The following is a 144,179-nucleotide window of genomic DNA, read 5'->3' as shown; positions in this document are numbered from 1 at the left end:
AGAATTTCAGATAAATTGCTCTTTTCTCCCACATTTCAAAACTAACTGAAAATTTCTGACTAAGTGACCTCATAGAATATCAACTGAAAAAAATCAGCACGGTTTTTGACTTGATTACTGCACAACGACAGTTCTCACTTTTGTCACCCACGATACACAAAATGGTCGTAATCAAAAGGAATCTTGTAACATAACTCTATTCATAGACTGAAATCTCAACGCTGTTTCTGACAAGACTGATCACAACCAGCTACTAAGAGAAAAGTTTGAGGTACACTACCAAATTTTAGGTCTTTTCATACTTACAGGGTAGGTCTTTTACGTAGAAAATAACAATAAAAGAATCAAAGTGATGAAAAGTCAAAAAAAGATATCCCCCAAGTTGGTTTCTTATCATCAATGCTTTTCAAATTCTAAATGAGCAAGCTGCCTCTACCCCCGGAAGGTGTAGGCAACACGTGTTACACTTTTGCTGTAACTTTAACTACATCTCATCCACACTTTGAAAGTACGTGACATGATAACTCATCACCTAAATATTTTGTAGGACTGCCTAGAATCAACAAAAATTTAAGTTATCGGCTGAAAAATCCAGTGCCACTGTATTCATAACCTGGAACTAGTAGGTCAAAACTGAATCATTCCTCACTATCAACAATTCATCAATACCTGAATAGTCCAAAGTCAATGTAATTGGTGTCATATTCGATAGTATACTCATTTTCGAACATGTCAAGAGCAACAAAAAGAAACAAAAAAAATCACAATACATACTAAAAAATCTCTTGGCCTTAAAATTTGATGCACAGTGAAGTGAAAGAACTTTGTCAAGGAACAGTAAAAAGCCTGCAAACAGAGGTATATAATTTGACGTTATGAAGACATTTTACCGCGATCCAAGGAAATGCGCAAAAAACTTTAATCAGTAATACATTTCACGTCTAAAGAAATACAAAAAACAGAAAAAAAACACTAAAAACAAGAAAAAAATGGAGGTAAAGGGCGGAATTCTTAAGCGTAACACAGTGAAGGAAGCTAAAAGAGACGCAAAGAACAATAGGGCGCTGAGACCAGGTAGAAAAGAGCCAATCCATCTGCATCCATCATCGTTGCCACATAGCACACAGATACATCACTGACATCATACACGTTTCTTCAAACTTCAAAAAACCCGAATGTTTTGAGAGTTGGCCAAATTATAGCCTTATAAAAGCCGCAAAAATCCTTAGGCTAATCAAAGAATTTCAGAGAAATTGCTCTTTTCTCCCACATTTCAAAACTAACTGAAAATTTCTGACTAAGTGACCTCATAGAATATCCACTGAAAAAAAAATCAGCACGGTTTTTGACTTGATTACTGCACAACGACAGTTCTCACTTTTGTCACCCACGATACACAAAATGGTCGTAATCAAAATGAATCTTGTAACATAACTCTATTCATAGACTGAAATCTCAACGCTGTTTCTGACAAGACTGATCACAACCAGCTACTAAGAGAAAAGTTTGAGGTACACTACCAAACATTAGGTCTTTTCATATTTACAGGGTAAGTCTTTTACGTAGAAAATAACAATAAAAAATTCAAAGTGACGAAAAGTCAAAAAAAGATATCCCCCAAGGTGGTTTCTTTTCATCAATGCTTTTCAAATTCTACATGAGCAAGCTGCCTCTACCCCCGGAAGGTGTAGGCAACACGTGTTACACTTTTGCTGTAACTTTAACTACATCTCATCCACGCTTTGAAAAAGTACGTGACATGATAACTCATCACCTAAATATTTTGTAGGACTGCCTAGAATCAAAAAAAGTTTAAGTTATCGGCTGAGAAATCCAATGCCACTGTATTCATAACCTGGAACTAGTAGGTCAAAACTGAATCACTCCTCACAATCAACCATTCATCAATAACTGAATAGTCCAAAGGCAATATACTTGGTGTCATATTCGATAGTATACTCATTTTCGAACATGTCAAGAGCAACAAAAAGATACAAAAAAATCACATTACATACTAAAAAATCTCTGGGCCTTAAAATTTGATGCACAGTGAAGTGAAAGAACTTTGTCAAGGAACAGTAAAAAGCCTGCAAACAGAGGTATATAATTTGACGTTATGAAGACATTTTACCGCGATCCAAGAAAATGCGCAAAAAACTTTAAACAGTAATACATTTCACGTCCAAAGAAATACAAAAAACAGAAAAAAAACACTAAAATCAAGAAAAGAAAATTGAAAATAAAGGACGGAATTCTTAAGCGTAACACAGTGAAAGAAGCTAAAGGAGACGCAAAGAACAATAAGGCGCTGAGACCAGGTAGAAAAGGGCCAATCCATCTGCATCCATCATTGTTGCCACATAGCACACAGATACATCACTGACATCATACACGTTTCTTCAAACTTCAAAAAACCCGAATGTTTTGAGAGTTGGCCAACTTATAGCCTTATAAAAGCCGCAAAAATTCTTAGGCTAATCAAAAAATTTCAGATAAATTGCTCTTTTCTCCCACATTTCAAAACTAACTGAAAATTTCTGACTGAGTGACCTCATAGAATATCCACTGAAAAATAATCAGCACGGCTTTTGACTTGATTACTGCACAACGACAGTTCTCACTTTTGTCACCCACGATATACAAAATGGTCGTAATCAAAAGGAATCTTGTAACATAACTTTATTCATAGACTGAAGTCTCAACGCTGTTTCTGACGAGACTGATCACAACCAGCTACTAAGAGAAAGATTTGAGGTACACTAACAAAATTTAGGTCTTTTCATACTTACAGGAGAGGATTGTTTACGTAGAAAATATCAATAAAAAATCAAAGTGATGAAAAGTCAAAAAAAGATATCCCCCAAGGTGGTTTCTTATCGTCAATGCTTTTCAAATTCTTCATGAGCAAGCTGCCTCTACCCCCGGAAGGTGTAGGCAACACGTGTTACACTTTTGCTGTAACTTTAACTACATCTCATCCACACTTTGAAAAAGTACGTGACATGATAACTCATCGCCTAAATAATTTGTAGGACTGCCTAGAATCAAAAAAAATTTAAGGTATCGGCTGAGAAATCCAATGCCACTGTATTCATAGCCTGGAACTAGTAGGTCAAAATTGAATCACTCCTCACTATAAACAATTCATCAATACCAGAATAGTCCAAAGTCAAAGTACTTGGTGTCATATTCGATAGTATACTCAATTTCGAACATGTCAAGACCAACAAAAAGAAACAACAAAATAATCACAATAACAAACTGAAAAAGACCACTGGGAGTGACTGGAACTGAACAAAAGAAACACGCTCAGTGACTCACAAAACTATCTGGTTTCTTGAATTGCGGGGATGCCATTCATGGATCACAAATCAGCAACACAAACTAGAACAAACTGCAAGCGCAACAAAACAACAAAACATTGCTCTTCGCACAATTACTGGCTGTGAAAATATTCTCTGACATCAGTAACTTACACAATTGCGGGGAAATTCTGCCAGTTAAAGCTCACACAGGAATGATAGCAGAGCAATTTCTGGAAGGCAGTTACCATATCCAACGTGGTGACCCGAAAACAACCTCAACCAGTTTTTATTCCATGGGACGAACACTAAAAGTTACTTATAGGGATGGCGTACAATGATCCAAGACAAAGCGCGAAGAATTTAAACCAACAATACAATCCACGCCCAAAGGATAATGAAAAACAGATAAAACGTAATCTCTCGCCATCTTGTAATCTGTACTCGACGCACAATGTGTATGTTGGCTACGTAATACCAATCATAACCCTTGCGTCACAAGCATGGATGCCGTCTAAGTGCAATATGCTTGAAATTGAAAAAGTCCAAAAGGTGGTCACGAAAAGCATTCTTTGTTATGGTGAAGATTTTCAGCACAGGTTGTTGAAACAGATTTTGCTGCAAGATTTTAAAAAAATGTCAATTTAAAACTTTCTTACGAACTTTTTCGATTTCTGAGCTCATCGTCAGGTCGTAAACAATACAAAATGCTAAAATGAAAAACCAGGACATAAAATGCAAATCACTAAAATGACTCATTCAAGGAAATTTAAACCGAATTTTTAGATATCTACAGTCGTATCTACAAAATTTTATATCTGAGTAAAAATACATTTTCGATTGAAGTAGCAGATGCATATCGACATGTTTTTTTATTAAAATACCTACATATATTGCTTTAAATTTACTTTGGTTTTGTTTAATTGTAAAGTTGAAACTTTCGTTTCATAACGAGTCTTTCTTTCAAGTTGGATTTCCATCTCCAAACTAAGCTTTCAGTGTCAATTCTCGTGTTCGGTATTCGTCGCGCGTGTTGATGGCTGGTTTCAGTGTTCTTATATAGAACGCCTTTATTGTTATTAACTTAGATTGGTTGCTGCATTGGTCTAATATCTTCGTTTGGTCTAATATCTGCTGTTTTATCGGCGTTCCACTCAATTGCATGTACTCCCATTGTTGAGTCCGCCCTGGCATGCTCTGCAACCCTTGTGGTAATACGTCGGCATGTCTGCCCTACATAGATGGATTTGCATTCATTACAAGTGAGTTCATAAATCACGTGGGATTTGAGATCCATATCAAAGCTAGACAAAAGACTAGGTAAACAGCTCATAAGTTTCCGAGTGTTGAAAATCGTCTCTACAGGATGAACTTTGTTCAGCTTGTCTACGAATTCTCTAGAGATGTTGCCTCTCTAATGTAATACAAATTGTTGCTTCTCAGTATTTTCCTGTTGTTTTACGGCTACACCCGAGTTATATCTATGTCCTTTTCTTTGTTCCTTCATTCGCAGCTGGTTAATTGTATTCTTGACAATAGTAGTAGTAGTAGTAGTAGTAGTAGTAGTAGTAGTAGTAGTAGTAGTAGTAGTAGAAGTAGTAGTAGTAGTAAAAGACTCAATTACTTGTTAGGGAAGAACAAAAAGCGTACAAAGAATGCTAAAACAACTTTTACGGATCAAAAGGTGATTAAATTAGAACTAAGTTCTGAAAAAAGGGCAACAGCACTTCATATAAAAAGAGCATGAGTTTTCCAGGTCAAATTATTCAGTTCGAGTGCGTAAAAACTGGTCAATCGCATACGTAAACTGACGTTTAGACATGTCAAAGTCGACAATCTTCATTCGCAGCAGATTTTGCGGCACGTTGAGATCGATTCAAAAAAGTTTTCATCTGTCATAAATTACCTGTTTTTTGAAATTTCAAAATGTCCAAATTGATGAATTCTTGATGTCGATGTGACAAAAGTTGCATTAAAATTCGAATCAAAAAACCATTTAGTAATTTCCATAGAAGGAGAAGGATAGTTCCTAATAACTGAAGAGAAACGGGCAAGATGTCCAAGACTTTCAAACTTTAAAGGTAAGACTTTTTAAAATTCAGAACCCATTTGAGACAGCTGTGTTGAAACTTTTCCACCTTTCGCAATGCCGAAGTTGAGGGATACCACGCAGGCGAACCGTACTCCAAAATAGACGACACCATCAATTCATATAAAAGTTTTCTTCTAGAAACATAAACTGCGATTGGAACGCTACGCTTCAAAAAATTTAAAACTTTTGTAGCCTTTGCAATGCTGAGGTCAACATGTTTATCCCAACACATTAAACTGTTCACAGTGATGACCAAATTTACAATTGAATCCACTTGTTTCAAGCGCGACTCATTCAAAAAGAGCTCAGCATTGTTGTAGCGTTGACTAAAAGACAAAATGTTACATTTGTCCGGATGAAAGTCCAACTCTTTTAAAAATGACCAGGAGGATAAGTTGTCTATATCATTTTGAATTTCGTTGATTGAAGAAACAGAAAACATTTTAAGGTCATCGCAATAAGGAAAATTTTCAGAATGTTGTATTGAGTCTGTAACATTGTTATGAAGAGAAATGGACCCAGCACGCTACCTTGAGGAACTCCTGACGTCACCACTGCTTCACTTGAAGAACATCCTTCAACTTTAACAACTTGCTTTCGACCGGTGAGTAATGATTGAAAGACCGTTAGGAGATTGTGATCAAAACCAAATGAAGATAATTTATGTAACCGTAACCCGTTCGAAACTGAATCAAAAGCTTTTTTCACATCAAAATATACAGTCAAGCAATCGTGAGTTGTATCTTTAGCAGCATAAACTTTGTCCAAGTATGAAATGAGTTGAGTGACCGTGCTACGATGTTTCATGAACCCGTGCTGTTCACTTTTTTTGGAACAGACTTGTAAGTAAATGAAGTTGAATATTAAACGCTCAAAAACAACTGACAATTTAGGTAGGATGCTGATAGGTCTGTAGTTTGTCACATCGGATGTTGACCCAGATTTGTGAAGCGGAGTAACGGTTGATGTTTTCCACTGAGAAGGCCACTGCTGAGTTTTAGTAATCCGCAGGAAAAACTCGAAGACCAATGGGGACAATTGTTGAGCACACTCTTTTAGTACAAAAGAAGGAATTGCGTCCATGCCCATTGATAAATCGTCGGGAATTCTGCTTAGCAAGTTGTACACGTCGTCTATTGTGAAAGAGACATCTTCTAAGTGGATGCTACCATGCGCCTGGAGTTCTGGTAAAAGGCATGAACCGGCTTTGAAAACTGAACTGAAAAACGTAATAAAAAGCTGAGTTTTCTCAAAGCTGCTAACAACTTTGATGCTGCCGAAAAACATCGAGGAAGGATACAGCGAATTTGATTTCAGTGACCGCAGCAATCGATAACAATGCTTCGTATTTTTCAAGTTGAGCTGTTCAACCAAGGAGAATCTGTCCAGTTCAATAGAAGTACCAATGTCTTCATTCAATTTTAGCCCCTGAAAGGCTAATTTAGTAGAGAACGTTTTTGATAGTTTTCTGGTAACTGTCTCACGTTTGTTCAATAGATGCATTGCATGAAAAGAAATGAAAAATGGCACGTCAAGTCGTTTTTTGCTCTTAACTTTCAAAGATTTTGACAAAACCGAACAAAAATAATCGTACCAAGATTGATAGTAGTCAAGGTGAAGGGACGGATCAGAAGACAAAAACCAATTTTGTGTTTAAATTAAGTGCATTTAAAGACGATTTAGCATAGACCATTGCAGAAGTGCTGCGACTATGTAACGCCACTTGAAAGCAAATAACTTTGTGGTCAGTAAAAGAGGCGTCTAAAACCGCATAGGAGAGAGTGTCTACTGTGGACAAAACGAGATCTAAAATGATGCCGCGACTGTGTGTTGGCATGTTAATGAACTGTTTTAGACCAGAGTCATTGACGATATCAAAAAATTGCCGTTCGACAGTGCATTTAGGAGTTAAGGTTGTCCAATCAATTCCCGGAAAATTGTAGTCACCAGGAACATAGTAGGAATAATTTGCTATTCCTTTAGAATAAGCAAAAGAAGAAAAAAGATTGATGTATTGGCTAAAACAATTTGCAAGGGTTGATATTTCAATCGAGTACCGCGACGACGCTGGAGGTATGTAGACATTAACGAAGATTGATAAAATTCCTTTACAGATAACAACACAGCAACAACAAAAAGAAAAAGCTTCATTCGTTAAATCTAAGGCTTCTAAATCGCCGTTAGAACGTGATGCAATCAGAACTCCTCCATGTTCTCCAATTGCCGATCACTACGTGATATTATTTGATAACAGGAACCCAAAAAAATTTCAGAATTATTTAATTCTCCCGAGAGCCAGGTTCAGTAAGGAAGACAAAATTTGCATTCGAGGTCAAAGCCAATTTCAAAATATTGTGACGTCTCTCAAGCAAACAATTTAGGCTTTCAAGTCATGAAGCAACCTCCATGACAGGAACAATATCGCCCTTATAGTACAATTTAAGCTTTTTGACTCGGAAATCAGATTTTTTTACCTTCCCTATGAATCATGTCGTACAGTTGAAGAATTTTTTTTCGATTTCACGTTCGGACGAGGAAAGAAATTTCTTTAGATAAACCGAATGTTTGTAGTCCTGCAATTTGAAACTTCGTGCAAAACATCTAGATAAGAAATGGGGACTCTCACAAGTAAATAAGAGTGGTCTACATTTACGACGTTCACCACTCTGTGACATTGATATGCCCAACCGTCTAAAAGAGACAACATTACCGTCGTTTTTAAGTCCAATGTGATTCAAAATACCATCTATTTCTGTGAAGTCATTGTCAATCCGAACGTTAGTTGGACCTCCACTTTCGGTTACACCAGTAACAGTAAGTTTCATACTATCGTCTCTATCTCGATGAATGTTGACATTGCTCTGGTTAACATTTGGCGAACGCCGGTGTACAGCAACAGAATCAGGTTCCATATCAGCAACTTTTTCAATGGCCTTGGGTATTGCATTATCGAGCACAGTTGAAATTTTGTTTTCGAATTATTCGAGAACAGAGGTAGTTTTAGCATCAGTGGTAAAAATTTTGCTGCTTAGGCATATATCGCAATGCCAAACACAATTTCGGGATGCGGCAAGTCATTTAACTTCATCGATTTTCAGAGAAACACAAACTCCGTGATACCAGTTGCCACACTTTTCGCAACAATTGGCCGTCATACCATCATTTTTCACTGACTTCTTGCAGGTAGGACATTTCGGGTTACTAGTCCTTGTCATAGCATTCATTGATATAAAACTATTTAATATGAAACTATTTAATTAATATTCCCTACCCAATGCCTAGGATATTGATTACGTTCCCAAATTTCTTCATTTTTTGTCAATGCTTCATGGAACGCTTCCCAATTGCTGGTGGCTCGGAACAGTGGTGTATTGTTCCCTGTATTATGCTTTTCTTATGTTGTAGGGGTGCACAGCTACGATAGTTCAGAATTGTTCCAGTTTCTGATGGTTTTTGATACCATGTGCAGAAAATTGTCCCCTCCGGTTGTACGTTAATTGACATGTCCAGAACTGGCAAACTGTTTTTATCATCTGTTGTTTCTAATGTAAATTGGAGATTTGGATGGAGGTTATGGACCGCATCTAACAGCTCTTTTGTGTTACCTCTAACTGTTCTCACAATATCGTCGACATCTTAGAAAAACTTTAGTTTCGGAAGAATGGTTAATGTCAGTCTGATCATTTTCACTGCAGAATGAGCACATCCAGAACTGGTTTTCCATGCTATCATATTCTGTGTTACTGATTTGCTGACATTTTGCGTGAAACCATCTATTGCAAATTTCGCACTCAACACCCCTGGAACGTGCTGTCACACGGAGTTCGCAATTGCGACAATTGCTAGATTTTGTTGGTTTTACATATAAGTGTAGTAGTAGTAGGTGTCCGTAATTTCAGTTGTGGATCCCACGATTTCATCCAAAGGTTTGCCAAAATAACTGCCAAGGACGCACCCATTGCCAACCCGTCTTTCTGACAGTACCTACGATTTACTGCCCCTAAGTCGTTACACGGAAATGCATGATTTACTTTACTTACGTTCATTGATAAGAGGTGCCTACGATGTTAATCCAGATTTAATCTAGAGTCAATCTGACTCAATTGAAGTGACGCGCCAATAAACGAGAGGTGAATTCAAGATCTCCCAATTGCGGCTTCAAAACTGATGAGAATTTCCTCTGAAGAAGGAAAAAACCCCTTTTTAACTGTGTTGTACGGGTACACAAAGATTACGTTCCTACTCTCAACAAGAACACTACAAATGATTTACCAACAATTTTTCGAAAGAACATACAACGAAGAAAACAAATGCTTATGGGGAACACTCTGCAGATGTGGACATTGCAATATACTGAGCAATGTTAGACTGATATAAACTCTATTGACTGTGTATAATGGGTGAAAACCTCTGAGCCTATCCCGAAATACTTAACTACTACTACGCCAAAATTAAATGCGAATTGCAACTATGTGTCTTCTATGTGCGACAGCTACAACAACAACAACAACAAGTAAAGCCCAGAGAGCAGTACGGTGAGAGCTTTTTCCGCCATACCATGCGATTTACCAAAACTGTTGAGACATAATTCCATGGTGTGAAGGGCTTAAGTTTGAGCCGCACAGCTCCCTCCCCGTATTCACTCCCTACTTGTTTGTTTAATCCGTAACCCCTCACACTCCAACCCACTGCTCCAGCCCACCCCCTCTCTCAATCGAGCTTAAGTTAGACCCATCATCGGAGGCTCGCGACTGACAAAGTCAACAGCTCGCCAGTCATTTGAGAGCGATTTGCCCCACGTTAGTTTGTTATGTTTTCTGTGTCATAAATGATTGTCCTGAGTCTTTCTGATTTGGTACCAACCTTCCTTTTTGCAGCCTTATCTGATATCAAGTTGCAATCTTTTCAGATTGGAAATAGTTTACTTGCCACCTTTTTCATTATGACAAACGAGCCGCTGTCGAAGAAAATCAAATTAGCTGAAAATAACTCAGATGGGGCTAACAGTCAACGCGAAGCAGAAACTCAGGCAGCCATAGAAAAAATTGATGAAATTCAGTCCGAGCTTGATGCACTAAACGACAAAGCCAGTGAAGAAATCCTCCAGGTCTGTTTTGAAAAAAATGTTGAGATATTGTTCGGCTAACGTTTTAAGAAGCTTTTTGCTATTTTTTGGAGCGTCATTTAATTGAACTTATACAATATTCAGTATGTGGTGGAATTCGAGTGGGTTAACAATAACTTAAGAGTTCCAATTCTGCGACTGACGTTACACCAGGTTATTCTTTCGCTAAATTGCTACATAGTCATATACTCGAGCATAACTTCGTTATGCAGCTCGTTATGATACATTCGTTTTTGTTTTACTCATTGAAAGTTAGGTAAGTTTAAATGCCGACATAATAATTTATTTTTATATTCTTTGACGTTGCAGTTCGATGGAAATGGTCCACATTCCAATTATTTTCTCGTTCATTTGGTTTCTTGTGTAGATGAAGCTATTGTTGCTTCTGGAAACGTTAAAAAGACTGAATATTTTTAGGTTGAAAGGAAGTACAATAAGCTGCGTGAACCTTATTACTCAAAACGTGGAGGAGACATTGCAACAATCCAAGGCTTCTGGGTAACAGCGTTCTTGAACCACCCGCAGATATCTGCGCTGCTCTCAGAAGAAGACGAGAAAGCCCTTGCATACATGGAGAACCTCTCAGTCAAAGAAAATGACGACATAAAATCTGGTTACAAAGTTGTCTTCACGTTCAAAGAGAACCCTTACTTCAACAATAAGTTGATTGAGAAAGAAATTAAACTCAACGAAGAAGGAGAGCTTGTGGGCACGGCGACCAAAATTGACTGGAAACCAGGTCAGTCGTTGGTTACTCAAGGAGCTCAACCCGAAGGAGCAGGAGGTGATAGTTTCTTCCACTGGTTCTCAGAGGAGGCATCTTCCGGTCTTGGCCAAGACGAACTTGGGGAGATAATCAAGGTCAGTAAGTGGTTGTAACTGAGAATCCACTTTTCTAAAACATGCTTACGTACCTAATATTCCTAGTAGCCAATAGAATAAATGAAAATTCTGACGGCTACTGCAAATTATTTGATAATTTTGAGCAATTTTTAATGGCTCTGAGTTTTCACTGTGTTCAAATTGCTCTCGAACGCCCGAGGGCATTAAGTCTTTAGAGCTTTAGTAGTGTCTTGGTGCACTTACTGAGCTCCCAAGGAGGCAGAAAATCATTGTGCGGAGGAAAATTCTAGGCTTGACCCCCATGTAGTTGGCCCGAACTCGTCGAGTGAGGATGGTGTCCGTAAGCTTAAGCTAACTAATACCTAAACCAACCCTTCATTCGTCATATTGTTCGATAATCCAGTTTTTCTGAAAATATACAATTTTGACCAATTTTTTAAATTTTTGTCTTCCAATTTTTCACCTTTTTCATCATAGGGAACTTTGTCTGTCGTCATGATCACTGTATTAAGGGTGTTTGGGTGCCAAATTGAACAGATTTTGACAAAAACAAATTTTGGAAAGCTCTACCTTTGAAACCAAAACATGTAGCAATCCTCTGTAAAGGCCAGCAGATTTCCTCTGACCTATACTTGGACCTCCCCTTTAAAAAGACGAGAGCTCTCTGTTTTTTTAAAAAAAAAATAAGCTGCCAAATTTTTGACCCCAAATTGTATTTTTCGGAAATTTTTTCTCAGTTCGAATTTTGAAAATATTCAAATTTTTCCATTGATTCGAAAAACCGTTGAGAGTTATTTCCCCAGACACAAGACAGTCAATTTAAGTAGTTTTTAACAGTAAAATGAGAAAAAACTAATTACAATTTTTGAATTTTCACTTTCTCTAAGATTTTCATTTTTTTTGCAAAAGAGTCACTCAGGGCATATTTGTGGTGCTTGCACCACATCATGCCCCATGAAAGATGGAGAAGTGGTCGCAATCTTTAAATGTTGCTGTCATCCTAGAGAGAAAAAATCAGTAAAATTTTTTTTCCAAAATCTGTAAGAGAATCTAAATAATCAAGAAGGCAGCGCCCGAAGGGCGCTACCATTTCCAATTTTGCTCTTAAAAAACTATTCAGAAGGAGTACCGTCAGCGAGAACGTCCTAATGACAGAACAACTGACCGCCCTGGGCAAAAACCTCATGCTAGTGTACTCACCGAGCTAAAGAGGCAGAGCATGACAAGGAAAATTTTAGGCTTGACCACCCATTCTTGTCCTCTATCCTCTCTTTTCCCCATTTCCTCCACCTCACCCTGCGTGTGTGAGGCTTGCCTGATAAGCTTAAATTAGCTGCAGCAACCAAAGCCAGCCTCACAACTGTCAATCGAGAGCAATTCGTCGGATGTGGGTTAATTTTGTGATTTGAAGGCCACGATGTTTGAAATTAATGTCATCAAAGGATACTATAACAATGCGGGTTGCTGCTATTAAGAATTTTAATAAGCTGCGAGTTCGGACAAAAATTTTCACTTACCTTTTTCGCAATTTTTCTCGTTGGATCGGCCAATTTAGCGTACCAGCTTGTATCTCTTGTTATCAAAAGACTGTGGCCAGCACGTCATATTAATCATCGATCAGACATTGTGTATTTTCTGAAATGAGATTTGCATCTTGAGATTTTGAAATTTTCTCCTTAATGATTCATATGTTGTTTAAGAAATCCAAATTTATCTTCAGGAATATTTTTAAATCTTGAAATTAAATCCTTTTAGGAGATTTTTAATAGCCGCCCTCATCTTCTCAGCCGGCTATTATAGCGCTCGTATTTTTTACAATTCAAAGAATTTGAGTTGTATTGGGGCGCTGTCTTTTTTTAAGATCTGTTCACACATTTTCATGATATTTGAAGTCAAATTGGAGTAGTAATTTTAGTCACGCCGAAACAGAAAGTGGAGCGAAAAAGCGAGTGATTTTGCGGCGTGAAATTTTTTGCTCTCATTTTAAAGTACAGTGAGAAAATGGTGTTTGAACAAAAATTCGGTTTCTCCAAATTTCCCTTTCTCGCTAGTGCTTTTTTTGTTCACATGACATTTTGACCTTGATTTTAAAAATGTTTCGCTTTACCTCATTTTGCCGCTTTTTCAACATTCTGCGTAAAATCTTTTGGACTTCTCTAGGCTTGTTTTTCTCTTCTCTCATTCTGCTAAAAGTGATTTTGAACAGCAGTTGCTCAGCAAAGGAGTTCAAAATGAACAGAGTCAGTAAAAAAATTGAAGTCAGATATAGAAACGGGGTAAACCCATAAAGCCCAATTTTAGATGCCCGCTATTTGAACGGCGTTCCTATAGGTCTTAGTTACCATCTCTAAAGCTTATTGGTATTGATAGTAGCACCTGTAGCCCCTCTCTAAGAAACAGAAGTATGTTCAACTACGAAATGCCATCAAAATAAATCGGACTTAAAAATGTTTTTGTACAAATATCCTTTTTTTTCAATATCTTCTATTCTTTCAATCCCAATCATGCTTATTGGAATCAACGGCGGCTATTTTTCCGCAATATGGGGTATGTTTTAATTTGTCTGCCGGGTATGTTTTTTCTGCCGGGTTTGTTTTAATTTGTCGGGTTGAATTTTTCATTAATTGAAAATTTTGTTTTTAATTCGACAATTAGGAGTCACTGAAATTTTTGAAATCAAATCTAAACTCGTTTTTCTCAATGTGTGCTTTTTTATGTCCAACCATCTTTCTTCGAAGATGGAAGTTAGTTGTTTGTGGGTTTTGAAATGAATTAATTATTTTCGAAATCTAATGTTTCGAAAATACTCAGCAAATTAGCAGTTTCTGCAATTTCAAATTTTTTGAATGTCTATTTTCACATAAGTGTTCTGGTAAACTTTTTTGCACTGGGTTTGCATGTCATTGTAACCATTATAAATGTGGTTCTGAAGATATGGATATCAAGAATCTTCAGCGTCTATTTTACTGTTTTTGTGACATTATATGATGTATTTAACTGCATCTGCTCGTCTCGATTATATTAATCTAATTATTTTTATTGTAGATTTTAAGTTTTCATTTTCTATGAATTTGTTAACTTTTTTTATTTTTGGCTTTTGATTTAAAGATAGTCAGGCAGCGGATTTTTTTTTAATAGCCGCACAGCGATAGCTGGGGCTATTATTGGCCTTCTCTTGGTTTTTTTTTCGTCGTGGCGATTTTTGTTGCCAACATATGACGTCACAACCACTTCAAATCTGCTTTTTGTTCATTCGTTCATGCAATTTCAACTGAAGTGCGTGTGTGACGTCATTTTTCACTCTTATTGGAGCGTGTTTTTTGATCATTTGCGTGATTAAACTTTTGGTCACACTTGACTTGCCTCACTCTCTAAAATGACTTCCTCACTTTGAAATTGACTTTTATTTACTTAATTCAAAGAGATAAGGTCAAAAGGGTGTGTGTCACTCTAAATGAAGGTTATTTCAGAGCAGCTAATAGAGGCAGCAAAAACTTATAAAGATTTTCAATAAAAATATAGCATATCAACCTTCAATGAAAAGACGAATTTTTTTGGTCTGCCTTTTTTACTGTTTTTTTTAGACTGCAGATCTACAAAGCTATTGCGGCTATTTTCTGGCAATCTGCCAGCTATGCTGTTTCATTTTCTTGGAGCGTTTTTATTTGCACTCAAACCAAGTTTGTAGCAATTTTATTAGTCCTCTTTTTATGCGATTTTTCGTATGACCGATTTTCTCCCTGACCCATTTGACTTTTCATTTGCAAAAACGGGAAAAAAATAACTCTCTGAGGGCATTAAGTGGCTGAGCAGCTCTCTTAGAGCCGTACGCTTTACTATTATCAAAGTATGCGTTTGAGAGAAATTCGCCCGACCTTAGTCGGTTTTGTTTCAGGACTTGTACTTCTTTGTTTATCTCTCCCGTGGTAAAGATTTTTGTTATGACTTTATGACGTCAGGATCAATTAACATCTGCTTTTCGTTCATTCTTTAAAGCAATTTCGACTGACCTGCGTGAGAGATGTCATTTGTGTTTGTAACTTTTTCTTAGAAAAATTCGTACTTTGATCACGTCGGAAGATGTCCAACTTCAAATTTTCAGCAGGTTCTGCTACTTGGTTTTTGAATTTGTACGCGTGACTTTCTTGTGGTTTTTGGTTTGTTTAGTTTGTTAGTAAATCAAAAATGACTTGCTTCATTAAATTTCTTGTGTGCCTACTTACTAAATTTAATTTGGAAATACAAAAATTAAATTCACTCCGATTAGGAGCCTTCGATATTTTTGAACGCGCTATGCGACAGCTACGTTATTTTAAAAGTTTTCGCTGTGTACAACCATGCGTTTTTTGTTACGCACAATTTTCAACTATCTTTCAAGACGAATGTTTCAGCAACCAATGATACAGTTGACATTAATCGACAAGATATTTTGAGTAAGATTCATGAAAAATAGAATCAAACAGCGCGATTTTCAATAGTAGTTTTGACTAATAGCCCCGATCAGCCTCTCAACGGCTATTATTTAGGCGCTCTCCTTTTTTACAATTTAAAGAATTTGAATTGTATTGGGGCGCTGTCTTTAAGATCTGTTCAAACATTTATATGATTTTTGAAGTCAAATTGGAGTACTGATTTGTGTCATGCCGAAACAGGAAGTGAAGTAAAAAAGCAAGTGTATTTGCCGCGTGAATTTTTTATGCTCTAATTTTAGCTTTCTCGCTAGTTGTTTGTTCACATGCGGCAATTTGATTTTTACTGTTATTTTCGATTTTTTGGATCGATTTTTTTCTTAATGGTTTCCCCAATCCATTTATATATCATTTCAGGTCTAGTTTTTGTTTGAAATAAATTTCAATAAAGTAAATTTCAATAAAATTCTCGCTAGTTGTTTTTTGTTCACATGCGGCATTTTGACAACAATTTTTGTTCATTTGTTATCTGATTTTTTTAGAAATGGTTTTCCGATTTCACTCATAGTCCTCATAGTGTTTTCCGATTTCACTCATAGTGTGCTGCTATGTTTTTTTGCGATTGAAAGATTTTGATTTGTATTGGGGCGCTGTCTTTAAGATCTGTCACACATTTTCATGATTTTTGAAATCAAATTGGAGTAGGGTTTTTGGTCACGCCGAAATAGGAAGAGGAGTGAAAAAGCGAGCTCGCTCTAATTCTAAAGTAGAGAGAGAAAACGATGTTAAAATAAAAATCGGCTTTGTCGCTAGTGGTTTTTGTTGACATACGGCAATTTCAATTTGATTTTACTGTTTTTTTTCTATTCTTTGGATCGTTTTTTTTCTATTTGGTTTTCTGTACTGTTTTTTTTTCTGTTTTTAGGATCGTGTTTTTTTCTAAATGGTTTTCCCAATCCATTCATAGATTTTTCTAAACCTATTATTTTGTTTGAACTAAATTTGCAGTTCTCGGCAGGGGTTTTTTGTTCACATGCGGCACTTTGACATTGATTTTCTGTTTTTTTTTTTTCATTTTTTTCATCTGATTTTTTTTAGAAATAGTTTTTCCAATTCTTTCATAGTCCGTTCTAGGTCTAGTTATTTGTTTAGTCAATGAAAGTGTACGTCAGGACTTGTCCTGCTATGTTTTTTAAAATTGGCTTTACCTTTTGATCACGGTTTTCGTTTTACAAAACACGATTTTCATGTTTGACTTCTGACTTACTTCACTCACTGTTTCAACTGAATGGATTTAGCAGTTCTCGGCAGGGGTTTTTTGTTCACATGCGGCATTTTGACATTGATTTTCTGTGTTTTTTTTTCAATTTTTTCATCTGATTTTTTTAGAATTAGTTTTTCCAATTCTTTCATAGTCCGTTCTAGGTCTAGTTATTTGTTTAGTCAATGAAAGTGTACGTCAGGACTTGTCCTGCTATGTTTTTTTTTTAATTCGCTTTACCTTTTGATCACGGTTTTCGTTTTACAAAACACGATTTTCATGTTTGACTTCTGACTTACTTCACTCACTGTTTCAACTGAATGGATTTTAAATTCTTTCACGCATTCATTTACGCAATGTGGTGAATACTGTCAAAGTCAAAAGATCAAAATCAAGAGACGGGATAAACCGATAAAGCAAGGTCATTAAGTCATTGAGAATTAGGTTATCAAAGTTCATTTGTGTTCGCCAGCTGACATTGGTATCAAGCTTATTAGCTTTCAGTTCAGAAGCTGAATTAAGCATAGTTTTAGAATCCAAGTGAAACTGCACTCCAAATTAGAACACTTTGACACTAAAAAAAACAGAAAAATTCGGACAATTTATCTCTTCTTTTTCTGTTTCAGTCCCAATGTGCATCAAGCACGTCAACGTTGGCTATTTTCCGAATGGCTATTTTCCGAACGTTGGCTATTTTCCAATGTACCGGCTATGTTTAGAGTTCTGTTTAATGTTCGTTAACAAATCGTATTTTTTATAAATGTTTTGAGTGTGTCTAAATGTTTTCGATCCTCCATTTATCGACGAACTATTTATTTGGCTTTCTTTTTAAATTGCACTTGAACGAAGTTCATAGCAATTATTGTAAACGTGTGTCTTTTTTTAATGCAAAATTTTCGCTTGACAATTTTCTTCTAGAACATTCTTTTACTTCTCAAGTGACTTTTTCACGCTTTCGTTTTTCATTTTTGAGTGATCTCTATTGCTCCGAAGTAAAGCTCGTTACTAATACAAAATCGGTTGCAGCACAGTAGAGGTAAGAGATTCGTGGCGCAGTGGTTAGTGCGGGGGGTTGTGGATCGGGATGTCAGTGGTGCGAATCTGGGCGGGGGGAAGGATTTCTGCACCCATAAAGAAAAATTCATCTAGGCTACAGCCCCTGAATTAAATTGCCCCGCCTGTCGTTCAAGAGCAATTCTTCCGACATTTGTCGGTTTATGTTTATCTGAATGCTATTATGGGTATTGTTAGAATGATTTTTGTAGGATGACATCTGGCCCAACCCACTGCAATACTACCTAGCCACTGAGGAGGGAGACGAAGATGGGGAAGACTACGGAGACGAGGGGGACGAAGAGGATGATGGGGAGGAGGAGGACGAGGAAGAGGCCGATCCCAATTAAACCACACCTGAGGAGAACATCGTGACAGAGGTCAAAAGGTCACAACCTCCCAACGCATCATTCACCTCGCTTCTACCAACAACCACCAACACACCCTCTACTCAAATGTTAATTGGCCAATCTTACACATCAACAACTGCATATAAAAGCTGGCTACCCTTTTGACCTTCATGTTGTGGCAACGAATTTTGTTTGGTGACGATATTTTGACCTTGAAAGTTTCGATGTTTGTGCGAGTCTCGTGATTTGTAATATTCATGGAGTGCAAGCACTATCTATGCAATTAAATTCCTCTTCATCGAACCTTATTCTATCTTGAAAACTACGGCTGGAGTATTAAAAATGAAAGCGAGCTAATATGTATTGGCAATGAGCTATTTGTTATTGTATGATTTAATTAAATAGTTTGATCTTCATATGTTTGGATATCTCTCATTGCCAACGTCAGCTGAAGCGGAACATTTGATAGTTTGACACACTGTGATTAATTTTTCGTTTTAATTTGAGCTTATGTTAGATAGCAATCGACGACTAGAGCTAACTGTATTATCAAACATTTTCAACAATTACTCTAATTTTTTATTCGAATATTCGAAATATTCATATCTATTCACTGCTAGCTCTTTCTGCTCGATGTGTTAAAAGTTGTTTGATTTTTATCCTTGAAGAGGCTACGTATGCTAGCCTCTTCGAATTTGTAACTTTTTGATGTGTTGTTCTAATAATTTAAAGGTTCCGTTTCCTTCAATGGTTTTAATTAATATACGTAAAAACATGTGTCATGAGAATAGTAGAGTTTTATTAATAGCCGCAAAGCGATAGCTGGGGCTATTATTGACCTTCTCTTGGTTTTTACAATTCAAAGAATTTGAATTGTATTGGGGCGCTGTCTTTTTTTTAATAGCCGCACAGCGATAGCTGGGGCTATTATTGGCCTTCTCTTGGTTTTTTACAATTCAAAGAATTTGAATTGTATTGGGGCGCTGTCTTTTTTTTTAAGATCTGTTCACACATTTTCATGATTTTTGAAGTCAAATTGGAGTGGTGATTTTGGTCACGCCGAAACAGGAAATGGAGCGAAAAAGCGAGTGGTTTTGCGGCGTGAATTTTTTCGCTCTAATTTTAAAGTAGAGCGAGAAAACGGTGTTTGAACAAAAAATCGGTTTCTCGGTAGTGGTTTTTTTGTTCACATGCGGCAATTTCACAAGTATTTTTAAAACATTCACTTAAGTGGTTTTAGTAAGTACTAGTTGTTTTGATGAAGTAATTTTGGCAGAGATAGATATTTCGGGATCTCAAGTTATGACAAAATTTGATCAGATTTTTTATCATATTTCAACAGATTTGATTTTTTTTACTTTTTTGTTTTATGGTTTCTGTCGAGAAAATCATAAATTAGTGGAGGCAAGTTTTTTCTGATGAGTAGTTGGATGGCGGATAAATAGATTTTCACTTCGAGTCGTTTCCGGAATTCTTCCGGCTATGTTTTTTTTTAAGATCTGTTCACACATGATTTCATGATTTTTGAAGTCAAATTGGAGTACTGATTTTGGTCACGCCGAAACAGGAAATGGAGCGAAAAAGCGAGTGGTTTTGCGGCGTGATTTTTTCGCTCTAATTTTAAAGTAGAGTGAGAAAATGGTGTTTGAACAAAAATTCGGTTTCTCGGTAGTGGTTTTTTTGTTCACATGCGGCAATTTCACTCTGATTTTTACTGTTTTTTCGATTTTTTGGATCAGATTTTTTCTAAATGGTTTTCCCAATCAATTCACAGCTCATTCTAGGCCTAGTTTTTTGTTTGAATTGAATTTTCATTTCTCGCTAGTGGTTTTTTTGTTCACATGCGGCATTTTGACATTGATTTTCTGTTTATTTCTTATGTTTTTGTTCTGATTTTTTTTAAATGGTTTTCTCAATTCACTCATAGTCCATTCTAGGTCTAGTTTTTCCGTTTAGTCAATGAAAATTCTTTGAATTGTACGTCAGGACTTGTCCTGCTATGTTTTTTTGTTTCGTCGTCATGATTTTTGTTACGACCAGATGACGTCACAGCCACTTTTTGTTCATTCGTTCATGCAATTTCAACTGAATTGCATGTGTGACGTCATTTTTTGCTCTTAGTTGAGCGAGTTTTTTTGTTATTGGCGTGATTAAATTTTTGGTCACACTTGACTTACCTCACTCTCAAAAATGCCTTCCTCACTTTGAAATTGACTTTTATTTACTTCAATTCAAAGAGATATTGTAAAATGGGCGTGTGTCACTCTAAATGAAGGTTATTTGAGATCAGCTAATAGAGGCAGCCATAACTTATACAGATTTTTAATCAAAATATAACAGATCAGCCTTCAATGAAAAGACGAGTTTTTTGGTCTGTCTTTTTTACTGTTTTTTTAGACTGCCGATCTACGAATCTATTGCGGCTATCTACACAATCTGCCAGCTCTGTTTTGTTAAATTCGTAGCAAGAACGTGATATCGATTTACCCCCACCTAATGGTTGCAGCTAAAGAGAATAGAAGTAGGATTTGTTCATATTAGGTGCAAGTTCTGAAGAAAACGACGTGTGCAGCCTGGGAACAATCACTAAAACTACAAATGTGATGAGAAACTGAATTGGATAAAAATGTCTTGAAAGAGTTAAGTTGATGGATTATCGTTAGAGTTCTCTTTTGGTGCCGTTTTCGGGTATCGATTTGTCTTCTGACTTTTTTCCTCAAAAACTAGATAAACTGTTAAAGACCGAGGGAACAAGCCCTATACAGCTCTCTTCAAAGATCGTAGGCTCTTAGTGTACGCTTCAACAAAGGTGCTCAAGAGGACTGCCCAGTTTTCCCCTGCTCCCCCCCCCCCCCCCCTTATCCCCCGCCCACCCCTTCCACTCACTAAGACCAGCTACCAAATTCAATTGATCGCTAATCGTTTGAGAGTGATTCTATGTTTCATGGAAAGCCGTAGAGACGCTATATCGCATCTTGTTTTTATTCGTCGTCTTCAGCAATTTTGTTAGAAATAATTTAATCCCCCCAGGGCGATCACACTCACTCAGCAACGCTACTGTTAGTTTTAGTCCACGCAGGTATACCGAAATAAGAATCTCTTTTTTAATTGCTCTTGAACGAAATTCATAGCAATTATTGTAAACTTGTTAGTTTTTTATGCCAATTTTTTGACTGAACATTTTGCGCTTTTCTTCTAAAAACATTTTTTGACTTCTCAAGTGACTTTTTCGCGCTTTCGCTCTTCATTTTTGAGTAATCTCTATTGTTCTCACTCCGAAGTGAAGCTTGTTGCTAAAATAAAATCGATTGCAGCATAGGAAGAAGAAGAGCCTGATAGCCGAGTGGACAGTGCTTCTGGTCAGGGAGTGGGAGGTCAATGGTTCGTTCGAATCCCATTTTAGTAAAGTATTTTTGCACCTTAGAGAAAAATTTATCTAATCTCTAGCCCTTGAATTAAATTGCCTCGCCTGTCGTTCAAGAGCAATTCTAATTCTTCTAACGTTAGTCGGTTTATGTTTGGTTTTATTAGTTGCTCTCCAACGAATTTTATAGCAATTATTGTACTCCTGTCCTTTCATAATGCGATTGTTTGCACTGCTTACATTTTGTGACCGTTTTTTGTCTTATTGTATTTTTTGTGATTTTTTGTGATTTTCAATCTTGTGAAAGGGCCCTGGATAAAGTGGCAAAGCCCGAGAGAATTAAGTTGATGAGCATTTCTCCAAGAGCATTGCTAGTCTCTACTCGTGTGATTCACGGAAAAAACTGAGCGATCCCCCTGCCGCGATCTCATGTTGGCCTGACTTATTACCAAAGTGAACCCCACACCAGTTGTTTGATAGCAATTCGCAGGAATTTTGTCGATTTTGTTGTCTTATTTGTCTTCATTACTTTTTATTTTGCACCGTTTGTTGAAATTCTGATCATTTTAAGTAGACGGGGAGGTAAAGAGGGCAACTCGTTTTTCTTTTGAAATCAATACTTTTGTAGTTTCTGGAATCTAAACAAAAGCTGTTTTGATAACAGTTTTGATGGATTTTTCAATAGTTGCCCTGTACCATTTTTAGTGTCAACTTTTTCTGACATACAGGTTACAATAAAGTCCAAGACCCCATCAGTTGTTCGAGAGTAATTCGTCCAACGTTGGTCGGTTATGATTTTCAAGTAATGAGTATACATGTCTACAATAAGCTATAACATCATTTGAAGCACCTTAAGGAATTTTGTTGCCTTCACCGACTAGAACACGCTACAATAGAATCAAACCACGCCTGTCCTGAAAGGGAAGATAGTCTGACTCGTGTTTGTGAGTTAGGCCGGCAAAATATAATGCAATTTTTCTTCCACGATATTTTTAGGTTAAGATTACGAAATTTTCTTTTTTTTGTACTCCAGTTTTTTCCTCTTGAGTCTGCAAATGTTCTATCAAAATCACGAGCGTGTTTGAAGCTATTTATAGCTCTTATTGTATTTAAAATAGCCAATTTTTGTCTGCTGAGCAAAACCTATTAGCTCGTTGAAAGACTCTGTTCAGTTATCGACTACTATTAATTGCTCTTAACGCAGTTCATAGCAATTATTGTAAAGGTGTGTGTCTTTTTTTATGCAAAATTTTCGCTTGACAATTTTGACTTTTCGAGTGACTTTTACGCCCTTGACTTTTTGCGTTTCGCGTGATCTAAAATTATCTCTCAATCACAATTTCAAACAGCTGAACTCAATTGGCGGCAATTTAATACTAAAAGTCAAATGAAAAGTGCGCCGAATCTTAATAGTGGTATATGTTAACCTTTAATGTGGTTATTTGAAGCCCACTATAGAACTTCTTTGTTCGAGAGAAGTCCCCCCCCCCCCCCCCCCCCCGACTGAAGCCGGCTGCAATTGATTAGAGCTCCCACTAGTCGTTCAAGAGCAATTCTTCCGATGTTTGGTGGGTTATGTTATTTATGTTTGACTCCAAATGCATGTTAGTCTCTGGGTTAATGGCTATTGAAAAGAGGAATTTTGAGACAAGCAGTACTTGATGTCTAATATACAGCTCACTTATATTGTAATTTTTTTTATCTCAGTCATATTTTGATCAGCTCACATTTTTAAAACTTGCTCTTGGTGTTTTTAGCGTTACTCTCATTTTAATTAGTCACGCTTTTAATTCCCAAACTTCAAAGCAATTCTCATTCCCAGCTTATACTATCATTTAACATAATATATCCGGATTATTCAGGTACTTCTAAGGACCACATACGTTCTTTTTGATCAATTTTAACTTCTTTTATGACAACTATTTGTCAACTCCATTTCAGTTTGTAAAATGCCACAAGGGTCTTCTAAATTCAAATCTAAGCCGACTGGAGCTTCGAAAGGCAGTAAACACAGCAAGAAGACATCAGAACGAGTGATGAAAAAAGGACAAATGACCATCGCACCCAAGAAGCAGAAGTTGATAGAGGCCAAAAATTTGACAGCTCAAGTTAAGAATATGATCAACAAGAAAGTTGATGGCGAAATTATGACCAAAGCCAAGGATGAAAAGTTGCACGTTGTCAAAGATGTTGCTTTGCAAGCCAAGAAAATGCAACCCACAAAAAAGAAATGATGTCTACTTTTTTTGCATTCTGTTTTGCTGTTCGGAATCAAGAATCGTCCAAGAGTTGATTGTTGGTGTCCAGATATCTCGTCAAAAATTGGTCTTGGAGAAATGATATTTGTGGTTGATTGAAGGCCAAATTTAGTTCCTTGAAATAGCTTTTTCCTAATCAGCAGTAGGTAGTTATGGTAAAGTCGTATATATCTGTCAGTGCTGATAAGTAAAACGTTTCTTTACAGCTATGTAGAGCTATATAATTCTAGTCTAGTGAAAAAATTTGTTCCCATTTTCAGGCAAAATGGCCTGTATTGTTATATCCAGACTTCTGACTTATAATATCCCATTGAATCATCGAGTCATGGTATTATCATTGTACAAACAGCTTGTCAAGAGATCTAATCAATTGAAGTATACTGACAAATCGTTTTATCGGAAGTATATTCGGGATTTGTTTGATCAGAATCTCCATTTGCAGGATAAAAGCGAGATAGATTTTGCTGTGAAGAAGGCCAGGTTTTTGCTAAATTCAGAAAGAGCGCAATTTTTGTGAACAGCTTCAGCAGATTAGAGAAAAAACTTGTGTCTGGAACGCTACACGTGATCTTCTTGACCGAATTTGCTTTTTGTCCAGGATACCTGCAATTCCTGGCTATATGGAGCCCCCGCGAGAAATAACCGACAACAAAATTGAACAGTATATATCATTTGCGTTCCCTTGGTTTGTATTTTTGAAAGTTTGTAGATTATGAAAACTGGTTTTCTCAAATTTTGGAAATTATTTTTGATCGCTAAGAAGACTAAGATCAATTTTGTTACAGCTTTCTTTAATTTCAGATAGTTTTTGTCAGGGACGAATTGAACGTTGATTTTCCCCACTTATTGTCGATTGAGCATCCTCATCACAATTGTTAAGTCTGATCAATTATTTGATCAGTTCTCCTGTCAATGGTGACCGCTGCTCGAAGCCCTAATTTCATACCGACAAACAATAACGTAACCCCTCTTTTAACCTCAACACCATTAGTTCTCAGTGGCTCAAGCAGTAACAGAAAGTTCAACTACGCGCTAATGGGGGCGTCTGACCGGAATACAGCGCCAGCTAAGGTTCTGGGTCTCACTGGGTTCCTGTGTGACAAGCTGCCAACCCCAGATGAAATTTTCCTCACCATATCACTCAAAAAATGTCTCATGAATTTCGACTTGTACGAGTCAGACACTGAATTTCAAAATAGAGTGCATATGTTAGCGACGCTGGATAGCATGGCCAAAGAATGGATTAGAGATATGGCAATTCAAAGAGTTAGTTTTTAATTGCTCTCAAACAAAGTTTGTAGCAATTATATTAGTCCTGTCAGTCTTTTTTATGCAATTTTTCGGTTGATCGATTTTTCGTCGGACCCATTTGACTTTTCGTCCTCAAAAATGGGATAAACAGGTAGCACCCAGCGGGCATTAAGTGCTCTTGGAGCCTTTCAGCTCTTGTTGCGGCTGCTCAAGAATCTCAGCGGAACCGATATATCACAGCCTGGTTCTCGAATTTTACGCGGGCCTGGTTCTTCACAGGGTTCGATTGACTAACGATCTCATTAAAACAATTAGTTGCTCGGACGTATTAAAGGACTGTAACTTTAATTTTGTTGATTGAAGTTAATATAATCCTTAGTGATAGTCTATGTTCAATCTCGTGCTGAAGTTTGTAAGGCTTCAGCCAGTGTTAGTGATGTTGCTAAATTCTCGTCAAGTAAGCTCAACTAACTTTAAACTCGCAAGATCTTAAGATCTAGCAAATTTTAGTCCTGAGAGCCAACTGCTCTGTATAAGAGTTTCTAATGGTTCTAAATACAATTCGGTTTCACTAATCAAACGATTCGGTTAAAGTAAATAATCAAATATGTATCATTTATAACATCATTGCTACATGTTTGATTGGCTAATCAAGAAAATGATTTAGGTGATTGTTTACATAGTAAACGTCAAATTACTGCCATATTTACTTTTATTGACATAAGGACGGATGGTTATTACGTAGCTCTAAATGCCTCGAATATAGGGTATTTGACCTTTAATGATCACCTAAAATATCATAAATTAAACAATTTGAGAAATTTAATAATAAACGACAAAATATCGAAAAATGCCATTTTTGCACCATATAAGTGCTAATAGCCACACTTGTGGGTCTGATGCGATAACGTTCGTTGCGTCCACGAGTAGCTTAGAGGTAACCATAACCTTGTGCCATAACCTCAGGTTGCTCGGGTTTTCCCTTCCAAAAATGGGGGGGTGTACAAAATTTCGGTCCCAACTTGTAAAAATTTTCAGTTTTGACCATCCTTGAGTTTTGACGAATTCTATGTTTTTTTTTTCAGTTTCAAAGGTTATTTCTTGCTGTCTGATGGCTTTTTTAGCTGATTTGAAGTTGCGCCAACATCGCCGAAACTGTTTTTGATCTCGGAAACACCATCGTAAAATACTGGCGCTAACTTCACGACTTGCCGGTTTAGCTCTCCATGTGTCATTTTGACTATCGCTGATCTCACAACACCGTCGTTGCCAGTGAAGATCTCAATGATTCGTTCCAGTTTATACAGCGTTTCACAGAGTCAACTACTGGACACACTAACTCGCCGTCTTTTAGGTTTCGCACATGTTCTTTTGACCACTTCGATCTTTGGTTCAATTGTGGAAGGTATTCACGAGTCCATTTTTTCCATATCATGGCATATGCTTCAGCCGTTTTGAATGAATTTCTCAGGTCATTGTAGCGTTCACTGGATGGCATGAATGGTGCACTCGCGTTCTCTCGTCCTAGCATGAAATGATTTGGCGTGAGTGCTGTCAAATCTCCAGGGTCGTCACTTACTGCTGTCAGGGGTCTTGCGTTGATTGTTTGCTCTACAACACATTGTGGTGCCGAGTACCTCGTCGGTGAGGCTTCGGTTGTCCAAGATTGCAATCATGACCTTCTCGCAACTTTGAACCAGTCTTTCCCAGATTCCACCAAAGTGAGGAGCTCTGGGAGGATTGAATTTCCAAACAATCTGTGCTAAGTCACTTTTAATCTTAGTTTTTTCCCCACTCGTTCATGAATGCTTTCAGCTCGTTGGCTGCTCCAACGAATTTTTTTCCGTTGTTGCTGATGATGGTGTTTGGGTAGCCACGTCTTGCAATGAATCTTGTCACAGCAGCTAGACATGACTCGGTGTCCAATGACTGCGACTTCGATGTGTACTGCTCTCGTTGTCAGGCAAGTAAAGAGGCAGCACCACCCTTTCAAAGTACGTTGTAGGAACTTCACTTCAAAGGGTCCGAAGTAGTCAACACCGGTATGAGTGAACGAGAACACATGTTCATCAAGTCGTTCTCGGGGTAGATCCGCCATCGGAGGATGAGTCGGGTTGGCGTTTCTGTGTCTGCATTTGATAAATCTCAAATTCATTTTCCTTAATGCTTTTCTTATTCCGATGATCAAGTACTCTTTTTTAAGCATATTTCTCACATATTCTGTGCCCTCATGTAGGTTGTCACGATGTGCTTTCTCCAACAGAAGTTGTACGACTGGATGTTTCAAGATTAACAATATTGGGTGTTTTGCATTGTAATCAAGATTTGAATGCTTCAGTCGGCCCTTCACTCTAATTGTTCCATCTTCTCTTTGAAGGGTGACAGTTTGGCGATGTTCAATGTTTTAGAGATTTCTTTACTCTTTGCTATCGACATTGAAACATTCGGGAAGCTTGCGGTTTGAACAAATCGAAACAGTATTTGTTCTGCTTGATGGATTTCCTCTTTTTTGATGGGCCCTTCTGCTTCGTCTTGAACCTCATGCAGTAGGCAATGAAGTTTCTAATTCGGTTGAAGGTATTGTATCGTCTCTATTCAATTACTCGGTCTAAATCAGTTTCTGTGGCTACAGTACTAGTAACTTGCTCAGCTTCAGCTTCGTTCATTTGGCACCACGGCTTTGGCCACTTTTCTTCATCTGTCTGGAGCCAAGCCGGCCCGTTTAACCACCCAAACTCCTTGAGGCCTTCGATGGACATCCCTCTTGTGCCAATATCTGCTGGGTTTTCGATGCCTCTGACATGTCTCCATTGATCTATGGAAGAGTTTTCCAGTATTTCTGCTGCCCTGTTGGCAACAAACACTTGCTGTTTCTTGTGAGCTGACTGTAACCACTGTAAGACTGTTGATGAATTGGTCCAATGATAAATTTTTTCAATTCTGACATGTTCCATCAAAATCTGCCTCCTGACACGAACTCCGTAGACTGCGGCTTGAAGTTCTAACTTTGGAATCGTCGTGTGTCAGATAGGTGCTACACGGCATTTTCCTATCACATAGGCGATTTTCAACGTTGCTTCGTCTCGCAGATATGCCACGATGCACATCGCTTCTTCTGACGCGTCTGTGAAAATTTGTCTCAAATTTGTACATCCGTTTTCGAAATAAAGTCGATTTATCGATATCGTCCTTATTTCTCTCAACTCAGAGCACCAATGACTGAATAGTTTTGAGTGTTATGCTGACAACTCTTTGTCCCATGCTTGTCCCATTGCTGACCAAATGCTTTTGAGTAGAAACCGCATTCTTATCGTTAAGGGTGAGCATATCCCAGGTGGGTCAAACACTGCTGAGACAAAGGATAGAATTCTCTGAGTTATTTTCTTGCTCTTCTTGCTCTTCTGAGCAACTTCTTGCTCAGTTCCACGACAGACTATGAGACTATCTGTGTCTACATTCCAATTCTATCCGAGGATTGATGATGACTGTGGTTCGGCCTCGAAAGTTTTCACAACTTTCGTTGATCTGTCTGCCTCTGCGATTTGTGACTTGACTTCTCCGTCACTTGCTATCCATTTCGTCAAATTGAATCCACCTTTGCTAAGGATCTCTCTGACTTTCTGGTAGATTTCAATCATTTCTTGTGGTGTTCTGACTGACTTGAGGAAGTCGTCCATGTAGAAGTTTCGCTGGACAGCTTTGACAAGATTTTCCTCATCTTTCGCCACTTGATGCAAAGCGTAATTTGCACAAGTCGGCGAGCTCTTCGCCCCAAAAACGTGCCGTGTATACTCGTAGACTTCTATCCTCTGCTCTGGATCTTCTCGCCAGATAAATCGTAAGCATCGGTTGTCATCGCTTGGGACAGCAATTTGAAGAAACATCGCCTCTATGTCGGCTGAAAGTGCTATTTGGTGTTCTCGGAAGCGAAAAATAATTCCGATCAGACTCTGCAACAGGTCTGGTTGAGATAGAAGTTTGTCGTTTAGAGATACAAAATGGTACTTTGCTTCCGCGTTGCACACTCTGCCGACTGTCTCGGAATTGTGAGAATTGATGACTGGATGATGTAAGTACCATTGAAGCTTGTCTCTGGTTTCGTTCAGTTCAACCTGTTGGACTTTGCGGGCATAACCAGATTTGACGTCAGTGTCAATGGTTTCCTGATAACGCTTTCGCAACATATCATCTTTCCGTAGGCGTCGTTCTAGGGTCTTGAGCTGCCCCATAGCAGAGTAGAAGTTTTGGTAACTTTACTTCCTCTTCTCGCCATAGAAGTCCAACTTCGTATCTTTCACCGGTGAATCGAGTTGTTTGCTCCAATATTTTGATTGCTCTCTGTTCGTCTTCCGAATGACCGGTGACATCACAGTTTTAGGCGTAGAATTCGATATCCCACCAATTACTCAACTGGTTTGCTAGTTTATCATCTGCAATTGATATTGCTGCTGTGGCAAGAGTTGCTGCCTGTTTCGCTGGTAGCGGACCACTTAAGACGCAGCCAATCTTTGATTTCACTGCCCATGGTGCAGTTTTGTCTTCTGACTTCTTGAATTCCAATTGGTGATGGATGTCGTAGCAGTCTTGTCCAAGATTTACTTGAACTTCGTTTAGATTGTAGCTCTGATTTGGCAAGTTCTTAAATGTGGGTACCGATCTTTCGACCCTTGCAGATCTACAATCTGGTCACCCAACTTCAGTTTCTCGTGAACATAGAATTGCACTGTTGTCAATGGTCGAGACTTCTCGTGCGCTCAAACCGCTCTCGGCACTTTCTGTCTTGACATCTTGTGATCCGTGGATTTCTGCTACTGACAAAGACACTTTTCAGCTTGCAGCTGCATTGTAGATACAATTGACTTGTCCACAAATGAGATTGAGGATCCCGTATCACACATTGCCTGCACGCTCAGGCTGTGGTTTCCATTCACCTTTTTTTCACGCACTACAGGGAGTCCTCCTTGTGTGATCATTGTTGCTACTGCTGTCGTAGCATCTGAGGCACTTGTTGTAGCCTCCTTCTTTGAGAAGTCACTGTGCCAAAGGTTGCTGTGTCGTCATCAACAATTGGGCATGCTGCAAGTTCTGCTTTTGCAATCCGTTGAACGATGACCAGGTCTCAGGCAATTAAAACACAGTCTGAACTTCTGCACATGTTCTTGTCGTTCATTCAGCTTCATTGATTTGAATTTCTTACAACTCCAGATTTTGTGCTGTCCAGCTTTGAACGGACATTCTGAATTCTTTGTTTTGGTAAAATCATCAGCATTGGATGCAAAAGTACTAGTTTTCGGTTTTTCGCGGTTTTGAAACTTAGGGTTTGTTTGGGCTTACAAGTCTTCATCTATGAAAGCAGTTGATTCTAACCAGTTTTTGAAAACAATCAAGTTTGCTGCTAGTAGTCGATGATCCTGTAGATGTCTTAGCCACTGCTCCTGAAATTGAGGGGAAAGTTTTCTGGTCGTTGAACTCAGAACTGTTGGACTTTGCGGACATAACCAGCTTTGACGTCAGTGTCAATGGTTTCCTGATAACGCTTTCGCAACATATCATCTTTCCGTAGGCGTCGTTCTAGGGTCTTGAGCTGCCCCATAGCAGAGTAGAAGTTTTGGTAACTTTACTTCCTCTTCTCGCCATAGAAGTCCAACTTCGTTTCTTTCACCGGTGAATCGAGTTGTTTGCTCCAATGTTTTGATTGCTCTCTGTTCGTCTTCCGAATGACCGGTGACATCACAGTTTTAGGCGTAGAATTCGATATCCCACCAATTACTCAACTGGTTTGCTAGTTTATCATCTGCAATTGATATTGCTGTTGTGGCAAGATTTGCTGCCTGTTTCGCTGGTAGCGGACCACTTAAGACGCAGCCAATCTTTGATTTCACTGCCCATGGTGCAGCTTTGTCTTCTGACTTCTTGAATTCCAATTGGTGATGGATGTCGTAGCAGTCTTGTCCAAGATTTACTTGAACTTCGTTTAGATTGTAGCTCTGATTTGGCAAGTTCTTCAAATGTGGGTACCGATCTTTCAACCCTTGCAGATCTACAATCTGGTCACCCAACTTCAGTTTCTCGTGAACATAGAATTGCACTGTTGTCAATGGTCGAGACTTCTCGTGCGCTCAAACCGCTCTCGGCACTTTCTGTCTTGACATCTTGTGATCCGTGGATTTCTGCTACTGACAAAGACACTTTTCAGCTTGCAGCTGCATTGTAGATACAATTGACTTGTCCACAAATGAGATTGAGGATCCCGTATCACACATTGCCTGCACGCTCAGGCTGTGGTTTCCATTCACCTTTTTTTCACGCACTACAGGGAGTCCTCCTTGTGTGATCATTGTTGCTACTGCTGTCGTAGCATCTGAGGCACTTGTTGTAGCCTCCTTCTTTGAGAAGTCACTGTGCCAAAGGTTGCTGTGTCGTCATCAACAATTGGGCATGCTGCAAGTTCTGCTTTTGCAATCCGTTGAACGATGACCAGGTCTCAGGCAATTAAAACACAGTCTGAACTTCTGCACATGTTCTTGTCGTTCATTCAGCTTCATTGATTTGAATTTCTTACAACTCCAGATTTTGTGCTGTCCAGCTTTGAACGGACATTCTGAATTCTTTGTTTTGGTAAAATCATCAGCATTGGATGCAAAAGTACTAGTTTTCGGTTTTTCGCGGTTTTGAAACTTAGGGTTTGTTTGGGCTTACAAGTCTTCATCTATGAAAGCAGTTGATTCTAACCAGTTTTTGAAAACAATCAAGTTTGCTGCTAGTAGTCGATGATCCTGTAGATGTCTTAGCCACTGCTCCTGAAATTGAGGGGAAAGTTTTCTGGTCGTTGAACTCAGAACTGTTGGACTTTGCGGACATAACCAGCTTTGACGTCAGTGTCAATGGTTTCCTGATAACGCTTTCGCAACATATCATCTTTCCGTAGGCGTCGTTCTAGGGTCTTGAGCTGCCCCATAGCAGAGTAGAAGTTTTGGTAACTTTACTTCCTCTTCTCGCCATAGAAGTCCAACTTCGTTTCTTTCACCGGTGAATCGAGTTGTTTGCTCCAATGTTTTGATTGCTCTCTGTTCGTCTTCCGAATGACCGGTGACATCACAGTTTTAGGCGTAGAATTCGATATCCCACCAATTACTCAACTGGTTTGCTAGTTTATCATCTGCAATTGATATTGCTGTTGTGGCAAGATTTGCTGCCTGTTTCGCTGGTAGCGGACCACTTAAGACGCAGCCAATCTTTGATTTCACTGCCCATGGTGCAGCTTTGTCTTCTGACTTCTTGAATTCCAATTGGTGATGGATGTCGTAGCAGTCTTGTCCAAGATTTACTTGAACTTCGTTTAGATTGTAGCTCTGATTTGGCAAGTTCTTCAAATGTGGGTACCGATCTTTCAACCCTTGCAGATCTACAATCTGGTCACCCAACTTCAGTTTCTCGTGAACATAGAATTGCACTGTTGTCAATGGTCGAGACTTCTCGTGCGCTCAAACCGCTCTCGGCACTTTCTGTCTTGACATCTTGTGATCCGTGGATTTCTGCTACTGACAAAGACACTTTTCAGCTTGCAGCTGCATTGTAGATACAATTGACTTGTCCACAAATGAGATTGAGGATCCCGTATCACACATTGCCTGCACGCTCAGGCTGTGGTTTCCATTCACCTTTTTTTCACGCACTACAGGGAGTCCTCCTTGTGTGATCATTGTTGCTACTGCTGTCGTAGCATCTGAGGCACTTGTTGTAGCCTCCTTCTTTGAGAAGTCACTGTGCCAAGGGTTGCTGTGTCGTCATCAACAATTGGGCATGCTGCAAGTTCTGCTTTTGCAATCCGTTGAACGATGACCAGGTCTCAGGCAATTAAAACACAGTCTGAACTTCTGCACATGCTCTTGTCGTTCATTCAGCTTCATTGATTTGAATTTCTTACAACTCCAGATTTTGTGCTGTCCAGCTTTGAACGGACATTCTGAATTCTTTGTTTTGGTAAAATCATCAGCATTGGATGCAAAAGTACTAGTTTTCGGTTTTTCGCGGTTTTGAAACTTAGGGTTTGTTTGGGCTTACAAGTCTTCATCTATGAAAGCAGTTGATTCTAACCAGTTTTTGAAAACAATCAAGTTTGCTGCTAGTAGTCGATGATCCTGTAGATGTCTTAGCCACTGCTCCTGAAATTGAGGGGAAAGTTTTCTGGTCGTTGAACTCAGAACTGTTGGACTTTGCGGACATAACCAGCTTTGACGTCAGTGTCAATGGTTTCCTGATAACGCTTTCGCAACATATCATCTTTCCGTAGGCGTCGTTCTAGGGTCTTGAGCTGCCCCATAGCAGAGTAGAAGTTTTGGTAACTTTACTTCCTCTTCTCGCCATAGAAGTCCAACTTCGTTTCTTTCACCGGTGAATCGAGTTGTTTGCTCCAATGTTTTGATTGCTCTCTGTTCGTCTTCCGAATGACCGGTGACATCACAGTTTTAGGCGTAGAATTCGATATCCCACCAATTACTCAACTGGTTTGCTAGTTTATCATCTGCAATTGATATTGCTGTTGTGGCAAGATTTGCTGCCTGTTTCGCTGGTAGCGGACCACTTAAGACGCAGCCAATCTTTGATTTCACTGCCCATGGTGCAGCTTTGTCTTCTGACTTCTTGAATTCCAATTGGTGATGGATGTCGTAGCAGTCTTGTCCAAGATTTACTTGAACTTCGTTTAGATTGTAGCTCTGATTTGGCAAGTTCTTCAAATGTGGGTACCGATCTTTCAACCCTTGCAGATCTACAATCTGGTCACACAACTTCAGTTTCTCGTGAACATAGAATTGCACTGTTGTCAATGGTCGAGACTTCTCGTGCGCTCAAACCGCTCTCGGCACTTTCTGTCTTGACATCTTGTGATCCGTGGATTTCTGCTACTGACAAAGACACTTTTCAGCTTGCAGCTGCATTGTAGATACAATTGACTTGTCCACAAATGAGATTGAGGATCCCGTATCACACATTGCCTGCACGCTCAGGCTGTGGTTTCCATTCACCTTTTTTTCACGCACTACAGGGAGTCCTCCTTGTGTGATCATTGTTGCTACTGCTGTCGTAGCATCTGAGGCACTTGTTGTAGCCTCCTTCTTTGAGAAGTCACTGTGCCAAAGGTTGCTGTGTCGTCATCAACAATTGGGCATGCTGCAAGTTCTGCTTTTGCAATCCGTTGAACGATGACCAGGTCTCAGGCAATTAAAACACAGTCTGAACTTCTGCACATGTTCTTGTCGTTCATTCAGCTTCATTGATTTGAATTTCTTACAACTCCAGATTTTGTGCTGTCCAGCTTTGAACGGACATTCTGAATTCTTTGTTTTGGTAAAATCATCAGCATTGGATGCAAAAGTACTAGTTTTCGGTTTTTCGCGGTTTTGAAACTTAGGGTTTGTTTGGGCTTACAAGTCTTCATCTATGAAAGCAGTTGATTCTAACCAGTTTTTGAAAACAATCAAGTTTGCTGCTAGTAGTCGATGATCCTGTAGATGTCTTAGCCACTGCTCCTGAAATTGAGGGGAAAGTTTTCTGGTCGTTGAACTCAGAACTGTTGGACTTTGCGGACATAACCAGCTTTGACGTCAGTGTCAATGGTTTCCTGATAACGCTTTCGCAACATATCATCTTTCCGTAGGCGTCGTTCTAGGGTCTTGGGCTGCCCCATAGCAGAGTAGAAGTTTTGGTAACTTTACTTCCTCTTCTCGCCATAGAAGTCCAACTTCGTTTCTTTCACCGGTGAATCGAGTTGTTTGCTCCAATGTTTTGATTGCTCTCTGTTCGTCTTCCGAATGACCGGTGACATCACAGTTTTAGGCGTAGAATTCGATATCCCACCAATTACTCAACTGGTTTGCTAGTTTATCATCTGCAATTGATATTGCTGTTGTGGCAAGATTTGCTGCCTGTTTCGCTGGTAGCGGACCACTTAAGACGCAGCCAATCTTTGATTTCACTGCCCATGGTGCAGCTTTGTCTTCTGACTTCTTGAATTCCAATTGGTGATGGATGTCGTAGCAGTCTTGTCCAAGATTTACTTGAACTTCGTTTAGATTGTAGCTCTGATTTGGCAAGTTCTTCAAATGTGGGTACCGATCTTTCAACCCTTGCAGATCTACAATCTGGTCACCCAACTTCAGTTTCTCGTGAACATAGAATTGCACTGTTGTCAATGGTCGAGACTTCTCGTGCGCTCAAACCGCTCTCGGCACTTTCTGTCTTGACATCTTGTGATCCGTGGATTTCTGCTACTGACAAAGACACTTTTCAGCTTGCAGCTGCATTGTAGATACAATTGACTTGTCCACAAATGAGATTGAGGATCCCGTATCACACATTGCCTGCACGCTCAGGCTGTGGTTTCCATTCACCTTTTTTTCACGCACTACAGGGAGTCCTCCTTGTGTGATCATTGTTGCTACTGCTGTCGTAGCATCTGAGGCACTTGTTGTAGCCTCCTTCTTTGAGAAGTCACTGTGCCAAAGGTTGCTGTGTCGTCATCAACAATTGGGCATGCTGCAAGTTCTGCTTTTGCAATCCGTTGAACGATGACCAGGTCTCAGGCAATTAAAACACAGTCTGAACTTCTGCACATGTTCTTGTCGTTCATTCAGCTTCATTGATTTGAATTTCTTACAACTCCAGATTTTGTGCTGTCCAGCTTTGAACGGACATTCTGAATTCTTTGTTTTGGTAAAATCATCAGCATTGGATGCAAAAGTACTAGTTTTCGGTTTTTCGCGGTTTTGAAACTTAGGGTTTGTTTGGGCTTACAAGTCTTCATCTATGAAAGCAGTTGATTCTAACCAGTTTTTGAAAACAATCAAGTTTGCTGCTAGTAGTCGATGATCCTGTAGATGTCTTAGCCACTGCTCCTGAAATTGAGGGGAAAGTTTTCTGGTCGTTGAACTCAGAACTGTTGGACTTTGCGGACATAACCAGCTTTGACGTCAGTGTCAATGGTTTCCTGATAACGCTTTCGCAACATATCATCTTTCCGTAGGCGTCGTTCTAGGGTCTTGAGCTGCCCCATAGCAGAGTAGAAGTTTTGGTAACTTTACTTCCTCTTCTCGCCATAGAAGTCCAACTTCGTTTCTTTCACCGGTGAATCGAGTTGTTTGCTCCAATGTTTTGATTGCTCTCTGTTCGTCTTCCGAATGACCGGTGACATCACAGTTTTAGGCGTAGAATTCGATATCCCACCAATTACTCAACTGGTTTGCTAGTTTATCATCTGCAATTGATATTGCTGTTGTGGCAAGATTTGCTGCCTGTTTCGCTGGTAGCGGACCACTTAAGACGCAGCCAATCTTTGATTTCACTGCCCATGGTGCAGCTTTGTCTTCTGACTTCTTGAATTCCAATTGGTGATGGATGTCGTAGCAGTCTTGTCCAAGATTTACTTGAACTTCGTTTAGATTGTAGCTCTGATTTGGCAAGTTCTTCAAATGTGGGTACCGATCTTTCAACCCTTGCAGATCTACAATCTGGTCACCCAACTTCAGTTTCTCGTGAACATAGAATTGCACTGTTGTCAATGGTCGAGACTTCTCGTGCGCTCAAACCGCTCTCGGCACTTTCTGTCTTGACATCTTGTGATCCGTGGATTTCTGCTACTGACAAAGACACTTTTCAGCTTGCAGCTGCATTGTAGATACAATTGACTTGTCCACAAATGAGATTGAGGATCCCGTATCACACATTGCCTGCACGCTCAGGCTGTGGTTTCCATTCACCTTTTTTTCACGCACTACAGGGAGTCCTCCTTGTGTGATCATTGTTGCTACTGCTGTCGTAGCATCTGAGGCACTTGTTGTAGCCTCCTTCTTTGAGAAGTCACTGTGCCAAAGGTTGCTGTGTCGTCATCAACAATTGGGCATGCTGCAAGTTCTGCTTTTGCAATCCGTTGAACGATGACCAGGTCTCAGGCAATTAAAACACAGTCTGAACTTCTGCACATGTTCTTGTCGTTCATTCAGCTTCATTGATTTGAATTTCTTACAACTCCAGATTTTGTGCTGTCCAGCTTTGAACGGACATTCTGAATTCTTTGTTTTGGTAAAATCATCAGCATTGGATGCAAAAGTACTAGTTTTCGGTTTTTCGCGGTTTTGAAACTTAGGGTTTGTTTGGGCTTACAAGTCTTCATCTATGAAAGCAGTTGATTCTAACCAGTTTTTGAAAACAATCAAGTTTGCTGCTAGTAGTCGATGATCCTGTAGATGTCTTAGCCACTGCTCCTGAAATTGAGGGGAAAGTTTTCTGGTCGTTGAACTCAGAACTGTTGGACTTTGCGGACATAACCAGCTTTGACGTCAGTGTCAATGGTTTCCTGATAACGCTTTCGCAACATATCATCTTTCCGTAGGCGTCGTTCTAGGGTCTTGAGCTGCCCCATAGCAGAGTAGAAGTTTTGGTAACTTTACTTCCTCTTCTCGCCATAGAAGTCCAACTTCGTTTCTTTCACCGGTGAATCGAGTTGTTTGCTCCAATGTTTTGATTGCTCTCTGTTCGTCTTCCGAATGACCGGTGACATCACAGTTTTAGGCGTAGAATTCGATATCCCACCAATTACTCAACTGGTTTGCTAGTTTATCATCTGCAATTGATATTGCTGTTGTGGCAAGATTTGCTGCCTGTTTCGCTGGTAGCGGACCACTTAAGACGCAGCCAATCTTTGATTTCACTGCCCATGGTGCAGCTTTGTCTTCTGACTTCTTGAATTCCAATTGGTGATGGATGTCGTAGCAGTCTTGTCCAAGATTTACTTGAACTTCGTTTAGATTGTAGCTCTGATTTGGCAAGTTCTTCAAATGTGGGTACCGATCTTTCAACCCTTGCAGATCTACAATCTGGTCACCCAACTTCAGTTTCTCGTGAACATAGAATTGCACTGTTGTCAATGGTCGAGACTTCTCGTGCGCTCAAACCGCTCTCGGCACTTTCTGTCTTGACATCTTGTGATCCGTGGATTTCTGCTACTGACAAAGACACTTTTCAGCTTGCAGCTGCATTGTAGATACAATTGACTTGTCCACAAATGAGATTGAGGATCCCGTATCACACATTGCCTGCACGCTCAGGCTGTGGTTTCCATTCACCTTTTTTTCACGCACTACAGGGAGTCCTCCTTGTGTGATCATTGTTGCTACTGCTGTCGTAGCATCTGAGGCACTTGTTGTAGCCTCCTTCTTTGAGAAGTCACTGTGCCAAAGGTTGCTGTGTCGTCATCAACAATTGGGCATGCTGCAAGTTCTGCTTTTGCAATCCGTTGAACGATGACCAGGTCTCAGGCAATTAAAACACAGTCTGAACTTCTGCACATGTTCTTGTCGTTCATTCAGCTTCATTGATTTGAATTTCTTACAACTCCAGATTTTGTGCTGTCCAGCTTTGAACGGACATTCTGAATTCTTTGTTTTGGTAAAATCATCAGCATTGGATGCAAAAGTACTAGTTTTCGGTTTTTCGCGGTTTTGAAACTTAGGGTTTGTTTGGGCTTACAAGTCTTCATCTATGAAAGCAGTTGATTCTAACCAGTTTTTGAAAACAATCAAGTTTGCTGCTAGTAGTCGATGATCCTGTAGATGTCTTAGCCACTGCTCCTGAAATTGAGGGGAAAGTTTTCTGGTCGTTGAACTCAGAACTGTTGGACTTTGCGGACATAACCAGCTTTGACGTCAGTGTCAATGGTTTCCTGATAACGCTTTCGCAACATATCATCTTTCCGTAGGCGTCGTTCTAGGGTCTTGAGCTGCCCCATAGCAGAGTAGAAGTTTTGGTAACTTTACTTCCTCTTCTCGCCATAGAAGTCCAACTTCGTTTCTTTCACCGGTGAATCGAGTTGTTTGCTCCAATGTTTTGATTGCTCTCTGTTCGTCTTCCGAATGACCGGTGACATCACAGTTTTAGGCGTAGAATTCGATATCCCACCAATTACTCAACTGGTTTGCTAGTTTATCATCTGCAATTGATATTGCTGTTGTGGCAAGATTTGCTGCCTGTTTCGCTGGTAGCGGACCACTTAAGACGCAGCCAATCTTTGATTTCACTGCCCATGGTGCAGCTTTGTCTTCTGACTTCTTGAATTCCAATTGGTGATGGATGTCGTAGCAGTCTTGTCCAAGATTTACTTGAACTTCGTTTAGATTGTAGCTCTGATTTGGCAAGTTCTTCAAATGTGGGTACCGATCTTTCAACCCTTGCAGATCTACAATCTGGTCACCCAACTTCAGTTTCTCGTGAACATAGAATTGCACTGTTGTCAATGGTCGAGACTTCTCGTGCGCTCAAACCGCTCTCGGCACTTTCTGTCTTGACATCTTGTGATCCGTGGATTTCTGCTACTGACAAAGGCACTTTTCAGCTTGCAGCTGCATTGTAGATACAATTGACTTGTCCACAAATGAGATTGAGGATCCCGTATCACACATTGCCTGCACGCTCAGGCTGTGGTTTCCATTCACCTTTTTTTCACGCACTACAGGGAGTCCTCCTTGTGTGATCATTGTTGCTACTGCTGTCGTAGCATCTGAGGCACTTGTTGTAGCCTCCTTCTTTGAGAAGTCACTGTGCAAAAGGTTGCTGTGTCGTCATCAACAATTGGGCATGCTGCAATTTCTGCTTTTGCAATCCGTTGAACGATGACCAGGTCTCAGGCAATTAAAACACAGTCTGAACTTCTGCACGTGTTCTTGTCGTTCATTCAGCTTCATTGATTTGAATTTCTTACAACTCCAGATTTCGTGCTGTCCAGCTTTGAACGGACATTCTGAATTCTTTGTTTTGGTAAAATCATCAGCATTGGATGCAAAAGTACTAGTTTTCGGTTTTTCGCGGTTTTGAAACTTAGGGTTTGTTTGGGCTTACAAGTCTTCATCTATGAAAGCAGTTGATTCTAACCAGTTTTTGAAAACAATCAAGTTTGCTGCTAGTAGTCGATGATCCTGTAGATGTCTTAGCCACTGCTCCTGAAATTGAGGGGAAAGTTTTCTGGTCGTTGAACTCAGAACTGTTGGACTTTGCGGACATAACCAGCTTTGACGTCAGTGTCAATGGTTTCCTGATAACGCTTTCGCAACATATCATCTTTCCGTAGGCGTCGTTCTAGGGTCCTGAGCTGCCCCATAGCAGAGTAGAAGTTTTGGTAACTTTACTTCCTCTTCTCGCCATAGAAGTCCAACTTCGTATCTTTCACCGGTGAATCGAGTTGTTTGCTTCAATGTTTTGATTGCTCTCTCTTCGTCTTCCGAATGACCGGACATTCTGAATTCTTTGTTTTGGTAAAATCATCAGCATTGGATGCAAAAGTACTAGTTTTCGGTTTTTCGCGGTTTTGAAACTTAGGGTTTGTTTGGGCTTACAAGTCTTCATCTATGAAAGCAGTTGATTCTAACCAGTTTTTGAAAACAATCAAGTTTGCTGCTAGTAGTCGATGATCCTGTAGATGTCTTAGCCACTGCTCCTGAAATTGAGGGGAAAGTTTTCTGGTCGTTGAACTCAGAACTGTTGGACTTTGCGGACATAACCAGCTTTGACGTCAGTGTCAATGGTTTCCTGATAACGCTTTCGCAACATATCATCTTTCCGTAGGCATCGTTCTAGGGTCTTGAGCTGCCCCATAGCAGAGTAGAGGTTTTGGTAACTTTACTTCCTCTTCTCGCCATAGAAGTCCAACTTCGTATCTTTCACCGGTGAATCGAGTTGTTTGCTCCAATGTTTTGATTGCTCTCTGTTCGTCTTCCGAATGTCCGGACATTCTGAATTCTTTGTTTTGGTAAAATCATCAGCATTGGATGCAAAAGTACTAGTTTTCGGTTTTTCGCGGTTTTGAAACTTAGGGTTTGTTTGGGCTTACAAGTCTTCATCTATGAAAGCAGTTGATTCTAACCAGTTTTTGAAAACAATCAAGTTTGCTGCTAGTAGTCGATGATCCTGTAGATGTCTTAGCCACTGCTCCTGAAATTGAGGGGAAAGTTTTCTGGTCGTTGAACTCAGAACTGTTGGACTTTGCGGACATAATCAGCTTTGACGTCATTGTCAATGGTTTCCTGATAACGCTTTCGCAACATATCATCTTTCCGTAGGCGTCGTTCTAGGGTCTTGAGCTGCCCCATAGCAGAGTAGAAGTTTTGGTAACTTTACTTCCTCTTCTCGCCATAGAAGTCCAACTTCGTTTCTTTCACCGGTGAATCGAGTTGTTTGCTCCAATGTTTTGATTGCTCTCTGTTCGTCTTCCGAATGACCGGACATTCTGAATTCTTTGTTTTGGTAAAATCATCAGCATTGGATGCAAAAGTACTAGTTTTCGGTTTTTCGCGGTTTTGAAACTTAGGGTTTGTTTGGGCTTACAAGTCTTCATCTATGAAAGCAGTTGATTCTAGCCAGTTTTTGAAAACAATCAAGTTTTCTGCTAGTAGTCGATGATCCTGTAGATGTCTTAGCCACTGCTCCTGAAATTGAGGGGAAAGTTTTCTGGTCGTTGAACTCAGAACTGTTGGACTTTGCGGACATAACCAGCTTTGACATCAGTGTCAATGGTTTCCTGATAACGCTTTCGCAACATATCATCTTTCCGTAGGCGTCGTTCTAGGGTCTTGAGCTGCCCCATAGCAGAGTAGAGGTTTTGGTAATTTTACTTCCTCTTCTCGCCATAGAAGTCCAACTTCGTATCTTTCACCGGTGAATCGAGTTGTTTGCTCCAATGTTTTGATTGCTCTCTGTTCGTCTTCCGAATGACCGGACATTCTGAATTCTTTGTTTTGGTAAAATCATCAGCATTGGATGCAAAAGTACTAGTTTTCGGTTTTTCGCGGTTTTGAAACTTAGGGTTTGTTTGGGCTTACAAGTCTTCATCTATGAAAGCAGTTGATTCTAACCAGTTTTTGAAAACAATCAAGTTTGCTGCTAGTAGTCGATGATCCTGTAGATGTCTTAGCCACTGCTCCTGAAATTGAGGGGAAAGTTTTCTGGTCGTTGAACTCAGAACTGTTGGACTTTGCGGACATAGCCAGCTTTGACGTCAGTGTCAATGGTTTCCTGATAACGCTTTCGCAACATATCATCTTTCCGTAGGCGTCGTTCTAGGGTCTTGAGCTGCCCCATAGCAGAGTAGAAGTTTTGGTAACTTTACTTCCTCTTCTCGCCATAGAAGTCCAACTTCGTTTCTTTCACCGGTGAATCGAGTTGTTTGCTCCAATGTTTTGATTGCTCTCTGTTCGTCTTCCAAATGACCGGACATTCTGAATTCTTTGTTTTGGTAAAATCATCAGCATTGGATGCAAAAGTACTAGTTTTCGGTTTTTCGCGGTTTTGAAACTTAGGGTTTGTTTGGGCTTACAAGTCTTCATCTATGAAAGCAGTTGATTCTAACCAGTTTTTGAAAACAATCAAGTTTGCTGCTAGTAGTCGATGATCCTGTAGATGTCTTAGCCACTGCTCCTGAAATTGAGGGGAAAGTTTTCTGGTCGTTGAACTCAGAACTGTTGGACTTTGCGGACATAACGAGCTTTGACGTAAGTGTCAATGGTTTACTGATAACGCTTTCGCAACATATCATCTTTCCGTAGGCGTCGTTCTAGGGTCCTGAGCTGCCCCATAGCAGAGTAGAAGTTTTGGTAACTTTACTTCCTCTTCTCGCCATAGAAGTCCAACTTCGTATCTTTCACCGGTGAATCGAGTTGTTTGCTCCAATGTTTTGATTGCTCTCTGTTCGTCTTCCGAATGACCGGACATTCTGAATTCTTTGTTTTGGTAAAATCATCAGCATTGGATGCAAAAGTACTGGTTTTCGGTTTTTCGCGGTTTTGAAACTTAGGGTTTGTTTGGGCTTACAAGTCTTCATCTATGAAAGCAGTTGATTCTAACCAGTTTTTGAAAACAAGCAAGTTTGCTGCTAGTAGTCGATGATCCTGTAGATGTCTTAGCCACTGCTCCTGAAATTGAGGGGAAAGTTTTCTGGTCGTTGAACTCAGAACTGTTGGACTTTGCGGACATAACCAGCTTTGACGTCAGTGTCAATGGTTTCCTGATAACGCTTTCGCAACATATCATCTTTCCGTAGGCGTCGTTCTAGGGTCTTGAGCTGCCCCATAGCAGAGTAGAAGTTTTGGTAACTTTACTTCCTCTTCTCGCCATAGAAGTCCAACTTCGTTTCTTTCACCGGTGAATCGAGTTGTTTGCTCCAATGTTTTGATTGCTCTCTGTTCGTCTTCCGAATGACCGGACATTCTGAATTCTTTGTTTTGGTAAAATCATCAGCATTGGATGCAAAAGTACTAGTTTTCGGTTTTTCGCGGTTTTGAAACTTAGGGTTTGTTTGGGCTTACAAGTCTTCATCTATGAAAGCAGTTGATTCTAACCAGTTTTTGAAAACAATCAAGTTTGCTGCTAGTAGTCGATGATCCTGTAGATGTCTTAGCCACTGCTCCTGAAATTGAGGGGAAAGTTTTCTGGTCGTTGAACTCAGAACTGTTGGACTTTGCGGACATAACCAGCTTTGACTTCAGTGTCAATGGTTTCCTGATAATGCTTTCGCAACATATCATCTTTCCGTAGGCGTCGTTCTAGGGTCCTGAGCTGCCCCATAGCAGAGTAGAAGTTTTGGTAACTTTACTTCCTCTTCTCGCCATAGAAGTCCAACTTCGTTTCTTTCACCGGTGAATCGAGTTGTTTGCTCCAATGTTTTGATTGCTCTCTGTTCGTCTTCCGAATGACCGGACATTCTGAATTCTTTGTTTTGGTAAAATCATCAGCATTGGATGCAAAAGTACTAGTTTTCGGTTTTTCGCGGTTTTGAAACTTAGGGTTTGTTTGGGCTTACAAGTCTTCATCTATGAAAGCAGTTGATTCTAACCAGTTTTTGAAAACAATCAAGTTTGCTGCTAGTAGTCGATGATCCTGTAGATGTCTTAGCCACTGCTCCTGAAATTGAGGGGAAAGTTTTCTGGTCGTTGAACTCAGAACTGTTGGACTTTGCGGACATAACGAGCTTTGTCGTCAGTGTCAATGGTTTCCTGATAACGCTTTCGCAACATATCATCTTTCCGTAGGCGTCGTTCTAGGGTCTTGAGCTGCCCCATAGCAGAGTAGAAGTTTTGGTAACTTTACTTCCTCTTCTCGCCATAGAAGTCCAACTTCGTTTCTTTCACCGGTGAATCGAGTTGTTTGCTCCAATGTTTTGATTGCTCTCTGTTCGTCTTCCAAATGACCGGACATTCTGAATTCTTTGTTTTGGTAAAATCATCAGCATTGGATGCAAAAGTACTAGTTTTCGGTTTTTCGCGGTTTTGAAACTTAGGGTTTGTTTGGGCTTACAAGTCTTCATCTATGAAAGCAGTTGATTCTAACCAGTTTTTGAAAACAATCAAGTTTGCTGCTAGTAGTCGATGATCCTGTAGATGTCTTAGCCACTGCTCCTGAAATTGAGGGGAAAGTTCTGGTCGTTGAACTCAGAACTGTTGGACTTTGCGGACATAACCAGCTTTGACGTAAGTGTCAATGGTTTCCTGATAACGCTTTCGCAACATATCATCTTTCCGTAGGCGTCGTTCTAGGGTCCTGAGCTGCCCCATAGCAGAGTAGAAGTTTTGGTAACTTTACTTCCTCTTCTCGCCATAGAAGTCCAACTTCGTATCTTTCACCGGTGAATCGAGTTGTTTGCTCCAATGTTTTGATTGCTCTCTGTTCGTCTTCCGAATGACTGGACATTCTGAATTCTTTGTTTTGGTAAAATCATCAGCATTGGATGCAAAAGTACTAGTTTTCGGTTTTTCGCGGTTTTGAAACTTAGGGTTTGTTTGGGCTTACAAGTCTTCATCTTTGAAAGCAGTTGATTCTAACCAGTTTTTGAAAACAATCAAGTTTGCTGCTAGTAGTCGATGATCCTGTAGATGTCTTAGCCACTGCTCCTGAAATTGAGAGGAAAGTTTTCTGGTCGTTGAACTCAGAACTGTTGGACTTTGCGGACATAACCAGCTTTGACGTCATTGTCAATGGTTTCCTGATAACGCTTTCGCAACATATCATCTTTCCGTAGGCGTCGTTCTAGGGTCTTGAGCTGCCCCATAGCAGAGTAGAAGTTTTGGTAACTTTACTTCCTCTTCTCGCCATAGAAGTCCAACTTCGTTTCTTTCACCGGTGAATCGAGTTGTTTGCTCCAATGTTTTGATTGCTCTCTGTTCGTCTTCCAAATGACCGGACATTCTGAATTCTTTGTTTTGGTAAAATCATCAGCATTGGATGCAAAAGTACTAGTTTTCGGTTTTTCGCGGTTTTGAAACTTAGGGTTTGTTTGGGCTTACAAGTCTTCATCTATGAAAGCAGTTGATTCTAACCAGTTTTTGAAAACAATCAAGTTTGCTGCTAGTAGTCGATGATCCTGTAGATGTCTTAGCCACTGCTCCTGAAATTGAGGGGAAAGTTTTCTGGTCGTTGAACTCAGAACTGTTGGACTTTGCGGACATAACCAGCTTTGACGTAAGTGTCAATGGTTTCCTGATAACGCTTTCGCAACATATCATCTTTCCGTAGGCGTCGTTCTAGGGTCCTGAGCTGCCCCATAGCAGAGTAGAAGTTTTGGTAACTTTACTTCCTCTTCTCGCCATAGAAGTCCAACTTCGTATCTTTCACCGGTGAATCGAGTTGTTTGCTCCAATGTTTTGATTGCTCTCTGTTCGTCTTCCGAATGACTGGACATTCTGAATTCTTTGTTTTGGTAAAATCATCAGCATTGGATGCAAAAGTACTAGTTTTCGGTTTTTCGCGGTTTTGAAACTTAGGGTTTGTTTGGGCTTACAAGTCTTCATCTTTGAAAGCAGTTGATTCTAACCAGTTTTTGAAAACAATCAAGTTTGCTGCTAGTAGTCGATGATCCTGTAGATGTCTTAGCCACTGCTCCTGAAATTGAGGGGAAAGTTTTCTGGTCGTTGAACTCAGAACTGTTGGACTTTGCGGACATAATCAGCTTTGACGTCATTGTCAATGGTTTCCTGATAACGCTTTCGCAACATATCATCTTTCCGTAGGCGTCGTTCTAGGGTCTTGAGCTGCCCCATAGCAGAGTAGAAGTTTTGGTAACTTTACTTCCTCTTCTCGCCATAGAAGTCCAACTTCGTTTCTTTCACCGGTGAATCGAGTTGTTTGCTCCAATGTTTTGATTGCTCTCTGTTCGTCTTCCGAATGACCGGACATTCTGAATTCTTTGTTTTGGTAAAATCATCAGCATTGGATGCAAAAGTACTAGTTTTCGGTTTTTCGCGGTTTTGAAACTTAGGGTTTGTTTGGGCTTACAAGTCTTCATCTATGAAAGCAGTTGATTCTAACCAGTTTTTGAAAACAATCAAGTTTGCTGCTAGTAGTCGATGATCCTGTAGATGTCTTAGCCACTGCTCCTGAAATTGAGGGGAAAGTTTTCTGGTCGTTGAACTCAGAACTGTTGGACTTTGCGGACATAACCAGCTTTGACTTCAGTGTCAATGGTTTCCTGATAACGCTTTCGCAACATATCATCTTTCCGTAGGCGTCGTTCTAGGGTCCTGAGCTGCCCCATAGCAGAGTAGAAGTTTTGGTAACTTTACTTCCTCTTCTCGCCATAGAAGTCCAACTTCGTTTCTTTCACCGGTGAATCGAGTTGTTTGCTCCAATGTTTTGATTGCTCTCTGTTCGTCTTCCGAATGACCGGACATTCTGAATTCTTTGTTTTGGTAAAATCATCAGCATTGGATGCAAAAGTACTAGTTTTCGGTTTTTCGCGGTTTTGAAACTTAGGGTTTGTTTGGGCTTACAAGTCTTCATCTATGAAAGCAGTTGATTCTAACCAGTTTTTGAAAACAATCAAGTTTGCTGCTAGTAGTCGATGATCCTGTAGATGTCTTAGCCACTGCTCCTGAAATTGAGGGGAAAGTTTTCTGGTCGTTGAACTCAGGACTGTTGGACTTTGCGGACATAACCAGCTTTGACGTCAGTGTCAATGGTTTCCTGATAACGCTTTCGCAACATATCATCTTTCCGTAGGCGTCGTTCTAGGGTCCTGAGCTGCCCCATAGCAGAGTAGAAGTTTTGGTAACTTTACTTCCTCTTCTCGCCATAGAAGTCCAACTTCGTTTCTTTCACCGGTGAATCGAGTTGTTTGCTCCAATGTTTTGATTGCTCTCTGTTCGTCTTCCGAATGACCGGACATTCTGAATTCTTTGTTTTGGTAAAATCATCAGCATTGGATGCAAAAGTACTAGTTTTCGGTTTTTCGCGGTTTTGAAACTTAGGGTTTGTTTGGGCTTACAAGTCTTCATCTATGAAAGCAGTTGATTCTAACCAGTTTTTGAAAACAATCAAGTTTGCTGCTAGTAGTCGATGATCCTGTAGATGTCTTAGCCACTGCTCCTGAAATTGAGGGGAAAGTTTTCTGGTCGTTGAACTCAGAACTGTTGGACTTTGCGGACATAACCAGCTTTGACGTCAGTGTCAATGGTTTCCTGATAACGCTTTCGCAACATATCATCTTTCCGTAGGCGTCGTTCTAGGGTCTTGAGCTGCCCCATAGCAGAGTAGAAGTTTTGGTAACTTTACTTCCTCTTCTCGCCATAGAAGTCCAACTTCGTTTCTTTCACCGGTGAATCGAGTTGTTTGCTCCAATGTTTTGATTGCTCTCTGTTCGTCTTCCAAATGACCGGACATTCTGAATTCTTTGTTTTGGTAAAATCATCAGCATTGGATGCAAAAGTACTAGTTTTCGGTTTTTCGCGGTTTTGAAACTTAGGGTTTGTTTGGGCTTACAAGTCTTCATCTATGAAAGCAGTTGATTCTAACCAGTTTTTGAAAACAATCAAGTTTGCTGCTAGTAGTCGATGATCCTGTAGATGTCCTAGCCACTGCTCCTGAAATTGAGGGGAAAGTTTTCTGGTCGTTGAACTCAGAACTGTTGGACTTTGCGGACATAACCAGCTTTGACGTCAGTGTCAATGGTTTCCTGATAACGCTTTCGCAACATATCATCTTTCCGTAGGCGTCGTTCTAGGGTCTTGAGCTGCCCCATAGCAGAGTAGAGGTTTTGGTAACTTTACTTCTTCTTCTCGCCATAGAAGTCCAACTTCGTATCTTTCACCGGTGAATCGAGTTGTTTGCTCCAATGTTTTGATTGCTCTCTGTTCGTCTTCCGAACGACCGGACATTCTGAATTCTTTGTTTTGGTAAAATCATCAGCATTAGATGCAAAAGTACTAGTTTTCGGTTTTTCGCGGTTTTGAAACTTAGGGTTTGTTTGGGCTTACAAGTCTTCATCTGTGAAAGCAGTTGATTCTAACCAGTTTTTGAAAACAATCAAGTTTGCTGCTAGTAGTCGATGATCCTGTAGATGTCTTAGCCACTGCTCCTCAAATTGAGGGGAAAGTTTTCTGGTCGTTGAACTCAGAACTGTTGGACTTTGCGGACATAACCAGCTTTGACGTCAGTGTCAATGGTTTCCTGATAACGCTTTCGCAACATATCATCTTTCCGTAGGCGTCGTTCTAGGTTCTTGAGCTGCCCCATAGCAGAGTAGAGGTTTTGGTAACTTTACTTCCTCTTCCCGCCATAGAAGTCCAACTTCGTATCTTTCACCGGTGAATCGAGTTGTTTGCTCCAATGTTTTGATTGCTCTCTGTTCGTCTTCCGAATGACCGGACATTCTGAATTCTTTGTTTTGGTAAAATCATCAGCATTAGATGCAAAAGTACTAGTTTTCGGTTTTTCGCGGTTTTGAAACTTAGGGTTTGTTTGGGCTTACAAGTCTTCATCTGTGAAAGCAGTTGATTCTAACCAGTTTTTGAAAGTTTGCTGCTAGTAGTCGATGATCCTGTAGATGTCTTAGCCACTGCTCCTCAAATTGAGGGGAAAGTTTTCTGGTCGTTGAACTCAGAACTGTTGGACTTTGCGGACATAACCAGCTTTGACGTCAGTGTCAATGGTTTCCTGATAACGCTTTCGCAACATATCATCTTTCCGTAGGCGTCGTTCTAGGTTCTTGAGCTGCCCCATAGCAGAGTAGAGGTTTTGGTAACTTTACTTCCTCTCCCCGCCATAGAAGTCCAACTTCGTATCTTTCACCGGTGAATCGAGTTGTTTGCTCCAATGTTTTGATTGCTCTCTGTTCGTCTTCCGAATGACCGGACATTCTGAATTCTTTGTTTTGGTAAAATCATCAGCATTGGATGCAAAAGTACTAGTTTTCGGTTTTTCGCGGTTTTGAAACTTAGGGTTTGTTTGGGCTTACAAGTCTTCATCTATGAAAGCAGTTGATTCTAACCAGTTTTTGAAAACAATCAAGTTTGCTGCTAGTAGTCGATGATCCTGTAGATGTCTTAGCCACTGCTCCTGAAATTGAGGGGAAAGTTTTCTGGTCGTTGAACTCAGGACTGTTGGACTTTGCGGACATAACCAGCTTTGACGTCAGTGTCAATGGTTTCCTGATAACGCTTTCGCAACATATCATCTTTCCGTAGGCGTCGTTCTAGGTTCTTGAGCTGCCCCATAGCAGAGTAGAGGTTTTGGTAACTTTACTTCCTCTTCTCGCCATAGAAGTCCAACTTCGTTTCTTTCACCGGTGAATCGAGTTGTTTGCTCCAATGTTTTGATTGCTCTCTGTTCGTCTTCCGAATGACCGGACATTCTGAATTCTTTGTTTTGGTAAAATCATCAGCATTGGATGCAAAAGTACTAGTTTTCGGTTTTTCGCGGTTTTGAAACTTAGGGTTTGTTTGGGCTTACAAGTCTTCATCTGTGAAAGCAGTTGATTCTAACCAGTTTTTGAAAGTTTGCTGCTAGTAGTCGATGATCCTGTAGATGTCTTAGCCACTGCTCCTCAAATTGAGGGGAAAGTTTTCTGGTCGTTGAACTCAGAACTGTTGGACTTTGCGGACATAACCAGCTTTGACGTCAGTGTCAATGGTTTCCTGATAACGCTTTCGCAACATATCATCTTTCCGTAGGCGTCGTTCTAGGTTCTTGAGCTGCCCCATAGCAGAGTAGAGGTTTTGGTAACTTTACTTCCTCTCCCCGCCATAGAAGTCCAACTTCGTATCTTTCACCGGTGAATCGAGTTGTTTGCTCCAATGTTTTGATTGCTCTCTGTTCGTCTTCCGAATGACCGGACATTCTGAATTCTTTGTTTTGGTAAAATCATCAGCATTGGATGCAAAAGTACTAGTTTTCGGTTTTTCGCGGTTTTGAAACTTAGGGTTTGTTTGGGCTTACAAGTCTTCATCTATGAAAGCAGTTGATTCTAACCAGTTTTTGAAAACAATCAAGTTTGCTGCTAGTAGTCGATGATCCTGTAGATGTCTTAGCCACTGCTCCTGAAATTGAGGGGAAAGTTTTCTGGTCGTTGAACTCAGGACTGTTGGACTTTGCGGACATAACCAGCTTTGACGTCAGTGTCAATGGTTTCCTGATAACGCTTTCGCAACATATCATCTTTCCGTAGGCGTCGTTCTAGGGTCTTGAGCTGCCCCATAGCAGAGTAGAAGTTTTGGTAACTTTACTTCCTCTTCTCGCCATAGAAGTCCAACTTCGTTTCTTTCACCGGTGAATCGAGTTGTTTGCTCCAATGTTTTGATTGCTCTCTGTTCGTCTTCCAAATGACCGGACATTCTGAATTCTTTGTTTTGGTAAAATCATCAGCATTGGATGCAAAAGTACTAGTTTTCGGTTTTTCGCGGTTTTGAAACTTAGGGTTTGTTTGGGCTTACAAGTCTTCATCTATGAAAGCAGTTGATTCTAACCAGTTTTTGAAAACAATCTAGTTTGCTGCTAGTAGTCGATGATCCTGTAGATGTCTTAGCCACTGCTCCTGAAATTGAGGGGAAGTTTTCTGGTCGTTGAACTCAGAACTGTTGGACTTTGCGGACATAACCAGCTTTGACGTCAGTGTCAATGGTTTCCTGATGTCTTAGCCACTGCTCCTGAAATTGAGGGGAAAGTTTTCTGGTCGTTGAACTCAGAACTCCCTCCGACTCCAGAACATGCTGAAATCCGAGTCGAGTCAAAACGTTAACTGTTTGTGACTACGTTTGAAAATCGAACGATGCTACTGGAATCATCGTGTCTAACTGGAGGATATGTGTACATATTCTTGAGTTGAGATTTAACAATGACTCTCGGTCTGCTAAACTTTTTGCAGAGAATGTCCGAGGCTTGATAGTATGCCTGTGAAACCCTGTCCTGAAATTGCAGCTTTCGCCTGACCAATGAGGCTAATCTTCAGATACTGCATCTTCTCAGTGACGCTCAGCCGCTTTTGATGCACAATGACATAGAAAAATTCTGCCTATTCGGGCCACTCCATGGGGTGTCCTGAGAATTCCGTTAGCTTAAGTTAATCCTCGTGGGTCACCACTCGGTTGGTAAATTACTTGTGGGGTAGCTTGGCTCGCTGTTGTTTGGTTTTGGCTATGTATCGATCTGTTGCAAGAGTTGTGCTTGGGACTCTGGCTTCTCTGCCTATTTTTGGAACGCTGACGGTCCTTGTCACTGGAACGTCGTCTTGGAAAAAAGCGTCTGTTCTGTTACCCTAATTGATTTAGGGATTTCTGGTTTCTTGAGAATGCTCGAATCTTGCAGTTGCGCTGAGAAAAGTCCTGCACCCGGTTGGAACAACGTTGTAGTTTTTGGGTAGGCGCTGAAGCGTTTGTCACCTCTGTCCTGTGTGACGTTCTTAGGAGGGTCGATCACAACATTGGGAGATAGTTGTCGACTAGCGCCAGAATGTTGGGCCACTGATTTTTCCCAGCCTGCAGTTCTTTCTAGATTGCGTCTAAAGCCAACACTTTCTAAGTCGTGTACCTGTGACCCAGATGCGCATGAACTTCCTTTTGTCAGTTCAATTTCCATGCGCCTTTGCTCTTCGTCGGCTTCAGCTTTCTTTCCTTCGTTTTCGAGCTCTCGTTCATGTTGTCGCAAACGTAACTCGTCTTCTTGTTGCAACTTTAGACGTAATTCTTGTTCTTGTTGTTCCTTTCGTCGACGTAGTTCCATTTCCTCATGCTCCTGTTCTAACTTCAACTGCCGCTCTCGCAGTCGTTGCTCTGTTTCTTTCTTAGCTCTTAGGTTTTCGAGCTTCATTTCGTCAATCTATCGTCTTCTCGATGATCGCGAGTTGGCAATACTGGGTTGTTTTCTGCTTGCTTGTGTAGCAGAATGCCTTGAAGAGACCTCGACATTCTCTTCAGCTTTCTCTACTGCTCCATTTCCTGTATCATTTACGGTCCCGTTTGGGTCTTTATCACCAGCCGATGGGGATGACACTAACGATATTTGGTTTCCACAATCCTTGCTCTGCCCGTACTGCTTGATCAGGTCTCGATAGTGACTCCTAATATTGCTGAAACCCACAAGCTCTCGGGAGCGATATTCTTGCTTTATCGTTTGAATTGATTCTGCGTAGATTTCATCTAGTTTTTCGACTAACCGTTCCAACTGATTACGCGATGTATGTTTTTCGGAGTCGCTCCAGTTTTTAGTTTTAACTTCTCCAAACTTGATAGTTCACTCTCAATTGAATGAGCAGCTTTCACTGTTTTGTATGCTCGAAATGTGTCGTCACAATAACCGACGATTTCTGTGCAAAATTTTTCGATGTCTCAACTACCCATCTCAAATCTTTGCTCTTTTCTTCAAACGTACGCTTGGTGTCATTGTCGTAAGCTTCTAAATACTTTGGCTTCAATAATAACCTTCGCTGCTTTCTGTTGGCTTCTAAGTTGTCGTACGTCTCGAAGAAGACTCGATATGCACCTTCGACAGTCATTGTTTTGTTTTCTGTCAGGTAGCCTTCTTGTTCGGTGAGGCGTCTGGAGAACAATTTGAGTAGGTCAGCTTCCTCCTTCTCTAACGTCTTCAGTTGACCACTCGTCTTCCAATCAACTGTTTTTCAGTGTCTACTGGGACTTTTGCTGGCCATAGTAGAAATTTCGTCCTGGTCCACCAAATTGAATCGAAGATGTTGATCGTGTTGTTGCCCGGGTCGGCGGACCAAATGTTGCGGCTGCTCAAGAATCTCAGCGGAACCGTTATATCACATCCTGGTTCTCGAGTTTTACACCCGACTGGTTTTTCACAGGGTTCGATTGACTTACGACATCGTCGAAATAATTAGTCGCTCGGACGTATTGAAGGACTGTAACTTTAATTTTGTTGATTGAAGTTAAGAAAATCCTTTGTGATAGTCTATGTTCAATCTCGTGCTGAAGTTTGTGAAACTTCAGCCAGTGTTAGTGATGTTGCTAACTTCGCGTCAAGTAAGCTCAAATAACTTAAATCTCGCAAGAGCTTAAGATCTATCAAAACTTAGCAAAAAAGACTAAAGTTGCTAAAGAATCAATTTTTAGTCAATATGAGAGCCAACTGCTCTGTATAACAGTTTCTAATGGTTCTAAATACAATTCGGTTTCACTAATCAAACAATTTGGCTAAAGTGAATGAGCAAATTTTAATCATTTATAACATCAATGATACTTCTTTCTGATTTCTAAATCAAGAAAATGATTTAGGTCATTGTTTACATAGCAAATATCAAATTACTGCCATATTTAATTTTATTGACATAAGCACGGATGGTTTTTACGTAGCTCTGAATGCCTCGAATATACGGTATTTGACCTTTAATGATCACCTAAAGTATAAAATAAACAATTTGAGAAATTTAACAATAAACGACAAAATATTGAAAAATGTCATTTTTGCACCATATAAGTGCAAATAGCCACACTTGTGGGTCTGATGCGATAACGTTCGTTGCGTCCACGAGTAGCTTAGAGGTAACCATAACCTTGTGCCATAACCTCAGGTTGCTCGGGTTTTCCCTTCCAAAAATGGGGGGGTGTACAAAATTTCGGTCCCAACTTGTAAAAAGTTTTCAGTTTTGACTGTTTTTGAGTTTTGACAAATTCTAGGTTTTTTCAGTTTCAAAGGTCATTTCTTTCTGTCTGATGGTTTTTGTAGCTGCTTTGAAGTGGCGCCAACTGCTTTGTTACTGCTGAAACTATTTTGGAGACTTATACTTATGATGTGAAGAGCGGTGCTTAGAGGTTGAAGACCCCCCCCCCCACTATTGCCCCCCACCCAACTGGTGCCCATCCCAATCCGCCCCCGGTGCAGCTCCCACCACCCGTGGCTAGCTCCTAATGAAGTCATCCGCCTGCCGGTCATTTGAGAGCAATTTGCCCGACGTTAGCAAATTGATCTTTTCGAGTTTTCACATTTGAAACTGTAAAAAGGATGCAGTCAGAAGCTCCTCGTCCCCCTTGTATGAGAAAAATTAGTCCAAGATCATTCGGTTACATTTTTATTAATTAATCTCAAACGAAGTTTGTAGCAATTGTATTAGTCCTGTGGTCTTTTTGCAATTCTTTGCTTGACCGATTTTTGTCTGACCCATTTGACTTTTCATCCTCAAAATCGGGATAAAGGGGTAGCGCCCATAGGGCATCAAGTTCTTTTAGAGCCTTTCAGCTCAGTAGTCAATTGTTTTGAGGAGACAATTTCATTGGGTGAAGGGAGGTTCTTAATCTTAAAAGTTTAACCCCTTCAGTCACCCCCTCTGCACAACGCCTATTGTCCACCCTATTCCACCTGTCAGTTTTAACCCCCTCTGATCTAGCCTTCGCAACCCTACCCCCATTGATTGCTTGACCCCCCTCCCCCTCTCACTCACGCGTTCCCCCCCCCCGCCCTCCATAGTTAGCATCCCTAAGCCCCAGCTGGCTAATGCCTAAGCCGACCGCTCGCCGGCCATTTGAGAGCAATCCGCCCGACGTTAGTCGTTTATGTTTACATTTATCGTTTTTCCACTTGAGTTACAATACTAAATCGCACAGTTCTATGCAAAGATAACTATCAGTTTGACCTTGTGAGTGAAAGAAACTAGGTAAATTGGTCATTATGAATAGGTCATTTTAGGAATTTCTAAAAGACCACCTTGTTGTTACCGTACGGAAATAAACCCCCTCTGAATTAAACGCCCATTTTAAAATTGAATTTCGGTCGTGATAATTTGTTCGGATGTGATAATTTCATATCAAGTCCCACGGGCCGCTAAGGCATGGCCATGGCCCGCGAGGCATGGCCAAACGCGCTAAATCTGCAGCTCTTCAATAGTAAAGTGGGGTTTTTTCCATGGGCGTTTTTTTCCTTGGGGGTTCATTTCCTAAAATGAAGTTGGGGGTTTTTCCGCAACCGGTTTTTCATAGGCTGTCAGCCATTGTGTTGTGAAATATGACTCAACTTAAATATGTTTGAAATATATCTATAATAGAAAAGGACAACTGAGAACAGGGTACTGTTGATGCACTGCAGACTAAAAATCTAATGCTGCTCCGCTGCAATTACGCAGAAGCAAAATTATTATTATTTTTAGTAACTGATCGTTGGGCGGACCCGCATAATAGTTGTAAAATGTTAAATCTTTGGGTTTTCGGAGTCTTAATTGTAGTTTCTATAAAGAAGTTTTCGAAAAACAGTTTGCATTACTCAATCGTTGTACTCGTAATGAAGTTTTATCTAGGTGACAGTAGTCACAGTTCACGCTACCACTTTTTATCTAATCTGTCAGTTTTTTCTTTCATATTGACTATTATAAGAGGTTTGGAAGCTGTGGCGAGACGTAGTAGACAATTATAATGCTAACCTATTTCAGAACCTGCCAGAAAACTTAGTGGATAGAGTTGGTGGCAAATTGTTTACTTTCGGGTCCTACAGACTTGGGGTGCACACAAAGGGAGCAGATATTGACACACTACTTGTCGCTCCAAGACACGTTGAGAGAGACGACTTCTTCAACTCCTTCTTTGACAAGCTCAACAGCCATCCGGAAGTCAGTAGTCTGCGGGTGAGTGCTGCATTTGATCGATAATTGTTGCTGTTATAATTCTTTTTGTCTTCTGAAATCATAGATAAACGTTAACTTCAGAGACTCAAATTTGTTGAACCAATTATTTTTTTACGTTATAGCTTACGTGCACTAATGATATACAAAATAATACTTAAAAAAATTTTATTTTCCTAGATGGCATATAAATATACAGGGCCTAGGTAATAGGCCCCCATAGGTAATAGACCCCCAGAGTTTTGGTCGTGATAATTATTTCGTTTGTGGTAGTTTCAATTCATTGCCCGACAGGAATGGCCAACCACTCTAAATGCGGAGCTCGTCAATAGTAAGTGGTGGTTTATATCCTATCTGAAATTAAGTGGGTTTGTTTTCGGTGGGATTTGTTTTCGAAGCAGAAATTTACACGGGCAGCGTACACTCTGTTGATTCATCATTAATGTGACGTGATAGCCGAGAGGTAAGGTGTGTGATTCACACGCCAATGATTGAGAGGTCAATCCCCTGCCTCCGTGAAGCTGTGTGTGAGGATGAGCGCTTACTTAACTATAGCTTCAGGTTGACCATAGCCTGACCAATGTTGGCTGCAATAATGGTACCACGTGAAAGTTTCAGACGCAAAAAAAGTGGCCATAGTCACCAAAAAAGAGCAATGTTGCTCATAATAAGAACAGTCTGAAATGTGGGGAATAATAAGGAAAAGGGCAGCTGAGAATAGGCCGCAGTAGCCTAATGCTGTTCCACTGCGATTACGCCGGAACCAAAATTATTAATAGCTTACATTACTTTTTAATAATGTTGGAATCCTAAGTTGAGGTTTTATGACGCACATTATACTTTAAAAAGGATTGTGAAAACTGCACATTTTTGAGCGTTTCGCTGAGATTAATATTGCAAATAGTTTGTGTGACTTTGGTCCTTAGGTTTTCACCACAAACTCGATGCTGTTCAAATAAATAAATTTGATAACCCAAGCGACTGTTTTGAGGAGTTAATACCTCGTTTCCATGTTTATTTAGGCAGTGGAAGACGCTTTTGTGCCTGTAATTAAGCTATACTTTGGAACTATCGAAATGGATATCTTGTTCGCCCGTCTGGGCATGCAAACAGTAACTGACGAAACAGACCTTAGTAACGAAGAGATCCTGAAGAATCTTCACATATCTTGTGTTCGTTCCCTGAACGGAACCAGAGTTACTGACGAGATCCTCCGACTAGTTCCCGATAGAGACGCTTTCAGACTAACCTTACATGTCATCAAACTTTGGGCAAGGAGGAAAGGAATTTACAGCAACGTGTTGGGCTTCTTAGGTGGTGTGTCTTGGGCCATGTTGGTCGCTAGAGTGTGTCAGCTTTACCCCAGAGCAGCTCCCGCAACATTGGTGGAAAAATTTTTCCTAGTTTTTAACTGCTGGTTAGTTCAAGGTTTACGTAAATTAATAGCTCAAAAAATTGCGTGTACACAGTAGACATTCGATCTATAAGGCTGGCTTAAAATCTTAACAGAAGTCACTCAAAATCATCATTGCTTAATTTCAACCATTTAATTGGTCGATAAAGATCTTTATGCCTTTATTTTTGAATCATTTGGTTGATTTACCATAGCCAGTTAAGAATTCCGCCCGCTTCCCCGCGCGGGTACAATCAGAAGCTCGGCATTTCTCTTGAACAAATTTCGAACGACCTCAGTCGGTTGTAATTTTTTAAAAGTCTTTGATCCATTTCAACTGTTATGCGTTGGTCATGAATGCTGTGTTTAATCATTCAATTAAAAATGCAGCTAAATTAACTTTTGAAAAGGCTAAAAAATATTTCAAAATCCAATTCGCCACGAAATGAATCATGTTAGAATCGATATTAACTGGACATTTTAGTTTCGTATTGATCCAGTGCCCTAAAGCTCAGTCTTTTCTTATCAGTCGCAAAGTTAACAAAGACCTTTAAATGCGCCAAGATAATCTAATCGTTTAAATTTTACGTTTCTTAGACTCATGTTCTTCTTAGGTTAAGAATTACAATCGTATGTTGATTTTCTTAGGAATTTTCCTTCTCGGAATCAAGATATCTACCAGGATAGCGTCACAATGGGCGACGACTACATTAAAAGTATCTTTTATAGTTACATCGAGGCTATTATTAATCGTATGGTAGTTTTTATTGGAGCGCCTTTCTTATCAATACTTATATTTGAGTGTATTTGAACCAGAAAGTTTGAAAACTAATAGTTTAGATCAGAATAGTGAACAAAATAGAAGATTGGGCCGTTTTCTGTTTCTGCCGCGTTCATGTGAGAGCAAAACCAAAAGATCTAAATATTCCGCGATATGAGCAGAGTTTTCTGTTCATGTGTGATATTTTGAAAGCTTTTGAGCTTATTATAGCTGCGAAGCTGTAAGCTGAGCGTAGCTATATTGCATTGATCATGTTTAATAGCCGCCGTCAGCCTCTCAACGGCTATTATTTAAAAAAGGCTCTCTCTCTTTTTTAAAATTTGCTTTACCTCTTGATCACGTTTTTGGTTTTACATAAGTCACAATTTTTACGTTTGATTTCTGACTTACTTCACTCACTGTTTTTAACTGAATGGATTTGAAATTCTTTCACGCATTCAATTATGCAATGAGGTGAATACTGTCAAAGTCAAAAGATCAAAATTAAAAGAGACGGGATAAACCGATAAACTAGGGTCATTGAGTCATAGTGCATTAGGTTGTTGCACTAATGCAATAAACTTAAAATTAAATTTCCTTTTTTTTCTGTTTCAATCCCGATTTGCATCAAGCGCGTCAACGGTGCTGTTTTTCGGCGATCTGCCGGCTTTTTTGTTTTTTTCTGTCGTTTATTCTTCGTTTTACATTGCTTAACGCCCTAAACCTCAAAACATAAATTTGTGTAATCTTTTGATGCCACTCACCAATTGATTTTGTGTCCCTTTATTATACTCATAAGCAGCGAGTAATAGCCGGCCAATGTGATAAAACTTTGTATCATTAATGACTCACCTCACTCAAAATATTTTCGAGATCAAAGGAGGACTCCTGTATTATAAAAGCTATACTAATGAAGCAATGCGACTAAACTAATATGTAATAAGTACCGTTTTTTTAAAAAAATGGAATTATTTATATTTAAAATAGATTTTTTATCGCGTGGGTGGCTCCAATTCAATTCTGTGTTAGTCGCTCTCTATAATTTACGGCCGCAAGTCTATTTCCTAGATATTGAGGAGCTTAAGGGTTATGGTTTTTTTACACAAATGTGTTTTGGTCTACATCAAAGGTTTTCTATAGGTTTCTTGCTAATTTTGATTTCTTAGGATTGGTATTGGATTGGTGATTTTGACGCGTTTTTATGTATTTTAGGACAATGTATCTTTTTCTGTATCCATGTGAATTGAGCGTCCCATGTCCTCTGAGGCTGTTTAATATTCGGCTATTGTGTCTTTTTGATTTTTTTTCATAGTCTAAAAAAATTAATATTAATTTGATAAATTTCGAAAACACCAATGTTATTAATTGTTTTTCATAATTATCTTGTGCTTTCTTCACATGTATCTGATTTCATCCTGTACTATAATTCTTCTTTATGCAATTTTTCGTAATACAGATTTTTTGCGAAACAGATACGCTTGGTTCATGATTGGTCCAATTTTTTTTATTTGTCGTCTCACTCACTTAAAAAATGACTCAAGCACTCAATGAAACATTTTTTTTTACTTTTGTTTGTTTCTCATTTTTATCCATTGGTATCAGTAATAACAGCTCCCGGTGGTTGTATGATAATGCATAAATTAACCTATTATGAAGTCCATTGGGTTTTCAGTAAGTAAAAAATGATTCTATCTAGTATATGAATTTGATTATTATTTTTTACCACTTGATGGTTATTAGTTTTGGCCTCATTTTTTTCAATTTTCCTTGCATTTAATCTCGATAAAAACGGATTTCAATGTCTCAATTCACTCTGTCCCTTAGTTTAGTTAATAAAGGCAATTTTAACTTGTGTTTTTAACTTTAAAAAGTATAATGTGCGTAAAGATTTGATTATGAAGGCACATTTTGATGACTTCTACGTCAAAAATATGAAGAAAAAGGACTTCTTCCTTTTTAAAATTCTGCTCTGTTGTTTTATGTGTTTTTGGGGTCATATGCTCGTTGACAATCAGAGGCTAGTTTTGTAAGGATGATAATGGTCAATTATTAGGTTTTTCAGTTTTGGATTGTGTTTCAGGACTTGTCCTGCTGGTTTTTTATTCTACTTCCAAATTTTTATTTCGACCAGTTGATTGCGCGCGAAGATTGTGCTTTTTTAGTGACTGTTGCAACTCAGGGAACCAGAATTGTTTGACGTCATTTATTGTTCTTTTGATTTTTTTAAGGTCAATCGCGTGTGATAATTTGATGCCACTAAACTTTGAAATCTCATCAAATCTTAACTGAGAAATTGAACTCTAATTGAAAGTTAGTAGAGGTAATCCAAACGAGATAACTACAGGGCTATATTTTCTGAAAGACGGATTGAAATTGGAGCTTAAATTAACCGTATAATTTGAATTCAATCGCGTTTTTTAGTCTTTTTTACTTTGGTCTCGGTGGTCTTTTTAACCAGGAGTCGCAACTGTCTATATCTCGGCTGTTATCTGGGAATCTGTCGGCTATACGTTGAAGGACAAAAAGGTCTATCGTGACTATTTTGTGGCAAGCTGCTGGAGATGTTTGTGGTTTTTTAGCTTCGTACTTGAAGATTTGAAACAAAGCCGTTCGTTTTCTCTGGTGTTAGGGGAATGTAAACATGTTCCGTGTGACATGTCGGTGATTAGTATTAATATGGCCACTGACTGCACATTGTAACTCCTTTTCGCTTTGTTCGATCTGGGATAAATACCCCAGCGGGCAATCAGCTTTATAATTTATTGAGCGATGTGATGCGATTAAGTTTCGATCAGCTTGTCTGTTTCGAGAGTCATAAACTGCAATTTTTAAGTTCTTGTGGACTTGTGTCATTTCACTCCTTGGCCTAAATTTTTGATCTTTTCTGATAGAAATTTTGCATATATGAATTACTTTACTCGCACACTGACCCCTTCCTGTCCGGATGATAGGTTGCTGAGGACGTGAATATCAATGAAGTTATACGATCCAGTAATATTATTTTAGCAATTTTGAATAATATCATTACAACACGTTGTGTGGGTGCTCAAGTCTGTATCTGATTTTCATTCTTCTGTTGTGAGCTGTAGCACTAAAAAACATCTATTAAAAAGTTATTTTCTGAGAGTTAAGATTCTCAGTTATTTATTTTATAGGAAGTGGCCAACTCCCGTGTTGCTGCAGAAACCTTCAGCCAATGTTCATCAAATCAACTTGCCTGTTTGGGATCCAGCGGTAAGTGCTTCCATGCAATTGGAATGTATCATGTTCATTGATAACTATATAACTATCGAAGTAAAATTTTGTATTTAAATGCAAATGGCCAGCATATAGACTGAAAGCCAGTTCAATTTATTCTGTTATTAATAGCCGCCGTCAGCCTCTCAAACGGCTATTATTTAGGCGCTCTCCTTTTTCATAATTCAAAGGATTTGAATTGTATTGGGGCGCTGTCTTTTTTACGACTCGAAGAGGAATATTGGTTTTCTTAAGGTTTTTTTTTACCGGAAGTACTATTCGTTCAGACGGCGTTTTGACCTAAAAGCGAAAGAATAAAATTGCGGTGTGAACTAATTTGTTCTGAGCGGGAGAAGTTTTTTTGATCATACGCTTCGATCAGCGAATGACTTTTTGACTTTGAAAAGCCTTTTTTGACAGAATGCCGCATATAGATAACAATTTTAGCCGTTTATCGTCCAATTGACCCAAATTTTTTATTATTATTAATAGCCGCCCTCATCTTCTCAGCCGGCTATTATAGCGCTCCCATTTTTTTTTACTTCGTCGAACTTTTTTTCGCTGTACCATTTTGCCGCTTTCTCAGCATTTTGCGTGAAATCTTTTTGACTTCTCTAGGCTAGTTTCTCTCTTCTCTCATTCTGCTAAAAGTGAATTTGAACATCAGTTGCTCAGCAAAGCAATTCAAAATGAACAGAGTCAGAATAAAAAAACTGAAGTCAGAAATAGAAACGGGATAAACCCATAAAGCCCAATTTTAGATGCCCGCTACTTGAACGTCGTTCCTATAAGTATTAGTTGCCTCTCTAATGCTTATTGGTATTGACAGTAGCCCCTGTAGCCTGTCTCTAAGAAACAGAAGTATTTTCAACTACGAAATGCCATCAAAATAAATCGGACTTAAAAAATGTTTTTGTACAAAGATCTTTTTTTTTCAATATCTATTCTTTCAATCCCAATCATGCTTATTGGAATCAACGGCGGCTATTTTCCGGCAATCTGCCGGGTATGTTTTAATTTTTGTGGAAATAATTTCTAATGAAAGCTGTATTGACATGTGAACCTCTGAAATTGATATCACAGTGTTTTTTTAAAGAATAATAATGCTTTTTAATTTTTAGATGAGCACATATTTCACAATTTTTTAATTCATTTTTGGCTTTAAACTTTTGTTTTTCTTTTTTGAGTCTAAAAGCGATTTTTCTCAACAATCAGTGCATATGGTACTTCATATTTGGTATTTAATGCTTTCAATAACTCTTAGTAACATGAGATTTTTCTGTTTTATAGAGTTGTACAGATGACTGCCCAATTTTGGCAGTTTTGCTCCAGTTTCTTGGTTTTAACTAGTAGAAAAGGTCTTTATGTGCAGTGTCAGAGATCCAAGTTTCATTTTACTAATAATTGAAAGGGTTTTCTTCGTTAAGTATTCTAAATTCTGCAAAATTTTTTTCCTGAGTGAAATTTTTTACAATTTTTTGCAAAATGTTTTGTTTCCTTTTTGAACCTTGGATCTACTTTTTAATCTATACACGAGGATAGTTTTGTCATTTTTTTGCTAAATTAGGAAATTTAATTGTTTTTGTACTTCATTCTTTATCAATTTGATTTTTAACTTACTAAAATCAAGAACTTGTCTTTTTTGTTCTGGTTTTTGTCATTAATCTCAGCATTCTAGCTTGTATCAGTCTATTTTCCTGAGACCTATAGATCTAATAACCTCTGCTTTTATCAGTTGTTAAAAAGTTTTAGTCTTTTTCCTAGATTTTTTGTTCGCAATTGATTTCATTTGACATAGTGCGGCACTGAGAATTTGCTTGAAATGCCCTTATTACATGTTGACTGATAAATACTTTCTAGGAATACATTTGGGTCTCGGTTTTGATTTTAAGCAATTTTTTGCCTGTGAATTGTACTCTGTTTTTTGTTGATTAATTTTTATGGTTTTTCAACTATTTGGCTGATTTTTTTTAACGCAATTTTTGGGCCATTCCATCGTTTTTTTTTTAAAATTATTGATAACTAAAGCAGGGATTAGAGCATCATACCTGTAGGTTCTATTTACTGAAAAGGATGCATGTTTCTTTTAATACAAAGTTGTCTTTTTCTATGCTATTTGACAAAAAATTGAAAACTTCACAATTTTGTTCTCATCTTTTCTCTTTTCTTCAAAAAGAGATGTTTGTGAGCTCATTAAGGATTGGCTGTATATTTGTTGTTGGTTAAATAGTTTTCATGGCACGAAACAACGGTTATCATTTGTATATGTACTTGTACTTTTTGAAAAATAAATTGAATTTTCCCAATCTTTGATGTTAATTTTTTCTGTCAAATTTTCTTGTTCTTTGACTTAAGACTTGTTTTATCTGCATTGATGCGTTCTGCATGGAGACTTTAGCTATTTGAAATACAGTTCTTTCGAGGGATAAGACTTCGAGTCGTTTCTGGAATTCTTCCCGCTGTGTTTTTTTAAGATATGTTCGCACATTTTCATGATTTTTGAACTCAAATTGGAGTAGTGATTTTGGTCACGCCGAAACAGGAAGTGGAGTGAAAAAGCGATTGGTTTTGCGGCGTGAATTTTTTTTGCTCTGAGATTTAGGTTATCAAACTTCATCAGTGTTCGCTAGCTGACATTGGTATTAAGCTTATTAGCCTTCACTTCAGAAGCTGAATTAAGCAGTTTTAGAATCCTGAACCTGCACTCCAAATTAGGACACTTTGAGACTGAAAAAAACAGAAAAAAATTCGGACAATTTATCTCTCTTTTTTTCCTGTTTCATTTCCGATGTCGACGACGGCTATTTTCCGGCAATCTGCCGGCTATCTCCTTTTTGTCAGAAGTTTGTTCATAAAAACCAGCCAAATCTCATCCAAATAAACGGCCTCTCTATATAAGATTTTTATGTATATATAATCTATATGTAAGAAATAGAATTTAAAACATGTTGTAAAAGGGGATCAGTTGAAAAGGTAAAGTAAAACTGTACGAAAAGGAAAATGGGGTGGTATTGAAAGAGCTGAATTCTTTTAATTTTGAGCCTCTGATTTCTGCTTTATTTATTCAAAAGCTCGAAAATAGGAGTATAAATGATTTTATGAGAGATGTGGGAAGAATTTTATTATTGCTTCTCAATATCTCTGATTCGTAGAAGAAACTTCAAAATCATAGCATAGTGTCTGATTTTACTGGAAGCAATTAGATCCGAACGATTACTGGATCTTTGCAATTAAAGGTTTTAGAGATGATTTTTAGGGAAGATAAAAAACTTCATCATGCTCTTCATTTATGCCTTTTTTTAAATTGCTCTCAATTGAAGATTGTAGCAACTATATTAGTCTTTTTGTTCAGTGTTTTGTGATTTTTAATATTACCTACTTTTAGTTTGATAGTTTTTTTTTCGTCTGACCTTTGACTTTTCGTCCTTAAAATGAGATACTGTTAAAACACGGAGGGCATTAAGTGGCTGAGCAGATCGCTTGTAGTCCCTTAGAGCTTTAATAGTTGTCAAGTGTAAAAATTACCGAAGCTGCAGAGGAGACGTAAAATCATGGTGCGATGAGCAGTTTCTGGCGGGTTAGACATCCTGAACCCCTCTGAACTAAAATCCATTTATCTACTCCTTTTTCGTTATCTCAGTTCAGTTTAAGCTAGCCTCTTGATGCCACAGCTAGCTACTGACAAACTCAATTGCTCTACCTTTTGAGAAATTCACCTAACGTAATCGGTTTTTGTTGATTTATGCAACAGTAAAAAACAATGATGTCGCCAGTATGAGATATTTCAGATCTATTCTGTTCTCCCAGCTTAGTGAGCTTATATATTTTACGTCCCCCAGGCGCACGTGCTATTTTTTACGTAGTAACGTGCTATATAACAACATTTAAATTGTAACTGGGGGCGTAAAAAACGGGGGGGGGGGAAATAGAATGGATCCGATATTTCACATAAACAATTATGCAAGAATTCTTGTAAAAGGAAACATGGAGCAAACCGTCTCTAATCTCTGAATAATTGTTGAAAGCAGTTCTCTTCAAAACAGAGGAAATATTGTAGTAAGTGGATAAATTGTATATTAGCAGAAAATTATATTCGTAGAAAAATGAGTAAATTCCATCCTTTTTTCTCAAACTCCTAGCGCACCGAAGTTGCAACGCTTGTTAGTTGTTCGAGAATTTGAGTCGATATTTATGAATGAGCAATTATTGGGTACTTGAAATCGAAAACAACAAAACTGTTAATAAAGTTTAGGAAATTTGTTTTTAATGGCTCTCAAACGAAATTTGTAGCTATTATGTTAGTCTTGCGGGCTTTTTTCATGCGACTATTTGCTTTCGTGACTTCTTGATTTTTCGTGATGTAAATTGCTCTTGTTCAAAATTTAAGTCGCTAAACTAATTCGAGGCAGTTTAAAAACGCAATTCAAAAGTTCGCCAAAATTGGCGGTCATTTATCAATTTAAATCTTGGTGACCTGTAGGTGACCTGTAGTAAGTGGCCTCCAATACAATTTTAAGCCCCTCATTGACATTATACTCCCTCCCTGGCTGAAGTTAATCCCCCATTGAACCCCTCGCCTGTCTTTTGTGAGCAATTTGGTCGACGGTCGGTTAATTTTAATCTGTTTTGCTTAGAGAAATTTCAAAATTTCTTTGCAGAAATTATTGCATAACTGTCCTTTTTTAACATAAGTCAAAAAAGCAAACTTAAGTTTTTTTTTCTGTGAAAATGGTGTGTGAATTGAAAATCGTAAAAGCAAAAATCGTAAAGCTGAACTCACCGTTCAAATATTCAGTTTTGCTGGATGATTTGAGATTTTAATTATTGATGATTGTTTAAAAGGCAACTTTTTTAGACTGTGGTGAATGACAGACTACATTTCATGCCAATCATTACTCCTGCCTTCCCAGAACAGAACTCTACGTACAATGTCTCGTGCAGTACCCTCACAATCATGAAAGACTTCTTAGCAGAGGGATTCAAAACAGTCCAGGAAATCAAGCGAGCAGAAGTGGCCCGTTCGGACGAAGATAAAGCTCGAGTGAGACAAGCCAACGGAAATGTGGAGTCGTTTTGGTCAAAATTGTTCGAACCCTTTTATATTTACAACAAGTACAAACATTTCATCGTTTTAAGAGCACAGTCGCCAACTAGAGCTGATCACCTCGAGTGGTAAGACACTTCACTTTGACCTGGATCTCTTGATATCATTGTGACCATTTCATGGCAGTTGATTTTAATCTAAATTAAACATTATAGGACGTAGTGGATTGGAACTCAATTGATTGTGTCTAAACCAGAATTGCGCATTTGATTATTTTCAAGTCTTGTTGTTTTAAGTTTGATTTGCATCATTTTTGCTGACAAATTGTTGAACATGGCGACGCTTCAATTGTTCTTTTTCGTGTACCACTAATGCAGTTTATGTGAGCGCGATTATTTCGTTGAGATTTTCAAATTATGAAACTAACCGTCACTTGAATAAAACTTAATAAACGAAATATGTCCGTTAATTTTGAGCAATATACATGTAGAGTTATATGAATATTCTACCTTGAGGGTTGTAAGTCGCATATGTGTGAACTACCGAGTGAAATCATGTCAAGTTTTTGAAGCAATTTCTACTGTATGCCTTTTTACTTCTCGAGCATGACGGTGTTTTCTGGAAACAATTGAACTGTCGTGACGATTTTTGACAATTACCTCAGGGCTGTTGAATAGTGAATGCAAAATTTTCTAAACGAATAGTGTGTTTTACAATATATTCATATCATTAACCGATTAGATATGAGGTTGAACATAAATCTGCTTACAGTCTACCCATCAATCACTAGCAATTCAATAAATCAAAAATCATCTTTTTAATCAGAACAATTAGCCACATAAAACGACAACCTTGTTATGATTTGATATCTGCTCATCTGTGTTAATCAACTAGTACGCTAGATTTTACTATATTGAGTACATGAAAGAATTAGATATATTAGTACAAGAAAAGAGTGCATACATGATTTTGAGTACACTTCCATTTTCGCCGTTGATGATGAGTAGCGCAGGGGTTTTGATTCATGATAAAATGCCATCCTTGTTCTGATATACTTTTTAACAAAAATGATATTGGTGATAGCTCAGATGTTTTCATTGACCACTGTTATAGAGTACATACATGATTTTGAGTACTATCATTTTCTCCGTTGATGATGATTAGCGCAGGGATTTTGATTCATGATAAAAAAGCCATCCTCGTTCTGATTTTAAAAGTTACAGATGAGGCATCTTATTAGCAATATTTTGCAGTAGATTTTTCAAATTCTCTTAAAAATGAAAAATTAGTGTTGATTAAAGACGGGGATTTTGGTTTATGATGAAGTAATCTCTGTTGACATATTTCGTGAAACGACAAATTGTCAACGTGACGTCATAATGCCTGATTGCTCGCAGCAATGACTGGCAATTTTTTGTTTCAAGAAATTTGTCAACAACGATTATTTTATCAGAAATCGAAATCTCCTTTAATCGTCGCCAACATACGAAACAAAACTTCCCATTTTTTGCTCAAAAATATTCGCAAGTTGGCAAGAATGTCAAGTATTTTGATTGCCTGTAAAGTGATTGTCTGTTTTCTATACATGCGAATAAGTGAGGGAGGGTTTTGATACATTAGAACGAGCCATATTTGCTCCTAGATTTTAAAAGAAGTTTTAGATGTGATTTCTGTTTACCAGAAAATTGAATTTATTTATGTACTGAGAAAGGAAATTTTAAAGTTTTGTTTGATAAGTGATAAAAATGCATCTTTGATCTGATGTGGCACCTGCTGAACTATCATAATCAAATGTTTGATTTTATTTTGAGTCTTCAAAAATTTTTGTTCCCGCTGTGATGAATTGCGCAGGGGTTTTGATTCATGATAAAAAAGCCATCCTTGTTCTGATATACTTTCTGACAAAAATGATATTGGTGATAGCTCAGATGTTTGCCTTGACCATTGTTATAGTGTACATACATTATTTCGAGTACTTCCATTTTCTTCGTTGATGATGATTAGCGCAGGGGTTTTGATTCATGATAAAAAGCCATCCTTGTTCTGATTTTGTGAGCTTAACTACTGCGCAGGTTCCGGAGCAGATTTTTGTTCTGATGCTGAAAAACTGTTTTGTTGACTTTTGCTAGCTTAATTAATGTTACGCTTTCGTTCGTCTGAGCTGTCACTGTAACCCTTTTAAGTATTTTAAGTTTTCTTTCATTCGGTAGTTATGATAAACTAATGGTTTCTGAACATGATAGTTAATTTGCTTGCTATATGATTTACAATGCCCGAGGCTCACCCTTTCTGATTTCTTTATTAGAATTGCTCTTTACTTATTGAGAATTGCTTGCCTTGGATATCAACTTAATTTATATTTTTGTAGAATGCTTGTAACGACAAAGTATTTTTCATTTTCCAATTAGTAAAATTCGTTTAGGCACGGTCTTGTGGAGAGCAAAATCAGAATTCTAGTTCTCAACTTGGAGAAAAAGAATTTTGTATCTCTGGCACATGTTAACCCAAAAGCGTACACTACTGAGCCTACCTCTAATGTCCCGGGTCATGTGAACAGTTTCTTCTCCAGCAGATGGTTCATTGGCATCGCTTTTGACCAGAATGCACTCACAACCACCAACGTTGACCTCACATTTGAGATTCAGAATTTCTCACAAACAGGTAAATTTGAGCAATCACAGTCTGCTCTGTTTTTTAATAGCCGCAAAGCTATAGCTGGGGTTATTAATGGCCTTCTCTTGGTATTTTTTTACGAATCGAAGAGGAGTATTGGTTTTTTTGTCCGGAAATACTATTCGTTCAGACGGCGTTTTGACCTAAAAACGAAAGTGGGTAAAATTGCCGTGTAAACTAATTTTTTCTCTGCAGAAAATGTTTTTTCGAGCATTCGCTGCTGCGTTCAGTAAATGACTTTTCGACTTCGAAGTGTTTTTAGCCTTATTTTTTGTCCGATTGTCAGATTTTTTACTTTAGTTTTTTTGTGGAACTAATTTTTGTTCGGTGCTGTATTAATTTGCGACTATCCGAAACTGAGACCTGTTTTTGAGAGCCTAATAATGGGTTTTAAGTTCAAAATGAGCACATATTTCTCATTTTTTAGCTTACTTTTTTCATTGCTTCATTTTTGGATCTTTGAACAGACTTTCTTCAAAGATTATTTTGGCAACTTCCCTTTCATGATCTATTCATCGATTGCCTCTTTATAACGTGAGGTTTTTTTGTTTTTATGTAGAATTGTGCACATTAGTCCGATTTTGCAGTTCTCCTATTTTTTTCAACTAATGTGGTTGTTGCTTTTGCTTGTCGTTTGTGTTCCGAATAATATCTGTGAAATGTCGATTTGTTTTGATTTTTTTTTCGAATTTTTGTATATATCGGTTTTCGTTATCTTAACGACCAGAGAATCTGCGATACAAATTCTGTTTTGATAATTGTCAGTTTGTGTAAAAAATTTGTTTGTTTTGTGCTGTCCAACTGTTCTGTTAATCAAATGAGGAGTTTTCAAGTTTCCGTTCAATTCATTCGATTTTAATTCAGGATTTGACATGCTGTGATTTTTTTGTTCCATCGTCTGAAGCTCTTTTAATAGCTGCGAAGCTGTAAGCCGAGCGTAGCTATATTGCGGTGCTCTTGGTTTTTTTGTTTCGTCGTCTGACGCTCCATTTGCGGTTTATATTTGTTCTAGAACATTCTGTCTCGTCACTGCTTAAATGGTTTTTTTCGTGCTTAATTTCACGCTTTCTGCGTTATCTAAATTGCAGTTATTCAGAAGTTGTCTGTTGCTAAAGCAAAGTTAATTGTAAGAAAAAAGATTGTATGGTCCGGCAGCCGAGTGGTTAAGGCGACTAGCTGTTAATCCGATCGACCGTTCGAGCCGAGGCAGTGAAACATTTTTTTTCACCCAAGAACAACCTCCTTTGAATTAAACTTGTAAGTTTTATAGGCGCAGGCGATAACTTCTATCAACTCATTTCTGTATCTTTTTCCATCTGTATTTTACAGCACGCAAGTCTATTTCGCAGCTATTCCGGCAATCTGCCGGCTATGTTTTGTTTTACATTTGTTCTAGAGCATTCTTTTGCTTGACTTTTTTTGACGCTTTACTTGTTTTTGCTTTTTTGAGTGATATTTGATGTGAGCAAAGGCGGTATTGTTGAGTAGCTCTGATCTGAGACCGTTATCCGGGAGATCGGGGGTTCAGAAATCTCCATTGTCAAAACTTTTCGCACACAAGTGTTTTGAATTCTATGTTTTGAATGAAACCATTTGAATTAAAGTTTTAAGGTGGCCACGATAATTTTCAACGCATTTCTGTATCTGTTTTTGACTGCGCGCAAGTCTTTTTTCGCAAATTTTTTCGCGCGCAAGTCTTTTCGCAAAAATGGAATCAACATGGCCATGTTAGGTGGTATAGTTTACCATTTGCACTTAGTTGAGTGTTGGCTGTTAACTTCTGGTTGCTTTGCAGTTCATCACACGGCCTTCAAGAACAACATGATGAAGCAGGGTATGACTATTGAGGCGCAATACGTTAAGAAGAAAGACCTGCCCAACTTCTTGCCTGCCGACGAGCTGCAGAATGTTCGAAATGCTCGCAGGAGGGTAGACTCTGCGAACGAGGTATGCTTTATTTGAAATACCTCTTAAATCGTTTTTAAGTTTTATTCGTGTCTTCAAAGCCATAGCATGAAATCACCAGTTAAAGTGAAATGAAAGCGAAGAAATAATTCCGTACCTGATTGATTGAAATATCTTTTTTGATAGGATGAAGCCAATTTTGTAAGTGTTGATCTGTTTCTCGTTAATGTTGATTAAATATTGACTGGTAAAATTAGAATTTGTTCGGATCTATCCTGTCCCCAATGCCGTGTATGACCGTCTGTTACAAATTAGGTGAACTTATGCAGCAATTTGTGCAAAATTAGCTCGCGCGCGTTTTGAGCTCAAAAGTTTCATTTCCACTTAATTTGACCAGACGATGGTTGTGCTTCAGAATCACGGTGGGCGGAAGAGGAAATCAGAGAGCTATGAGATGGAAAATGTTGAGAAGAAAACAAAGGTGATGAAGCAAGTGAGCAATAAAAAAATGCTCCATTACAGCTATAGAGACCCTGTTTTTTGAGGCAACCTGTTTGGCTTAGAAATCAACTGCAGGAGAAGAACATCTATGATAAAAAGTGAATAATGACGTGTGAATCTGAACTTCTTAGATCAGAGACCAGGAATCTTAATAGGATCGAAGTTAGTCAGTATTCTGCAGATACAAATAACACATCCGTTTGCAGAGAAATTTGTTACTTTTTCCGAGTGATTTTTGAACTGACTGATCCTTGACTAATTCCAGGCTATGGAGGTCAGTGACGAAGAAAAGGAGAGGAAGCTTAAGCAGGAGTTACTTGAGGTCGAAAATCGCAAAAGCCAACTGATGACCAACTCTGCCCAAGTCGCGCCGGCATCGGCCCCAAATGCCAACACTGCAAATAACAATAATACCTCAGCAGCGAATCAACTTACTAATGGGTTGCACGGACAAATGGTTAGTTCTGGTACTGTTTGTTTACTGCATGTTTACTGTTTTTTCCTTGAAAAGCGGCTTTGGTATTGTTCGCTTTTTATATACGCGAAGCGATAGCTGAGGTCATCAATCGTCACGAGTTTTTTTTAAACCAGTGAGACGCTTTAGTCAAAGCTTTGTGCAGGTATCAAACTATGCCTGTAAAGCTCGCAGAGATTTCTGTTTATATCGCGCAGCAACTCATTTGTATTATGGTTTTATGCGTGACTTTTCTTGAAAATTGCATTCGAATTTTGAATTGACAAAATTTTTTCAAATTTTTCGATTGATTTTTTTTTCGAATGAGGACACCTAAATTCAACAGGAGGCCTAATTTAGGTTTTAAAATTCAGTGGGGGAGCTCTAGACTGCAATTATTTGTGCGTTTCCTTTCTTCGTTATCATTTTTTCGGAAGGTAAACGTCTAACAGTATTTCACTGCTACTTATTGGCAATCTATCAGTTCATTTTATATCTTTAATAGCCGCCCTCATCTTCTCAGCCGGCTATTATAGCGCTCCTATTTTTTTTTACTTCGTCGAAAAAAAAATGTTTCGCTTTACCTCATTTTGCCGCTTTTTCAACATTTTGCGTGATATCTTTTTGACTTCTCTAGGCTAGTTTCTCTCTTCTCTCATTCTGCTAAAAGTGATTTTGAACATCAGTTGCTTAGCAAAGCAATTCAAAATGAACAGAGTCAGTATAGAAAATTGAAGTCAGAAGTAGAAACGGGATAAACCCATAAAGCCCAATTTTAGATGCCCGCTATTTGAACGTCGTTACTATAAGTCTTAGTTACCATCTCTCATGCTTATTGGTATTGATAGTAGCCACTGTAGCCTCTCTCTGAGAAACAGAAGTACGTTATGTTCAACTACGAAATGCCATCAAAATAAATCGGGCTTAAAAAATGTTTTTGTACAAAAATCTTTTTTTTCATGCTTATTGGAATCAACGGCGGCTATTTTCCGGCAATCTGCCGGGTATGTTGTTACTTCTAAGTGGAATTAGATTTAATTGGAAGTTCAAAAATATGCATTAGAGAAAACTTGTTTATTATAGCTGCGAAGCCGTAAGCTGAGCTTAGCTATATGCGTTGCTCTTGGTTTTTACGACTGGAAGAAGAGTATTGGTTTTCTTGAGGTTTTTTTTACTGGAAGTACTAATCGATCAGACGGCGTTTTGACCTAAAAGCGAAAGCGAGTAAATTGCCGTGGTTGTCTGAGCGAAAGAAGTTTTTTGATCTCGAGCTACGTCATTTGAATGACTTTTCGACTTTGAAAAGTATTTTTGACAGAATTGCGCATATAGATAACCGTTTTTCGTCCAATTGGCCCAGATTTTTTGCTTTTAATTTGATTTTTCTGTGCAAGACATTTTCGTTCAATGCTGTATTAATATGCAACCTTTTAATTTTTTGCCTTTGAATATAATTCTATTTCTTTTGTCTTTTTAATGATTAATTTAATTTTTGCAAAAGTATGAGCTTATTTTGTCTATGATAATTTCAATAAGAGAGAAGTGCATCTTTTTTGTATAAATTGCAGTGTCTACAAACCGAAAAATTTCATTGCAGAGTTCTAGTATCCAAAGACTAGCATCATGTTTTTGATGACAACTTTTTGTTGGCCGCACTATGAATCTGTCAGTTTTTCCAAACGTTTTTAATAGGGAATTTTGCTGTATCAAAATTTCGGTGAGTTTTTTTTCTGTCAAAATTATGTTTTATGTTTTTAATCTGTGTGGTTTTTTTATGCTGTTACTGAATTATGTTAATCTTTTTAATAGCCGCCTCAGCTTCTCAGCCGGCTGTAATAGCGCTCCTATTGTTTTTTACTTCGTCGTACTAAAATTTTTTTGCTATACCTTAGTTCACAGCTTGTTCAACATTTTGCGTGAAATGTTTTCAACTTCTCGAGGCTACTTTCACTCTTCTCTCATTCTAATTAAAGTGTTTTTAGACAGCAGTAAAGTAATTCGAAATGAACGGAGTCGGTATCAAAAAAGCAAATCAGAAAGGGGATAAACCCACAAAGCCCAGATTTAGATGCCCGTTACTCGAAATTCCTAATTTACCATCTCTTATGCTTATTGGTACTGATACTGGCCCCTGTGTCGTCTTAATACGAAACAGGGGTATGCTCAGTTCCAAAATGACATCAAATGGTTCGCAGTTTAAAATTGTTTGTGTACAAAAGTCATTTTTGTCATTAGTTTTTCTCTTTCAATCCCAATCTTGGTTAAGGGAATCAACGACGGCTCTTTTCCGGCAATCTGCCGGGTATGTTTTATCGACTCATTCATTTCATATGATGTCAATGCTCAATGTCTGAGTTCTGATGTGGCGAAAAGTAAATGTTTTAAGACAGAGGTAATGGTTTTGGCTGCCTTAACGGTTTTGCTTGTGAAGTTCCGACGCTTCGAGTCGCTTGCGGTATTCTTCCGGCTGTTTTATTTCGTCGTCTGACGCTCTTTTTCGTTTTACATTTGTTCACACAGCAAAGCTGAAAATCAAAATTTCTGAAATGCTTCTTCTCACTAACGGCATTTGCGCGCTTGACGTCATTCCTCACTCTCTCTAGAAAGTATTTTTAGGTCTTTTACGTGATTAGATTTTGATCATACGTTACTTACCTCACTCAATAAAAGGACTTTTGCACTATAAAACTAAAGTTTAATTTGATTTTGGTTAAGGCCAAAGGAACTCGTATGTGTAATGAAGGCCTCTAATGAAAAGATTTCTCCGCAATTAATTTTAACAAGCTTTATTAAATAGTTCAATGTTTTGTACATAGCTTTTCGAGCGGCTTCGATAACTTTTTCGACTGAAATCTGTATCTGTTTCTATCTTTATTAAACGGCACGCAAGTCTATTTCGCAGCTATTCAGGCAATCTGCCGGCTATGTTTCAATTGTTCTCTAACGAAATTTGTAGCAATTATAATAGTCCTGTCGGTCTTTTTGCGATTTTTCGCTTGACCGGTTGTCGTCTGACCCATTTGACTTTTCGTCCTCAAAAACGGGATAAACAGGTAGCACTCGGCGGGCATTAAGTGCTCTTGGAGCCCTTCAGCTCAAACTGTTTTGGAGACAGTTGTGGATTTATGGTATGAAGAGCTGATCTTAAAGGTTGATGACCCCCCCCCCCCCCACCGAGCTGTTGCCCCCACCCCACTATTGCCCCCATCAACCCCCCCGGCGATGTTTATTTGTCATGAATCAATTCAAGTTTTTCCCTACCCAGCGGCCAGAAAACCTCCTTAAGGTTTTGATAATAAGTTAATGAAAGTTGGAATAGTTTTCAACTTTTTAATATCACAAATTTTATCTAAATTTTTAAACTTGCAATTTTCAAGTTTTTTGAATATTTTTGAAAAATTTTAGGTTGGCCGAGCCTCAAGAGCCAAAGAGCCTCTACTATGGCTTGATAATAGGTTTTTCTATAGTATCTAGATGTAACGGAAAGTTTTTCAAGATTTTAACATTACGACTTTCAGGGTTTTTTTTTGCAAAATTTGCAACTTTTTTCAATTTTGTTTGACATTTAGTGTCCTTATTCAGGGTTTTTCTGCCTCAGGGCCAGAAAGTCTCCTTAAAGGTTGGATCATAGGGTGCTGCGTAGTTTCTGGTGGCAATGGATTGGTTTTCAACATTTTAACATCACGAATTTTATCAATTTTTTTAATACTTGCAATTTATAAAATTTTTTCTCTTTTATTGTCATGTAAGTTCTTCCTATGGGGTTTGACGATAGGTTACTGAAAACTGTTTTGTGGCCATGGAATAGTTTTCAACTGTAATATCACAAATTTTGTCGATTTTTTAGAGATTTAAATTTTCGTTTATGGAAGATTTTTGTCATTTTTTAGGTTTATCCATCCTCAGAAGCCAAGGATGTTCCTCTATGGTTTTATAGTAGGTTACTGTATAGTTTCTAGATGTACTGGTATGTTTTTCAAGATTTAAACATCTCGAATATTATTATTTTTTAAAACAGTTTTTGCAATTTTCAAGTTTTTGAAATTGTGTCATTTTTTAGGTTTCTCCAGCCTCAGGAGCAAAGAAACGTTCTCTAGGGTTTGATTATAGACTACTGCATTGTTTCTAAATGTAATGGAATGTTTTTGAGTATTCTAATATCACGAATTCAAGCAACTTTAAAAAAAAATGCAATTTTAAGTGTTTTGAATACTTTTTGATTTTTCTTTTTTCGTTCACTGGGTGCCCTGTGACTTCCTCCGAGGTTTGATAGAAAGCAGCTGCATAGCTTCTAGAGTTAATGGAATTGTTATCAATAATTTAATGACTCGAGACTTGCAGTTTTCTGGGAAAGTTTAATTTTAAAGTTTTTCGAAAATTTTCTATGTTCCAAGTCTATGGATCGTTACGAGCCAGTGAAGCTTTTTACGGCTTGAAATAAGGATACTGGATAGCCTCTTGTGGCATCGAACTGGTTCTGAAGATATTAATATCACGAATTTAACAAGAATTTAACAAGATTTAAATTTAACAAGAATTTAACAATAAATTTTAAAATTGTTCAATATTTTGCTCCTTGTCAAAGTTTTAAACATTACTGGTCAACGAAGTTTTTTTAGGTCTTGCAGATGGGTTAAATGACAGAATTCCAGAGACAGAAAATGTTTTCGAACGTTTTTTCTCTGCGAAATATGAAAACTTTTTTGAGTTTTGCTTTTTCAGTTTTTTCTATGATTTAATTACTAAGAAGCCTAGAAAACTAAAGGTTGCAGAGTCGAATATCATCATGGAAAATATTCCTAGCTCTCTATCTCTCTCTATTTTGGTTGGATTTATTTCGTTCTTTTTCTCGTGCTTGTTTTATCTCTCGCACTCTCTCTCTCTCTCTCTCTCTCTCTCTCTCTCTTTGTTGATGCCGCACTTCAACTGCTCTTTTGTGGCGTAATGTCATCATCTATTATCCTCATTAACGCTGAGTTATTTTAAAAATGTTTTTAATATTAAATTACTTAACAAGCACTTTCTAGGAAATCATTGTTAATTGCTCTCAAAAGCAGTTTTTAGCAAATATATTAATGCTGTTTGTCTCTTTTATGCAGTTTTTCGCTTGACCGATTTCTCTTCTGACGCATTTGACTTTTCTTTTTCAGGAACGGGCTAAAGAGGTAGCGCCCTGTGGGCATTAAGTTCGCTTAGAGTCTTTCAGCCCACTAGTCTTCAAGTGTGCGATTTACAGAAACTGTTTTGGAGACTTATACTTATGGTGTCCTTAGACGGGCGGTTCTTAGAAACTGATCCCACGCCTCGACCAACCGCCCCCACGTCAGTCTCCCCAATCCACTTTTGCACCCGCACTGCGCTCACCTTACGCCACTTCAATTAAGCTAAAGCTAGCCTCATTAAACAGTGGCTAGGTACTGACAAAGCCAGCCGGTCGTTTGAAAGCAAATCGCCTGACGTTTGTCGGTTATGTTTAATAGATGTGGAGCTGTTAGAGCAGCGTATCTTTATGCGTTCTTTTTTGTCGTCTGGCGCAAATTTGGCGCTTGTTAAGTGTGGTCCTGAAGCTTTCAATATGGTGTTTATGGGAATATTAAAAGTAATTTCTGAATACTGCTGCTATAAAGGCATCTCGGATTAATTGAATTTAGCTATTTGGTTTTTCGAATTTTCACATTTGACACTAAAAAGTGCATCTGAACATCACCCCAGTTGTAGCTTTGCTATCTGTTGTCTGTTATGTCTCATCGTCAGCAAGTATATTTAGCCACTGTAATTGGCAATATGCTGACCTTCTCCGATGACGCTGTTTTGTTCGGGAAACTTTTTATAAGCGAGTAATAGTCTTGCATAATGTTTTTAATAGCCGCCTCATCTTCTCAGCCGGCTATTATAGCGCTCCTATTTTTTTTTTACAATTCAAAGAATTTGAATTGTATTGGGGCGCTTTTTTTTTAAGATCTGTTCACACATTTTCATGATTTCTGAAGTCAAATTGGAGTAGTGATTTTGGTCACGCCGATACAGGAAGTGGAGCGAAAAAGCGAGTGGTTTTGCGGCGTGAAATTTTTTTGCTCTAAATTTAAAGTAGAGTGAGAAAACGGTGTTTGAACGAAAATTCGCTTTCTCGCTAGTGGTTTTTTGTTCACATGCGGCAATTTCACTTTGATTTTTACTGTTTTTTTTTTCGATTTTTTGGATCAGATTTTTTTCTACATGGTTTTCCCAATCCATTCATAGTCCGATCTAGGTCTAGTTTTCTGTTTAGTCAATGAAAATTCTTTGAATTGTACGTCAGGACTTGTCTTGCTATGTTTTTTTACTTTGTCGAATAAAAAAATGTTTCGCTTTACCTCATTTTGCCGCTTTTTCAACATTTTGCGTGAAATCTTTTTGACTTCTCTAGGCTAGTTTCTCTCTTCTCTCATTCTGCTAAAAGTGATTTTGAGCATCAGTTGCTCAGCAAAGCAATTCAAAATGAACAAAGACAGTATAAAAAATTGAAGTCAGAAATAGAAACGGGATAAACCCATAAAGACCAATTTTAGATGCCCGCTATTTGAACATCGTTCCTATAAGTCTTAGTTACCATCTCTAATGCTTATTGAATTGATAGTAGCCCCTGTAGCTTCTCTCTAAGAAACAGAAGTACGTTATGTTCAACTACGAAATGCCATCAAATTAAATCGGACTTAAATAATGTTTTTGTACAAAAATCTTTTCTTTTCAAAATCTTCTATTCTGTCAATCCGAATCATGCTTATTGGAATCAACGGCGGCTATTTTCCGGCAATCTGCCGGGTATGTTTTTTAAATTGTCCGAGTCATTTATTTGCTCTTGAAAGAATAACTCAGCCTTTACTCGTTTTTACTGGTTTTCGTTCTGCTGTTCGTTTTTTAATTGCTTCTCAAAAGAAGTTTATAGCAATTATAATAGTCCCGTTGGCCTTTTTAATGCAATTTTTCGTTTGATTGTGTTTTTGTCTGACCATCTGACGTTTCGTCCTCAAAAATGGGATAAACATGTATAGCTCGGATGTCGTTAAGTTTCTATTATAGCCTTACGGTTTACTAGTATCTAAGCATGCGTTTCACAACTTTCACCATATTCCACCCGCAATTGACCCCCCCCCCTGCGCTCCATACCTCGCCTGCAGTTTAGCCGACCGCTCGTCAGTCGTTTGAGAGCAGTTAGCGTTGTTAGTCGGTTATTTTTCTATTTGTCGTACAGAGCTTACTTTGGGTATCCCCGGGGGTGTGACTGGGTTTTTGCTTAATTTTTAAATTTGCATGATCTAAAATATCTCAAATTTCACCGCGGAGTTGTTCAGAGAGATAGTTGGTGGTGTACTCAAAATGTCAGGTCATATTTTCATGATGATTCAGATAAATTGATTCCTATGTCTCGCTTTTCTATCGGGATTCAAGCGGCGTTTGGTTGAAATGTCCGAGAGACGTCTGCTATTTTTAATAGCCGCAGATAATAGCTGAGGCTATTATTGGCCTTCTTGACCTCTTTTTTTATTTCGTCGTCAAGATTTTTGTTATGACCATATGACGTCACAACCACTTCAAATCTGCTTTTTGTTCATGCAATTCGTGAACTGCGTGCGTGACGTCTTTTTTTCACTCTTAGTGAAGCGAATTTTTTTTGTTTTTTTGCGTGATGAAGTTTTTTGTCACACGTGACAAACCTCACTCTCAAAAATGACTTCCTTACTCAAAAAATAACTTTTCTCTATAATTCAAAGAGATAAGGTTCACTGAATGTGTGCCACTCTAATTGAAGTTATTTGAGAGTAGCTAGTAGAAGCAGCATTTAACAGACTCAATCAAAATTTAACATCTGAGCATTTAATAAAAAAGGAGTTTTTGATATTTCTTATACTATCTACGAAGCTATTGCGGCTTTATTCTGGCAATATGCCAGCTATGTTTTTAAATGGTGTTTCTTATCTTTCAAACTGTCTTTCTTGGTTTTTTTTAAATCAAAGTCGTAGCACAGCGAAGTAGTTAATATTTTTAGGGTGCGAAATTTTGTCAGCTGCTTTTTAGGTAGAGTGACGAAATTTTTTCCTGTGCGCTAACTTGCACTCTTGTTTTGTACAATTGGCTTTAATGTTGTAGTCTCAAATCTTAGGCAACTTAAATGTCAGGATTTTTGGTTTTTGATATAGATGTTAATTGTGTAAAGAAGCCAATTTTACACACGGAAAAATTTCGGTTGTTTGTCTTTTCTGCGTTTTCCTTTCAAGTTTGCAATCTTAATGTTGGAAAAAGGAAGTCTGTTGGTTGCTTTGCTTTTTCCGAGAGCTGATTAAAATAGATATTTTAATTTTGAAGTTTCTTTATTTGCAAGGTTGCGTTGAGCAATTTTTAGCCGCGTCAGCTGCTCGAATGAATATTATTCAAGCGCTGAGCTTTTCAGTGGTTCCTGCATGTATCCGTTTTCATACAAATCACGAATCGGATGTGCAACCTATGACTTACTGCTTTCACGGTTTGTACTGAGTCGTATTACGAATTGGTTGTGCAGGTTCACGCATTTCAGTGAATACTTTCTAGCTCTAAAGGTTGAAAATTTTCGTAAGAGTTAAATTAAAAGAAATGTTAAGATTAAGTCAGATTGTGCTTTTTTATCAATATTCAATTATATTTGGCATTGGTACAAGCTTCATAGCAGTCACTTTAGTCGGTGGATACAGTACAATCATTTGATCGTACAAAAACTACACACCCAATGAGGACACTTTTTGCACTTCAAATAAGTCCATCTATTTTTTTATTTGCTTCTTCTGCTTAAAGTCAAATGCAGGTCAAGGGGATCAATTGCGGTTAATTTACAGCACTTTACCAGCTATTTCTTGAACTGATTCTCGGTTGCTCGTTTGATGTTTTTTGATAGCCGCCCTCAGCTGGCTATTTAATATTAAAAGGCAAATGATAAATGCGCCAAAACAGATGCCATTTTTGTTACTTTAAGTCTTAATTGTGGTAAATATTAACCTCTAATGACGTTATTTGAAGCCCCCTAATGAATTTCTTAGTCCCATTCAGGCCACCCGTTTGAAGCCCGCTGAAATTGACTGGAGTTCACATTTTTTGTTCGAGAACAATTCTTCCGATTTTAGTCTGTTTCCTTCAACGATCTGCTCTCACATATTCATTATTTTTGGAGTCATTTTGAATTGATGATTGTGGTCACGCCGAAACATGATATGGACCGAAAAAGCGAGTTGTTTTGAGGCGTGAGTTAGAAAACGTTATTTGAACAAAAATTGGCTTTCTCTATTGAGATTTTGTTCACATGCTGCAATTTTGTGTATTTTAGATTGATAATTTAAAAGTGTTAATTGTCAGGTCTCTTGTTAATTTAATTCCTTGGATTGCAATTTAGGACGTCCTGTTTACAGCTTGTTCAACATTTTGCATGAAATTTTTTTTACTTATCTTTTAGTTTTCTTCTGTGCTCTTTTTGCTCACTGTTTTTAAACAGCAGTTACTCAACAGACCAATCTAAATTGACCACAATCAGTATCGAAAACGCAATCAGAATCAAAATGAAAACAGGATAAAACCATAAAGCACAATTTTAGATGCCATCTACTTGAATTTTGTTCTTATAAGTCTAAATTATTATCTCTAATGCGTTTTGGAAATGAAGCTATCCCCTGCATCCTCTCAGTATGAAACAGGAGCATGCATAAGTACGAAATCCAATCAAAATATTTCGCACTTTAAAAATGTTTTTGTTTGACAATCAATTTTATCTTTGTTTTCCTGATCCTGCAATCCCAGTCGGTGTTATGAGAATCAATGGCAAATTTTTTGGCAATCTGCCCGGTATGTTTACGGTTAGTGCTGCTGTTATTTCATCAGGAGCCCTCGATTCTTTTTAATAGCCCCGGAGCAATAACAGAGGGCGTTATTGGCCTTCTCTTATTTTTTTTATTTCGTCGTCAAGATCTTTGTTATGACGTCACAATCACTTCAAATCTGCTTTTTCGTTCATTTGTTCATGCAATTTTACTGAATTGTGTGTGTTACATCTTTTTTCACTATTAGTGGAGCGAGTTTTTTCTTCTTTCGTGCGATGAAGTTTTTTATCAAACGTGACTTACTTCACTCTCAAAAATGACTTCCTGACTCTAAAAATGACTTTTCTCTACTTTAATTCAAAGAGATAAGGTCAACTGAATTGCGTGTGTGACGTCATTTTTCACTCCCAGTGGAGCGACTTTAATCAAAATTTAATATCTCATCGGTTAATGAAAGAATAAATCTATTTTTTGGTCTGTTTTTTTTTTACTTTTTTTGACCGCAGATCTACGAAGCTACTGCGGCTATTTTCTGGTAATCTGTCAGCTATGTTATGCGTCAGCTATGTTAGAATTTTGTAATTGTACCGGACGTCATAATTCAATAGAAGTGTTGTCTGGTCCATTTGATTGAACGTTTTTTTGTTGCAAAAGCTTTCTCAGACATCTTGAGTTTTGGTCTGTTTTCAACCTCAACCACATTTTATCTTAATAAGTTGTTCAGGTGGAAACAACGAGCTCAGCCAAAGAAATTTAGTTTTTTTTGTTTGAAAGAAATTAAAAAAAGGTGTTTTACCTAAATTTTTCGATTTCATTTTGTATTAAGTTTATTTATGGTCATCTTATCTGAACAGTTCGTGACCGACTTCGTCTTCCCGAGTGACTTGTTAGGTCCCACATTGATTTGTGAGTGCTCTGTTCCACTCGAACGTAATTGGAAACCCTCAGCAGCCTGAGCAACTCGTTCGTCTCAGTTGATTACGTTAAAGTGATTTGCCGTCTCTGGTTTTGGTTATAGATCATGGATTTGAAATTTCATTTGTTACATTTAAAATTTGTTTCTACTGCCTCAATACGACTGGTTATCGGTCATGTCTCTTGTTTTGTACCAAGAGAAGTAACTGTTACGCCGTTGAGGTCTGTTGATCTGTTTTTAGAATCAGAAGAGTGAAGAAGCACAGGACAGTCTCTTAGAGCCACCCCAGAATGAAGACCTTCAGAGACCAGGCCCATTCTGTTCGACTCCCAACTGGGATGTCAAACATGAGTTTGCAAATAACAATAATCGAGAAATCAAAACTGAAGATAATTCTCCGCTTAATGTCAACCATAACAACTTCATAAAACAGGTGGGAAAAATTTATGGAAAGGTTTTGCGAAAAGTAATCATCGTCTGTTCTCATTAAGCACTGAAATAGAAATTTTCTGCTATCTAGTGACTAGTTTTGTCAGATTAAGCAGACTCATGGAAAAAAAGCATTTGTGAAATTTATGAACATTTTTGAGCACATATTTTGGACTGTTGCGACTGGATTTTAATGAGAAAAGATTTGAAAATGGTTACGTTGATGCACGTATTGATCAAGTTGACTTAGGAAGCGGATGTAAAACATGAAGATCAACCCTCGGCTGCAAAACCCGAGCCGGCATTAAAGACTGACCCAGAGTTGGTACCTGTTGTTCTGGATGATGACGAAGATGATGACGTAATTGAACTGCCACCTGGACCACCGCCGACTCTGGAACAGACGCCGCAGGAGATCTTGACTGCCTCCAATCGCGTTGGGGCGGGGGGAACCCAACAAACAGTGATGGTCAGTAAGCGTAAACACTCACAGGTAGACAACTCTACTTCCACTTCTCACCAATCAAGTTCGAACGGCTCTCAAATTAACGCAAGAGCGACTACAGAACTCGGAAAAGAGCATCAGATCAAAGTAAGTCTGTTGTTGGGCTAACGAAAGTCTCGAATGGATGCTTTATTCTTGCTTCTGATTGTCTCACGAGCAAACGGCTGACTGGACTGTTTGCACTCGTGATTTGTCATGTGTTGGAGGTTGAAAGCCAGAGCTGGTTCTTAACAAGTGAAATAAAAGTTTTTATTGTGACTGAATAGGCCTTCTGCCGAGGTCAGACACGTCGGCTCCTGGGCTTTCAATTGAGAGCTTCCCGAGGACGAACCCGGTTCCCAGCCTGGCTACTGAGTGTTGGTGGCTTTGCAGAGGACCGGGCTCCTGATTCAACGTCAAGTCTTCTTAAAATAACTTTTTAACAAAAATAAAATCTTTCTATTAACGTGTTGTTTGAATTTTATCAATTGGTTTTGTGCGTTTCAGAGCGAGACTAAGTCACCTATTGAACTCTCGGCGTTGACACCTGATCAAGTTGACAAGAGGACACATCCGAGCCAGACCAGTATGAACATCAAACTAAACCTGAAGGCTGCTGCTGATCAAAGCTGACACTGAAGTCTGTCTATCTTTTTACATCGATGCAGCTCTTAAGCAGACGAAGAGTCCTGCTTTCATTTTTTTGTTCAATGTATTCTTTCTTCACTGATCTAGACCTTTATATTGTAGTCTTTACATTAGACCACAGATCAACCAATTCTTTGTTTTTGTTTACTCATTGCTACAAGTAAAACTAAAATAAAAATTACAAAATAAATATTACAAAAACCAGAAAAAGCTATAAACTGTAAAATAAACAAAAAATAGTTTAATTTTGTTGTGTTTGCTAATAGCCGATATCGGTCGAAGCAATAATTTTGGTTTATGCGGTGCGAGAGCAAATTGGGCGAGTGATGAATGATTGCTGGGGCAGTGTGTTCTTTCGAAAGAACTAGGAAGAATAAGTTTTAATCTTCATAAACTCGTATTCGAAAGCTGTCTTTAATTATTATTCATTCGTTGTTTGATTTTGTTATTCAATGCTATCATCATATGCTGGTTATAATTTTAAATTGAAAAAGCATTTTAAAAGATATGGTTTTTCCACCGTTAAGTTTGAGACCTGTTTTATAATTATCACCCTATCATTTAAGACCAAAGTTTGCTGAACAGATATAGCTTTTGGGCTATCCGTTGTCGAGAATCGAGAAAGCTTTGGGCCTTTTAGGTGTTGAAAGGCATTTTGAGATCAGATCGCAGGACCCGTACGACTGTAGTTGTGTCGCATTGTTGATGTTGAGTGAACGAGAAAAAAACGTTACTTATTTCAGATAAACTTGAGTAACTAAGAATAATACTAACTATCACTCAATTATTGTCTTCTGGATGAGGCATTTTTAAATGCAAGATCGCGTGCATTTTCAAGAGGACTTGCCAAAGTGGCGAACCGACATCGGAGAATTCTCAGCCGATTCGGCCAGTCTGCTTTCCTCGACTTCAAGTGGATCTGCTGATCAAATCACTTGCACAGACTCCCCCTACAAGGTCAAGAAGTCGCACATTGGTATCACGTCTCGAGCTCGAATAACATGCAAAGCGTGTCGCAAGCGATGTGTCGGCCAAGTTGTGCAAACTGCTCCTACGGAAGAAAGCTCCTCAGGTTTCGAGTCGTGTCCAGACTCGGGGTTGGAACATAGCTCATCACAACATAACACGTCCCGACTGCAATCGAACTTCTACCATGTGAAGTGTTTTCGGTGTTCTGTTTGTTCGGTGACTTTGGTAGGGAGTGCTGGTGGTTGTAGCAGTGGGGGAGAAGTTGAAAACGGATATTTTGTGAAGGATGACCGGCTATTCTGTCCAAAGCATTATCAAGTGCTATATGGGGAAAAGTGCACTGCTTGTAACAGCTACTTAACTGGTCCGGTTTTGACATCAATTTTGTCTCATCATATGAAAGTTTATTAAAAAGTTACAAAAAGTAAAACTGTTTCTCTTGTCTATCAGCTTTGTGATTTTTTGTCAACCTTGAAAAAATTCAGTTAAGTTCAAGTATTGATGATAGAAAGTCATTAAAGCGGCTAAAACGTACCGGAAGTTTTTTGAATTAGAAAGTAAGAATTTGCTTACGTTGTTAAAAACAATTTATTTTTCAGCCCACTTAGAGAAAATTGGAACTGAAAAAAATAAGGAACGATTGATTTTTCTTGATGCGCGGTATTGTTCGACGTCCATAAAATATCTTTTATGATGAGTATGTTTCTGTTTGTGAGGATTAGCGTTTTAGTGCGTATCTTGATAACAACTACGCTCCTAATAAGAAGGGAATTCTATTGGCAAAGTATTGGTGAAAGTTTCGCTATTGATAGTTCTCGTTCAGTTCCATTCTTTTCATGATTTATATTCAGCCATGATATTTAATTTGAAAAAAAGTTTTAATTGGGAACTTAGTTGTTTTTGACAAGGCGTTAAATTTTTTGAGCTTTCGTTATTTTTGATACCCAAGCTGGGTCGATTTCTAAAAAAAACATTCTTGCAAGTTTTATGTGACTGTAAATCAAAAAGATGTTGAAATTATTCAGCTAAAGAAATTATTCGGATTTTAAAATGCTTCACCAATTTTAAACGCTTTGAAACGACGAGGGCTGATAAAATAACAAAAAGTTTGCATTAAATGAGCTACCAAAATGACACGATAGAACTAAATTTGAACTAACAAAAACAGGATTGATATCAAAACCCTCTTCAACAAGGTGATATAATGGCTGTGCTGGGTAGAAAGTATCACAGTAGTTGCCTGAGCTGCTCTGCGTGCAGAAGTGTGATCAAAGCTAACGAGCGTGTGAGCACCTTAGGAGGCGGTGGGGCTTTAGCCCATGATATCCTATGCTCGCAATGCAGCAAAACGGTGTGCAATCAAGACTTTGATCTCAGGTCAGTTAGTTGCATTGTTCACTTAAAATTGATACCGTTAGGGACTGATGTTCTTCAAATTTCTTCATGTTAATTGTGGTATTTGTCATGCTCTTTTGTGAACGTTGTTTATACGATGTGGAGTCTAGTTAAACCGGTTTCATTTGAAGGAATTCGTTTCATAGCTTAGAATGTTGAGTGCTTTCTAAAGGGCATTAAATTATTCAAAAAGTTCATAGCAATTATTGTAAACGTCTTTTTTATGCAAAATTTTCGCTTGACAATTCGAGTGACTTTTACGCCTTTCATCATCATCATCATCGGAGTTGTTTAACAGCCGCACAGCGATAGCTGGGGCTATTATTGGCCTCTTGGTTTTTTTATTTCGTCGTCGCGATTTTTGTTACGACCATATGACGTCACAACCACTTCAAATCTGATTTTTGTTCATTCGTTCATGTAATTTCAACTGAAGTGCGTGTGTGACGTCATTTTTCGCTCTTAGTGGAGCGAGTTTTTTGTTCATTCGCGTGATTAAATTTTTGGTCACACTTGACTTACCTCACTCTCAAAAATGACTTCCTTACTTTGAAGTTGACTTTTATTTACTTTAATTCAAAGAGATAAGGTCAAATGGGTGTGTCACTCTAAATGAAGGTTATTTGAGAGCAGTTAATAGAGGCAGCAAAAACTTATACAGATTTTTAATCAAAATATAACATATCGGCCTTCAATGAGAAAGCTAAATTTTTTGGTCTGTCTCTTTTACTGTTTTCTGGAGACTGCAGATCTACGAAGCTATTGCGGCTATTTTCTGGCAATCTGCCAGCTTTGTTTAGGCACTCCTTCTAGAACTCAGAAGTGCGTCGTGCTCGATGTTAATAGTGCTGTTCAAACAGATGCGTTTTCAATTTATTTCTTGAAAACCATGACTGTCTGCTGATCTCTGTTCTGCTGGCAGTTGATTCCACTTTTTTGTTCCAATGTGGTCAAAGGCGTTACAACCAATAGCAGTCCGTTTTTTATGGCATACAAGTTTCTTGAGTCGGAAGATCTCTTTCCAGTTGCAAGTTGGAAAACGCTGAGGTACAGAAGTAGAAGTTCTTTTTGCGTTTGACTTTTTGCGTTTCGCGTGATCTAAAATTGTCTCTCAATCACAATTTCAAGCAGCTGAACTCAATCGGTTGCAATTTAATACGAAAAGTCAAATGAAAAGTGCGCCGAAACTGCTGCCATTTTTTACTTTAAATCTTAAATAGTGGTATATGTTAACATCTACTGTGGTTATTTGAAGCCCACTATTGAACTTTTTAGTCCCATTTAGGCTTCCCCTCCCTTCCTCCCCTCCGACTGAAGCAGGCTGCAATTAATTAGAGCACCCACTAGTCGTCCGAGAGCAATTCTTCCGACGTTTAGTCTGTTGTTTAATATTCGCCAAAGCGACAGCTGAGACGATTTTTGATCTTCTACTATTAAAGAAATTGTGTTGAATTGAGGCGCCGCAACGTCTTTTTTGAAGAGGAGTATTGGTGAAGCGTCTTTTTACGGCCTCAAAAGAGAGTAATGAAACAATTCACAGAGCATTTAAAATAGTGAGAAAAGGGTGGTTGAAAAACATCGCTATTTAAATGTTCTCTATTTTCACGTGCAAAAATTTGACTTCCATTTTTATTACTCTTTGATTTATTTTGTCAATTTGTTTAAAAATTTTTTGAGATCGGGGTAAAAGCTCTTGAACGAAGTTTGAAGCAATTATCGTAAGTGTGTCTTTTTTGCAAAATTTTTTGTGAACGTTTTGCTTAGAGCATTCTTTCGATTTCACATCTCGAGTAACTATAACGCTAGACTGTTGATTTTAACTTGACCTAAGTTGCTCTTAATCAGAAATTGTCTGTTGCAAAAACAAAATAGATTGTAAGATGAGCTATGACAAGGGCCTATGCGAGTGGCAAAAGCTTGAGTCCATTTTTCTGGAGGTTGTGGGTTTGAAACGCTCCTTGGAAAGAATTTTTTGCACCCATAAAAAATTGTCTAGTGAATAAACCCTTCTGAATAAAAATTGCTCCGCTTGTCATTCGATAACAATTTGTCCGACTTTAGTCTGTTTATGTTTAGGATTAATTGAAAACTGAATCTAGTACGACCTTTTGACACGTCTCTCCAGTTATTTCAGCTGTTCTTAATCGATAATTTGGTTTGTATCTGAGCACTTTATGCATTTTCCTCTTTCAGATGAACTTAAACGAAATTATTAATCAAAAACAGCGTCGAAAGAAATCTAGAGGTGACTGGAAAGGTCGTAATAGAGCAAGAATAGGACCTCCAAATATGACTCACTCCTGCTTCGTGAGCAAAAACAATCAAATTAATACTGACCTTTGAAATCAAAATTTTCAACTTGAACAACACGTGGCTACTAAAACACTAGCTGGAAGAAAAGAAACTCAGAGGCGTCTGGAAGGGTCGGGTCGTACTTTGACCTCAAAATAATCGTAATAATAGGTAATACCTGCAAAATTTGGAAGATTAGAGATAACAGAGTCTGGCTTTCTGTAGTTGTGCGAGAAATCAGGGAGAAAAAAACTTGGTAAGGAATTACGAAATTTTGGTAAGGGTTTGGAAATCTTCACTTGCGTAATTTCATCTTTACTTTAACTTAGTTTTTTTGCCGGAATAGTTTCAATAGCTTGTACTGTCTTGAAAAATTTTCCAACTATATGAACTGGTTTGGAGTTTAGTTGGCGTTTAATTGCTATCGAACGAAGTTTAAAGCTTTTTTGTAAACGCGTTGGTCTGCAAAATTTCTGCCTGACCGTTTTGACTATTTGAGTGGCTTTTACGCCCTTGGCGTTTTCGTTTTGCGTGTTCTAAATTTTTCTCACATCTGTACTTTCAGCAAATGAACTGAAGTGGCGGCCGCTCACTAGTAAAAGTCAAATGAAAAGTGAGTCAAAATTGATGTATTTTTACACTTAAAATTCTGTTAGTGGTATTGTGGTAAATAATAAACTCTGATGTCATTTGCAGCTCCCATCCCCTTAGTGAATTTAGTTACTCCCCCACTGAGTGTTATCCCCCTCCACCAGAGTGAAGAAAGCAGCAATAGATTTGAGCTCTCACTGAACGTTAAAGAGCGTTGATCGTTAATTTGCTTTTTAATGCTTTGATTTCTTTTACTCTTTTTGATATCCTATTTTTTCTCAACAATTTTTTGCTTTTTGATTAAATGACATCGGATGATGTAAGTTCATCGAGATGTTGATCTCTTTGACCGACTGATTTGTTTGTCGCCGGATACCTGCTTTTTAAAAATTTGTGCACTGATCGAATGGTATTGTTGAGGCTGCTTATTTCGGATTTCAAGTGTATCTTTTTCTAACTCTTTCAAAACTTTTTTTATTGTTTTTTTAGCGTATGATACTTTACTTATGGGCACAGTGTTCATTCATCGCTTTTTATACCAACTCTTGTTCTTTTTCTTTCTCAAGTGCAATAGTATCAGGTGTAATTGTATGTTTCCTAATAGCCGCCGCCAGCCTCTCAACGGCTACTATTTAGGAGCTCTCCTTTTTTCATTTCTCTTTACATTTTATCAATTAACATAAGTCAGCACTTTCACGTTTGACTTCTGACTTATCTCACTCACTATTTCTTTTGAATGGAATTCAGATTTCAAGCATCAAATTTACGCATTATGATCAACGTCCAAAAGCGAAATCAAAAGAACCGGAATAATCTAATTAATCCCGCGGACTATGAATTTTTGTTAAGACTTAAAGATATCAAAGTGCCTTACAGTATATTTGTAATTGATAGCCGCAGTCAGCCTCTACACGGCGTTACGTTTTACATAAGGCATCACTTTCACGTTTAAGTCACTTACATCACTCACCGTTTCAACTGAATGGATTTTTAAAATTCTTTCTTTCATTGAATTGTGCAATGTAGTGTTTACAATTAAAGTCAAAAGAGAAATCAAAAGAAATGGGATAAACCGATCCAGGTCATTAAGTCATATTGCATTAGGTTATCAAAGTTCATTAGAGTGGTTGCTTATTGGCATTACTTTTAAGCTTAATATACTTCATTTTAGAAGCTGAATTAAGTATAATTTTAGGAATCTAACTGAAACTGTACTCCTATGTGGAACCTTTTTTGACAATTAGATATATTCTGTAAATTTTCTTTTTCAATCGCGATGTGCTATTTTCCGGCGATTTGTCGGCTGTGTTTTGTTCATTAATGATATCGTAGTTTTTGGGGACTCGCTTACAGCTCACCAATTGTGATGACGGAAATTGGTTTGTTCCACTGCTATGCCTAGTTTGTGAGATCAAGGGTTGTCAATTCTCCTGTTTAGTTTTTATCATTTTCTCGACTACAGCTCATATGGGTTCTATCAAATGAATTAGTGATATTGACTCTTTTGAATTAATTAATACTCTGAACTGATATTATCGAAGAATTATTCAATTTTTGGGCTCTAAATTTTTGTCTGTTTTTTTAACGTTGTGTTATTTTTCGTCGTTTGGTTAGTAGCTGCTGTTTTAATGAGAAAATAGCTGGATCAAGGTGAGCGGTTTGTATGATCTTGCTATTTTAAAATATTTTTTGTCTGCTTGGACTGTACTTTGCTATCGATATCCATCATTGCTTCTTTTCGCTGGTTGTTATTTGGAATTGTTTTTAGTCGCTGTTGGCATCGACAATGTAAAGATCAAAATCAATTTTAGAAATCATTTTTTACAGTTCTTCGTTTTGAATTTTTTCTTGCTGATATAGGCGCCGTTTAAAAAAGGTTTCCGTGTCTGGGTTGTTTTGTTTTCTGCTGTTTCTTGCTAATTGATGAAGGTCACATTGTCTTTTGCATAGAAGTCCTCAAAATTGCGTCTAATTTTAGTCAAATTCAAGTATTAAATGAAGTGGTTTTTAGTTTGTGGTTTTAAACTTTTTTGTGACTTGGGGAGTGAGAAGCAAAGATATTTTTTCCGTTTTTCAGAGTGATTTTTGTCGAGGTGCTGCTATTTGGCAGTGTTGTAAATTGATAGGATGTCAGAACATATCCTTAAAGTGCTTTTTCAAGGTTCAGTTTTTGGGTTTTAATTTGAAAAATTCTAAATGTGGTTTTATCTTCGTTTCTTGCTTGTTTTTGAAAAAGTGCTTTTGATCATCTTTTAATGCCGTTTGTACTGATTTAAGTGCGTGTGGTTTCTTCAAAACTCCGCTCTAAGTTTTTGTAAAAATGAATCACGCTCTTCGTTGATATTTTGAAACTATGTCTACCAAAGATATCGCAGCTACTTTCTGGCCATCTATCAATGTTTTCAATGGAACTTCGCAATATAAAACAGCACACAGTATTCTTTCGTTGATTTAAACACAAAAACGTTTGCCAGTACATGACTTCAGTTTTTGCTGTTAAGACTGCTGCTTCTAAGCGATGTTTGCTGGTTGTTTTAATAGCAATTTGGCATCTAGATTAATGCCAAATAGCCTAAAAGACTTGAAAAATGGATTTGAAACCCACCTAAAAGACTGGATTTGAAAATGTCTCCAAGTAATGTTAAGTGTTGTGTAGTGTCTCGGTGTTATGTGCTGGTTGTCACAGTGCAGACATGAGAAGCGGAGACACTATCTTAGCCATGGGCTACAGTTTCCACGCCTGGTGCTTCAAATGTGCCCAATGCAACTCTCTCCTGGATGGACTCTACTTCCACTGGGATTCGACTACAGGCGAAAATGTGTCGCCTCAAAAGAAACAAGTTAGTGCTTGAATATCAAACAAGCTTTGCGAAGCATATGAAATAGTTTGGGGGGTATTCTGAAATTAATCTCTCAAAATAACTCAATTAGCCATTAACATGAGGCGGACATGCATATGATCGTCGAAGTTTTGACTGTGGGATTTTAAGGGCAAAGGCAGAAACAGATGGTCTTTGTGATTATACTCTTTTCCTTCTGAAAAAAAAATGTCCAAATAATTCACTTTAAACATGTCCAGTTTCTATTTTGGGTTCAAACGGTACATATGAGATAACTTTTTGTACCTGTCTTTTTGTCAAATGTCTTTTGGTTGATGCTTTTATTAATCTATAAACCAGGTATTCAAACATTGTTTTCGTTTCAGGCGGATGTAGAGTCACAAGCTCCTGGCGAGAAGAGCAGCAATAAGCCGCTAGCTCTGTGCCCTAGTTGTTTCTACGTGAATAACTGTGCCCACTGTTATCATTGCCAATCCCCGATAGACCCCGGAGGCAAGCGACTGGAGATTGGGAACCGGAGTGCGCATGATGAGTTGTTCACGTTCCACCCTAATTGTGCAAAATGCCACAATTGCTTTCTCTGCTTTTCAGATGGAGAGGAAATAGTTGTTAGGGATTCAGGTACTAGTTTTGATAGCAAATAGTAAAATTTTAAATCGTAAATTTACAATGCAATTGTAGAAATCTAGCAGTGGTGAATTTTACGAGGAGTTAATTCGCTTTAATTAGTGGCTTCCAATAATTGACAGAAAACGTTTTAGAAAATCGCGTAATCTATTTCGTTTTATGAAATTCAAGGAACTGGATTTAAAACGTGATTAATGTCGGAATTGGTAATTTTCGGTGAACTGTTTTCTGTCAGCCAAGTTACGAACCGTTAATTTGATTTACATTATGAGAAATGATTTTTAATAGCCGCACAGCGATAGCTGGGGATATTATTGTCCTTCTCTTGGTTTTTTTGTGACTCGAAGAGCAGTATTGATTTTTTACCGGAAGTACTATTCGTTCAGACGATGTTTTGACCTAAAAGCGAAAGTGAGTAAAGTTGCCGTGTGAACTAATTTTTTTCTGAGCGAGAGAAGCTTTTTGATCATGCGCTGCGTTTAGTGAATGACTTTTTGACTTTGAAAAGTAGTTTTTGACTGAATGGCACATATCGATAACCATTTTTGGCCGTTTTTCCGTCCAGGAGGCCCGTGTTTTGCTTGTAATTTGGTTTTTTGTAGAAATAATTTTAATTCGATATGCTACGTTGAAATGTAAACCTCGGAATTTGATACCACAGTGTTTTGCAGAGCCTGAAAATGCGCTTAAAGTTCAAAATGGGCACATATTTCTTGATTTTTTAGTTAATTTTTGGCTTTTTTTCTGTTCTAGTAATTTCTTCATTTTTGGATCTTTCAGTCGTCTTTTTGTCAAAAATCAGTTAATATAGCAACTTTCCTTTGATAATTCATATACTAAACGCCTCTTTCTATCTCGATGTGATTTTTTTAATAGCCGCACAGCGATAGCTGGGCCTATTATTGGCCTTCTCTTGGTTTTTTTATTTCGTCGTCATGATTTTTGTTACAACCATATGACGTCACAGCCACTTTTTGTTCATTCGTTCATGCAATTTCAACTGAATTGCATGTGTGACGTCATTTTAATTCAAAGAGATAAGGTCAAATGGGTGTGTGTCACTCTAAATGAAGGTTATTTGAGATCAGCTAATAGAGGCAGCTATAACTTATACAGATTTTTAATCAAAAAATAACAGATCAGACTTCAATGAAAAGACGAATTTGTTTTGTCTCTCTTTTTTACTGTTTTTTTAGACTGCCGATCTACGCATCTATTGCAGCTATTTTCTGTCAATCTGCCAGCTATATCTATAAAATTGTACATATTCTAATCCGATTTTGGTATTTTTTTCCAATTGTTCTAAGTTTTTTGTTTTTATTTTGGTTTTAATTACTAGAACTAGTCTTTTTGTGCAACATGAGGGACTTTAACTTCGTTTCAATCAAAATTCAACCGTTTTTTGGCGTTAATTTTTTGAGAAACATTTGTTTTTTTTTACATTGAAAAATTTTGTCTCAAAAATGTACTGAAAATTTTTTTGCAAAATGTTTTGTAGGTTTGAATTTCGCTTTTTCCGTTTTTGGTTCCGTTCAGAAGGATGACCCGTTGTCTTTACTATGTCTTAGTCCTCTCGGTCTTTTTTGCGTTGTTTCGCTTGATCGATTTTTCGTCTGACGTTTTTGACTTTTCGTCCTCAAAAACGGGATAAACAGGTAGCGCCCAGCGGGCATTAAGTGCTCTTAGAGCCTTTCAGCTCAAACTGTTTTGGAGACATATGCTTATGGTATGAAGGGCGGTTCTTAGAGATTGAGACACCTCTCCCCCCTAGAGACCCCCCACCCCCACTATTGCCTCCACCCCCCTCCGCACTGTTGCCGCCCCAACCCAGTGTTGCCCCCATCAGCCCCCGATGAACCCCCTCCCCGTGGCTAGCTACTGACGAAGCCAACCGCTCGCCGGTCGTTTGAGAGCAATTCGCCCGACGTTAGTCGGTTATGTTTCATTGTTTTTGCTGAGCCGGAATTTTAATTTTGTTTGTGCGCCAGACAGCTGAACTGCTGATGCTACTGGTACACAAGAATGATGCATGCTTCCACGTTAGTCTAAGGTATATTGAATATGTTGGAGGAGAATTATGATGAAAGTATTTTATGAGTAGAATTTGAGTAGATTTTGACTGAAAACTAGTGACTGAGATTCGCAGTTGTCTTGTAAAATTAAGTAAGCTTTTTGACTATTCATTGTAGGCTTATCGGAAAAAGCTTTTTAAAAGCTAAAGTCAGAAATTTTTTGAAAGTTTTTAGCAAATGAGTGCGGATAGATTTAAAATGGCTTTTTCTTCACTTCGAGCTGGAGTCAAGTGGGAAAGAAATCAGCTCGACGTAAGGACTAGATGGACTGAATTGAGCGTGCTGTATTTTAGAGGAAGGTTTTTAAAATTTTTGGCCTTTTAAGAGGCCTGAGTTTTTCATTACGCTTTTTTCATATTTGATATTTGTGACATCCGCCGTCGGCTACTCAGACGGTTGTTAATTGTGCGCACCTCGACTTTTTTCAGAAGAATTGCTGTATCGTTTGTTCACGGTTTTGCCGGCTATGTTTGAGTTTTCGCTGACTTCTACAACGCTGAATGTTTTGATTTTCAAGCGATGTAAACTGTTCTTATGTGCAAATTCAAGCAGTTTAACTCAGTTTCCGGTTGCTTATTACTTAAAGTGGAAGCAGAAGTGGAACGAATTCTTTTGTTCACTTCAAAACCTTGTCTTTAAACCTTGTGCAAGCTATACTAACGTTTCCAAAGCCCCTTTGTTAAATTATAGGCTAACGCATGGTACAACTGTGGGTTCCATCTGTCGTTTGAAAGCAATTCCTTATTCGGTTATATTTCAAAAAAAATACTACATTGTATTTCGATTTGGTGTCCTTTTTGGTACGAGGATGATCAATGCTGGCTAATTGCTCTCAAACAAAGTTTGTAGCAATTATATTAGTCCTGTCGGTCTTTTTTATGCGATTTTTCGCTTGACCGATTTTTCGTCGGACCCATTTGACTTTTCGTCCTCAAAAAAGGCATAAACAGGTAGCGCCCAGCGGGGATTAAGTGCTCTTAGAGCCCTGCAGCTCTTTCGGCTCAGACTGTTTTGGAGACTTATACTTATGGTGTGATGGGCAGTTCTTAGAGGTTAAAGACACCCCCGCTGTTGACACTCACACTACTGCCCCCACCGCGCTGTTGCACCCCTTCCTACTTATTTTGATATTAAGTTACTGAAAATTTTTTGTTTTCCGTGGGATAGCTTTCCCTTTTTTTAATATGACAGATTTCAGCGATTTTTTTTAAATAAAACTTTTTTTTTATTTTTTTTTGAAAGAAAAATTTTTTTTAAGTTTTTTGAAAGTTTTTGTCATTTTATAGGTTTCGCCAGCCTCAAGAGCCACATAAACTCCTCTAGGGTTTGATTATAGGTTGCTGCATAGCTTCTAGATGTAATGGAATGTTTTTCAGGATTTTAATATCAGCAATTTTTAAAAAATACTTCCAATTTGTTCATGTGTTTTTAAATCTTTTTTGAATCATTTTTACCGGCACCAGGGTCCTAGGAACCTCATACATGGCCTAATAATAAGCTATTGCATAGTTTCTAGAGTTAATGGAATGGTTATCAATATTTCAATGACTCCAGCTTGAGCAATTTTTTGATAAAATTTAAATTTTTTCCCATTTTGAAAATTTTTATCAGGTTCCATGTTTATGGATCTCGATGACCCATTGAAACTTTTTAAAGCTTAAAATAGGGATACTGGATGGTCTCTTGAGACAATGGAATGTTTTTGAATATTTTAATATCTTGAGTTTTGTTAAAATTTGCTATTGTTTTCAAGTTTTTTTATTTTTGTCCTTTTCTGAGTTTAGCGATCATTACTGGCCAAAGAAGTTTTTCATTTCTTTCAGATGGATTACCTGACATAACTCCAGAGACAAAAATTAGTTTGGAACATTTTCCCTGCAAAATCTGGAAGCTTTTTTTAAATTTTGCAATTTTTTAAAATATCAGTTTATTTGATTTTTTTTTACTAAAAAGGCTAAAAAACTGTTTTTGAGTCAAATCAAGCTGAAAATGGCCTCACTAAACCTTGGCTAGCTGCTGATGAAGTCAATCGCTCGCCGGTCGTTTGAGAGCAATTCGCCCGACGTTAGTCGGTTTTGTTTATTCTGTTGCTTGTCTTTTCTATTAATTTAATTTTTGAATTAGTATGACATCATTTTGTCTGAAATTTATACTTTAAGGAAGAAGTATTTGTTGTTTTTGTCTCAATTGCTTTGATGAGAAATCTAATTGTATTTTCATAAATTTGAGCATTCTTTTTTGAAAAATTCAACTTAGTTTCTAAAATTTTTCTCTGCTGTTTGGTTTCTTGACCTTGAGATTAGATTCATGAATTATTTGAGGGCAATTGATAGCCATGTCAGCTTTTTCAGCCCATTAGTATTTTGGCCATTCTAAATATTTCAGACTTTTTTAACGTTACCAAACGTTATCAATAATATAAAATTTTGCTGCATTTTGTTTCTCTTGGTGATAGTGGTTTAAATTTCACCAATTTTTAGATCAGACTTCGGGAGATGATGAGTTAATGGTTTATATCAAAAGGTTTTGGCTTCAGCTGCAATTACAGTTTTTTTGTTAAGTTTTGATGCTTCGAGTTGCTTCCGGGATTCTTCTGGCTATGTTTTTATTTCATCATCAAGATTTTTGTTACGACCATATGACGTCACTATCACTTCATATGCTTTTTGATCATCCAGTTTCAGCTGAAATGCGGGCGTGACGTATTTTTTCGCTCTTAGTGGAGCGAGTTTTTTAATTCGCGTGATTATATTTTTGGTCACACATGACTTACCTCACTCAAAATTGACTTCCTCACTTTGAAATTGAATTTTATTTACTTTAATTCAAGGAGATAAGGCCAGGTGAGCGTATATCACTCTAATTGAGGGTTATTTAAGAGCAGCTAATAGAGGCAGCAAAGATTTATACAGATTTTTAATCAAAATATAACGTTTCAGCCTTCAATGAAGAGACAAATTTTTTGGTCTGTCATTTTTACTGGTTTTTTTGAGACTGCAGATCTACGAAGCTATTGCGGCTATTTTCAGGCAATCTGCCAGCTTTGTTTCATTAGATAATATGTATCATTTTGAACTTTATTCTACCTATTTATCAACTTTTTCTACACCCTCAGAAGGTAATTAAAGTCAAACAGCTTCTATTATTACTGATCATTTCTTGCTTTTTTTTATACCGGCTACCTCTTTATGGGTTACGGCTTACAGCAAAAATATGGTGGTTTCAGGAACAATCACACATATCGAAATAGGTCACGATAGCCTGCATCACAAGGTATTCATGCACAGAGATTGCAACCAATCAACTTCTCGCAAATTTATCGAGTCAGTCGACGTCAGCTTACGGTTAGACCAACGCGATAGCTACAGCTCATTCAGACGTTTGCTGAAAAACGTGCCTGATCAGTTAAAATCTCCTAGTAACAGGCGCTCGTGGGCCTTCCCGATAAACACGGGATCATCCATTGAAAACTATCTGCCCAAAACGGCGTCACAGTACCGACTTAGCTATCTAGAGCCGCGCAACTTAGCAACATGCGGCGGTAGTTATCTGAATTCTATGTACTGTCGGTTTATTGTCCCATCCAGTGGGCTAGTTAGCAAACAAGAGAAACTATTGCATTATTTATCGCTACGGTTCCATGAAGAAAAGTTGGTTGAGATAGAGCCTTCAGTGAAAAAAGACAGCGATGTTCCACTTTACCCTAAAGAGGTGCTCTCGACCCTGAACAAAGTCATGCCAAAAGGGGTCAACAGAAGCAAGCTAGAGTCGCATTTATCAGATGGAGATTTCTTTTCTGTCTTCAAAATGAGCAGAGAAGAGTTCTACAGACTGCCGATTTGGAAACAGAATTTCCTTAAGAAAATGCACAATTTGTTTTAAAGTCATTCTTCAATTCATTCCGTGTTAATGTGCAAACGATAAATCGTATAGAAGCATTATCTAATTTCCAGTACAGTTTCAAAGTTTGTTTTGCTGCTAAGACGAGAAAAGCTCGACAATACTTTTTTGTCGTGATGAGCAATAAAAGCGTCAAGTCAAACAAAGCAATTGAATTGGTTTGAAGTTTAGAGTTTGTTGGGGTCTGCCGTGATAAAGCAGATGTATGCTTGAAATATGGGTTTCTCTATAGCCCTAATTTGTGCTCATATCTATGCAATTTCTATTGTGCAATATTTTAGAGAGCTTTTGTTGACATACTGTCGAGTCATAAACCATCAATAGTAATAGACAATAAAAACTGAATCACAATTTCGAAATGGTACAAATGTTATATAGATCATCACTACGACTGATTATGTCACTTCAGCAATTGACTTAAACAGTTCCTTTGTAATTTTGTTCAATGTTTCCACAATAAATTGCTTACAACTATTTCATTAGATTTTAGTGTGAACTTCGAGCGACTTGAGAATTTTGAACTGGGAATCCCACGATACGATTTTATACAGAGAATATCTTTGTTCTCATTATTTTCAGTGTTCCGTCTCAACTCTTCCTGTTATGTAATTTTCCTGCTAAATATTTCAATCTGAATACGAATTGAAATGCTTAATTTGTAGAATTTAAGTCGCTCAATTATTATCATCTGTTTCATTACCTCAATTGTTCCTATCAATTTACGTTCAATCAGAAATATTATACAATTTATGAAAAATATTTATGAATATTAATTTATGAAATTTCTAATAATTGCTTCATTCCGAGATGCCAAAACAAATTATCAATTTACTCTTAAGAAATCTTACTTTTCGTTGAAGAATCGTCAATTTAGCAGCCATATACAGCATGTGGTTAATAGTTGTGTCATTTTCTCAAACGGCTAATATTCATCCGCCCACATTTTAGGCTCGCTTAAAACCAAGATTCTTAACCCTCAATTTGGAAACTGATTTCAACATTTATCAGCTCGTACTAAAATGGCAAACTAAATTAGAATACTTCTTGTAAAACGGGCTGTCGGGTTCTACATTTTTCTTCCATTTTAAAACCCATTTCAATTCAAGTTAGGATATAAGGGGTTTAATCGTGTTTTTTAACAGTGCAGCACCTGCATGCTTGCAATACCCAAATAGCCTTCAATTTAACTTATTCTTTATATCACAAATATACTAGGTACATCGCTTGTTCAGCTAATTTTAACAAGCGACTCTCTGTGGGATCTGTGGTGTCCTCTGCGAAGAGTACGAAAATAACGAAATTTGAAATTTACTCAACGTGGATATGTAGTTCGCGCTAAACTTGATCATGGTGATGATCATGGTGAATTGCTTGTTTGAGTCTGATAGCATTTTTCATTGCTCTCGAACGAAGTTTGAAGCAATTATTGTAAACGTGTTGGTCATTTAATGCAAAGTTGTCGCTTGACCAATTTTGGGCTTTTGTTCTAGAACATTCTGTAGCTCCTCAAGTGACTTTTCAAGCTTCACTTCTTCATTTTGAGTGATTTCAATTGCTCTTATTCTTAAATGAAGTTTGTTGCTAAAATAAGAGTGATTGTTAGCGGTTGAGTAACAATGTGGTTGTAGACTAGTTGATAAGATGCTGACTGCTAACCTGGAAGTCAATAGTTCTCACCCCTATCAGGTCCGAGTTTTTGCACCCAAAATGTTTAAGCTACGTCCCTAAATTAAATTGCTCCCAGCCTGTCGTTCGAGGCGAGATCAGTGGACGAGTTGCGCGTATGCTTTGGTGATTAAATTTTCTCTAGACATTGCGGTGAACTTTAAAATTTTAAAAAGAAAAACTAAAGTAAAGAAATGTGTTAAGTTGCTCTCGAATAATGTGCTTCTTTTTTATGCAGAATCAAGCGATAATAAATGTGCATCTTTTTTATGCGAAATTGCCGCTAAATCGCTTAATTTTTAGCTTTTGTTCTAAAATATTCGTTGAATTATTGCTATATTTTCACACTCTAGTTCTTAATTTTGGACTGGTTTAAGTTGCTCTAGTTCTGAAATGAAGTTCGTTTTTTTAAAGTGGTTGTGAGCGAAAGGAAAGCAAAGCCTATGTAGCTAAGTGGATAAGATGCCAGGGTGCCAACATGATGGTCAGGGTTCGAACCCTTTTGGTGAAGTTTTTTCGCACCAAGAAAACATTTGTAATCTACGCCCCCTCTAAACTAAATTGCCCCCGTCGGTCGTTCGGGAGTAATTCATCTGTGGTTAGTCGGTTTATAATTTATACAACGCATTTCTTGGTTTCAAGGCGATTTAACTGCAAGTATTCAGTCAATAATTTGGAACAAAACTTAGATAACCAAGCCGACTAATAACTTCGTATTTTTGGAATTTTTTCTAGCGACGTTTTGAAGTGATTTAGAGTTAACTTTTCTAGGTTTTTTCAAGTGATGTGGATTTCATATAAAGTTGAATCAAAATTTGTTCCATTAACCGATATACGCTAAAACAATGTAATTTTTTGTGGTATTTTGTTTCACATGGTTATTTTTTCATGTTCAATGTCGTAGAAAATCTCTGCCAAATCGTTTCTAGTGCTCATTTGCGATTGATGGTCACCTGATGTGCTTCTTTTTTGAAGGCGGTTAAACCATTTTTTGTGGTTTTCTGGTCAAGTTGGCTGAAAGATAGCGAAATATGCACACTAGCTTCGGTTGTTGCGTTGTCACTAATTACTATATTTCTAAAGTCACATTGCTTAAATTGCTCTTTGGCGATTAGTGAAATTAATTTTTAGTGATCTCAAGAGCGCAATTTTGTTCGACTTTTTTGAAACCTCCTGAAACGGCTGGAAGTTTCGTTTTATTCGTCACTGCAATGGATCCAATTTGAAGCTGCAGAGAATAAAGTGAGCAGCGAATTCGTGCTACAGAAAAATTGTTATTTTGGATGGAGTTGTTTGATTCTGCTGGTTTTTTTATGTAGCGTTAATGGGGGAATTATTAGCGGTTGAGTAACAATGTGGTTGTAGACTAGTTGAAAAGATTGCTTTCTGCTAACCTGGAAGTCAATAGTTCTCACCCCTATCAGGTCCGAGTTTTTACACCCAAAAAATTTTTAAGCTACACCCCGAAATTAAATTGCTCCCAGCCTGTCGTTCGAGGCGAGATCAGTGGACGAGTTGCGCGTATGCTTTGGCGATTAAATTATCTCTAGACATTGCGGTGAACTTTAAAAGTTTTAAAAAGAAAAACTAAAGTAAAGAAATATCTTAGGTTACTCTCGAACAATGTGCGTCTTTCTTATGCAAAATCAAGCGACAATAATTGTGCGTCTTTATGCAAAATTGCCGCTAAATCGTTTAGTTTATAGCTTCTTTTTCTTAAATATTTGTTGAATTATTGCGAGTTTTTCACACTTTAGTTCTTAATTTTGGACTGGTTTAAGTTGCTCTAGTTCTGAAATAAAGTTCGTTTTTTAAAGTGGTTGTGAGCGTAAGGAAAGCAAAGCCTATGTAGCTAAGTGGCTAAGATGCCAGGGTGCCAACATGAAGGTCAGGGTTCGAACCCTTTTGGGGAGTTTTTTCGCACCAAGAAAACATTTGTAATCTACGCCCCCTCTAAACTAAATTGCCCCCGTCGGTCTTTCGGGAGGAATTCATCTGAGGTTAGTCGGTTTATACAACACGATTCTTGGTTTTAAGGCGATTTAACTGCAAGTATTTAGTCAATAATTTGATAACCAAGTCGACTAATAACTTCGTATTTTTGTAAGATTTTTTTTCTAGCGACATTTTGAACTGAATTAGAGTTGTCTTTTCTAGGTTTTTTCGAGTGATATGGATTTCATATAAAGTTGAATCAAAATTTGTTCCATTAACCGATATACGCTAAAACAATGTGATTTTTTGTGGTATTTTGTTTCACATGGTTATTTTTTCATGTTCAATGTCGTAGAAAATCTCTGCCAAATCGTTTCTAGTGCTCATTTGCGATTGATGGTCACCTGATGTGCTTCTTTTTTGAAGGCGGTTAAACCATTTTTTGTGGTTTTCTGGTCAAGTTGGCTGAAAGATAGCGAAATATGCACACTAGCTTCGGTTGTTGCGTTGTCACTAATTACTATATTTCTAAAGTCACAATGCTTAAATTGCTCTTTGGCGATTAGTGAAATTAATTTTTAGTGATCTCAAGAGCGCAGTTTTGTTCGACTTTTTTGAAACCTCCTGAAACGGCTGGAAGTTTCGTTTTATTCGTCACTGCAATGGATCCAATTTGAAGCTGCAGAGAATAAAGTGAGCAGCGAATTCGTGCTACAGAAAAATTGTTATTTTGGATGGAGTTGTTTGATTCTGCTGGTTTTTTATGTAGCGTTAATGGGGGAATGGCGTTTTGTTTGATTTCGGCATATTTAGTTTGGCAAAAAATTCATAAAATTTGTATTAATAACAACGGAGTTTGTTGCAATTATTTTATTCCTGTTGGTCTTTGTGCGATTTTCCATACCAACGGTTTTTCGTCTGACAAACAAACTTTGCGATTTTTACCTTGGGATTTGGGAGAAACTGGTTAAGCCGGAGGGCATTAGGAGTCTTTGCTATGTAATTCTACAGAAGCCTTACTAGTCTCTAAGTATGCGTTACACCTAATCTGACATAGAGTCATGGTCTGAAGGGCAATTCTTAGGAATTTTGGATGACCCTCGCCTCCACTCCCTCCTCCCAGTCTCACCGATCTCAGATGTGTTGGGGTATACAGTGTAAAAAGGCATTTTATTTGGTATGATTCTCCTCCACTTTGCCCCCACCGCCGTTTTGTTGCCTAACTTCAGAAATCAGCTTTTTAAATCCTAACACGTGCCTCTGCATAGGACTGCTTTTTTTCTTCGAATTGTGCACAAAAAACGAGAATCCTTGATTAGCTGTTGCTGCACTTTCTATAGATTCATTTTCATTATTTGCTAACAATTAAAATGTATATTTTCAGTTTGAAAATGTTGAGGACCTGCTGAGGAGGGATAGCCTTGATGGAGAAAGTGTTGTGATGGAGTTGATGTGTGTTTGTATGTGTTGATACTAAGGGCATCGTTGAGAACAGCCTCCTGTAGTCTTCATTGCCTTGTTCTCGTTGCCTCTGATGCTGTGTGTTTCTTTATTGTGAATCTTGCTAATGTACAGTTGCTGCTCCTCTTCTGTCTTCATTTCTGGCTGTTGTTGAGTATCATGGTAAGCTGATAGCACTATTCATAATCTTACGCGTGTTCCTTGTGTTATTTCATGTACTGATTGTAAAACGACTTAAATACTCAATATTTGACGATGGAATCTGCTGATTTCGTTCAGCTGTGGGAAGATCGTTCACGAATTTGAAATGCCGTTTTTAAGATGGTGCGATGCTTTACAAAGGTTAAAACGTTTAGACAATAGTAATTAAGTCGATGGAGATAATTATTGCTACCAATTAGACAAAATTTTCAATAGAAATGACCTACAAACGGCGAAGAACACAAAATGCCGAAACATTTTTTTTGGGGGGGGGATCTAGTTAGCCAATTTTTGAACAAAACAGCTGATTAATTTACTTCTGAATACTTAATTTTGATATAGCTGACGCAAACTGTTTTGTCACTTGCTGTAAAATTTTGGGTTTACAAATAGCCACTACACTTATCTGTTACAAGCAGTTTCTCATCTGGTTGGTCTCGAACGAACTGTTAAGCGGTTATTGTAGTGTCACGCGTTAAATTGCTCTTGAGCGAAGTTCATAGCAATTATTGTATACGTGTGTCTTTTTTATGCAAAATTTTCGCTTGACAGTTTTGACTTTTCGAGTGACTTTTACGCCCTTGATTTTTTGCGTTTCGCGTGATCTAAAATTCTCTCTCAATCACAATTTCAAGCAGCTGAACTCAATTGGCGGCAATTTAATACTAAAAGACAAATGAATAGTGCGCCGAAACTGGTGTCATTTTTTACTTTAAATCTTAATAGTGGTATATGTTAAACTCTAATGTGGTTATTTGAAGCCCACTTTTGACCTTGGTCCCTAAACTAGTCCCATTTAGGCTCCCCCTCCCTCCCCCCGACTGAAGCAGGCTGCAATTGATCAGATCTCCCACTAGTCGTTCGAGAGCAATTCTTCTGACGATTAGTCGGTTATGTTTTTTTATGTAAAGTAATATTTAAATTTTTGACAATTTGTTCAAGAATATTGTTCGCTCATGAGAGCTTTGACTTGTCAAAATGAAAAACAGGATAAACTAGTAACTCCCTGTGTAGCTTTTTTTAGCTGTCCCTTCTGCTCTTATCCAGTGCGTTTTTGCTCACTGAACAATGAAGCTGATCTGTTGAACCAGAAGAAAAACTAATTCGTAGTTTATTAATTGATTGGCTGCTGAGCAGTAAAGGACTAAAATTTAATTTTTTTGCATCAGATTGATAACGAGAATTCTGTGAAAAAATTTTTTGCCTCAAAAAATGAACCAATTCCGGAAACACCGCTAAGTCATCAAATCTTTTGTCAGCTGGACACTAAATTTTTTATTATACGGTCCTTTATTTTGTTAAAAATGAATATCAATTATTTGACTTTTTAACATTGTTTTGCTGTTTCGAATTTTTGTTTAATTTGTGGCTCCTCTTAAACTAAATCAGTAGTTATGTAATTGTCGCGTGCAGTCCTTGCATTCAATTTTGCAACTTGAAAATATTGAAAAATGCAGAAATTTATCTCAAAAAGTTTTCTTAAAAATGAATATTTTAATCTTACAATAGATTGAAAAGAAATGAATTTGGTCGAATCATTTGCCATTTCTCCATAGCTTTTAAACTGACCCAATGCGATCTTGGCTCAAATTGACGAAGTGTCAAAGTAATGAAATGAAGTTGATAAAACAGAAGAGGGAAAAAGTAAACTAATCTAAAATGAAACGTTTCCGAATATTCGCACTCTTATTACAGTTGAGAAATTTATAACTTGCGGTCGGTTATAAATTTTTGACAAACCGGAAAGGTTTGACTTGTATGCTGGTACTTTCAATTTTTAAGGGTTTTAAGATCGAAATGTTTAATGCAAATTGTGAAAAAGTATAAAATGTTTGATTTTCTTACAATGAAGCCTTAGTCGTAAGCATTCTTAAAATTGAAGGCTTTCCTCACAGTGATTGGTGATTTAACAGATCTATATAATTGTTTATCTCGTTTATCAACAATAGAGACTTCTCAAGCCCTCTTGTCACAAAATTTTGCAATGTTACCTAAGATGTGCTGATTTAGCTCTAATTTATCCAAGTTTTTGAAATCTAAATTTTTGGCTGTTTTTAGAATCAGCAAAAATTCGCAAAGTTGCAATACCTAACTCTAAAAAATTGGAAAGTTTTACGCTCAACACATATCTTTTGACATGAAATATATCGATCTGCAAAGTGGGCTGAAAAATTATTTGTTGATTAATTGCTGCTGTAGCAAGCTGGTTTTTACAATTAAAGAAATTGAATTATTCGAATTATATTGGAGTGAAATTTTTCGAAGATCTTTTCATGAGTGATGAAGTAAAATTTGATTATCGATTTTGGTCACGCCGAAACAGGAATTGGAGAGAACATCAAGTGATTCACTCTAGTTTTCAAGTTTTTCACTCGAGTCAGAAAACCAGTATGAACAAATATTCGCTTTCTTGATTGTGATTTTTTTGTTCGAGTGGAAATTTGACTTCTTTTTAATTGCTCTTGAACGTAGTTCATAGCAATTATTGTAAACGTGTTTCTTTTTTATGCAAAATTTTCGCTTAACAATTTTGACTCTTCGAGTGACTTTTACGCCCTTGACTTTTTGCATTTCGCGTGATCTAAAATTCCCTCTCAATCACAATTTCAAGCAGCTGAACTCAATTGGCGATAATTTAATTCAAAAAGTCAAATGAAAAGTGCGCCGAAACTGGTGTCATTTTTACTTTAAATCTTAATAGCGGTATAAGTTAGCCTCTAATGTGGTTATTTGAAGCCCACTATTGAACTTCTTTGTCCCATCTAGGCTCCCCCTCACCCCCCCCCCCCCCCCCCCCCGACTGAAGCAGGCTGCATTTGATTAAAGCTCCCACTAGTCGTTCAATAGCAATTCTTCCGACGTTTAGTCGGTTATTTTTACTATTACATTACTTGAAATCTGCATTACGTCACGATTACTTCAAATCTGCTCGTTTCGAGTGTGACGTCATTTTTCACTCTAAAAGGAGCGAGTTTTGTTCATTCTTGTGATCAAGTTTTCGATCCCACATGACTTACCTGACTCTCAAAAATGACTTTGTTCACTATCAAAATTACTTTGCTCACTTCAGTTCTAGGAGATAAGGCCAACTGAGGGTGTGCCACTCTAATTAAAGGTTGTTGGAGAGCAGCTAATGGAAGCAACAATAAGTTTTTCCTAGTCAATATATAACATCTCAGCAATTAATAGCAAGAAAGTTCTCTTTATCGGTCTGTTTTTTAAAATCTTTTTGACACCGCAGATCTACGAGACTATTGCAGCTATTTGCTTACAATCTGTCTGCTATGTGTATATTGTCGCCCACTATATGGGATCTCGAAAATAATTCGGTCCTATTAATGCAATTACTGTTATTGTTGCTTTTCTTCCAACAATCAGCTTGAATGATGGAATCTGATCTCATGAATTGCCCTTTGTCCCTGAACTAACTGTGCCCTGACGAGGACACGTTGCTAGTTAAACAGAATGTTGACATTGAGTGTGTGTCGCTTTCATTGGTAATGTCAAACACATTATATAATAAGCGTCGTCAGCATGACATTGTACAAATTTTTGGCCCGTTATGTCACAGATTACTTGGACTATGTTTTGCAAGTGTTTGCAGCAGTGATTTGTACTTAAAAGCTATTCTGATTTTTAAATGTTAGATGTGAGGTTTTTGCCTAATTTGTCCAAAATTGACATTTTATATAGAAAAAGGGAAAATATTTAAAAATGACATATTTTTGTTAAAGATGAAAAGTAGACGCAATTTTGTTTTGATTAGAACCCAATCAGAAAAGAAAGAAAAACTCTGTGTTTATGTGTATGTGTGTTTAGGGTGCACATGCGTCTGCACTGGAAAAGGAGATTGGCCCTGAGCACTTTCCCCCCAATGAGAACTACTTTGGCCTCATCAACTATGGCAATACCTGTTACTGCAACGCAGTTCTCCAAGCACTCTACTTCTGTCGCCCATTCCGAGAACAGGCTAGTCCACCCCCCCCCCCCACCTCCCCCCACTTATGCACCTCTCGCAATTGAGCGGAATTTAGGTGATCTGAGTTGTAGATTTTTATGATACATAGTTCTGTGCGGAAGCTACTAGTTTTGTAGTCAAAACTCATGCAACCATGAAATGAGAAAACAAACTCTAATTCTAAGTTGTTTACCTTTATAAATAGCCAACTGTTCTTTCAGACATCTAAGCTATTGGCCGAAATTAGAAAACTGTCAGAGAATTCGCGTTAAGGACATATATTGCTCAAATTTAAGGATTCTGTGTTACAGGTGCTGAGTTATCGCCCTATCAGTACTAAAAAACACAAAGTGACCTCTGGACACCTCAAGAGCAACTACAGTACTCCCAATGGTCTCTCCGCTCCTATCATTAATGTCAATGGACCCACGGCGGGTCCCAATGTATTAGGTGGAGGGGTTGGCGGAGGAGGAGGAGGGGCAACCAATACAACCCATTTTGGCAATGAAAATCTTCTTACATGTTTGAATGACTTGTACATGAATATAGCTAATCAGAAGAAGAGAACAGGGAGCTTACATCCGAAGAAGTTTGTGGCCAGGCTACGCAAAGACAACGGTTAGTTACGTTGACCCGTAAATTATGTATTTCTAATGAGAAATTTTCCTCTGTTGGTTCCGTACGTGCGTTTGCGGTGGTCAGCCTAGTTCTGCACATGAAAGGATTCAGCGATATATGAAGCAAGTCGCGAACAACAGCCTCTCAAACTGTCCAAGAAAATTTTGTTTGCTAAGAAGCTAATTCTTTGATTAAGGTAGACTAATATAGTTGAGATTTAACAATTGCTCTCGTAGAGAAGCAATTATTGTAAACGTGTGTCTTTTTTATGCAAAATTTTTGCTTGACAATTTTGACTTTTCGAGTGACTTTTACGCCCTTGACTTTTTGCGTTTCGCTTGATCTAAAATTCTCTCTCAATTACAATTTCAAGCAGCTGAACTCAATTGGCGGCAATTTAATACTAAAAGCCAAATGAAAAGTGCGCCGAAACTGGTGCCATTTTTCCTTTTAAATCTTAATAGTGGTATATGTTAACCTCTAATGTGGTTATTTGAAGCCCACTATTAAACTTCTTAGTCCCATTTATCCCCCCCCCCCCCCCCGTCTGAAGCAGGCTGCAATTGATTAGAGCTCCCACTTGTCGTTCGAGAGCAATTCTTCCGACGTTTAGTCGGTTATGTTTGTTAGTGGGATTTACTGGCGGTTGCAGTTTCATAAGGATACAAAGAAAATGAGAACATTTTAAGCTCTAAGTGAAATATTCTAAGTGAAACTTGTATAGTTTGACGTTTTGACCATCTAACGAGAACCTTTTTGCATCTAATTGTACGAGCAAATTGAAAATCTTATATCTGATGTCGCTGAGCTGTTTGAAGCATCGTGTCCGAAAATTTATCGTACGTGACATTATTAGTGATTGCTTTAGTTGACTTAATACCTGCTATGGTTATGTTGTTTCAGAGTCTTTCGACAATTACCTTCAGCAAGATGCACACGAGTTCCTCAATTTCCTTCTCAACACAATAGCTGATATTCTCAAAAGTAAGCATCCATTTCTTCTGTACCATGAGGGGGTATCCTTGGCACAAAGTGTTCCTTAGATAATGAGAACTGTAGATATTATTTCGGCGATAAAGTTCTTCTAACCCGTTGATTCAGAAATTATCAATAGCTAAGAAATCAAAATGATATTCGATATGAGTGTCTAATTAATGAACTAAACTAACCATGTTAATTGGTTTTTTGATTTTGTTATTGGACTAGGCTGAAATTAAACAAGAATTCTAAGTTTATTCTAAACTATATTGTTACATTATTGAAAGCATTAGGTTACTATTGTGCATTTCAGGCCAAAAGCTGCGCGAAGAGCAGTTATTAGAAGAATCAGCAATGGCCAATAGTGGGAGTAATTCTAGCAGCAACAAAATGGGCAGCAATCATCACCCAAACGGCTCCTCTACTCTGCCCAGTAGCAAAAAGAACAATGCCAAACTCACAATAGCACCTCCAATTACCAACACAACTATAGGAATAGGGAAGTCTAATGCGGCCTCCACTACACAGTTACTTAGTACTACAGATGCCCCTAGCTTAAGTAATGCAAATAACAGTAGTAGTTTGTCCAATCCCAATCTGCCATGGATATCTGCGGCAGGTGGGGCTGGATCGTCTCCTGGTGCCACTAGCACACAAGATTCAGATGCATCCCTACCCAAACCAGAACCAACCACGTGGATACACGATATATTCCAGGTTAATATCAACAATACTCATTACGCTGAACCACACGATTTAAGGTGGCAATGTATAAACTTGCTCTCGAACTATTTTTGAAGCAATTATTGTAAACGTGTGTCTTTGTTTTATGCAAAATTTTCACTTTTAGAACATTTTTTCTTTTTCCTAGAGTGACTTCTTCACACTTGACTTGATATTTGCGCTCTTATTCAGAAATTAAGTCTGTTGCTAAAACAATAGCGATTTTATGATAAACTATAGCCAAGTGACATACGCCTGATAGCCAAGTGAGTAGAGTTTTGGTCTGTTAAACAAGAGGTTGGGGGTGCGAACCCCTCCTCGTATTTTTTGCGACCCTAAAATTATTTAGGCTGCATCCCCCTCTCAATTAATTGTCTGTCGTTCGAGAGCATTTTGTCCCGCGTTCGAAGGTCTGTTTTGTGATCTAAATTGCTCTCTCAATCAGTTTTAAACAGATGATATCAAATTGACGACAGCTTAGTACTAAAAATTAAATGAAAAGTGCTCGTACGTTGGTTTTGCACCGCTAATTTAAAAGGAGCAATTGGGCGTTTCTTTTGATGTCGCTCTTTCACTGATTATATGTGTGTGACGTCATTTCACGAATTGATTATTGTGTTACATGTTTTGAACCCTATTTTGTAGCGGTCGAAATAAACACTTGCTACCAGTAGTGCTGTTTCATTGTAGAGCTTATTGTTGTGCATGTATTGTAGGGTGTTTTAACGAGTGAGACAGTGTGCCTGACGTGTGAGACAGTGCGGAGGAAGGACGAGAACTTCTTGGACCTCTCTCTAGATATAGTTGAGAACAATTGCAGCATAACTCACTGTCTCCGCAACTTCTCACACACCGAGACACTCAACTCAGACCACAAGTTCTTCTGTGAGACCTGCTGCTCTAAACAGGAGGCCAGCAAGCGCATGATGATCAAAAAGTTACCACAGGTACCCACAGCTCTTTTTTTTCTCAGAGACATTCAAACATTAATAAAACTCTGAATATGTCTTTGAAAAATAAATAATATTAACTAACCTTTCAGCGCAGCGTATTTTTCAATTTTATGCCGATGTTATTTCTGAACCAGTCATAGACGCTTATGGCTCAATTGATTATTGATGTAGCCAAAATATATTTAACTGGCTAAAAAAAGCATCTTGGTGGTCTTTTACGTCACGTTTCTCGCCGTTTTCTTGTCAAGTGATTTCCCCACCCCTTAGTTTTGCATTATCTAAATGTTCTCGTTCAATTTAAGCAGCTGAACTCCATTGACAGCAATAAATCTATCAGTTTAATGCAAAGAGTCAAATTGAAAGTTCCTCGAAATACACTTATTGACAAAAACCAACGCTTAAATTCCATATATAAACGTTTAATTGCCTGTTTTTTACGAGCTTTCTTCAGTAAAATGCGGATTTCCGTTCGTTTGATTTTCATTTGAGTCGACTAAAAATGATTTTGAAGGCTTCTAGAAAATTACAAGAGTTGTCACATAGAAAAGCATAAATTTGTCGGTTTTCCTTAAACAGCCAGATTCTTAATCAAAATGTAACAACTCAGAAATTAATTAGAAGAGAAATTTCTCCTTTTCGTTCTGTTTTTTTTAATCTTTTTGAGGCAACAGATCTACTAAGCTATTTTGGCTATTTTACTGGCAATCTTCCAGCTACGTTTAAAACGTATGTTGCAACTTTTTGCGCTCGGCAATTTCAATGAACCATTGTCTAGTTTAGAATTTTTGTTTGCAAAGATAGATCGAAATCTCTAGTTTGCTCATATTTGTAACACCACTGTGCAAGAATGGTATCAAACAAGACTCAAGTGCCTCACAACTATTTAAAAAAATGTGATTTGTCGGTGTAGTTCAGTTAAGGTGGTTTTCTTCAATGACACTTACATTTCCTCCGATTTTTGTTCTGCGTCTCAGAAAGTTCTGTGTCTAAATAAATTTGTATACTTTTGGGATTCCTTCGGCAATTTGACTGAAACCCCGGGCGACTTAATATAAAAAAACGCCCTTGCAAAAAAGCACTTCAGAAAACTTAGTCCTCTTTATTACAGGTTTAATTAAGGCTACCTGTCTCGTTTCAGTTCATTATTAATCATATGACATTGAAAAGCAACGGGGTCTAAAAGATACTAAGTGAACGCGCCGATTAAATTCTTCAATTTGCTAGTATTAGAAATTATAAATTAAAGATTATAGACGCTAAAGACGTTTATGTTTATAAGATGTTTCGAACAAATTATCCTTGCAATTAAACAGGTTCTGGCGATCCACCTGAAGCGTTTCAAGTTCCAGGAGAGTTTGGGGAGGTACACGAAGCTGGCCTATCGTGTCGTCTATCCCATGCAACTGCGCATATTTAACACAGTTAGTACTACGTCCGTTTACACGAGATTGTTTTAATTTTCGAATCGCAACAAGGAGGCTTGGTAATGTGCGTTGGCACATAATGTTCTTACCCCGCTAATCTATATTTTTGATTTAATTGTCTTACAAAAGAGGAAGAGATACAAAAGTTTCAAAAATTTTAATATATCTGAAAAATAATTGGTGTAGAAATAAAAATCAAACATGCTTTAAACTCAAAACATTTAACTGATTAAACAATGCCGTTTAGAGGGCCGATGAAATATGCCATTAGCAAGACTGCGACTCAACTCAAACAAAAAAAACCAAACATTAATGACGACAAACACTCAAATTATATTTAAAAAAACTTAATAGAGTCAAATTAGCATCACATAGAAACTAAATTGAACAAACTGACTTGTTATTTACTCGAGAAGATATGAGACCTGTTCTTAATGAGACTAGGCAACAAGTAGACAAAAAGAACAAAAAGGTAAAAGTTAAGAATAATACGATTATTTTCTTGAAAAACGAAATATCTTAGTCATAGAAACAATTAGCTTTCAACTGAAATCATCAAATAGGTTAATTTATAAGTCCAGAAGACGACAGTGAGACCTGCTTTTATCCAGATTGTTTCTTAAGACTAAAAAAGAACCACAAATACTGAAAACAATGAAAAGATCAATAAAAATTTCGTAGAAGTCAGTAACCAAGCCATCAAAATCCTAAGCTATTAACTAAACTAGAACTATATACATTTATATATATATATATATATATATATATATATATATATATATATATATAATATATATATATATATATATATTGTGTGTGTGTGTGTGGGTGTGTGTGTGTGTGTGTGTGTATGTATGTATGTATGTATGTATAAAATTGCCTGCGCTTAACGCCATTGGGTCTTGTATTTAGTTTGCTACTATAACATGACATTAAACACGACACCACAAATTAAGCTCAAACTTGGGCAAAAATTCCTAAACTTTCTTGAAAGCTCGTAGAGTCAAAGCTAGGAAACTATTATTTTAAGCCTGAAACTGCTGTTTAAAAGTTCTTAAAATTTCAGCTCATCAAAAAATTGAAACCGGCTATTGATGAACCCAAGCAACAAGTTAACAGAAAAAAAAGCAAAAAATGAAAAAGCCGGAAACGTTCAAAAAACAATGTTATTGTTCAAAACAAATAATTTCATATTAATGAGAACAATTAGCTATGGACTGAAGCACTTGAATAGGTTCATTTGTACCTCTATAGGAAGCTGGAGACCTGTCGTTATCCCGAATATATAATAGGACTGCAAAACATACGACAAATACAGGCGAAAGTTAAAAAAATCAATTGAATTTCCAAGAAAACGGTGTCGAAGCCGTTAAAATTATAACCTATTCACTAAAAATCTTTGTGTTCAATTGGGCCTTCTTTCAACACTGCTGTGATATGTGTTCTGTCCTTACCGTATAAGTTTGACAAGACAATTGTACGAAAACAAAAAATGGACTAGTGTACTTTTCTGAAAACCATTAGTTATGAACCTGAACACTTAAATAGGTTCGTTTGTACCTCCATGTGAATAAATATTTGAGAAGACAATAAAGACAAATGTACAAAGACAATTGTATGAAATTAAAATATGAAGTCTTAGTGTCAAACCAGAAAAACATTTCCGAAAACAGAGGTTGTGACGGCTAAATTTCCATTCAGTAGAAAAAGATGCGACCGCTTTTGGAATTGAGATACAAGTTGACAGAAATAAGAATAAATTAAGAAAGTTGGAAACGTTCACAAAACATCGGTTTTTCTTAAAAACAAACAAGGAAAACATTAGCTATGGATGTAAAAACTTAAATAGGTTCATTTTTAACACAATAGGAGTTCTGAGACTTGTCATTATCATGAATATACCATACGACTACAAAAAGGGCGACAATTATTTGCAAACGTTGAAAATTCAATTAATTCTTGTTGTGGAACACCGTGTCGAATCCGTTTAAAACCTTAACCTATTCACTAAAAACCCTGGATATGTTCAATTGTGCCTTTTTTTAAAATCGCTGTTTTGATATGTGTTCTTTAATTATGGTAAAATCGTAACAGGAGAATACAGACAAATGTGCAAAAAAATTAACTCGACAAATTTACAAAAAAAATGAAATCTCTTAGTCTCAATCCAAAACCATTTCTGATGACATAAAACGCAGTGACGGCTAGATTTTAATTCAATAGACAGAATTGCGACCTCTGCTGGAATTGAGCTACAACTTGACAGAAATGATGTTCTTGTTAATAGCCGCGTCCTCAATTCTAGGTGGCTATTATAGCGCTCCTAATTTTTTTTACATTTCAAAGAATTTGAATTGTTTTGGTGCGCTGTGTTTTTTTTAAGATGTGTTCACACATTTTTCAATGACTTTGATCTTTCAAAACGGGATAATCAGGTAAAGCCCAGCGGGCATTAAGTTTCAGTAGAGGCCCAAAGTGGCCTTAGTAGTCCTTCAAGTGCATATAGTTTTGCAGCTGCTGGGATGGCCTTAATTTAAGGTTAAAAGGTCATTTTTAGGAGTTTTTCGGCTCAAAATGGTGCAAATTTTCATGTTTTTTGTGATTTTCCTGAGATTTTTGTTGAAAGGTTGAAATTAGGTTTGAAATTTTTAAAAGTTGTTGAAGGCCCTTTGCGAGACAAAATTGCTTGTTGTGAACATTTTATGAGCTATATGTCGTGGTACTACAAATACAAACACACAAAATGATACTATTTTTATGCAATTTTTTTCAGGTTTTTTGAAAATTTTTGTCATTTTTTGAGTTTTTCCCTAGGTGTCACGAAACCTGCTCTAGGGTTTGATAAAGAGTTTGATGATAGATTACTGCGCAGTTTCTAGTGCTAATGGATCGATTTTCAATTTTTTGACATCATGAATTTTAGCATTTTTGACAAAAGTTGCAATTTTTTCATGTTTTTTCACATATTTATTGTCATCATTCAAGTTGCTTGAGTCCCAGGGGCAAGAAAACCTCATTAGCGGTTGAATAATAAGTAACTGAAAAATTTTTAGTTGCTATGGAATAGGTTTCAACTTTTGAATATCACAAATTTTACCAATTTTTTTTTGAACAATTTCGCATTTTTTTCAGGTTTTTGAAAATTTTCATCATTTGTTCAGTTTTTCGAGTTTCAGGGACCAGGCAATCTCCTTTGAGGTTTGTTAATAGGGCACTGCATAGTTTCTAGTAACAATGGAATGCTTTTTAACTTTTTAATGTCTCGACTTTTAGCATTTTTTTGATAAGATCTGCAATTTTTTTAATGTTTCCTAAAGTTCTTGTCAGTTTTTGATATTCATCCATTCTCAAGTGCACGAAAACCTATTCCACGTTCTGATAAAAAGTTACTGCATGGTTTTTAGTTTCAATGAAATTGTTTTCAACAATTTAACGTTCCGACTTTTAGAATTTTTTTGATAGAATTTGCAATTTTTTCGAGTTTTTTTTAAAAATATTTGTATATTATTTATTTTTTCTTGCCTCAGTAGCCAGGTAACCGCATCCAGGGTTTGACAGTATGTTATTAAATAGTTGCTAGGGGGCAAATGATTGACTGTCAACATTTTGATAGAACGAATTTCTCTTTTTTGATTCTTTCTTGAATTTTTTCTAAAAGTTGTTGCGTATCGATCTATGAGCCAATGAGTTTTTTAGAGCTTGAAATTGGGTTACTGGATAGCCTCGAGAGACACAGAAAAGATTCTGAAGATATTTTTATTACGAATTTCAGCAAAATTTCCTTATAATTTGCAATTGATTTCTTTCTTAAATTTTTTGGTCATTTTCGAGTTAATCGATCTTCAAGGGCCAATGAATATTTTTCAGGTCTTGCATATATAATAATGGACCGATTTCAGGAATAAAAATTGGATTTGAACATAATTTTATAATAGGTGTTTTGAAAGGGAAAAATTTTTGCCTTAGGTTTAAAAGCTTCAAGAGTTTTAGCAATGAGTTTGTTTTTGTTTATTTTTGATTCTTTTAGTTTCTCAATTCTTTGATGATTTTTGTGTGCTGGCTGGCATTTTTAAATTAAGCTGCTGGTCAGGTAGAGTACGTCTGAGTTTTTCATTCAATTCTTTGAATTGTATTTCAGGACTTGTCCTGCTATGTTTTTTTACTTCGTCTAACAAATTTTTGTTTCGTCTTACCGTGACTTCTTGGAATTGATTTTTTCAATGACTTACCTCACTCAATAAAATGACTTCTGAGCTCATTTATGAAACTTTAAGTTTTGTTAACATCTACTTATTAAAGGTCAATAGTGTGCATCTAAGTAGTGCCAAACATATGCCCTAATTCTTGAATATTAGAGTCTTGAGTTTTTGATTTTGAATATTAATTTTGGGATCTTTTCCGTTTGTGCCCCCCCCCAAATATTGCACGTGCATCTGGGGGGTGCAAATAATGTGCGCCCACTAATCTGAGGGGGCACAAACGGAAAAGATCCTAATTTTGAAAAGCCCTATTAGGGCTTTCTCCTTAAAGAGCTTATGTGTCTCATAAAAATGACAGTCCGAAGCTAACCCAAAAAGTCTAGTGGTCTATTAAAGGACTGGTGGTCGATCTGTTTATTTTATTTCTATAGTTGTTTCAATTCATGTAACGCCACAAGCGTCTATCGCGGCTATTTTCCGGCAATCTGCAGGCTATGTTTATGCTTTGGCGGGCCTGCTAATTATTTTTAAAATGCTTCTATTTTCTGTAAAGGAAAAATACACACGATTTTGTTAACTTGGTTATCAAGTTTTTTGTGGAACTGGGGCTATACGACTCTTGTGTTAGATTTTGCATAAAAAGAAGAAGAATAGATACCATAATGACCGTCATAAGGCACCAAAACGTACATTTGGCGTTTTTGGGGCCAATTTGACCAAATCGTGAACAAATGGGAGAGTACCTCGTCACATTTGTCCACGATTTATGTCACTATTTTCCATGGTCTCCTAAATCTAGAAGTCTGGATTTGGTTAATAATGATCTATTATTCGCCTTACTGACACTTTTTCACGCTCGCTTTAAACTCTAATCTTAAAACGTATACCGTGAAAAAACCCCTTTTGCGGCGTACTGGTAATGAATCTAAATATGGACGGTGCTTGATTAGAGAACTGATTGTTTTCAGTCCGAGGAGTGTCCCAATCCAGACGTGCTTTATGAGCTGGTCGGAGTGGTCATCCACGCTGGCTCCACCCCCAACAGGGGCCACTACATCACAATGGTCAGATCCAGCTCCGTCATCAGCGGGGGACCAGAGCTGTGGCTCCTGTTCGATGATGACAACATCGAGAAGATAGATCCGGCTATCATGGAAGAATTCTTCGGCCAATCCTCCCCAGAAGGAGTTGCCAGTGCGCCTGGAAGTACGGCAAGCAAACCCTCAGAAACAGCGTACATTTTATTCTACCAGACCGTGGCAAACCCCAGCAATCAATTATAATGTAATCCGAATTAATCAAATTTATTCAATCTGTTTCACCGCTTACCAATCCCTGAAAAGATGTAGAGTTATAAGTGCAAATCTTTTTTATCTAAGTAGTAGTATAAAATGAAGATTTTGCATTGCAATATGTTAAATCATGACATTAAACTGTTCACATGGGACTAGGGTGAAGGTCAAACAGGTTAGAATGATCTCCTAAACTTGTAATATCTTCTCAGTCAGTAGTTTTAGACGCAATCAGTATTCTCTTCTTCTCTGAGGCCATCTGCAAATATCTTTCTACAACAAACAGCAAACAAACTTACCCCGAATTATGTTTTCTGCGTTAAAACTATTTTTATGACGTCAGAGAATGAAATATTAAATTTATTTAATATTAAATTTATTTTTCCTCTTTCACCTATTTTTACTTGTCAACATCTATAAATTATCGCGGCGTATGATACAAGGCGATAGCTCTATTTATAAGTTATAAAAAACTGCCCTGGAAGTTTTAATGATTTTTCAATCTTGCGTCATTTCACATGGTGTCCGCAAAAATGCTTCCGCCGAGCTCGAGTTTAACCCCTCATATTAATAGCGTGAAGTTCCGAAGTGATAGATGAGTGGAGTTGAACTCAGCTACTATATCAGTTTATTAGTGTCTAAAAGATTTTTCATCGTTTGCATTTGGATGCGGCAAAATTCGAATGCGTTTCTTTGACCGATCCAGGTTAAAATGGCACACAATGGAGCAGTAATATGCAAGCCATTTCTACCAGCAGCTTGCAAACGAAGATGCCACAATTAATTTAACAATGTCGGAGTTCACTTTTGAAGGATATCATAGTTATCCTGTTATTAGCTTGTTGAACTTTTTGTTTAATAGCCGCGAAGCGATAGCGGCTATTATTGGGGACATCGTGTTTTACGACTCGAAGAGGAGTATTGAGATTCTACAGGTTTTGTTTAGCAGAAAGCAAGTTTGTTCATGACTTGAATTTTGACTTCTTTCTGTTCGAGCTTTTACCTCCGTTTTTGATTGCTGACTTCTGTTTTCAAACATTGGACTTTAACAGTAGCTTCGTTTGTAATGTATGGTAATTAGAAACTGCTGGTAATATTCAAGGTGAAGAGGTCGTTTTGAGATTTGTTCCTATATAAGTCACCCCTAATTATCTACACTACACCGCACAACCCCCCCCCCTCTCCCACCAACTACCTACCCCCCCCCCCCAGAAAAAACACCTACCTACCGCCCCCCGCACCCCCCCAACTTACCCGCACCTCCCCTACCCCCTCCCTTCACCTAGCTACCCCCCCCCCCCACAACTACCCCAGAACTACCCACCCCACCCACCCAACTACCTACCCCACACCCACCCAACTAACTACCCAACTACCTGACTTCTTAGAATTGACTTCAATGACTTCTATTGCTTTGCAGTTAAAATTTGTGTGCGTGACGTCATTTCTTCTTTTAGGCCAATTGCGCGACCTACCTCACTAAAAAATGACTTCTGAACTCACTTATGGAACTTTAAATTTTATGAACATTTTGGTTAAAGACCAATAGTATGCATCTAAGTAGTGCCAAACTTATATGCCCTATTTCTGCAGTATTAGTCTTGAGTTTTTGATTTCGAATATCAACTTGAAAAAGCTCTCTGAGCACTTTTTCTTTATAGACCGTATGTGTCAAATGATTGACAGTCCGAATCTAACCCTAATGGTCTATTGAGGGACTGGTGGTCGATCTGTTTATCGTATATCTTCAGTTGTTTCAATTCATGGAAAGCCACAAGCGTCTATCGCGGCTATTTTCCGGCAATCTGCCGACTATGATCTTTTTATAGCAAAATTGGCAACTATTATTGAGATTTCCTTGATTGAGAATGATAGCAAAGCTAAGTTGTTCAAAGGGTTTGGTTTACTAGATTTTTTTTACTTTTTTGTATCAAATCTGTGTTTGAAAAACGGGGCGCTTGCTATCTTCAATTTGCTAGGATGCGATTGAGTAAAAAAAAATTGGACAAATAACGTGGCAAAAATTATTTCGATACCCCAAAATTCCAGGACTGGGTAAGATCATGGCTTGCGGAAATCACAAGCTTTTATCAAATCCGAATTTCGACATTTCTTGCAAGTTTACTAAGGTTTTTTTCCGGTCTCTGATTATAAAACTGAAGTGCAGCTCTTCCTATAACTTGCAACTGATGCTTTTAATTGCTCTCAAACGAAGTTTGTAGCAACTGTCTGATTTTTTGTCTGACCATTTCAATTTTTTTTCTAAAACGGTTTGAACATGTAAGCCCGAAGTTCTCTCAGAGGCTTAAGGCGCACTAGTCACTAAGTATTCGATTCACCAAAATTTTAGAAGACAAGTTTATGGTGTGAAGTGAGATGATTAGAGTTTTACCTCCACTCCCACAAACTTCATCTGATTACACCTATAGCCCCACACGCTCGCCCGCGCTTAGCCCCCTTCCCGCAATTAAACTAAAGCTAGATTATCTAAGCAGCCGCTAGCTACTATAGAAGCCAACTTCTTGCCAGTCGTTTGAGAGCAGTTTGGACAACGTTAGTCGGTTACCTTTGCAAATTTATTTTTAAACACCGCAAATATCTAAGCCTGAAATGGTGCTAAAATTTGGAGTTTTGTGCTACCATGGCTTTTGCAGAGAGATACAAAAGTGGTAGAATTTGAAAGCTCGTGGAAAATGCAATTGACCCTTCAAGATATTTTAAATTCAAATTTCTTGAACATAAACTGAAGATCTGTTTTCAAAATTTTTGAAAGGTTTTCACTCTTCATCCAAGCTTATGTGCTTAAGTAAACGTTAGATAAGCGATATAAAGCATCATCGGGGGCGTAAATTGCTAAAGGAAGGTATGTTTTTAAAAAGTTGACAGTTCAGGTCTTTATTCAATGAACTGTTTTGTGTCGTCACTTGAGGTACTAATTGTCACCGAAGTTCATAATGGATCCTATCTATCTGAAAGAGTTATGACGTCAACTTAATTTATTTTTTCAATTTGAACAAAAACATTCTATTGTAATTTAAAAATTCTTATTGTAAATTTAAATTAAATTAATTCTAATAGAAAGTTGCAACCAGCAAAATCTGATGCTTCAGAATTGACGATTTTTAATCACTTGCTCTCCAACAATCTTTTATAGCTTTTATTAATTGCCCTTGAAGAAGAGTGCACAAGTCTTTCACAAGTTGTTTAAGCTGAAGCAAGTCTGTTCATGACTTGTTGTTTGAACTCATTATTTGAGAACACTTATTTTTATTTTTGAAATTTGACTTCTGTTTTTAAAAATTGGATTTTAAAAGTAGCTCAAATTGTAATATATTGTAATTATAAACTGCTGGTAACCTTCAAGGTGAAAAGGTCATCTGGAGATAATTTTAAGACATGCGAGTCCCTTCTACTTATCTAAACTACAAACTAACCTCCTACCCCCTACGTACCTTACCCTTATCCCCACCCTATCGAACTTACCAATTCACCCACCACCCTTTACCCTACAACTACCTTAACCCATTACCTTATATCGATCCCGCCCTCCTACTTCCTACCTACGCCATCAACCACAAACCTAACTGATGCTGATTGATGACTTTTGATGCTTTTCTTGCTAGCCCCGAGGTAGGTTTCCCATGCGTCAGCTTTCTCTTTGTCTGGGGGGAGGGGGTGATGTCGCCCTCTCTGTTTAAAAAAATCCGTTTCAGAAGGTAGGCAATGTTTCTTATTAACGGAGTTAGGTCTCTAATTTATGTAATGAAACATATATTCTAGACTTTTGGTTGCTCTTATTTGGTTGCGACTTCTTGTCAGATGTTTTCGGAAAAGATTAACTCTCAGGTTTTTGGCGGTAAAGAAATCATCGGCAAAATTAATGCTTTTCTTGAGCTCACAGAGTCATTGGGAACATGCTCCAAAAAGGAAGGCAGGGGTTGAAGAGCATCTTGATTGTCGTTTGATCCGATGTCCTTGAACCTATGTAAATGGAAATGAAAATACTGTAAGGGTGAAAACATCAAATGGGTTGGATGTAGCTCATTTTGCCTAGGGAAGGAGCGAAAATTTGAATTAAAAAACTACGGAGAAAAAACCCGTGTGAGGCCGGCGACCGGACGCACGAGCGAGCCGTAAGCCGTTTTTAATCTGGCAACTCGTATTTCACCGTCTCGTCCAGGGGATGTTTTCACAACTCTTCTAAGGGGCCAAATTCCTCTTGGCGTCAAGTCTTTGAGTACCCACACATCTCCAATTTTCAGAGGAGGCTGGCTGTTGTGTCCATTTACTCCTTAATCAAACGCCGCCACACGTGGTTCATCAACTGCTGAACGTACTTCCAGTTCTTGAAACTAGCTGGCTGTTGATCTCCAAAATTTCCGGGTGGCAGGGAGCTGTACGGGCGTTGAATGAGGAAATGGTTTGGAGGAAATGGGGAGACGCTTAGATTCTAGAATGATCAAGAGTGTCCTATTGGCGCTCTGAATCAATCGCTCCCACACGCCACCGAAATAAGGACCGTACGGTGGGTTCAATTTCCACGTGGTTTTGACTGCAGCTAGGGCTTTATAAATCTTGTCCTTGTCTAAAGCCTTAACCCGACCGAATTCTTCTGCTCTTCGAAGGCGCCGACAAATGTTTTTCCGTTATCCCTCTAAAATAAAATAGGTTGGCATCTTCGGCAGGCGAACCGTCGATATGCATTGAGGAAGATGTCTGTACTTAAATTTAGACATGTTTCCAAATGGACTGTTCGCGTAACGAGGCATGTAAAAATAAGTCCATATTGTTTCTCGATTTGGCTTTGTTTGTCTTCAATATAAAACGGGTCAAAAAATTCCATTCCTGCGTTGGCAAACGGAATTTTGGTTTACTCTGTGGGAAAGCGAAATGCAGGAAATGGGGCCATTATTGATTTTATATTCTGAGAGTCAAAACAGCGACAAAAAAAACATCGGTATCTTATTGATAGGAGCGTTTTTCGCAGTCCGATGACGTAGTAACTTTGTTGTACGATTGCTTTGACCGGTTCCGTTGCTTGGTGTGCACAAATTCTGTGAGCATGTTCAAGGTATAGTCTCGCAACCTTTTTCTTTGCGTCCAAGATTATTGGACATTTTTCGATCTCCAATTCTGTTGGAGCAAATAGGAGACGGCCACTAGATCGTAGGAGTCCGTTTTGGTCAATTATTGGATTAAGGTTTATCAATTTGCTTTTGGCGTCTAACTTTTGTGTTTTTTTAATGCGTTGCTTGTTGAAGAGAAAGCATTGTTCAGCAGGAAGTTTTGAGATAAACAAACGCCATCTTTTGTTTATTGACATTTGTTTGAACTTTTCTTCTTAGCTCTGTAAATAAAGTGAAGACATTTGCGAAGGTTAAAAGTAGCTTATTCCATGTTGAAAAGTGGTTTGGGTCTAGAACAAGTTTGATTAATTTTTTTTCATTTCTGGTTACGGCACCGACGGTTGAAAGGTTTTTCAAATCTTTCCAAGAACTTTCAGTGTGTTTTAAAAACTGTGGCGCTGTAAGCCATTTCGGGGAGATTTCTGATGGCTGAAAGCCACGCGGTCCATGATCGGTTGGATTAATATTAGTTGGGACATGATTCCACTCATTAGTTTTAGTTGCATTTTTAATTTCTTCCAGTCGATTCGACACGAAAGCGTTTTGTTTCTTAGTTCAGCTGATCCAATCTAAGACAACACGACTATCGGTCCACAAGTAGACTGTTTCAAATTTTAGTGTCATTTCGGTTTGTATCAAGGTGCTGAGGCGTTTACCTAAAACAACAGCTTCGGGTTCTAATTTTGGCACACTAATTTGTTTAATTGGTGCAACTTTGCTTTTTCCAAGCAAAAAAGATAGTTGAATATTTTTGTCCTGTTTTTGGGTGCAAATTTAGGGAATTGCTCCCAAAGCAACAGTTGAGGCATAAACAAAGACATGGAGCTGATTATTATTTTCTTTATTCGTTGAGTTGTTCAACCATCTGTGGATTTCGATATCAGGCATTGCAAAGTAACAGTCGACCACTTTTTGTAGGTTGGAATGTAGTTCTGCGGGAAGTGGTTCATCTCACTTCTTGTCTAGCTTCCAGACTGGTTGTAAAAACTTTTTGATGCTAATTGTCAGCGTGGTCAAAATACCTGGGTGATCGAAAATGGTTGATAATAAGCTGAACATTTTCCTTTGTGTATACTCACTTGCATTTCGGGGAAATTTTTCTAATGTCCTCATTAAAAAAAAGTCAGTTCTGGTATTTCATTTCTGACCGAGGACTCTATTGATCTTTTTCACTTCATCTCGATCTTCTTGTTCAAACCTTAGAGCTTCATGTTTAGACACAAATTTTGTCAAGCGAAAGTCACTTTTATGAAGGCTATTTTTAGTTTGGTTAATGGTTTCATTTGTTTCTTCTATAGACGGCAAAGAATGGATATAGTCGTCAATATAAAAATGGTTTTTTATTGCATTAACTGCTTTTGGATCTCAATTGTATTGTCTTTTGCGCTACGGTTCGGCAAGAAAATTGCACAAAATGGGCAACAGGTTGCTCCAAAGATTAATCTGGTGAACTGGTATTGGTTAACCGTCTCTTCATTGGGCCAGAGAAAGCGTAGTGCAGACTGTTCTTCTTGCCTTATTGCTATCTGAACAAGCCGTCGATATCAGAGCTACATGAACACGCCGTCGATTGCTACATAAACAAGCCGTCGATATCAGAGAGAATGGCAACTGGGTTTTCTAGAAATCTCAGAAGAATTCCTACCAAGTTGTTTACAAATCTGGTCCTGTGATCAAATCGGAGTTCAAAGATTGGCCTCTAAACTTGACCGCATTATTTGCTACTCTGCGCATTTTTCCGGGTTTGTTTGGATTCACCACCGGGTGATGAGGCAAATGCCAAATTTTATCGAATTCTGGCTGCTGCTTGTCAATTGGCTTGACATAAAATTTTTGAAGATCTGTTTTGAGAGTTTGCTCATACAACTCTTTTAATTGGAAATCACTACTGAGTTGCTTCTGAAGACTTTTCAGCTGGCTGAGAGCTGTGAAATAAATTTTTTCAATTCTCAATGGTTTTTGTCCTAGGTACTCCAATTTCGTACTTCTCACCATTGTAGCTGATTTTCTTGTTCAATATGTCAAGGGCTTCCTGGTCAACAGGATTCGTAGATTCGCTCTCGGGTTGAGTTCCTTCGGCTTCGATTTTCCAGAACTGCTCAAGCAACTCATCGGAGGGCTGATCGTCGAAGCTTTGTCGTGATACGTGGTACACCTACTGTTTCTGATGGTGAGATCGTTGTTTGGGTTGCTTTTGTACACTTTCATACTCTCCAGCTAGTTTCCTTCCAGGCCTCGTCTTTACGCCGAATGGCTGGTTTTCACGTGCTGGGATGATTACAACCGTATTTGTGAAAGCAAAAGTGTTTATTCCCAAAAGGGCACCGACTTTGCCTTCAGCTATTTCTGGGAAGTGAATGTGACGCAATTCGTTGAATGCATCGCGAAGCTGGTTGAGTTCAAATCCATCAGCTGGTGCTAATTTTAAACAAGGAGTGCTATAAGTTGTTGTTATTTGAAATTTTTGATCCCAATTTTCTTAGGGTGCAAGTGTCACTTCCTGATCTTCGCTAGTGGCTTTTTGATCTTCGCATGGAAGAGCAAGGAAATCAGTAATTTTGTCAAGTATAAACGTAAATTGGCTTCCTTGATCGATCAGAGCGTACGTATCGCAAGCTTTCTTGCCGCTTACAAAACATACTGGGATAAGTTGAAATTGTTCCAACCATTCTTTTGGTGTAGACTGTACATGATTCACGGTAAAATTTTTGTTGGAATTGTTCAAATTAGCAGGCTGAATTTGATTCTGATTTTTGTATGCAAAAGACTGTCCGTAGCGGTTGATTTGTGATTTGGATGAGACGCTAGCGTTGCTGTTACTTCCTGGTTCACATTGCTGTTTGACTGGCTGATATTCTTGATGGGTAATATCCGTACCTGTGGAATTTCTGGTGCCAAAAACAGCCGGCGGACGCTTGATAATTTTATCAGGGTCATGCAGTGTTGTGTGGTGGTATCCGCTGCATGTTTGGCAGCGTTTTGTTGATGGGCAGTTTTGCTTCTTGTGTTTTCTGCTCAAACGGTTCGAGCAAAAATTGCTCTTGCTTACAATGTCAAATCGCTGGCTTGGGTTGCATTTTTGTTAATCGGTACAGGTGGCTAGTATTTGGTTTCCACGACTTTTTTCGCAAGAACGCTTTGGTTGACTTGCGTTGTTTAGGGGTAAAAATGGTGGAGCGCTAGGTGGTTTCACAGTACCGCTACTGCCTATTGTTGTTAACTGGTTTCGGTTAGTCGGCTGTGCTGGAAAGCTTGAAATTTGGGTACTTAAGTTTCTTAGCCATTAGTTGATTTCCAGTTTTCCAATTGATTTATGAAGGCGTTAACCACTATTGTAGGATCACCAAACTTTGACATGAGTTCGTTTAAAGCGGTGCTATAAGCAGTATCACAAGCAAACGCTTGGATAACATCTTTTGCTTAGCCAGTAATTGCATTTTGCAAGTATGTGATACGATGTGTGTCAGTATTTTTGGTGTTGTTATGTACGAGGCAAAAAAGTTATTTATCCATTCGTGGTACTTCAATGGGTTGCCATTAAAAATTTGAATTGTAAGAGGTGTTAACTTTATTGAGTGTTCACCTGTTGGATTTTGCCAATATGGAGCTGCGTTTGAGGTCCACGGTAAAAAATTATTTTCAAATGAAGGGTTTTTGAAACTTTCATTTGATATTGGACGTAATACCCTGGAAATCTGATGTGAATGTGGAAATTGTTGCTCGGGTTTTTGCTCTGATGAAGGCAGTGCTTGTGGGGAAAACGTTGAGATTGACGGAGCCATGGGAACGCTTTCAGTTAATGGTTTTGAACAGGTGGTTTAATGAACACCGAATGGGTTGAGCGGCTCAATGCCAACTGTTCTGACTTGTGACTGTGGCTGGAATTGAGTAGAGATTCCAGGTAAATTTTTATTCTCTGTGTTTTTGAGTTCGTGTCCATTATGCAATTGTAAAGAAGGTATGGTAGACGTTTGAAAATTGTTTGGGTTTTGACAGGAACTTTCAGAGAACTGATTAAAGTTTGTCGTTGTGTTACTCAGTTCAAATGGTTGTTTAGTCTGGGGGAGATCAACATCTGGGTTCTCTAAGTTTTGTTGACTGTAATATTTAGCAGAACTGGGATTAATCAAGCGGGGATAAAGTGATCTTTGGTATTTGGAACAACCCATGCTCATTGGTTAAAACGTTTGCATCTGAAACAGTTTCTCGGCGAGATCTCGAGAAAATTCAGAAAGTATGTTTTTTGTTTGAAAATGATTATCAAGGTTTTCCTGAGGGAAAGGGTTTTGAAATTTAATTTGCGTGCTTGCAAAATTAAGAGGTTGGATTGTATCATTGTCTCTTTTAGACTGCTGTTGGTTTACTGTAAAGTGATCAACAGCTGAGGTTGTTGTATCACTGAGAGTAAAACGATCGGAAGAAAAACGAGTTTTTGCGACTGTCGTCTCAGATTTTGCAAGTTTTTTATCCGAGTAATTTGCTTCTGTTGTGGAATCCGCTGTGTTATCAGTGTTATTTGGTCTGAATGAACTTGCTGTACTCATTCCAATAGTAAGGGGATTCTCGTTGTTGCCAATTAAAAACTTTGACAACATTGTTTCGGTACATTTAGACAAACACAGGGATGGTTTCTCCGGTGTCGGTGGGAGAGGTGGTGTTTTGTTGGAGAATGATAAATTTACTGGGTTGCTTGCTTCTGGAACATAGTTCGTAGATGGTGAGCATCTCCGTGAGGTTGGACACCTGGCCGTCGTATGAGTTGTTACGCTGACATCATCGCGTATCCTAGTTGAAGATTGGCTGAGTTGTCCATCGTCATCTAAGCTGTCAATTTCGTGTTCAAATTTTTCTAGACGAGACAGAAGGTTTGAATATCGTTCCATGACAGATGAAGTGCTGATGGATTTCGGACTTAATACGGCATCAATTGTTGTTTTCAGTTCGCCAAAGTTTGCTTTTGCTTTTTTGATGAGCAGGGTGAGTGATCTGAAACTCTTCCGCTGATCAATTGCAGATTGTAAGAGGTACAGCTTGCGTTTCAAACTGAGCTCTGCAATTTTGAATTTGTTTAACGCGTACTGACAACTTTGACTGTTCTTCTTTGTCATCTTGCTCTTGTTGGTCTTTTTCGTACTAACAGGTAAGAAATGGCTTCGGAAACGGAGCGACGCAAGTTTCAAAGTTGAAAAACAGTGTTTATGGCACTATGAGGCTAATCAACTCCAGGATGTTTTGTTGTTGAAAATTATGACGAAACTTTTCTGAAAAATAGAATCCTAGTGTTTTATTATTGTGCTAAATCTAGCTAATTTTATCTTTAGAAAAGAAAAATAACCGCTTGCGCGCGTTTGTTTTGTTATTACAATAAACATGACCAGATAATTGCTAAAACTTGGGGAAATCAAAATGTTCTCTTTAGTAGAATAGGTTTTATTATATGGCTTTTGAATGGTTTTTGTTAGTTACAAACTTTTACAAAGACAAACCCATTTTATGGAACAAGGACTAAAAAAATGCTTAGAGATTGCTAGTGCTTAGACCTTGTGCTGAAAAATTTCATTTTGTTTATAAATGCGTTGCGACTAGGCAACGTGAGCTACAGACATGCAGACAAGACAAATCGATTTCTGCTGAATTTGAATTTCTATCCCTTTAAGTTGAACTGATTGCTTCTTGTTTTCTTTTAAAAATTTTCGAAATCTTTGCTTTGAAATTTCCTTCCACTCTTGTAATTGCTGACACTACGTTCTGAAGTTCATCTACTACGGTAACTACTGACACCAAAAATGCTCTCCTCTTCTATCTGGTGACTACTGAGACCAAAAAGGGGCAAAGGGACTTCTTTGGGCAACTTCTGAGACCGCGGACAAAAAGGAAGAAACGTTTGAGTTATCCAACTCGTGAGGTTTACTAGCGTGAGTGAATTTAAGTGCGGAAGTATTTTTGATTTTTGATTTTCTTGCTTTTGAGCTAAAGAAAAGAGAGTTCTTAATTTTCCTTTTTCGGTTTTCTTGAGAAGTTGATTTCAGTGCATACTACCCCATTAACTAGGCGCGCGGCTAGCAGTATGCACAAATTGAAAACAAAAAAATTTGATCGTCTGGTTTTCCTATGAATACGTAATACCCTATTAACTAGGCTCGCGGCTAGTAGTATGCAATTAAAGTCAAAGAAAACACAAATTCCGTTGTAGGTTTTTTTGAAGAAGCCTTTTTGGAACTTTTCTCTCCGTTCTTCACGGTTTTGCAAAATGGTCTAAAAATAAAAATTTCTCATCTTGTTTTGTAATTAAGTGAGTAGGCCGATTCAATAAGTTTTTTTCAACTCGATTGATATTTTCAATAAACGTTAGAAAAAAATGTGTTTCGGTTTCTATAAAGCAGAGAAGCAAATTTGCCACTTTTCTGTTGCTTGTTTGCAGTTATGAAAAGTGATAAAATTCATTTATCAGCTTTTTTTGAAGTAAACTGAAGAGCTACGATCAATAGGTTTTCTTGGATCTAATAAATGTTTTAACCAAAACGTAAAACTTTGCAAAAACGTTTTAAAATTTTCGAGTCAAAAAAGCAATTTTGCCAATTTTAATTTGCCTCTTTAAAAAACGCAAATCAATGAACTAACTTTGAAGCTTCTTTTATAACAAACTGAGGGGGCCCAATGGATAGGTTTTCTTGGGTCTACTAATTGTTTATATCAAAACGTCAATAAAAATTTTTTTTGAATTTTTAATGTCAAAGATGCATTTTTGCTAAATTCAAGCCGCTCCTTTACAAAAATAGAAAATCGATAAACTAAATGTAAACATTGTTTTATAACAAACTAAGGGGGCTCAATCAATATGTTTTCTTGTATCTACTAATTGTTTTTATGAAAACGTCAAGAAAACGTTTTTTGAATTTTTAAAGTCAAAGATGCAATTTTGCCAAATTCCGGTTGCCTCTTTACTAAAATGTAAAATTCATAAACTAACTTTAAAATGTGTATTATAGCAAACTGAGGGGGCCCAATCAACAAGTTTTCTCGGATCTACTAATTTTTTATATCATAACCTCAAGAAAACGTTTTTTGAAATTTTAAAGTCAAAGATGCAATTTTTGTCAAAATTAGGTTGCCTCTTTTGTAAAAATCCAAGTCGATAAACTGACTTTGGAGCTTGTTTCCTAACAAAACCAGGGGGCCGATTAATGGGTTTTTTTGGATTTATTAAAAAGTTTTCATTAAAATGTTGGAATAACGTTTTTTGATTTTTGACGCTGAAGAATGCACTTTTGCGAATTGTTTCGTTTTTTGAGCAAAAATTTTTCATGAGGAATTCAAATTTAAAAAAATTCACATTATGGTACAATTGAAATGTTCTATTCAACTAGTAATTTTACTTTCATGTGGATATTTTGCAACAAAATCTGAAAAATGATTTTTAAATTTTTCTGATGCAAAAACGCTATATCGTTTTTTCGTACAACCTGTGTGTTTTTTGTTGCTAAATGCTAACATGTAGTTTCTAACGGCTATTTCTCTCATAAACCATCCACAGAAGCTCGTTGGGGGACAGTTTTCTTTTTTGAGATTTTCTGTCGCAAAAATAATTTTTTTCGGATACGTCTAACCGGGAAAGGAATTTCTGAGGTGACGTCTGGAATCTCAGCCGATCATCTCTTGGTGACGTCTGCAACCAAAAAAGTCAGGTCTTCTTAATCGGATGACGTATGGAGCCCTTGAAGAAAAATCTCTTCGTCTTTGGTGACGTCTGAGACCAAAAAAATGGTCTTACGGACTCTTTTCTTGATGCTGATTGATGACTTCTGATGCCTTTCTTGCTAGCGCTGAGGTAGGTTTCTCATGCGTCTGATTTCTCCTTCTGCTTGTATTTTGAGCACTGTTATTTGTCTCGGAGGGGCTTTTCTTGATGAACTCTTTGATTACTTTTGATGCCTTTCTTGCTAAATGCTGACATGTAATTTCTCACGGCTATTTCTTTCATAAACCATCCAGAAAAGCTCGTTGGGGACAATTTTCTTGTTTTAGAGATTTTTTTCGCAAAAAAATCAAGTTTTTTGGACACGTCTGACCGGGAAAGGCACTTCTGAGGTGACGTCTGGAACCTCGGCCGATCATCTCTTGGTGATGTCTGCAACCAAAGAAAGGTCAGGCCTTCTTGATCGAGTGACGTACGGAGCCCTTGAAAAAAAATCTCTCCGTCTTTGTTGACGTCTGAGACCAAAAAAATAGTCTTCAGGGCTCTTTTCTTGATGCTGATTGATGACTTTTGATGCTTTTCTTTCTAGCGCTGAGGTAGGTTTCTCATGCGTCAGCTTTCTCTTTGTCTGGGGGGGGGGGGTGATGTCACCGTCTTTGTTTAAAAAAATCCGTTTCAGATGGTAGGTAATGTGTCTTAATCAGGGAGGTAGGTCTCGAATTTATGTAAAGAAACATATATTCTAGACTTTTGGTTGCTCTTATTTGGTTGCGACTTCTTGTTAGATGCGTTCGGAAAAGAGTAACTCTCAGGTTTTTGGCGGTAAAGAAATCATCGGCAAAATTTATGCTTTTCTTGAGTTCATAAGGTCATGGGGAACAAACCATAATGTCTGCAACGTATACTGTGATTCAGACTACCAGAAGGCTGAAGATAATTGTGTCATTTAATATCAGAAAACAGAAGTATGAGGTCAGAAGAACCATTAAACCTGCCGCCCATTCGCATTTGTAATTTTGTTGCAAAAATTGTTAGTGTATTTGGGGAGTGTTTGTACACCCATTAATGAAAGTCGAGCAAATGCCCTTACATAGACAGGTATCGGTAACGTAGAATGTGTTTAAATTCAGCTGCTCTGAAGGACTTGAAAAAATTTTATAAGGAAAAAAACAATTGAAACTTTTGGGACCAATAATAAAAAAATTATTTTTAATCGACTGGACAACTGAAAATATTAACTTTACAGTTGTTAAAAAGGCCATCGCCCAATTTTCGGAAAACTTCTCTCCTAAAAACTAGGTCTCTGTTAATAAGTCAAACTCTATAGTCAGCAATATAAATCAGCTTTAGTGCCCAAAAAAGCAAATATCACAAAAATTTCCATCACTCAGGTCCCAACGTGGTGGGTCTAAAAATGGTATATTTCTGAAAAGCTACCTAACAGCACGTAACAAGTTCGTAGAATTGTAATAAATCTACACGAAAATGTTCATTCAGAACTTCAAGATCTGATCAATCAAAATTATATCAAAGCTAATTCTACACTCGTCCTGTAAATATTTTTCTCTCCATCTCTTTTGAAAATTCTTTAAATCTTTTTAAGAAACTGGAGAAACCGACGAAACGGAGTTTTCTAGGTAGCTAACGGTGGTATCAGAAGAAAAGCAATTTTATGGTTTTCATTTTCTGAACACAGAACAGTTTTTTTTAAAACAACAAAAAATTTTCGACAAAAGAAGGGATTTATAAAAATTTTCAATGAATTTGCAAAACCGAACCATAAGGGACAAATAATCTGGTTCTCACCAATACTGTTAACCTTTTTCCGCGGTCTAATTTTTTTTATTTGTTCGTTGTCTTCTATTCAGTAAGTTTTTAAACCTCTTTTACACAAAATAAGTGTTTTCTTTTTAAAGTGGAAACAACTGACTATGTATGAGGAATATTGGAGCAACAATTTGGAAAAAGGTCAATAAAAGACAGAAAGAATAGTTCTTGCCACCAAGCAGGGTTACTTCTGTACTTCTGTACTTGTATGTTTGTTACTTTTTTCTTTGTTTGTGTTTATCTCTTGCTTTATAACTTTTTTTGTTTTCTTTTATTTGTGAAACAGAAAGATTGAAAGGAGAAGCCCATTCTTATTTTTTTTTCGTATAATTTTTGTTCTGAGTTGATGATAAGTTCAAATGTCTCATTTTTTCCATTTTTGAATAATAATGTGAACTGTTTGTCTGTAGCCTTTGAATGACACAATTGCTAAAAATATCTTTGCGTTTGTTTCGCTTATATTATTTTGAAAGCCGACTTCTTTTTTCCAATGTTGCTCAGATGGGACGCAAAATAACAGTTACAAAGTTGCTCTGTCGTTCCCATTTTTTTGCAATTTCTCGACACGTTGCCTGCAAGCGGTGTCATAAGTATCTAAAAGTATATCATTTGGAAACAGAAATGGTTTAGCAAAAATTGCACGAAATGAGGTAAATACAGAGCCATTATAATGACACTAGGTTTTCAAAGAGTAATGATTAGTTTTCGTCATTGCCTCTGTAAGAGGGTGTCAGCATTGAGCATTATAACAACCAATTCAAAAACATGCTTTTCCCTTTGTTCTATAGTTTTTCAGATTGTAATTTTGAATGCGAAAAAGTCCCTGTTTATCGTTCGACTAGTAGATTATAGGAGTGGTGTAACAAGGAAACAACGGTCAAGTGTACGAACAAATTTCAAACTTGTTCTAGAAATTTCTTAGTATTGTGCAGATACGTGTTCAACTTAAATTTTCTCCAAAGTTTAATCGCCAAAGAGTCAAATCTATTGTAATCTAATTTTTATTTAGAGTCAAATCTATTGAAAATTTGGAGCAAAAATTGGAGCAGATATAAGCTAACCGGTTCGTGGACTTTTTCCGCAAATGTTTTGATTAGTTCTGTTCCACGTAAAAAGATTGCTCAAAGCTCTGCCGCTTTGCCAGATCACATTAAATTTAAAAAGTTTGAAGCCATCAAACTTTAAAGAAATTTTTCTCATTTTCTTTTAATGTCGCTAATCTCCTTTTCTGTGGTAAAAGCGTGCAGTACTGAAAAATGGTTACGGCTAAAAAATAATCAATCGTCGGGTTTTCTAAATTCAATTTAAAGAAAAAGGGGTCCAGAGCCCATGCAAGCAATAGACCAATTAGAGTGCTCCCACTATGACACATTACAGCAGCGTATTTGAATTTAACGCATTGGACTTAAAATTTAATATGCTAGGGCCTTGCAGCGGCGTCTAAGTTTGAAAGATTACTGAATCAATTTTATCTGAAAAGAGGTATGATCCACCCGTTGAACGGAAAAGTGAGTCCCAACTATGAAACATCAGAGTAACGTATTCAAATTTACCGCAAAACACATTGAATTTTAAACTTACATCAAAATGCTAGGCACTAGAAACTTTGTCCGAAAGCTGGAATAGTGCTAGATGAATTGGGAGTCTAGCCTTACCTACTAAACAACAACAATTCAAGTATTGATACACGTTTTAGATTTTTAAACACGTTAAGTACTACGGCAGTCTCTGAGCTATATAAATGCACTGCGTTCTATACGAATTAGTTGTCTAGCCTCCACTCACGCAGAACAATACTATTAGTATTATCAACGCCAATTACTTGGTAAAAGCTATTGCATCCTCTGGGACCAATAATTGCGCTGCACAGGAGTAAAAATTTTATATTTGTCTTTGCAATGCTACTATGACAGCCTCTGAAACAGATGATTGCCTTGCAGAGGAGTGCAGAATTTATCTAAAGTTGCGTTTTCTAAAACGTCAGCAATTTTTGTCTCCTGCCTTTGTCAAATAACAGTTCAACCTGTCTTTGTTTTCTAGACATAATTTAAACCACTGAAATGAAATCTAAGTTATGTCGTCTAAAATAAAAGCAATTCGGAGTTTATCATTATAGCCCCCCACCAAATTGAAGCCCCTACAATATGGTATAATTACCTTGATTTGGGGGGGCTATAGGTTATCTGAGAAAACGAGTTCAAATTGAGATATAAAAACAATGCGTTTTGCATATCGAAAGTGTAATAATTTGAAAAGGAAATTTTTCTAACTGATAGTATTGAAAAAACCGAGCGGATGAAGTTAGTGATGCCAGATAATTTAAAAGCAAAATCCTTCTAAGTGCCTTCACAAAGTTGGCGGACAATGAAACCGAAAATTGTGCTGCACAAGAGTGCAGATCTTATTAGATTTTGGATTTTCTAAATGTTCTGCAACTTTTGTATCCTGTCATTGTCAACTAGCAGTTCAACCCATTTTTGTTTTCTAGACAAATTTTCAACCTCTGAAATGAAAACACAATTATATCGTCCAATATAAAGGCAATGCGGGTCTTTACCATAATAGCTCCCAACAATGTTTTATAAATACCTTGATGGTGGGCTATAGATTATCTGAGAGAAAAAAAACTAGTTCAAATAGATGTGGAAAAATAATGCGTTAATCCTATCGAAAGTGTAATACACTCAAAAGGAGTTTCGTTGAACTGATAATTATGACAAAATTGAGCGGATGAAGTTAGTGAAGATAGATTTTTTGAAGCTGAAAGCTTTCCAAGTGCCTCCACAAATTGTTAGAGGACAATCTTTCGACTCTGCCAAAAAACTCCAGCAAACATTCTCCAAGCAACCTTTAGTCTGATTAAAGTTTCTTAATGCACCTGGTAAGGAGTTCCACTTCATGGAAGTTTGGTGACCAAATGAGTTTCCTAGAAACACCGATGATCTATGGTCTTGAAAAATGTTAGGAATAGTTATGTGATATTTAGCACTGGAGAGACTAAATTATCGCTCGAAAGTTTTGTTGTTACCTTTGAAGTGATCAACTATATACAGTAAAGATTTTTTGCTGAATTAATTGTTCAAAGCTCAAAAATTATTTTTGCCAAGCACAGTTCAGATGCTGACTACAAAAACGAGTGGAAAAAATACAGTTTTGGGAAGCCAGTTTATCTGCCTTTCCAGAGAAAGTATCAAATTTTTCTTTTACCATTAAAAATGATTCAGAAGTTAAGATGAGAAAGAACAATGGCATCTATTAGAGCTCTTCAATATTTTTCTAATTGTTTTGACTTTCTTGACACCTATTGACCTATTTGTAATGTTTTTTGCATGGCTTTCCAGTTTTAAATTAGGGTCAATTATTATTCCCAGGTATATTCATTCAGTTATCATTTTTATGTTTTGGTTGTCCAGTTGGATCGTTTCCGATAAACTGTGACGTTCGTCATTAGGTTTGCAAATCAATTGTAATTGGATTTGGTTGTTTTTCACAGTAACCTCAAGAGAGTTGGAAATCACACATGTTTTGGTCAGATTATGTTTCTGATAATGATTTGCAGTTTCACTTATTTGGTTTGATGCAAATAACAAACAATCATTAGCGTAGTGAACCAAATTGCTGTTCCATCCAATTGTATTCATCAAAAAGTGAGATAGATTTTAAAGAGGATTTGCCTAAGCAGTGTGTAGGACACCTCCTTTTAACTCATACTAGCTCAAGCTTACTTCGTTTGCACGCACGCCTTGTTTTCTTCCAGAAAACTTTTCTCTAGGGACGACATAGAGTTCAGGGAGAAACCAACTGAACAACGCTTTCGTAGTGGCTTTTAATGTGTTTTTGAATAAGAAATTTTTGAGAGGTCTAAAAGTGCTGGATGAATTATCTCCTTGGAATCAATTGCCTTCCTGAAAAAATGTTTTGAGTTTAGCAAAGCGTAATGAGAGGAACACAATGATCTAAAACCAAAATGCAGTGGGTATAGATTGTGTGTGCTGTTAATGGATGTGCCGATATTTGAGCATTTAATTTTTTTACATATTTCAGAAAAAAAAATTGTTACAGATTTCAGCCGTTACTGTGTTACTCTTATGTAGTCTTCTTTTCTCTAAAGCACTGTGATGTCAGCAATTTTGAGTAGTTTTTGACATACGTTGGTGTAATAAATTCGCTCAGCGGTATATGAGATGACATACAAAAATTTTTTGCGCCGTCTTTAGAAGCCCAAGCTGGCACAGACCATGGTCCATGGGGTCTACGCGGATTCATCTCCCTAATTGTTATAGGAAGACAAATCTTTATAATCTCAAAACTGAAAGCTGTTGTGTGACCAGAATATGTTGCATTGGAAAGTTTTGCATTATCACCATTACAAACACCTATGTTGACAAACGAATATTTGAAGTATTCAGCTATTTTGTAATCATCTATTAGAATCTCACCAAATCTCAATGCGATCGTTGATGAGAAGTTTTGGTTGATATCCCTCATTTGGTTGATAGCAATCCAATTGTCACTACTGAGAGATGCAATTACTTCATGGTCATGATTCCCTTGTTCATTAAAAATACAGCCACTGAGCTATTCCTACTTTTCTTTTGGAACTTTTTTTTGTCATTTTATCTTTTTGGTAACTAAAAAAATCTTTTTGTTTTCTCAGTAAAAATGATTCGCAATTATCGTCGAAACTTTTTTTACATAGTTTTGTTGGTTATATATTATGCAGAATCTTTTATTCAGCATCACAAGAGTAAACAAGTGAATGAAAAGGGAAAATTCATTGTGAATACCAATACAAGGGTATTGTAGATAACTTTCATCAAAGCTGCGGGCTCATAATTGCTTTTCTGGGACGAAAAACAATGTTTTGTTTAGTTTTTTAAAAATTTTTTTGATAACCTCGACTTAGCGAAAGTGGTCTGTTTTAAGTTTGCCTTGTGTCTATTACAATTTCTGCTAATGAGTCTTTCGCATCCGTGATAATATAATCAACTTCTGTTTCAGTTGTTTTGCAAATTTTTATCGGGATAGATGAGCAGCTTGTACAACAATCGTATGATTTTATTACACTGTCTTCCTAATATTGTCAATAGGTCTATATTACAATCACCCAAAAAACAGACATAGTTGTTTTGATTAAAAGCATTGTCCAGGTTTAATGCCAAAAAATCATAAAACTTTCTCGATTGTTTTATTAGGGTTGTCAGTTATGTTTATTAGTAACTTTTTGTCCGACTTTGGGATGAAATTCTTTTTGCAGTCTGCTCAAATTGACTCCTATATTTTTTTAAAACAAAATGAGACCTATTTTTGTTCCAGTGACGAATTTTTGACAACAAAATTGCAACACAGTCTTCTTTGCAGCAGATGCTTTTATCGCCATCCGTTCTACAGATGGTTTCTCTGATAAAAAAAATCCTAATTGCAATATTTATCATTTTTGTTTAACCATTTCTCTGTGATGCCAAAACTTGCGTTTTCTCCTATGTCTGAGTTTAATATGCCTAATTGACTTCGTTTTGCGTGAACGATTTGAGCATTTAGGAGACGAAGCTTTAGTCAAAACTTTTAAAATCGTTGTCATAGTTTATCATGGGACCGACGTTGTTCACAATTTCAAATTAGGTTTTTTTTAAGATGACTAAATTCTTTAAAGTAAAAAAACCAATTCTTCAAATTAAAATAATTCTGATAATTAAAACAAACGTTTTCGAACTTCACGTTCGTCCTCAAGTTAAAACTATATCACAAATCTTTAAAGGACAAAATGAATATGTTTTTATAATTGTGTGAAACCACAATTTAAACAATTCCAGGAACTATCATAAAAAACTAAAAGGAAAAATTTTCCTTTCAAACAAAATTTAGCTTATTTACAACTCATAACTACAGCTGTTATCAATTTCTTTAAATTTTTTGGTCAAATTTTTGTTTTTCTAGGGTAATTCTTAGTTTGCCCTATTATTAATATCTTTTTTATCGGCACTACCCTGATTTTTGCAAAAAAATTTATGTATAAGCATCTTTAGTTTAAGTGAATTCTTTTTCGAGCACGATGATGTGCAGTGAAGGCAATGACCAGCTTCAACGTTGATTGTTTTTCAGATAATGGAATTCTATTCTGAGGAGAGTCATCATTTCGCTGTTAATGGCGTTTTGAGTAAGTTTTGGTCTTGACGTTATATCTATCTGCTAAGTTTCAATACGGTTATCCTTAAAGCTTGCCCTGAGTTGATTTATCAATGCCATAAATCCCAATTCATCAAGTGGATATGATGGAGAAGACCTGGCCATCTTTGCAATGAGTTGGAAATTAAGCTTGTTATGTATGGTGACCGGTTTTCGACGATGGTGACCGGTTTTGTTCTTTAATAACTTGTGAAATGTTTCATCTCATCCTGAATTAAAAGAAAGTTGGAATCTGATTAATTTGTGTAAACTAAAAACTATTGCGAGAATTGGGAAATTAGGGCGGAACGATCACGTTTTCGTTGTGACTCAGAAAGCTTGCCAGCAGGCCCAAACGAAATGGTGCAAAGGAAGGCAATAACGTTTTTACGATCGGACTGGTCTTTCCCATACGAGGAAGGGTTATGACAGGTCGCTTGATTCAGGTATTTGAGATCTTGATGAAGAGCATTGATCTTATGGCAATATCAAAAGAAAGAAACAACAGAGAATAAGACTTAAACACTGACAAAACCCAGAGTAGAAATATGAAAAATTGGATCTTTTCCGATGTCACATTGACCGCCTTAAGTTTACTCGGAAAATCTTTTTGCTTATGTGAATTAACAATGGATGATACAATCGTTTAAGATAAATGAATCAGTTTTCAGCTTTTTTTCTAGTTTTGCGTGTTGAATTCCGAATGTCTTTCTTTGATTTCTTTTGCTTTGTCACTTCTCTTAACCATTGAAGGTATATTTTCGGCGAAGATCCATAAAAGTGCATAGATGTTCTCTAATGAATTGGTCATGATAAAAACTTGTTAACACATTAACTAAGAAAAAAGCTTCGAGATAAACGAAAAACTGACGTTACGCAAGAAAACTAACCTAGACAAATTAACGGATTTCAATGAATTTTTTTAAGAAGATAGAACAAAGTGCGTCATAATAAGCTGTTAATAAAGCGTAATAAACCAATAAATGCAAAATAACAAAAAAACAATTTCGCAAAACTGCAGTTGGCAAAAATTCAACGGTGAGGTCAAAAGTATAGCTATCCGAACGTTCTGAGTGGAGTAACAGGTTGCTACGGAGTAGCAATTTTTCTACCCGCGCAGAAAAAAATGAGTACAAAATGTCATGAAAAACAGTTCTTTTCCTGGTAGCAGAAATTGAAAAAGGCCAACCTTGTGAATTAGTGTTCGAATCAATTATAAAATGTAGTCAGCTGAAACTTTGTTAATTTAGCAACAAAGCAAACTTTTTCACCAAATGCTCTTTTTAGTTTGACGTATCTGTCAATTTGTCCCGAACCAGAATATACTTCTATGACTTTGGCCAGTTGCCAAAGACATCGAGCCATAAAATCTTCTAAAACCATAACAAAATTGTCTTCTTTTAAATTTGGACAACAGTTAGTCAATTTAGATCGCTTTTGCTGGTTTGGGAGATATTCTCTTCCTTCTTTTGGAAAAGAAATCTTTTCCAGAAAAGTTTAGCCAAGTCTCGTGCCGGATATGGTTGTTTGGACTGACAGATATCGTTGTTTGGACAAAAAACACCTTTTGCAGAGCTTGGTTGAAAGCTATTTGATTACTTTGTCCGTTGATCGATTTGTGATCTGTTTGACGGACGATTGATCTGGTTTTGCGGATTTGATTGCTTCCAAAAGTTGTTAGAAACTGATTCGCTTTTATCGTCGATACATTTTTTATGTTGTTTTGTTGGTTATATATTATGCAGAAATTTTTATTCAGCATCACAAGAGTAAACAATTGAATGAAAAGGGAAAGTTCATTGTGAATACCAATATTTGTATGCAAAAATACAAGGGTATTGTAGATAACTTTCATCAAAGCTGCGAGCTCATAGTTGCTTTTCTGGGACCAAAGACAATGTTTTGTTTAGATTTTTCAAAATTTTTTTGATAACCTCGACTTAGCGAAAGTGGTCTGTTTTAAGCCTGCCTTGTGTCTATTACAATTTCTGCTAATGGGTCTTTTGTATCCGTGATAATATAATCAACGTCTGTTTCAGTTGTTTTGCAAATTTTTATCGGGATAGATGAGCAGCTTGTACAACAATCGTATGATTTTATGACACTATCTTCCCAATATTGTCAATAGGTCTATATTACAATCACCCAAAATACAGACATAGTTGTATTGATTAAAAGCATTGTCCAGGTTTAATGCCAACATATCAATAAAATTTTCTCGATTGTTTTTTTAGGGTTGTCAGTTATGTTTATTAGTAATTCTTTGTCCGACTTTGGTATGAAACCCTCTTTGCAGTCTACTCATATTTACTCCTATTTTTTTTTTTCAAACCAATTGAGATCTATTTTAGTTTCAGTGACTAATTTTTGGCAACAAAAGTGCAACACAGTCTTCTTTGCAGCAGATGCTTTTATTGTCATCCATTCTACAGATGGTTTTTCTGTTAAAAAAATCCTAATCGCAATATTTATCATTTTTTTAACCATGTCTCTGTGATGCCAAAACTTGCGTTTTCTCCTATGCCTGAGAATAATATGCCTAATTGTCTTCGTTTTGCGTGAACAATTTGAGCACTTAAGAGACGAATTTTAAATCAAAACCTTTAATATCGTTGTCATAGTTTATCATGGGACCAGCGTTGTTCACGATTTCTGATTCGGTTTTCATTAGGAAGACTAAATTCTTTAAAGTAGAAGAAACCAATTTGTCAAATTAAAAATATTCTGATAATTAAAACAAACGTTTTTGAACTTTACGTTCGTCGTCAGGTTAAAACTGTTTCACAAATTCTTAAAGGATAAAGTGAATATGTTTTCATAATTGTGTGAAACCGCAATTTAAACAATTCTACGAACTATCATAAAAAAACTAAATGGAAAATTTTTCCTTTTTACTAAATTTAGCTTATTTACAACCCATAATTACAGCTGTTATCATTTTTTTAAAAAATTTTTGGTAATGTTTTTGTTTTTCTAGGGTAATTCTGAATTTGCCCTAAAGCTAATAACTTTTTTATCGACACTACCCTGAACTTTGCAAAAAATTTATGTATAAGCATCTTTAGTTTAAGTGAATTTTTTTTCGAGCACGATGATGTGCAGTGAAACCAATGACCAGCTTCAGCGTTGATAATTTTCAGATAATGGAATTCTATTCAGAGGAGAGTCATCATTCCGTTGTTAATGGCGTTTTGAGTAAATTTTGGTCTTGACATTATATCTATCTGCGAGGTTTCAATACTGTCATCCTTACAGCTTGCCCTGAGTTGATTTATCAATGCCATAAATCCCAATTCATCAAGTGGATATGATGGAGAAGACCTGGCAATCTTCGCAATGAGTTAAAAGTTAAGCTTGTTATGTATGGCGACTGGTTTTCGACGATGTTTTTTTCTTTAATGCCTTGTGAAATGTTTCATCTCATCCTGAAATAAAAGAAAGTTGAAATCTGATTTATTTGTGTTAACTAAAAACTACTGTGAGAATTGGGAAATTAGGGCGGAACGATCACTAGGAGCAATAACGCTTTTAAGATCAAATGGGTCTCTCCCATATGAGGGAGGGTTGTGACAGGTCGCTTGATTCAGGTATTTGAGATCTTGATGATGAGCATTTTTCTCATGGCAATCTCAAAAAAAACAGAGAATAAGACTTAGACACTGATAAAACCCAGAGTAGAACTATGAAAAATTGGATCTTTTCCGATGTCACATTGACCGCCTTAAGGTTACTCAGAAAATCATTTTGCTTATGTGAATTAACAATGGATGATACAATCGTTTAAGACAAATGAATCAGTTTTCAGTTTTTTTTCTAGTTTCAGGTGTTGAATTCCGAATACCTTTCTTCGATTCCTTTTGCTTTGTCACTTCTCTTAACCATTGAAATTAAGTTTTTGGCAAAGATCCATAAAAGTGCATAGATGTTCTCTAGTGAATTGGTCATGATACAAATTTGTTAACCTATTAACTAAGAAAAAAGCTTCGAGATTAACGAAAAAGTGATGTTACGCAAGAAAACCAACCTAGACAAATTTACGGATTTCAATGAACGTTTTTAAGACGATAAAACAAAAAGTGCGTCATAATAAGCGGTTAATAAAGCGTAATAAACCAATAAAGGCAAAATAACAAAAAAATAATTTCGCAAAACTGCAGTTCGGCAAAAATTCAGCGGTGAGGTCAAAAATATAGCTATCCGAACGTTCTGAGGGGAGTAACAGGTTGCTACGGAGTAGCAATTTTTCTACCCGCGCAGAAAAAACAGAGTTTGAGTACAAAATGTCATGAAAAACAGTTCTTTTCCTAGTAGCAGAAATTGAAAAAGGTCAAACTTGTGAATTAGTGTTAGATAGATTTTAAAGAGGATTTGCCTGCGCAGTGTGTAGGGCACCTCTTTTTAACTCATACTAGCTCAAATTTACTTCGTTTGCACGCACGCCTTGTTTTCTTCCAGAAAACTTTTCTAATGGATGACCAATTGAACAACTCTTTTGTAGTGGCTTTTTATGTGTTTTTGAATCAGAAATTTTTGAGAGGTCTAAAAGTGCTGGATGAATTATCTCCTTGGAGTCAAGTGCCTTCCTGAAAAAATCTTTTGAGTATAGCAAAGCGTCATGAGAGGAACACAATGATCTAAAACCAAAATTCATTGGGTCTAGAATGTGTGTTCTGTTAATGGATGTGCAGATATTTGAGCATTTAATTTTTTTTTACATATTTCAGGAAAAAAAATTGTTACAGATTTCAGCCGTTACTGTGTTACTTTTATGGAGTCTTCTTTTCTCTATGATGTCAGCAATTTTGAGTAGTTTTGGACATACGTTGGTGTA

General features: G+C 37.6%; 4 protein-coding genes across 7 annotated transcripts; all 4 read left to right on the top strand.

The window, feature by feature from the left end:
* The first annotated feature begins 10,274 nt into the window (after window positions 1-10,274).
* Window positions 10,275-19,183, top strand: LOC142336448 (protein SET-like). Its single transcript, XM_075385292.1, has 3 exons — window positions 10,275-10,501; window positions 10,937-11,380; window positions 18,298-19,183. The coding sequence occupies exons 1-3, from the start codon at window positions 10,337-10,339 to the stop codon at window positions 18,433-18,435; spliced, it is 747 nt and encodes a 248-aa protein (XP_075241407.1). The 5' UTR covers window positions 10,275-10,336; the 3' UTR covers window positions 18,436-19,183.
* Window positions 19,184-24,807: 5,624 nt separating this feature from the next.
* On the top strand, window positions 24,808-84,947 carry LOC142336447 (poly(A) polymerase beta-like). 3 transcript variants are annotated; one of them, XM_075385290.1, is made up of 12 exons: window positions 24,808-25,323; window positions 55,991-56,182; window positions 57,202-57,596; window positions 61,488-61,566; window positions 66,425-66,741; window positions 69,036-69,274; window positions 71,082-71,233; window positions 71,607-71,684; window positions 71,958-72,149; window positions 83,122-83,313; window positions 83,560-83,778; window positions 84,301-84,947. In XM_075385290.1, exons 1-12 carry the CDS (start codon window positions 24,970-24,972, stop codon window positions 84,424-84,426), a joined length of 2,535 nt encoding a protein of 844 aa, XP_075241405.1. In that variant the 5' UTR covers window positions 24,808-24,969; the 3' UTR covers window positions 84,427-84,947. The 3 variants fall into 3 exon arrangements, with proteins under 3 accessions (XP_075241405.1, XP_075241403.1, XP_075241404.1); XM_075385288.1 differs by having other exon boundaries at window positions 24,814-25,323; window positions 83,560-83,901; XM_075385289.1 differs by having other exon boundaries at window positions 24,838-25,323; window positions 71,607-71,672; window positions 83,560-83,901.
* A 241-nt stretch (window positions 84,948-85,188) lies between these two features.
* Window positions 85,189-99,974, top strand: LOC142336446 (uncharacterized). Its single transcript, XM_075385287.1, has 5 exons — window positions 85,189-85,774; window positions 86,607-86,787; window positions 92,345-92,528; window positions 92,894-93,149; window positions 98,454-99,974. The coding sequence occupies exons 1-5, from the start codon at window positions 85,255-85,257 to the stop codon at window positions 99,107-99,109; spliced, it is 1,797 nt and encodes a 598-aa protein (XP_075241402.1). The 5' UTR covers window positions 85,189-85,254; the 3' UTR covers window positions 99,110-99,974.
* Window positions 99,975-104,099: 4,125 nt separating this feature from the next.
* LOC142336445 (ubiquitin carboxyl-terminal hydrolase 46-like) lies at window positions 104,100-118,611 on the top strand. Of its 2 annotated transcripts, none has more exons than XM_075385286.1 (8): window positions 104,100-104,350; window positions 108,209-108,358; window positions 108,659-108,965; window positions 109,869-109,949; window positions 110,257-110,660; window positions 111,383-111,613; window positions 112,933-113,040; window positions 118,211-118,610. In XM_075385286.1, the coding sequence occupies exons 1-8, from the start codon at window positions 104,348-104,350 to the stop codon at window positions 118,523-118,525; spliced, it is 1,599 nt and encodes a 532-aa protein (XP_075241401.1). In that variant the 5' UTR covers window positions 104,100-104,347; the 3' UTR covers window positions 118,526-118,610. The 2 variants fall into 2 exon arrangements, with proteins under 2 accessions (XP_075241401.1, XP_075241400.1); XM_075385285.1 differs by lacking the exon at window positions 104,100-104,350 and adding an exon at window positions 107,909-107,983 and having other exon boundaries at window positions 118,211-118,611.
* Window positions 118,612-144,179: the final 25,568 nt, after the last annotated feature.

Source organism: Convolutriloba macropyga, chromosome 3 (genome assembly GCF_964194025.1).
Source record: "Convolutriloba macropyga chromosome 3, txConMacr16.3, whole genome shotgun sequence".
In the NCBI taxonomy this organism is placed as follows: domain Eukaryota; kingdom Metazoa; phylum Xenacoelomorpha; order Acoela; family Convolutidae; genus Convolutriloba; species Convolutriloba macropyga.
The sequence above is the reverse complement of the archived record's forward strand: the minus strand, read 5'-3'. Positions and strand labels throughout refer to the sequence as shown.

Coding starts and splice junctions, on each gene's coding strand:
- LOC142336448 (XM_075385292.1), top strand. CDS start 10,337: ATGACAAACGAGCCGCTGTCGAAGAAAATCAAATTAGCTGAAAATAAC. Junction 10,502..10,936: donor CCAGTGAAGAAATCCTCCAG/GTCTGTTTTGAA, acceptor GAATATTTTTAG/GTTGAAAGGAAGTACAATAA. Junction 11,381..18,297: donor AACTTGGGGAGATAATCAAG/GTCAGTAAGTGG, acceptor TGATTTTTGTAG/GATGACATCTGGCCCAACCC.
- LOC142336447 (XM_075385288.1), top strand. CDS start 24,970: ATGGTGACCGCTGCTCGAAGCCCTAATTTCATACCGACAAACAATAAC. Junction 66,742..69,035: donor AGAGCTGATCACCTCGAGTG/GTAAGACACTTC, acceptor AAATTCGTTTAG/GCACGGTCTTGTGGAGAGCA. Junction 83,902..84,300: donor GAAAAGAGCATCAGATCAAA/GTAAGTCTGTTG, acceptor TGTGCGTTTCAG/AGCGAGACTAAGTCACCTAT.
- LOC142336446 (XM_075385287.1), top strand. CDS start 85,255: ATGCAAGATCGCGTGCATTTTCAAGAGGACTTGCCAAAGTGGCGAACC. Junction 85,775..86,606: donor TTGTAACAGCTACTTAACTG/GTCCGGTTTTGA, acceptor CTCTTCAACAAG/GTGATATAATGGCTGTGCTG. Junction 93,150..98,453: donor AATAGTTGTTAGGGATTCAG/GTACTAGTTTTG, acceptor TGGTGGTTTCAG/GAACAATCACACATATCGAA.
- LOC142336445 (XM_075385285.1), top strand. CDS start 107,924: ATGACATTGTACAAATTTTTGGCCCGTTATGTCACAGATTACTTGGAC. Junction 108,359..108,658: donor GTCGCCCATTCCGAGAACAG/GCTAGTCCACCC, acceptor TCTGTGTTACAG/GTGCTGAGTTATCGCCCTAT. Junction 110,661..111,382: donor GGATACACGATATATTCCAG/GTTAATATCAAC, acceptor CATGTATTGTAG/GGTGTTTTAACGAGTGAGAC.